General features: G+C 45.3%; 2 protein-coding genes across 2 annotated transcripts in view; one reads left to right on the forward strand and one right to left on the reverse strand.

The window, feature by feature from the left end:
- Positions 1-3,014: 3,014 nt before the first annotated feature.
- LOC147901702 (GroES-like zinc-binding alcohol dehydrogenase family protein) lies at positions 3,015-72,516 on the forward strand. The gene is made up of 8 exons (XM_087374769.1): positions 3,015-3,289; positions 31,779-31,914; positions 36,780-36,849; positions 36,950-37,043; positions 52,926-53,139; positions 53,355-53,496; positions 53,594-53,764; positions 72,077-72,516. The coding sequence occupies exons 1-8, from the start codon at positions 3,055-3,057 to the stop codon at positions 72,263-72,265; spliced, it is 1,251 nt and encodes a 416-aa protein (XP_087230895.1). The 5' UTR covers positions 3,015-3,054; the 3' UTR covers positions 72,266-72,516.
- A 67,711-nt stretch (positions 72,517-140,227) lies between these two features.
- ABCB15 (ABC transporter family protein) overlaps positions 140,228-144,179 on the reverse strand; it is a 5,420-nt gene continuing 1,468 nt past the window's right edge. Inside the window, exons 4-7 of the mRNA XM_087374342.1 lie at positions 144,034-144,179; positions 142,622-143,470; positions 141,078-142,075; positions 140,228-140,898 (exon numbers count right to left, since the gene is read on the reverse strand). The exon at positions 144,034-144,179 is cut by the window's right edge and continues 395 nt beyond it. Coding sequence (XP_087230468.1) covers positions 140,529-140,898; positions 141,078-142,075; positions 142,622-143,470; positions 144,034-144,179 — 2,363 coding nt within the window. The 3' untranslated portion in view covers positions 140,228-140,528. The remainder of the gene's footprint in view (positions 140,899-141,077; positions 142,076-142,621; positions 143,471-144,033) is intronic.

Here is a 144,179-nt window from a genome sequence, read left to right on the forward strand (position 1 = left end):
ATTGCATGAAACAAATCTACCTTATCCATTGCATAACCCGCCTTCAGCTCATGCAAACTCTTACCATGATCACTACGTCCATGTGTGTGTTTTAAGTATGCATGTATATACATGTGTATGTGCGGTAGCCCAAGAGCTTGTCATAGTCCTTGAGTTTGTCAAAGGCATGGCATAATTGAAGAGCGTGTGGTAGTCTAAGAGCCCAAGGGTGGTAGTCCAAGAGCTTGTGGTAGTTCAAGGGTGTTAGTCCTCCAAGAGCCCATGGTAGTCTAAGAGTTTGTGCAAATGGGGCAATTTGTATGTGGCTGGAATGCACATTAGCTGCACACTGGTTGCCCACCCCTTTATGGTGATAATTTGGTATGTGGTTTTAGGGTCTTTTCTCCCACATTAATGCACCCTCTCAATTAATGCAAGAATAGTTGTGCAAGAATAGCTATGTAGGTGCGAAGCTTAAGTGCACAAGACCTTGTGGTAGTTCATGAGTCTGTAAGTCTAATGGTGGCACGTGATAGCATTGCCTAATCTCTTCTCCTCCAAGCTGCCATGTGTCAAAGACCATCCTTTTTTTTCAAAAGGTAATCTATATACTATATATAATTTACATTGTTCTCACTCTAGAACTAAAGCTCTATCTCTCTCTCTCTACACTGTCATCTTCACAAAGCTCCCAAAAATGAGGTTTAAAAATAAGAGGAAGCAGTAGGCGTAGGGGCTTGCCATGAAGGCACTGGGGACGGATGGATTTATAGAAGAATTCTATTGGGCTTTTTGGGACTTGATGAAGGAAGACTATGTGGCTATGGTGAATGAATCTCTGAGCCGTGGGTTCCTTTCCCGTATGTGAGCGTAGAGCTAGTGAAGCTCTTTCTCAAGAAGACAAGTAGAATAATAGTGGGGGATTGGCATCCTATTTCCATGCTAAATACATCCTATAAGGTTGTAAAAAAGGCACTCGCTATCATGATCAGGGACCTGTATAACAAAGTGATGTATAGGGAGCAGAAGGGATTCATTAGGGATGGGATATTTTTGAGAATATCTTAAATGTTGCTACAACTTTGGACTATGCAGAGGCTACGTGCAAGAAGATGAGTATTGTGTTGTATTTGAGTTAGTGTGCAGTTGGCCCAAGACTTTTGCCATGATAACTGATGCAGGGCCAAGGCCGGGGAATGGCTAAATGAATTCCCGAGAATGGGGTGGGAAGAGGTGAATCGTTAGGTAAATATTTGGGTGATTCAGTGGGAGTAGGTGTGAACTTAGACAACGTTTTAATTGGCTTAAGGAAAAAGTTAGGATGAAATTGAGACATTAGGGTGGTGCAATGCTAGGGTTTTAGTGTTGAAGCATATTTTATCGACTTCTCTCTATTTGAAGGTTTTAGAGATCTCATCGGATGGAGATAGAGAAACTTTAGGGCCTTTCTGTGGTTGGAGGATGGAGAAAGTAGAAGGTGGCACTATATCCCATGGGAGGTGTTCAAGGCTCCTAAGGCGGGGGTGGACTTGGTATCCCATATATGCTGATTAGAAAAATGTGGCATTACTGTCTAAATGGTTACCATAGGTGTTTGAGTGTGAAGCCCCATGGGTCAATTGTGTCAAGTGGTTTGTTGACAAGGGGTTGGGTAGAAATGTGGGGACGTGGAAGAATTTGTTGTGGGTTGGTGGATGCATGGAAGGTTTTGTGGGGAGCTGTGGACTTGGAAGGGGAGGGATGAGCTTCAAGGTGATGCCAACCTATTTGAGAGCTTGTGGTGGAGTAGAGCGGTGTCTTTTAATGGAGAGCCATTAGCAATGATGGATTTACTGTGGGCTAGGAGTATGAATAACAAGGGCTTGAGTACTTGAATGCAGTTATGGGATAGGAGCAGAGCTGATTGTTTCCCAGTGGGAAGGCTTGTTGAGCCATTCAGGCTGAATGAGAGGGAGGAGAGTCTGATTACTTGGGTGCTAGCTAGTATTCCTGAAGGTTGGCCCTCTCCTGCATGGAGGGTGAATCAATGGTAGGTTGTGAAGGTAACTTTGAGGAAATCTTTGCAAGGAGTGTATATATGAGGCTGATAGGCGAGTTTTATGCCATGGAAGGCAATGTGTATGTTGTTGCCTATCAGAATAGGAATGGCCAGACGGCAAGCTTTTGAAGAAACTTCTCAAAGGATGTGGAGCAGAGTAGTAGGAGTTGTAAGGGCAGTCAGAGTTATGGGTAGGTTTAATATTTGTGCAAAGTGGAGGATGGTCCTTATGGGGGAAACCAAGGGATTGCCTTCTACGGGCCGTAGTATTTCATGGCATCTAGGTGGTTCGTAACAAACTAGTGTTTGGCCGTTAGGCTATTGTTCTTAGATTTTGGGGTATCACTGAGCTAGTTGGATTAACTATGGCTTGGGAGCATAGGCGGTGGGAACCTGGCAGCTCTAGTCCGAGTACCCGCCGGTTTATGGAGTTTTAGTGTGGTGAGCTTGAGGCCTGGGGGTCGGAGGTTAGTCCCGCATGCCTGAGTTCATTAGGGCCCTGGTATCTTTTTCGCTCTCTGGTGTGTTGTTTTGCAGAGGGTCCACACTTGAGGTGGCACCGAATAAATAAGGTGGGGGGAAAGAGATCTCCATGAGATGTCTAGTGGGTGTAAGCCTCACACAACAAAGCCGGCTCTCAAAACAAAAATATGATTGTACCTCATTGCTTCCAGTAGTAGCAGGAGGAGCAACAACCCACATGCCCATACCAGCATTCGAAGTCTCGCTCCCCTTGCTTTCAACGTGGTCCCCTCTACGTACTTGCATTCCAACCCTTTTCTGCTACATGATGCTCACTTACTCACTCGGGGAGAATCATATTGTGCTGGAGCAACGCGCGGTATAAGGAGAAGAGATAGATACTCTTGATGATGATGATGCTGATTGGGAGAGGTTGATGAAGACCATGTGGAATGCACGTGTTGGAAGATGACTTGGCAGCTCAATCGAAAAGCCAAAAGCTTTTTCAACGCCTTGATGTCTTGAACATCACGTACTCCTTTTATAGTTCTCAAGTACATCTCGAAAGGGACACAATGGCTGCCTCTCGCCTCCTCCATGGCCGATCCACACTCCTTCGATCCCTCTTCTCGCGATCCATCTCCACCACCACATCTCCTTCCATCGCCACCGATGCCAAAGACTACTTGTTGGGTAATGGCCCTTCCACCATGCGCGCTGCTGTGTTTTGGGAGCCCGGACGACCCATGACCATTGAAGATTTGCAAATGCCTCGTCCTAAGAGCGGAGAGATACTCATCAAGACTAAAGGTGATTCTTATAAAATCAATGACGCTGATTTTCGTCTCCAGCTCTAACGAGCTCAATTTTGGCACATGCGAAAATTTCAGGAATTTAGGGAGGCTTTGATAGCGACACAAAAGTTAACTTACTGCTTGGATTGACGTGAATTTTGTAATTATTTGCGATTGGAATTTGTAGGTCCGCCTATATGTAGGAAGAAATTTGCGGCACTTTGTAATGCAGCCAGGAGGTGCTCGTTCTAAACGTTAGATCATAGCCTTTTGTGTCTTTTCGAAAGCCTGGATGAATATTGCGTGCGTGTTATGTAATATGCCTTTGTCCTCCCGTAGTCTCTGGACATACAGTACTTTTAGTTGCCGTGTTCAAGGTACGAGTTTTCAATGTGTGGGCTTCCTTGAAATAACGCTTCCATTTTAGGAGTCACAAAATAGCATCTTCTGAACGTTAATATTACAGCGTGATGCAATAAGGTTAGGAGTTTGATTAACTTGCAAAAAGTCCACCTAGAAACTTTCAAGTGAATTAGCTGGTAGAAGTTTTAAGAATAGATGCCTTACGAAGAGGGAAAGCTGATAAGGCAAACATAGAAGTTTCTCTGGGAGGGTAGTTTGAAGAAGATGGATTCTCTCAGGGTCGTCAAGAGCCGAGCTAGGAAGGGTGCTTCTTCCTTTGGTAACTTATATGCTCCTTTGATTGAGGATATGGAACATGAAGAGTGTGATGATGATGAGTGAACTTACTCAGAAGAGGCCGCGGCTGGCCTTTCTCTCCTGGAACATAAGGGGAGCCTGTGCTTCTTGGAAACAGCAAGCTGTTAGAAAGTTAATTTGGAAACATTTTCCCAAATCTTTTGCGCTACAAGAGCTGAAAACTGGCTCACGAAATATTGAAGGTTTGCAGATGCCAGGATACGTTTGCATTTGCAATTGCCAGATTCTGTGGAACAACGCTTTTGGTGAGTGATAAATTGTCCATGTTGAGATGCTGAGGGTGAGTTCATTCTGGTTGAAGTAAGTTTTCAAGGGATCGGTTTCGTTGTTGTACTTTTTTTTGCCGAAAAAACAGTGCTAATTATATTACTTCGAGAACAAGATACAAAAGGTCAGCTTGTAGCTGACGGGCTGCGTTCACAAATCGGACACAGCCCTAAAAGGTAACAAAATAAATCATACTCTCACGGAGGGATAAGACGAGTGTGAATGAACAGCCATCGGGGTGGTGAGTAGTGCCACCGAAGGCCCTGCGAAGTCTGCTCGAAGAAGAGGCCCTGTGTGTCCCAAGCCCGGAGGAAGCGTCTCCGCTTCTCCTGACCGGCCCGGGAATCTCCCTGAATCTGGTCCCACTGGCCTCTGAGGGTATGAATAATCTCGCTCCAAATCTCTGTCATGATCTGGGCAGTCGATAAGGAGGTGCCACCGAGGATCTGCGCGCAGCGCGAGGTCCAGATGTGCCACCCTGCAATGCTGCTAATAATCTCCCAGACTGGCTGCCTCTCCCGAACTCCTGTATCAGCCTCTGCTAGGTGCTGCGGGATACCCTCGAGCGGCCCCCACGTCCCCTGTGTGATAAGGAAAGTGGGGTCCTGCTGGCATGCCTCGAATAAGTGATGAAGACCAGGTGCGGTGCTGCACCAACAGAACGCGCCCCAAGTGATCAATCCTAGCTTTGGTGCTGCGCGAGTAAGAATCCCGAAAGTCCACCTCCACACTTCCTGGGCGCGAGTGCAGCTCCACAGGCAGTGTTTTGGTGACTCCTCATCCTCATGTCAAATCTGACAGCATCCGTGCTGGCCTATCTGCCGCAACCAGCTCCCCACTGGAAGACCTTTGTGGGCAAGAAGCCACAGGAAGTATGAGATCTTCCGCGGCCGCCAGCTCTCCCACAAGGCCTTCCAGAATGCCTGCAAAAAGAACCTGGAAATACCCTGTGCATACCAGCTGGGCCGCTGGGTGGGGGGGCGGCTCTGCATCCTCCCAAGAACTCGCCTGCCCAGAGTCGTGCTGTAGGCGAAGGAGGTCGGCCCTTGTCCTGTCACAATCTCTGGCCACCACCACTCTCCTGGGTCCCAATCAAGCTCTGACAAGGCCCACCCCTCCCAGAGCCAGAGACGCCAAAGCTGCATCTGGTCCTGCTCGATGCTAGGATCGGTACGCCAGACCTTCCCCAAAAGGCCTACGACCCGAACCCTCTGCCATGGGAGTAGGGGGTCGATGAGCGCATCCTCTCTCCTGAGTCGTCTATTCCCAAAAACCGCGAAGGAGATAGAGGAGTCATCCATACGTCCTGCGATCACCAGTGGGATGCCACGGGGGGTGAACTGTCCCAGCCAGCGGGCGTCACCAGGCATGAGGACCTGAGGCTCAGGTGGAACCAACCAATCAGCTGGGATTGCGCCGTCGATCTCCGTGCGTCTCGCCTGGGCTCCACGTGCACCTCGAGCTGCGTCTGCAAGATCAGCCGTCTCCAGATGTCTGTACGTATCCCTCCAAACTCGAAGGGACCGGGCTGGCCCCCTCATCCAGCCATCCCACCTGATATGTGATCTCTCCCCCAACTGAAGGCCCTCGGCATCTCTGACCTGACCGTTCCAGATAAGCGGCTGGCGATCGATCTCCTCCTGACAGCTAGGAGGGGACTGAATGAGACTGAGGCGGAGCCGCCTCCAAACCATGAGGAGGCTACGAACGAGTGGGGAACGGGGCTGAGTGAGCGGGGCGGAAGTGAAGATCCACCTGAGGGACAGTAGCCACTCTCCACCTCGGCGCGGGACACAAGAACCGACTCCCTGCTGAAGTAACATCTTCCACGTCTGCCCCCCCGGGGTCAAACCGCGGATGACAAGCTTGCCTAACAAGGCCTGACTCTGAAGCTCTGGATCGATGACCCCCAGGCCACCCTCAGCCTGCGGAAGAATGACTGTGTGCCAAGCAACCCTGGCTCTGGTATCTCTGAGACCATCCTCCCCGGACCAAAGGAAGTTCCGAACCAGCCTCCTGAGCTGTGCCACGCTGGATCTCGAGAAACACCAGCAGGAAGCCACATACCAAGCCGTGGCTAGGAGGACCTGGTTAACTACCAGGGCACGACCTGCAAGGGAAAGAGCAGTGCTCCAGAAAGCCAGCTTCCGTCGGATGGAGTCTAGCACCGGGAGAAACTGCTGAGCTGGCGTGATGTCTAGGCCAACCTGAAAACCAAGGTATGTAGCTGTCTGTCCCCGTGGGATCCATCTGAAACCCAAAAACCTCCCCCACTGAGAACACGCCCCGGGGTCTGTGAGAAAACCAACTGATTTGTTCCAGTTGATTTTCGCACCAGCGGCTGAGCAGAAGACCTCCAGGGCCATCCGCACCCTCTCTAGCATCCTCTCATCGTCCTGGACATACAGGGCTGTATCATCTGCGTACTCCGAGTCCAAAAGCTCCGTGTCCTCCCGGAGTGGAAGGCGAACACCCCTGATCCCTGTAGACCTCGCCCGAAGGTAGTAAGTCATAGCCTCGGCGAAGAAGAGAAACAGGTAAGGAGCAAGGGGGCAGCCCTGACGCACTGATCTCTCCAAGCTAAAGCGCTCACCCATCCTGCCTCCAATGATGACCCTGCTAGAAGCTGTCCTGTACAAAGCTGAGATACCCTGAATCCAACCTGCTGGGAAACCTAGCCGCTCCAGAGTCCCCTCCAAAAAGGACCAGTCCACTCGATTGTAGGCCTTCTCAAAGTCGAGAAGTAGAATGGCAAGGTGTGATCCGCTGTGCTGAGCCCACTCCGCCGCCTCTGAAAAGGTGAAGACATTATCCAGGATACTGCGATCCTGGACAAAGCCTGTCTGAGTGTCATGGATGAGGTCTGGGAGTAGATGCCGAACTCTGGCGCTGATCATCTTGGCGAGGATTTTGTAGGCAGTGGTAAGGAGAGTGATCGGGCGCCACTGACGGATCTCCTGTCTATCTCCTCCCTTCGGGATGAGGCAAATCAGTCCCGAGGAAAGGCTCTCTGGCATCTGACCGCTGCTGAAAATCCTCTGCAGAGCTGCAAGGAGGGGCTGATGGATCTGGTCCCAGAAGGAGGTGAAGAATGCCCGGGATAGCCCATCCTCACTTGGGCATTTCTGTCCGTCGATGGCCATCAAGGCCTCCAACATCTCATCCATGGTGAACGGTGCCAACAACGTCGCCTGCATGCTAGGCTGGACCAGGGATGGAGTGTGCCTCCACACCTCCTCACGGGCACGTCGAGTACGAGGGGCAAGCGGCTCCTGTTGGAAGAGGGTCCTGTAGAAGTCAGTGGCCAACCCCAAGACCTCCCCCGGGTCCGTAACGATGTGACCATCCGCTGTCCTGAGACTCCGAAGCTGATCACCTGCAGCTCTCTGGCCATACGTCTTGAAGAACTCCCTGCACATCCGGTCACCCTTCCGGGCCCAGAAGGAGAGAGAGGCGTGATAGGAAAACTCTGAGCGACGCTGGAGTGTCTCCTCCAGAAGGGCTCTGGCTCGAAGGGCCTGGATCCGAAGCTCCTCCGAGCCCGGGGAAGCCTGCTGGAGTCGCTGAATGGAGGCGAGGTCCCTCCGAAGAGCTCTCTCTCTGCCCCACCATTCCTGTCGAACCTGTAGGGCTGCGAGCTGGCAGATCTGGCTGACTCCTGCAAAGCCTGCGCCACCGAGCCAACCAGATCCACGCACTCGCCCCAGTCTTTGTCCCAAAGCCTGCAAATACTGCTGCGCACATCCTCCCTCGAGAAAATGGAGTCAGGAATCCGGCATGAGCGGGGGGGAAGGGACTGAGCTGCCGAATCTAATGATAAGAACACAGGCGCATGGTCGGACAGTGTCGTCCCTGGAACTATACCCGCCTGACCGCCTCTGCCGATGGCCCAATCACTAACATAAAATCTATCGAGCCTCTCCAGGAGTCTGCCTCCTTCCCTGCGAAAGCCCCACGAAAAGTCCAAGCTCCCGTGCCAGCGTCGGAAGGACGGGTCTCGCCAACTGTCCCTTCCGCCTGTCGCAAAGATAAAAGAGTCCCAAGCTGACTGCTCTGCCTGAGACATACCTGTAAACTCCGGTCCTCTGCCCTGCTGGTCCTCCAAGGTCTCCAGATTGTTGAAGTCACCTCCAACAATCCAGGAATCCATGTCTGGGAGAATCCCTGTAAGTGTCCTCCAGAAGGTGGCTCTACAACGGAGATCTGTGGGAGCATAAATGTTGAGGACTCCAACTCTGGATCCCTTCAGTTCCAGGCCTACCCAAAGGGCACGGCCTGGTATCAGCGTGCCATGACCGAAAACTCCCTGGTCTAGCTGCTTGCCCACGGAGGTACAAACACCACCACTCCTCCCCAGTGCGCCGATCGAGGGCTCCCAATAAGTGTGAGAACGTCCAGGGAGAATCTTCCCGTATCTGCGGGAGTGAGCCGCAGAAAGCTTGTGCTCCTGGAGCAGAAGTACATCCAAACGACCTATCACTGCTGGCTGAAGTTCCTGTCTCAAAATGAGCTTCCTAGGACCACGGGTTCCAGAAGAGTGAAACTCGTTCACATTCCAGGAAACGAGGTGTAGGCTCATGGTGAGGGCTGGGAGGCTGTGAACAGCTGTCTGCTCGCGGTCGAAGTCGAAGAAGAAGCTGACATCTCGGAGTGGAGGCGCTGACGCTTATGGGAAGGTTTGGAGGGGGAGGCGGGGTCATCCTGCCCGTCCTTCAACACCTTCAGCAAAGGCGAGAGGCCTTTGGTACCATGAACGAAAGCTTTCTCGAGCCAGCTCGAGATCTCTGAGGTGGTCATGCCGTAGAAAGCGCGGAGTTTCTGAGGGGTCCAGGCTCTGACATCTTGGGGGAGGGGCCAAGACAGGGGGGGCCTGAGGATCACAATCAGTCTGAAGCGTTTGGCGGCGCAACGCCACCGCAGGCGCATGTCACCCTCGGACCACTGAGTCTCGAGAAGCTGCCCACCGGACGGGCCTATCCAGGAGCAAATTTGAGCATGTGTCTGCTCCCTGAGAGCCTCCCAGACCGAGTCGTCTGTCCAGGCCTCGGTGCCGTCGCTAAGGAGCGTGAAAGCAAAGCTAGGGCCATCCCTGGGGGCCAAGGCGGCTATCTTCCCATCCGCCCCTTTGCGGAGCAGGAAGATACTGATGTCGAGGCAAGCAGGGAAAGTCCCGAGGTCGGCCACATCCAAGTAGTCCCAGGGGCCAGATCTGTAAAAGTCGCGGGGGAGCTCTCTCTCCTGAAGCTGAGGCCAGTCGGAGTTTGCTACTGAGGGGCTAGCGGACAGAGAAGCCTGCTCCGGTGAAGGTGTAGACTCAGGGTGTCCTGCCAGCGGAGGGGGAGGGGGAGGAGGTTGGGGAATAGGCAACATAGACTCCTCAGGGGCGACTTGTGGAGGAGGAGGAGGAGGGGGAGCGGGGGCTGCCCTCGGCTGAGGAACCGTAGGTGCAACTAGCTCTGCGGGAGAGCTGAAAGAGGCGGGGGGGGGGAGGGATGGGGATGCATCTGGAACTGGGGCTGAGAAGGAGGGGGAGAAGACTGAGGAGGACGAGGAGGGGGCTGAAGCTACGGGTCGGGAGAAATGGGGATGCATCTGGAACTGGGGCTGAGAAGGAGGGGGAGAAGACTGAGGAGGACGAGGAGGGGGCTGAAGCTGCGGGTCGGGAGAAATGGGGTGCAGATGGGGGATGGCCTGGGGCTGAATGGGAAGAGGCTGGGGAGAGGAGGAGAGGGGGACCTGAGTCTGTGGAGGGCGGGCTACCGTCGAAGAAGATGCTCTCCCAGGTCCCTGGGGCGGCTGCCTGTCAGGTCTCTGAGGTGCAGCTGCAGGTTGGGTAACCTCAGCCTCTTTGCCTTTATCAGAAATCTTCTTGTTCTTTCCTCTTTTCCTTCTAAACTCAGTCCAGCCGCCAGCTAACTCTGGTCCGGGCTCCGACTGCCTCTGCTCCTCCTGGCGTGGCTGCCCGGAGGGGGGGGGAGGGGGCGGAGAGGGGGGGGCGGGGGGGGTCGAGAAGAGCTGGCGAAGCGTGGACAAACAGCCGCCAGGTGCCCGAAGCCGTGACACCTCAAACACTGCCCTGGCTGTCCGGTGACTACCATGCTCTGGGTGATGCTGCCGGCATCTGTCACGATCTCGATCACTGTCGGGAGAGTCGCAGGATCCGCCACAGCCACACGGACTCGGGGGGCTCCTGCCGTAGTCACCGCATCGGCGAAAGTATCGTGCATAACCCAGCCAAAGTGGGAGCCCAGGTCCCTGACAATCGGCCGTAGCTCAGCAGCAAGACCTGGAAAAACTAGCGTCACTGGATGACGAGGTATACGGAACCGAGCATCAAAATCCGCTGCGCTAAATCCGCGGTACCACGGGACTATCATGACAATCTTTCCATCCACAGTCGTGGGGGTGCCAGCAATCAGGTTGCTCGCCGCTTTCGCATTGGAGAGTTTGAGCCAGAAGATGCCCCTTCCCATAAGGGCCACCTCCTCAATATGGCCGTCCTCTAGCATGAGGGTGGACTGGAGCCAGTCCCTGATGGCTGATCTGGAGGGGGAATGTCCAATGACTCTGCCATAAACAGAGGTAAGGGCAAAGTCATTGGCAACCTCCTGAACCCGAGATGATTGTTGCTCTGTCAGGATGACGCGGTAGGCATCTGGAGAGGGAGGGTCCGTCTGGGCCTCCGGTTCCGGGCAAGGGGCCGCCATACCGCCAAGACAAACTGCGAGGCTTCCGATGAGGAAAAGGCTGCCACCCAAAAAAGGGGGGGGGGTAGATGCGGGAGGGTGGAGCCTGGGTGTGGCGGGAAGGATGGAGGGCGGGGGGCGGAGGAAGCGGGATGGGGGGGCAGGAAGCGGAGATGGCGCGGGGTGGAGGAGTGGGGGCGGGGATCGGGGGCGGTGGAGAGGAGGCGGGAACGGAAGCGGGGGCGGGGGAGAGACGGAGTGGGGCGAGAGGCGGATGGGGGGCGGGGGGAAGGGTGAAAAAAAAAAAAAGGGTGGAGCGAGGGGGCGGGGGGCGGAGAGCGGGAAGGGGAGACGGGGGTGAAATGGAGGGGGGGCGGTGAGGCGAAAGGGGGCGAGGGCGGGGGGCGAGGGGTGGGTGGGCGGAGCGGGAGGCGGGGGGGGTGTGAGTGGAGCAGAAGCGTGGAGGGGTGGAACGGAGGGGCAAGGGGGAGAGACGGAGCGGGGGGGGTGAGCGTGGCGAGGGGGGGCGGAGTGAGGCGGAGTGAGGGGGTGAGGGGGGGTGAGGCGGGGTTGCGAGGAGGGTGAGCGGAGGTGCGAGGGGGGGTGAGGCGGAGGTGAGCGGGGATGGCGAGGGAGGGCGCAGCGGCGGCGAGGGAGGGCGCAGCGGCAGCGAGTGAGGGGGAGGTGAAGCCGAGGCGAGGAGGGGGAGGGGGAAGCTCGCAGGAGCTTACGGGTCCATGAAGCACCTTGTGCATCATTGTGCTTTCAACTCGTTGTGGCTAAGGTTTCGTTGTTGTACTGGTGTATACATAGAATAGTTCAGTGCAGAGAGGATGCCTGTGGGATTGCTTGAGACTAGTAGTAATTGGCAAGCAGGCGATTTTGCTTGGGGATTGGAATAATGCTTTTAAAATTCAGGATCGTTCTTATGAGAGCTCGGAAGTGTCACTGATTGAGAGGGAGGCATGGAATCGGTTTGAAATGTAATGCGAATTGGTGGATTGGGTGTGAAGGGTCAATGAGACTGAAAGGAGCACGTACAAGGTACAAAGTAGAAAGGTCGATGAGAAACGCCGTCACGTCAAAATTAGGATAATGAAAAGATACAAGTACAAGGTACTTGTACCTAGACCTAAGACTAAGTGTCCTAGGTGTCACATAGGACTAATTGTCCTATGTGGCCTAAAAGGCACTAACACTACAAGTGCCTACACTTATGCCTACAAGGCACATACCATGGCCTATAGGGCATCACTAGAACCACCAGAAGATGGCCTACAAACCCCCCTCCATGGGATGGGCTGAAGTACTCTGGAAACGTCTCAGAATACGTGGTAGTTTCTGGTCATGGTGGCACATGTTCATCCAAAAGGATATAGCCACCTATGAATGTACAAGGGATGTCAGATCATGTAACAAAGGGAACCAAGTGTAAAGCCTGTCGGAAGACTTCGAACTTGGGACAAGGAAGTGCCTTTGTAAACATATCTGCTATGTTGTCCTCTGTGGGAAGATAGGACAACTCTATGTCTCTTGGTGACAACCGCTCCCGAACATAATGAAAGTGAACTTCAATATGCTTGGTACGCACATGAAACATTGGGTTACGCGCAATGGCCAAAGCACTCTGGCTATCAGTGTAGACAATAGTGGAGGATGTCTGGCAAATACCAAGATCTGCAAGTAACTGTCGAAGCCAAACACACTCTACTGTAGCGGTGAAAGCTGCCCTGTACTCAGCCTCACAGCTAGACGTGGCAACTGTTGGTTGCTTCTTGCTGAGCCAAGAGATACATGAATTGCCAAGCAAAAAACAATTGCCAGTATGTGACACTCTGGTGTCGGAACATCCTGCCCAGTCACTATCCGTGTAAGCATGCATGGTAAGTGAACCCTGATCACCATAGAAGAGGGCTAAATCCTGAGTGCCTTTGAGATATTTGAAGACTCTCTTCACTGCCTGCCAATGCTGTGAATTGGGCATGTGCATGAATCTGCTGAGCTGAGATATTGCATACTGTAAGTCAGGTCTGGTGTGACATAAATAAATAAGGCATCCAACAGCCTGCTTGTCATGTGCACGGATTGGTATTTGACGTGTACTGGGTACACGAGACTAGCTTAGGTAGCCTGGGGAGGCTTAGAGCTAGGCAGGCTTGATTCTCGAGTTGAGTGGCAAGGGTACGAATCAGTTAGAGGTCTTCGCTATTTTTGGCGCTCGGGGCCCGAGTCTATATAAGGGGCCCAGGGGTTCAGTTCTCAGTGAGCCGATGGGAGCAAGTTTCGTTCCCAGGTGCTAGGTTTGATCCTGGATTGAGTCGCGGACGCGCGCCTGCATCATAGCGTAGCCCAAGGCCCAGTAGCAGATCCCAGGCTTCACAACGCCACTTGGTGGTATGGGACACCAGGCTGGTTAGGATGTTGGTTAGGATCTGGTTGGGAGTTCGTGCCAGTAGCTCAACTCGTGGCTCGGAGGGGACATCTCCTGATTTGGGATCACATCCCGTAGATGTCATGGTTGGGTGGTGAGCAGCCTGCTCAATTTTCTCACGTTGTGTGTGTTCTTGTGTTTGCTTACAGATCAGAGGTTTCAGGAGTGCTGGGACGTGTCAGTTGGTATCAGAGCCAGGTCCTGAGGTAGGAACTTTTGTTCCAAGAATTTTGGACGATTTGTTCTTCCAGGTATGCCCTAATTTCGAAATTTGTGCTGCAAGTTCTTGTTTGATTCATCGGTTATGGGAAGTGGTCAGAATTTAGGGAAAAGGTAGGAAGAAGAGAGTGAGTGATGAATTCGAGATTGCTGAAGGGTTTAGGTGAGAGAGGGTGTGAGGTGTAGGTAGGAGAGAGTGGAGAGGATTGGAGGAGAGGCGTGAGAGGGGCTGTTGGGTAGGCAAAGGGTTGAGGGGAACCCTAGGGGATTCTGAGTTTTGGTCAGGGCTGCGCAGTGGGTTAGGTGACGCAGGCAGGTGCGCCATAGGCTGCCAGGCAGGGGGGTGCGCCATAGGCTGGAGTAGGGTGCGGCCAGGCTGCTCGGGGAGGCTGATGCGAGAAAAAGCACCACCCTCCAAGTTGGGAGGGTGGGGCGAGAAAAGCATCGACCCTCCAAGTTTGGAAGGGTGTGCATGCTAAAAAAAGCATCAACCCTCCAAGTTTGGGAGGGTGGGCTTTTCTAGAAAGCATAGCTTCCTAGAATAGCTGCACCATCTCCTTTATAGCCTGGCGAAATCCCAAGCTCAGCCACAGCTTATGCTAGTGTGCGCAAGAAGATCCCTCTACACCTCTAGCGGATTTTCGTCACCTAGGTACGGTTCGCAGCAGATTACCGTACGGTACAGCCAGCAGCGGAACCAGCAGGGGGAGTCTCCGGGTTCACCTACTCGAGCTGATCATCAGCTTTGTACCCTTCTTTTCAGCCAGCTTTTCTTCTTCCGTCACCTACTCTTGGGACAGTTTTTCTCTCTGCTCCACTCTCCTTCAAGCTTCGATTCCACCAGTCACTTCTCTCAGTTCACTACTCTTTTCAGATCAGATTTCAGACATGGCTGATTCTGTAAATCCTGAGTTTGTGATGGGTGACCAGGATTTGGACTACCCTGCGGAGGAAGACCAGGGTCTCTACGACGATCTGATTACGAAGAAAGCCTTCAGTGAATTCACCACTGCTCTTGATGGAAAGTTTGAGCAAGTTAATGTGAATCAAACGGGGTGACACAGCAACTCCAAGGGATCCAAACTACACTCACACTTCTGACTAGCACTGTTCAGGCGCTCACGCATGTGGATGCCATGGCTTCAGTGTTAGGTCCGAACATCACTCCAGATCCTTTTCCCGGAGATCAGAAGAAGGAGGTTGTTGACACTTGGTTGCACAAGTGGCAAGTACACTTCCAGTTTCACCCGTACCCAGATGACAAGAAAATACAGCTTGCAGCCGAGTTCATGTCAGGAAAGGCTTTATTATGGTGGAAGGAACTCCAACCCAAGCCTGCAACATGGATAGATTTCGAAGGGGTCTTCAAGAAAGAGTTTCTGAAGACGGAGGAAGATTATGATATCGTAGGCAAGCTCAAAGCCCTCGATATGTCCAAGCTCAACTTGACTTTTGAGGTTTATCTTCAGAGGTTTCGGGATTTGCAGACCAAAGCTACAAAGATGGATCCAGTGACCTTGTTAGGTTTCTTTGTGGATGGTTTGCCTGACTCGTACAAGTTGCAGATCAAGAACAACAAGTGTACCACGTTGCAAGAGGCCATGAATTACGCGCGTATTTATGATGATATCATTGCCAGTGCAAAGGGAACCACAGTTTCCGACACGAGTGGGAAGAACAAACGGAAGTTCTTCCAGTCTACCACTGGTACCGGGGAGACGAAGTCTATAGACAACGCCTCCAAGAAACACTTGACTCAGGCGAAGAATGGTTGTGCCCGTTTCCTTCGTACCTTGAAGCTAAAGAAGGAAGGACGTTGCTTCTTCTGGGAAGAGCGGGGCCACACTAAGAATGATTGTCCTAAGTGCAAGAACCAAAAGCAAGCGCTGGGACCGAAGCTCCAGGCGGGTCCGGGTACCAAAGCTAAGGGAGCAAACCAAGTTTCGATGACAGGTATTTCTGTAAATGTCATTACCTGCCCACTTTCTTGTAATTGCACTTTAATACTTCGTTATTTGGTTCCCATGATCTTTTCTGAGTTTATGGAGAAGTTAGGGACCAAAGAGTTCACATTCTCTTTGACCCGGGCAGCTCTCACAACTTTGTTAATTACAAACTTGTGCAGAAGATGGGGTTGTCCACGATACCTAGCGATCACACCTATGAGGTGCAGCTTCCAGCTGGGAAGTAGTTTTGGGATCGCAAGATTGAAGCGCTTTCTATCCGGATTCAAGAATACACAGGGGCTCTTACGTGCTATGTTATGCACTTGGAGCATGTGGACTTGTTAATCGGAATAGAGTGGTTTAAAACCCACAATATTCGGATTGGATGAAAGGAACATACCCTTTCTTTTGTGGATAAGGGCACCCAATTTTGTATTCAGTGTGATAATATTCCCTCTTCTCAGGGACCTATTGTATCTGCGATGCAGCTTCGGAATATATTAAACACTTCTCATTATGATGTCTATCAGTGTGTTTTGATTCCGCTTTCTTCATTTGTTGTCTCTGTAAATAACAAGAATGATTTAAGTGTGTTTGAACACCGTGAATTGAGAATGTTGTTAGACGGTTTCAAGGATGTATTCCCTGCTCAACTGCCGGAAGGTTTACCTCCAGAACGGGCAGTAGATCATCGCATAGACTTAGTACCTGGGGCTCAACCTATTAGTGTACCACCTTATAGGATGAGCCAGCTTGAGGAGGATGAGCTAGCTTCACAGCTACAGGATTACCTGAATATGGGCTATATTCGCCCAAGTAAATCACCTTGGGGAGCACCTGTCCTCTTAAGGAAGAAGAAAGATTCTACATGGAGAATGTGTATAGATTATAAACGATTGAATAAAGTGACAATTAAGAATCGATACCCTCTACCTTGTTCCGATGATCTGATAGACCGTTTGGCTGGAGCAAAGTATTTCACTAAGATTGATTTGCGTGTACTGGTTATCACCAAATCCGTATCTATGCTAAACACATAGATAGAACCACATTCCGAACTAGGTATGGCCACTACGAGTTTCTTGTATTACCTTTTGGTTTGACCAATGCTCCTGCCACCTTCCAGCAAATGATGAACGATTTGTTCCGAGATTTTCTGGGCAAATGTTCTTAGATGACATCTTGGTATATAGCCGAACGCTTGAGGATCACATAGGACACCTCCGGATTATCTTAGTTATTCTAAGACAGCATAAGCTCTATGCCAAGATGAGTAAATGTGACTTCTTTATGAAGCAGATCATTTACTTAGGACACAAGATTTCTTCTGAAGGTATTAGCATTGATCTGGATCGTATCCAGAAGGTTTTAGAATGGCCTATCCCTCAGACTGTGAAACAACTTTGTTCTTTCCTAGGATTTACGGTATTTCTACGGAAGTCTGTGCGTGATTATTCACATATCACGGCACCCCTGACAAACATATTGAAAGGTCGTGGTCGCAGGTCTAACCAGCCGATTTCTTGAAATGATGCATTGAACAAGGCTTTTGAAACCTTGAAGTTTTCTATCAAGGAAGCACCCGTTCTTGCATTATCCGCTCCTACCCGGCCTTATGTTTTAGAGGCCGATGCGAGTGATTTTGCAATTGGGGCAGCTCTATTCCAAGAGGGCAGACCTATAGCTTTTGAGAGTAAGAAGCTAGACGACACCCAATATCGTTGGCCCACGCTAGAAAAGGAACTCTATGCTGTAGCGTATGCCCTTAAGGTTTGGAGACACTACTTGTATGGTTCGAAGTTTCTCGTATTGACTGATCATCAGTCAATTAAGTATGTGTGTGATGGCTCTGAATTGAGGGGACAGAAAGCTAGATGGGCAGAATTAATGCAAGATTTTGATTTTGAAATACGTTATCGAAAGGGTTCGTTGAATAGTGTGGCGGATGCCTTAAGTCGAGTCAAGTTTGTAAATGCTATGTCATTTACGGAAATATCCTCAGACCTATTTCAATCCTTGAGAGGGCTTTACACAACTGATAGTCATTTTAGTTCTTATTGGCAGAGAGTCCAATATGGGAGCTCCATGGTTGACCAGGACTCAGGGATTGTGCCACCTACGGTACAGGCGGCGGGAGGTCAGTGGATGATTAGGAACGGCTTGCTGTTCCGGAATGGAAAGATTTGTGTGCCAGATGTTCTGGAACTTAGATCCAAGATTCTCTGGGAGTGTCATGATGCTCCTAGTGTTGGATATCCGGGTATACATCGGACTCTGTTTCTTGTGAAGCATACCTTTTATTGGCCTAAGATGCGTGGATTTATTGAAAACTATGTAGTAGGTTGCCGGGTTTGTCAGGTTACTAAGGCAGAACGCCTTAGAAGTGCGGGTTTATTACAGCCACTGCAGATTCCAGGTAATAAATGGGAAAGTATTTCCATGGATTTTATTACTGGTTTGCCTCGAACGCGCAAGGGTCATGACTCCATTTGGGTCATAGTCGAGCGTCTGACAAAAATGGCTAGATTCTTACCTACTAGAACAACTATTTCAGCTGTTCAGCTGGCTCACGAGTTTGTGGACCACTTGTTTAAGCTGTATGGTTTACCCTCTGACATAGTTAGTGATAGGGACTCAAAGTTTATAAGTAACTTTTAGACACTTGTTTTTGAGAAGTTAGAAACTACTCTAAGTACGAGTTCCTCAGATCATGCATAATCCGATGGCAGTATAGAGAAGGTTAACCAATTGGTTGAAGATATGCTTCGGGCATATGTATCTAAGAGACAGTTTTCATGGGAAGATTATCTACCTATGATAGAATTTGCTTATAACAGTGCAAAGCATTCGAGTACTGGTTACAGTCCTTTTATGCTTATGTACGGGTTTCAACCTAAGTCACCAGTTATGGTTGGATTAAAAGGGATTCAAAATGATGCTGCAAAAAACTTCTTGCAAGACATGCAGGAAATGTTGCAGTTTGCCAAGGAGTCTATTAGAAGTGCCCAAGATTGGGAGAGATTTTATGCTAATAGACATTATTCACCTAGAGAGTTCTCTGAAGGAACGATGGTATATTTGCGAATTCCCAAGGAATCCAAGAGCCTAAGTACTGGTTTGGTTCCGAAATTATGCCCCAGATACTGTGGTCCGTTCAAGGTCATTAAAAGAATTGGACCAGTTGCATATCGACTAGAATTGCCTTCTGATGTTAAAGTACATCCAGTCTTTCATGTCAGTAGACTGAAAGAAGTCTTGGGTGCGGATGATCAACTTGTTTCTCCTCAAGTGATAATAGAAGTTACAGATTTGACTTTTATTCCACATGAACCTGAGTGTATTCTTGAATTTCGTGAAAGACAGATTCGAAATAGAACTATCACGGAATACAAGATCAAGTGGAAGGATCGTGTTGAGGAGGATGCAACATGGGAGACATTACAAAACCTCCAAAGAACATTTCCGGGTTTTTTAGCGAACTCAGGAGTGAGTTCTTAGAGGAGGGAAAGTATGTCATGTGCACGGATTGGTATCTGACGTATACTGGATACACAAGACTAGCTCAGGTAGCCTGGGGAGGCTTAGAGCTAGGCAGGCTTGATTCTCGAGTTGAGTGGCAAGGGTACGAACCAGTCAGAGGTCTTCGCTCGGATTGGTATCTGACGTGTACTGGATACACAAGACTAGCTCAGGTAGCCTGGGGAGGCTTAGAGCTAGGCAGGCTTGATTCTCGAGTTGAGTGGCAAGGGTACGAACCAGTTAGAGGTCTTCGCTATTTTTGGCGCTTGGGGCCCGAGTCAATATAAGGGGCCCAGGGGTTCAGTTCTCAGTGAGCTGATGGGAGCAAGTTTCATTCCCAGGTGCTAGGTTCGATCCTGGATTGAGTCGCGGACGCGCGCCTGCATCATAGCGTAGCCCAAGGCCCAGTAGCAGATCCCAGGCTTCACAGCGCCACCTGGTGGTATGGGACACCAGGCTGGTTAGGATCTGGTTGGGAGTTCGTGCCAGTAGCTCAGCTCGTGGCTCGGAGGGGACATCTCTTGATTCGGGATCACATCCCGTAGATGTCATGGTTGGGTGGTGAGCAGCCTACTCAGTTTTCGCACGTTGTGTGTGTTCTTGTGTTTGCTTACAGATCAGAGGTTTCAGGAGTGCTGGGACGTGTCACTGCTGATAAAGAGTGATACCACATGGTGGGCTCCCATGATGAGCTGAGAATTTGAAGCCAGGGTCCATTGGAGTAGAGATTGGCTTGCAATCCTCAAACTGAAAACGATCAAGGAGCTGTCCAATATACTTGGACTGAGACATCATGATGCCCCCCTCAACATGAGCAAACTGAATGCCCAAATAATAATGGAGCCGTCCCATGTCTGACATGTCAAAAATATGCTGCAAATCAGGCTTGAAAGCTGCAATTTGCTGAGTATCTGGGCCCGTGATGAGCATATCATCCACATATAAAATCAGCACTAAAAAATCAGATCCACGGACATAAAGAGTGGGTTTTGTGGGACTATTCTGAAAACCAAGGGATAGTAAGTGTGCATGAATTTTGGCATACCATGCCCTGGGTGCCTGCTTCAAACCATAAAGGGCTTTTCTAAGCCGGCATACCTTATTTTCAGAATTAACAACCTCAAAGCCAGGAGGTTGTGTGACATAGACTTCTTCCTGCAGATCCCCATGAAGAAAAGCGGTCTTGATGTCAAGTTGGTGCACTTGCCAATGATGATGGGCTGCAATGGCAATGACACATCGAATGGTAGTAATCCTGGATGTGGGAGCAAATGTCTCCTCAAAGTCAATGCCTTGTTGTTGGGCATACCCTTTTGCAACAAGACGGGCTTTGTATCGATCTATGCTGCCATCAAATTTCCTTTTTAATTTGTAGACCCATCGCGTTCCAATGGCATGCTTGCCAGGAGGGAGATCTACTAATTCCCATGTGTCATTTTTGGCAATAGATTGTAACTCAGCTTTCATTGCATCCATCCACTCTTTGCTGTCAAAAGCATCTTTATGGCACAGAGGCTCTTCATTGCAAGCTGTAGCAAGGAGTGCAAACTCAAGAAAGTGACCATGCTATCTGTTCCCTGATCTTGTCCGGGCAGCAAAAGGCTGATCTTGTTTGCTGTCCCTCAATGTATCAAGAAGCCATCTGGAAACTTGTCTTTGCTGTCTATTGACAGCTCTTTCTTCAATGATTGCATCATGAGTAGTGGGATCATTTTGTGCCGGAAGAGAAACCTGCAAATCAGCATCAGGTTGTGGCTGATTATTGCTTAGTGGAGGGCTTGCAGGAGGCTCATGTTGCTGGTCAAAATCCTCTTCAGATGATGGCAGAGGTAACCAAGATTCAAAGGCATCAAACATGTCAACATCTGGCTTTGCTTTGCAGTCCACAAGAGGAGAAGCTGAATGTTCAGCAAAGATCACATCTCTATTGACAATAATCTTCCCAGTATTTGGTTGATATAACCGATACCCTCTGCTCTCCTGGCTGTAACCAATAAATATGCATTTGATTGCCTTGTCATCAAGCTTATGTCTCAGCTGAGATGGTACATGAACATATGCAAGAGACCCAAAAACTCTCATGTGTGAAAGTGAAGGCTTCTTGCCTTTCCATGCTTCATAAGGTGTAATAGGCTTCAATGCCCGTGTAGGTGATCTATTCAGCACATAGTTGGCACACATTACTGCATCAAGCCAAAATTTATTGGGCAAAGACTTGGCCTTAAGCATGCACCATTGTGGACTGTTTTTCCTTTCAGAAACAGGATTCTGCTGAGGGGTGTTAGGAGTAGTGCATGAGTGAATAATGCCCCGTGAAGACAGAAATGCATCAAACTCCTTTGACACTCTCCCCCCCTATCTGTGTTGAGGGTGACAAGCTTGTATCCTGATTCATTCTCAACCATATTTAGCCATCTCTGAAAGCATAAGAAAACTTCAGTAGCTGTTCTGCAAGTACATGTGTATGGAATGCAGGTACAAGTTGTTGACGGCTGATCTGCAGGTGAAACCGTATGGAAGAACGTACGGAGCAGATGAACCTGTACGGAGCAGGTACGGTGCAAGTACACTTGTACGGAGTCTATATGGGAGACCTATACGTCTGTATGCACTATTGTACGGAACTGTGTACTTGTGCAGGTATACATGTACGGAACATGTACTGTGTGCAGGTACACCTGTACGGAACAGCTGTTGTGCAATCCCTATTGGACAACGTGGGTACTTTGTACGGATGCAGGTACGGAAGAAGATGCGACGGGCAAAACAGCTAGCGACGTAGCTGGGCGGTAGGACTCGGGATTTGTACGTGATCCGTACGAAAGTCAGTACAGTCGTACGGACTTTACGGATGGAGCGCAGGCTGTTGAAAGCTGTGAGCGATGCAGATCCGGAGGCAGGGGAACAGGTCCAGTAGCGCTCTGATACCATTGAAGAGTCAATGAGACTAAAAGGAGCACGTACAAGGTACAAAGTACAAAGGTCGATGAGAAACGCCGTCACGTCAAAACTAGGATAATGAAAAGATACAAGTACAAGGTACTTGTACCTAGACCTAGGACTAAGTGTCCTAGGTGTCACATAGGACTAAGTGTCCTATGTGGCCTAAAAGGCACTAACACTACAAGTGCCTACACTTATGCCTACAAGGCACATACCATGGTCTATAGGGCATCACTAGAACCACCAGAAGATGGCCTACAGGGTGAACTTTGAAAGTCTGTAGAGTCTTCGTGTGTTCACTTGGCATAACGAACAGCTGGGCAGCTTGTGGAGAGCGGCAAGGATGGACAGAGTCTACTTTTCGCAGGGGGGCCGGTGGATCAAGCCTCGGCTGCAAGGAAAAGTTCTATTGAAGTCCTTTGCTCTGATCACTTCCCCTTACTAGTATGCTTTGATTTATTAATTGCTAATCTCGTTAATAGAGGCCTTGCCCCATTTAAGTGGAACACGTCCTGGATGGGGCGGGAATGCTTTGATTCTCGAAATCTCTAAAGGCTGCTGGTACTTCGAATCATCCTGTGCATTGTTGGAAAAATTGCAAGAGAGCAGTGGTGTTGGTCGCCAAAGATTTTGGGAAGGCTAAAGCCGCGGATGGAATAGAGCTGTTGAGGAAAATGCAAACAATGCAAGAGTTTCTTTGATTATGATGCTTCAAGATAATCCGAGAGACATGTATGCTTCTACACTTTTGAAGTCAGTCATCTGTATTTAAGAGCACAGGAACACAATCGGCTGGCAGCAGCACATATTCATCTTTCTTGTTCTTCTTTTTTTCAAAAAGATCACTTCACTAAGTATGATTGAAAACTGCAAGAGCAAGCTCTAATGCGGGAGTACAACACGCCATGCATGAGAAGAAAGTAAACAGCTCAAAAAGAGCTAACAAAACTCGAAGGTGGAGGCTAAAAATGCCACCTCAACTTGAAGAAGACTTAGAGAAGAAGGGAGATCCTCTCCAAACTCTGAAGGAGATAGCCCTCCTAGCAGTAGCTGGCTCTGGAGGATCCCTGCATGCTCGACCAGGTGGCCATGAGAGTATGTATAGTATCAGTCCATATACTGGCCATAGACTGGGAGGGATGAACCTGTGAACCCTCTATCGACTCCATACATCTGGCCCTCCATATATGCCATGCTGTGATGCTAGCCAGAATCTCCTATGATATGTCTATCGAGGCATGAGCAGCTCTGAAAGGAGTGAAAGGAATATCCTAAAGGAAACAAGAGTCCACAGAGTGTTGTCGTATAATGAAGGTGGAATCTGAGTCATGTCCCTCGAAAAACACCCGAATATGTATAGTATCAGTCCATCTATTGGCCATAGACTGGGAGGGATGAACCTGTGAACCCTCTATCGACTCCGTACATCTGGCCCTCCATATATGCCATGCTGTGATGCTAGCCAGAATCTCCCATGATGTGTCTATCGAGGCATGAGCAGCTCTGAAAGGAGTGAAAGGAACATCCTGAGTCATGTCCCTCGAAAAACACCGGAGGGCCAGTGAGAGATAACCATGCCACTGATCCCAGGTCACAAAGAAGGGTGCTCTATGAAAAATACAAAGAATCCTAGCAACACCCTTCCAAAACGTCCTCGCTTGTCTGCACTCCCAAAGGCAATGCTGAACTGACTCAATTGCTGTGTGGCATCGAGGACAAGTAGGGACAGCTCTGAACCTGGATCTCCACAGGTTCACTGCAATCCCTCCATGAATAGAAAGCCAAAAGAAATGAGTGATCTTTCTATTCTTGAGGGATTTCCAGAGCCTCCTCCAAAAGCTCCTTTGCATCTCTACAAGAATCCGAAAAGAGTTTCAATGTGGAGCTCTGGAAGGCTACCAACCAATACTGCTGAGATGAAGTCTCCCGGCATTTCTGACTGTGTAACAAAAGAAGGGGATTCTCTTCTCTCAGTGCCCTTTGTCAATCCATTCCCATTCCCCAGGGTCCCACTGCAAGAACCTCATGGGGGAATCACCATACAACCAGAGTCTCCAAGACCCAAGTGCCAAGAGAAGAGGTTCGGGATCAAGATGCCACTGTGAATCCGTGCCTCACTCCATGTAACCTGTAATCCTAACAGGCTAGAAGGCAACCTTCAAAAGAAAATCACCTGAAGATCTGAGTAGTTCGGCTCCTGACTGAACATTAAAGACCAGGGTCTCCTCAAGTGCATCCCGCAAGACTATGACCTGTAAAGGAATACCTGTCCTCCTGAAAGCTCCCAACCAAGTGGACTCTATGATCGGCAAATCATCTGTATCTATCTAGTCTGCTCGTATGGCTGCCTCTATCTACTGCATCATGATTGCACTCCCTCTGAGATGGCCAACACGAGTGAGTCTCTGATTCTCTGGAAGCTGCCTAAATGCCTTCCAGACACCTACTGTAGAAGCAGGCCCCCTCTCCCATCTAGACCACTGCATATAATGTGACGCTCCTAGTGATCTGATGCTCATCCAGTATCGAGTCATTCTACATGATTGGCTGCCTGTCAATTTTTTTTCAAGAAGAGGGTGGAACTCTCCGAAGAGTGTTTTTGAAGCTGCCCCAAGATTTCAGAATGGCAGCCATGAGAGGGGAAGAGGGAGATCTAAGATGGGCTGAAGTAAAATCCCATCTGGAGCTGTCCATCCAATCTCCCCCAGGGGATGGTATGCAAGACTGAATTCTGCTTCAGAAAAAATCCTTCCAAGGCTCCTGCTGTCCAGGCATTAGTCCTGGTATGCAAACTTCTAGAGCAAGGCCATACACTGCAAGTTCAGATCAATAATATTGAGGCCTCCTTCCCCTTTGGGGAGAATGAGAGTCTCCCAAGCCACCCTGGCCACAACATCTGAGGTGCCATCTAAGGAAATTCCTGATACAACCTGTGGATCTGCACCAGCAAGAGTAGATGAACCAGGTAGTAGCCAATAGTACCTGGTTCACAACCGCCGCCTTGGATGCGAGGTCAAATCTGGCAGAACTCCAAAAAATGAGTTTCCTCCTGATACTCTCTAACACGGGAGCACATTGTTGTGCTGGAGAGATCCCCGACCCAACTTGGCATCCTAAGTACCTGATGGAAACACCCCTGTAAATCCAAGTGAACCCCATGTCGTTACCTCAGTCTGGAGTGTCCTCATTACTAATCCAGAAACCATTGGATTTATTCCTCAAAGACAAATTCGAGTGGCATATCAGAAGATAGAAGGAATGCTTGCCAAATGGACTGGGAAGGCAATTGCGCTACCAGATCAGGTTACTATTGCCAAGCATATGCTGAAACCTCAAAAAGGTTGACAAAGCTATCTCAGATTTTATCTGGGAGAATAGAGGGCATGCATTGACATGGGATCTTATGTCAGCGCCTAAGAAGGATGGGGGTTTGGGACTTTCTTCCATGAAGGAAAAAAATGAATGCCTTTGCACTAAGTGGATGCTGCAGGTAGGCTGCTCTCTGCGATGGGCCAAGCTGACAAGATTTATGATATGCTTGGATGCTCCTTGGCAAGATGTCCTGTTATCTGAATCACAGTCGGAATTCCTGACAAGACTAGTGCAAGTTTGGAAAGCCAAATCTCAAGGATGCTATTTGGGAGGATTGAGATCTCTTTACAGAGATGCTTCCTTAGGAAGGTCTTTGTGGTTGACAGACTGGGCACTAGATAGCGGTCCGGCTTTGCTACGCTCTCATCCATGTGTGGTAAGAAGGCTTTTTGGGAAACGCCTCAAGGTCTTCAGTCAAATTTGGGATCGTACAAAGTTTCGGCCTCAATTCTTCAGAAGAAAGGATTGTAGAGATGCTCCTGGTTAGACTAAAAGAAGAGTGGCCTACCGGTGAGTTTTACCTGATTGCTTTTGGATTTAGAGGATTCTTATGGAGAACTGGGAAAATGTATTCCAAAATCACCTTGAAAGACATCAGGGATGACACCTCAGCTTTAGCTCCACAGACGGCAAAGAAACACTGGAGTTTTCATGCCCCATTGGATAGCTTAATTGTCTGGGCGTCCAGGCTTAGGAGAGTTTGGAGAGACAATGCCTCCTTCAAATTGAACTTCCTGCTTTGGAGGTGTTGGTAGGAAAATTGCCGGTGAGAGCAAGAATAGCTAAGTGGAACTCAAGAGTGAGTCCACTGTGCCCGTTTTCCAATTTGTGCAGGGAAACGCACATGCATGTGCTGTGGGACTTCTTTTTTGCTGGAGAAATCTGGAAAGAAGTAACAGATAATCTGAGCAGAGTACAGGTACAGATAAAGCTGAAGTGGAGGACTGGTCTCTTGGGAGACCGGGGTATATTAAATGACTCTTTATATGAGGTGTGGCAGCTGATAAGGGGAATTGTGATTTTGAATTTTATGGAGGTATAGAAATAATCTAGTTTTTCAGAGGCCCCATCTTGGGAGGGCAACAGGTCGGTTGATTTTAGAAGAGGCCAAGAGAACTGTTAGGTTTTTTGGGGGAAAAATGAGGCGTTTAGGGCCTTAGGGAAAATCTGGGTGTAAAGGGTTTTTGTCCCTTTTTAAAGGACAGTCTTCTCCTTTTCTTCTATGCCTTTTGTAAATATTTTTTGTTAATATGATCTATCTTTTCCCACCCAAAAAAAAAAAAGATTTGAAAATTTGGAAACAGGTTTTGAATCTTTTTAAACGACAGTCTTTTCCTTTTTTTCTATGCCTTTTGTAAATATTTTTTGTTAATATGATCTATCTTTTCCCGCCCCCCAAAAAAAAGATTTAAAATGTTGGAAACAGGTTTTGAATCTTGTGCTTGAGCAAACACAACGTGGTTACACGTTGACATCAACTATAGTGATATGGCGCTTGTAAAAGATCTAGGAGCTAGAACACGAGTGCTGTTAGGGCGTCAAGTACCTCCACACGGTCCCATTCAGCTCCCGTCTTGCCATTCCAAAAGTTGGGACCTCAACAATAGATCACAAATTCACAGACTGATTTACACATTCAATTTGAAATTGATAACTGTATAAGTTATGATTTATGCATGTGTGTACGTTTGTGTCTGGGAGAGAAATAAATAAGTGCTATTATCGTAAATGCCTCATATTCCAGTGAAAAGGCCACTATATGCAGTGATATAATGTCAAGCAACAATGCCCTCTCTTCCCAACCTTATTTAGCTTATTAACAAACTAGATATTGCAATTGCCCATCAGGATGTTAATGTTCAATGCTCCACCCTCTAGATATCCCACTAGATTTAGATGCTTGACACAGAGGGGCACCATATGAGGATAAACCAATGAGTAGTAGGTTCGGTGATGAACTCAGCCTCTAGATATCCCACCTAGATTTGGATGCTCGACATCTAAGGGCGCCATATGAGGATAAGTGATGAATTCACTTATACATGGCTGAGGCAAGGACATGGGAAGGCCATGCAATGCATGGATTTACAGGCGCCATTGAAGCATGCAATCCAATGTTCTAAGCTTGGATGAAGCACATGAAGATTCGGTACCACTTTATACAAGAGAAAATCATCAGTAAAGACATCTTTCTTGTCTATTGTCAACCAAGGAGAATCTCTTCACTAAGGCGCTCAATTAAAAGAGACATGAGTACCTTGTGAAGCTCATCAAGATTGGACCATTGCCATGATCCAGAGAGATTGAACATTGAGGGGGTTGGAGTCAATGCTCCACCCTTCCTAGATCTGATGCTCAACATGTTAGGCCCCCAAATGAGGAGAAGCCAACGTGTAGTAGTTTGCGCATGTTCCTGGATTCATCTAGATATATGCTTTTGCCATATTAGTGGACATGCAAATTCCACCTTGTGAAGTTTTCGTCCATGTTGTGGCTTGCTGAGATTGTGATAAATTCGTTCTATGCCCTATCAGCTAGATTGTCTAAGCATTTTTTGCTTAGATGCTTGTTTGGGAGAGATTAAAAGTCTTCAGAAGCAATTGTAGCTTGAATGAAGAGAATGTGGACTACTTTTGATTAGCCTTCTCCTTTAGTGCTAGCCTTTGTCATGGCTAAGTCTGCCCTTCACCTCCAGAGTATCGACATAATCGACCTTTGTATAAATGGATGCTCAAGTATGCGTGGGTGTGTGGATTTGTATGTGAGAGCAAATGTTTATACTGTGGTCTACATCATTGTTGGGCACTGATGACGTTAGGGGGGATGTCATAGGAGCTAGTCATTGCTATTCATGATGGGGTTTATGGTTTTTGACCTTATGAGTGACTGTCATGATATTGAAACTGCACTAGTGTTGTTTTTTTAGAGGATGAGTTTGGGCATGTTCTTGAATTCATCTAGATATATGCTTTTGCCAATTAGCGGACATGCAAATTTCACCTTGTGAAGTTTTTGTCCGTGTTGTGGCTTGTTGATATTGGGATAAATTCTTTCTAGCTAAATTGTCTAATCATTTTTTTGCTGAGATGCTTGTTTGGGAGAGACTAAAATGAAATCATATAGTCTTCACAAGTAGTTGTAGCTTGAATGAAGAGAATGTGGACTACTTTTTGATTGGCCTTGTCTTTTAGTGCTAGCCTTACAGCTGAGTCTGCCCTTCACCTCCGAAGTGTTGACAGAAGTTTGGTATGAAGACCTTCGTATAAATGAATGCTCAAGTATGTGTGGCAGTGTGGATTTGTATGTGTGAGAGCATATGCTTATATATGTTCTACACTTAATGTTGGGCGGTGATGATGTCAGTGGGGATGTCTTGGTAACTAGTCCCTGCTATGCGTGATGGAGTTTATGGTTTTCAACCTTATGGACTATCATGAGATCGAAACTGCACTATGTGTTGTGTTTTTAGAGGATGGGTTTGGGCATGTTCCTAGATTCATCTAGATATATAAATGGGTAGTGGGTTACGTCATGAGTTCAGCGATCTAGCTGAGGCAAGGACATGCATGAAGGCCATGCAATGCACGAAGTTCCTAGGCATTGGATGCTCCATCAAAGACCTTGGATATAATTTATGGTGATGGTTGCAGCCACATGACAGCCACCTATCAGCTGATGACATGGCAAACATGTGTCACTGGTCAATCGATGATCTGGCATTGTGGGTTGTGTGCTGGATGTGGTATACAGTCAGCTATTTGTTGATGTGGCATAGTCAGCTGTCACATAACGATAGCTTAGTGGACCTATAGTTGGTTGATTCCACATGGCATGTAGGTCATGTTACGTCCCTACTAAGTACTAATTAGGGCTTAACCATGTTTGAAAGATCTAGAGTTAAAGGCAGATAAATGAGGATCTGGATTGGATCTAGGGTTTACAGTATAGTCTCACCAATGTTGGTAGGTCATGTTACATCCCTACTAGTACTAACTAGGGCATAACCATGTTTGAAAGATCTAGAGTTAAAGGCAGATAAATGAGGATCTGGATTGGATCTAGGGTTTACGGTATAGTCTCACCAATGTTGGTAGTGGCTAGGGTTAAGACTAGGCTTATCTAGCATTGGTCTTAGTCAAAGGTTAGGACGTATCTAATGGATTATAACCAAAGCTTGGGATTGGAGCTTGCATGGATGACTTTTAGATGCCATGGACAGAGTCAACCCATGAAAAACAAGGCCAATCCAGAAAAAGTGAGGATTTATGCAAAATCAGGCTATTTGGCTTTAGTTAGAGTTAGGTGCTAGGAGCTACGCTTATAAATACATGTCGGGACTTAGTTCATGAGGGCCTTGGGAGGAGGAGCTCCGAGAGAACATAGAACCTATGACCTGGTCTTCACTCAGACTATTCTCCTTGGTGGTGTAGACCTCACAGGTCAAGCCTTAGGGGTTCAGCTACCTCTCTCTCTCTCTCTCTCTCTCTCTCTCTCTCTCACCTCGTCTCTCTCCCTCTTGTGGCACCTCCAAAACACTTAGCCTGCATTGCTCTCCTAGAGCTTCTGTGGGCCTCATAATGGTACCCTGCAATCACTCGTTCCTGCTGACAGCCTATCTTAAGGCAGTGCTTGCACCTGGATTCTCGACCTCCTTGCTAATGGTGAGGCACAAGTCTCCCTCCTGTCTTCCCTTGCTGCTGTGTAGGCAGCCCCTTGATAAAGACTCTTGATCTAGATCTAGACCACCTGCTGCAGTGGTGGCAGCTCCAATTGAGGCACCAAAATCCTTGGCATTGGGGCCCTTTCATCGGCTGGAACTCCAGCCAACCAGTCAGCCAACCAACTGACTCCGCTACAGACTGGACAGACCCAGTCTGTAGGTTTTTCCAGCAGACTTTCCTGCCCGCCAACCTGGCCATGTTGCAGCCTGCCACTGGCCCACCTTCAGCTGCACATGTTCCTGGCTATCTCTGGGTCTTTGCCTGGCTCAAAATAGTCCCAAATCTTCTGCGTGGCAGATATCCTGCTGCTCCTTTGGATCTGACCTGCTTTGACCTGCTGTTGCAACTCTTGCAGCCTCTTCCAGGTGCTCTTGACTGCTGCATACCTGCCAGCTCAAATCGCCTTTGTCAGATGCTGCTCCGACCTGTTCCAGATTTCTGTTGCAGCCCCGAACATACGTCTCAGTCCCACGACCTGATCTGATCCACGCGCCTTTTCTGTACCCGGAATGTACCAGGGATCGATGCATAGAAGTTGTACCTGCTGCTCCTGCTGCCATACAAACTCAGGCACACCCTAATGAGGATCCCTGTCTGCTGTCCATGTGGCAGCCATCTTGCTGCCCACATGGCAGCAGCAGTCCACTACCTACAGTATATCTTCTGCCCATATCCATGATGAGGTGTCAACCCCCTGTGCTCTCCTCATTTGGGGGCTTAAAGGTGGGTTATTGACCCTACTACTCAAAAAGCCCGCTCCCTCCGACAGCAGGCCCCAGGTTCATAGGAATGCAATAGGCATGTAGATTTCTCAGGTCATACAGACGAGGAAGCAACTCCTTAAGCATCTTCACAAACACACATAAGCCACCAGCAGTAACCAATAGGACTTCATTTGGCATTTTGTGGACATTATTACCGCCACCATCATCATCGCCATCGTCGTCGTCGTCATCATCATCATCATCTCCTCATTCCTTCCCCCTTATCAAGCTCTTGGAATTTTTTCATCCTTATTACCCCAATTTTCTTCATTTTATACTGGCTGCCTGCTGGCTCTTTGAGGCCATGCTTGTTATCAGCAATTTTGGCAGGAGACCTGCCACACCTAGAACTGATGCAAACTATTGTTAAGAACTTCTGTGCCATGGATCAAGTTCCAACTCAGTTAGAGGAGAGTATGAGTGACTAGGGTATTCACTATGCTGGATACACAGTGTCTTTTGGTTGAATCTTCAGTAATTAGCCAGGTGAAGATATAAAAAGGCGGATATAATTATACTTAGAGAGGGCAGAAAAAAGGAGGATAGCAAAAGTGCATAAAGATGGTGTAGAGAGGAGAGTGGTTTCATTATGTAGAACCATGGATTGGGTGGGCAAGGAAAATCATCATTGTGTTTCGGGAAGATTCCTGAGATAGAAAACATTTACCAAATTTTTGTAAAGATTCCATCAAAAAGGAAAATTTAGTAATAAATTTGCCTTAAGGCTTACATGGCTATTGTGCTTATGGGAATTGCCAATACCAGATCACTTTGGGTGGAGAAAGAAATGTGTTAGAATAGGACATGTATGCAAAAGGTTGTGATGGACTTGAATCTCTGTATTCAACTGAAGAATTTGTAGTTTGTAATAAAAAATGCATCTAATTCTTACCCGTTTCCACAAATTTGGGTCGCAGCCTGTGGAGTTTGCCATTCGGATTTGCATATAATTAAAAAAGACCAGCCATTTCCTCTCCCAGCTGTGCTGGGCCATGAGGTGACAGGAGAGGTGGTAGAACATGGGCCTCTTACAGATACCGCTACCATTAAGAGGTCAGCAAATTTTTTGGGGTTCACATATGGTTTGAGATGATGTTACTGCTATATGATGTCTTCTGACCTGGTTTTCGTTTATTCTGTCTTTATGGCTTATTCATCTACATGTTACCTTTGTAAGCCTTTTTTCTTGTTGTTTTAAACAAGTAGTCTGGATTAACTATCGTGATTGGAAAAAGAGAGGTATATACAGCATGATTAGGAGATAGAATCTAAAGAAATCTACCTGAGTGGGGCCAGTAATTGTTTCAGCTTAGACTTTTGAATTTGTGCCCACATGTACAATAGTATGGTTTACGCCCACTCGTGACACTCAGAAAGGATGTAGTATTACATCAATGATATTGAAAATCAATGCTTGCATGCCCAAAAAAGAAATCTATAGAATTCCACAGGCATGGAGGTCAATGAATACTTTCAACGCTTTATTTCCTTTTGAAAGTCTACGGCTACCAGAAGTTATTGATGTTGAATTATGAAGATGCCCCAGGCATGCAAACCATTTGCATGTCTGAGTGTACCAACTTCCCTACCTCTAGTGCCATCGACGAGGTCAAGACAAGCCATGGTAGCCTGTGCCATCCGGATGAAGGCTTGCTATGGATCATTGTTGCAAGAAGAAGAACATGTAGTTTCTTGACATGGGATTAGTCTATCTCAGATAGATCTGCCCAAAAGGGAAAGCCATACATTCAACTTGGATGAACAAGAGAGTCAAATAGGAGAGACTTGGTCCTGGGGTTTTGAAATTGCGACTGAAAGCACTAATGCTTGAGTTGGTGAGTGCAGCATATCCTTTGCGATCTAGCTAAAGGCGACCCAATTGTGATCATGATCTCCTTGTAGAGTGTTCGGACTGCCAAGATGATGTCCATCTGTACCCTAAACCATAATGTCTCTTGAATAATTGTGCCCATGGTACTGTGTTAATAACTTTGCTGGAATCCACAAAATAACAGTAGATGCTCTGCTTTTGTGCCTTGGCCTCCTCACTGAACCTGCTCGGCATGAAAATGTGGTCTATTGCAGCATGTTTGCTCAAAATCTTGCCTGCGATAGGGTGCTAAGTCCATGTGCAATGGATTTAGTGTATAGCCCCTCATGAGTGTACCTTGAGGCTTACGTGTTTGACATCACCAATGGTGAAGAGTAAACAAGAGGTAGGGTGAGGTAATTGTGGAAGGTCGGGCCTCTACCTGCGAGCTGCACACCCCCACCCCTTGGCTCCCGGCTCTTCCTTCCCCGTTTGCTGTGCTGGCTGGCCACACGCAGCGCCATACTCCAAACACCGAGCCCGCAACCCCTCTGCGTAATAGCGGCCACAGCCCATCATACGGACTGTGGCCGCCGTACAGTCTGCTGCCAGGGCGTGCTCCAGCCCACGCTCCAGCCCGGAAGCACTACCAACAGTCCAACGCGGCTCTTGCACAAGAAGTCGCAAGAAAGTCACCTCCAAGTCGTCATCAACGGTCAACGAGGACTATCTATTGCAAGCGATTTCCAGCAAGGTTCCCTTGAGCATACTTCTTGCAGCAAATTGCAACTAGGTGGTGTATCAGGGGCTGGCAACGAGTGACCAGCCAACAAGGATTCTCTTTAGTAGGTCCAGCCAGTCGCCTTAGCTTCTCCATTGGTGGAAGGCAACCCAAAGCTTGTAGTGCGCTTCAAGGATGATTTCCCTTCAACTCGACTCTCCCCTCTGAATCCTGTCTAAGCCCGTACTTATCCTACGATTCATAGGGTGACAAAGGACAGCCTTGTCTCACTAAATGGGAGGGGGAAAGGCCTCTCCTGTGTGTCCCCAATAATCACCTGGCTGGAGCTACGCTTATAAAGAGCTGAAACCCCTTTGATCCACCTCTCAAAGAAGCCAAGTCTCTGCATGGTACCCTCCAAAAAAGACCACTCCACTTTGCCGTATGCCTGCTTGAAGAAGAATGGTGAGAGGCTGTGACTCCTCGCTGGACCAGTCCACTGTCTCCCAGAAAGTGAAGATGTTATCCAGGATGCTACACTCCTAGACAAAGCCGGTCTACGTCTCATGAATGATGTCAAGTAGTGGGGTCGCAGATGCAGGATCAAGACCTTAGCCAAGATCTTGTAAGCGATGTCAAGAAGGGTGATCGGCCTGACCTATCACCTCCCCTTCAGAATCAGGCATATCCATCCTCTGCTCAAGGAATGTGGGAGGGAACCGGAGTCGAAAATCTCCTGGTAGGCTAACCTGAATGGGGTGGAGATAAATCAACCTGTTTTTTCTTTTGTACTTTCATTGACAGCTCCTTTTGGAAGCTGTTTGTATGGTGTTTTCAAGCATTAATAGAATTTAACTTTTTCTAGAAAAAAAAGCTGTGGAAGGTCTGTTATTGGCTGGAGGGGATCGTCATAGAGGGTGCATGCATATGTGTGCTAGATGGTCGGGTCCGGGAGGCGGGATGCGGACCTTTGCACGAGAAACTTTCTACAAAAGTCCTTGGAGTTATTGCTAAATAGAATGTTTAGTAATTCCTCCTCTTGTGGCCACATGAAGTCCCTCTTTTTCTGTCAGAGTACACGATGATATTATTGTTTGGTGTCCGGCTGAACCAAAAGATGAGGCTTGGTCTTGACACAAGAATTAATAGAATTTAACTTTTTCTAGAAAAAAAAGCTGTGGAAGGTCTGTTATTGGCTGGAGGGGATTGTCATAGAGGGTGCATGCATATGTGTGCTAGATGGTCGGGTCTGGGAGGCGGGATGCGGACCTTTGCACGAGAAACTTTCTACAAAAGTCCTTGGAGTTATTGCTAAATAGAATGTTTAGTAATTCCTCCTCTTGTGGCCACATGAAGTCCCTCTTTTTCTGTCAGAGTACACGATGATATTATTGTTTGGTGTCCGGCTGAACCAAAAGATGAGGCTTGGTCTTGACAGCGCAAGGCCTTACACTCATCATCATACTAGCTTTTGTAGGGGACTGATCCAATGGGGATTTGATGGATACTTTGGTTGTGTGGGAAAAAGGTCGGAGAGTGGCATGCTGAGAGGAGTGGGTGATTAGGGCGGCTCTATTCTCTAGTTGGAGGGTATTGTCAATATCAACAAGCAAAGCAGAGAGGAAAGCAGCGTATGTGGGAGCTAATTTGTAATCTAAGTGGGTCTCTTGATAGGTGGTGTATGTGGCTGGGATGTGCTTGGCGAGGAAATTGGGATGGATAGGCTAATTTAAGGGAATGTAGCAAATTGCAGACATGTGCTTTTGATCCCGACCCATAGGAATTTGGTGTGTGGGTTACATCACCCCATAGAGACCATCCTGATAAGTATATACTGTGACGCTGCCCAATTCTAGACCATGCATTGGAACCTCCATGCTCAAAAAAAGTGAGCCCGCCGGAAGGCCATCTCTCCAGACCATTGTCCTCTTGAAAACTTTAAAGTTTGTTTGTTTGTTTCTTTCTCGGAGCTCCCTGGCAAGATGTGAGATAGATTGTTGGGGAGAATGTAGCAAACTGCAAACATGTGCTCTGATCTAGAGATATTGGAATTTGGCATGTTATGTTGGTCCATAGAGACCATCCCGATTTCTATAGACTGTCGCAGCCTGAATCCCTATACCCCAGGCGTCTCTCTAGTTTCCTCACGATAGGCTGATTGCCATGCATATCCACAGACTGGTGGTACTTGTAACATACGGGACTAGCTGTGCAGAAATTAGATGAACATGCAAGGAAGAACTCAAGCCTAAAAGATACCAGAGATCTACCTAACTCTAGTACACTGCTTTATTTATACATGATTGCCAAATCGGCATAAAAACTGCGCTGAGACCACTGTGACATGCGGAAATGTAGCTTATGCTGTGGAATAGGACACCCAACCTCGCCCATAGGATGGCTGAAAGGGGCTGCTGGAGGCTGGGAGCTGGATGATGAAATGAGGGGAAAACTCCCCTTTATATAGGGGCTGGAAGGGCCTCTTGTGGCTGCCCCAACCAGCCCTAATTGGCCGACCAGCTAGTCGGCTGGTTGGCTGGGCTGGTCAGACTGTTTGACCAGATCTAGGGGCCGACCTGGAGGGGGTTGAGGCTGCCTATAAAAAGCACCTCCCCCAGCTCACTTACTACACCTGGTGCTGCCCTTTGGGAGCCCCAAAACCTGCAAAATATGCTGCGATTTGCTGACCAGGCAGCCAGTTGTCACTGCCCCGTGGGCTTGACCTTGGTGCATGTGACAGTAGTGGACCCTCTAGGCTTTGATGAGTCTCTAGGCAATGTCTCGTATGTCGAGAAGTTCCTTGATTGTGACCGATAAGGTTCCATTAGAGTTCGAAATGGTGCAGGTCAAGGTAGGTGATGATATGAAACAAGGTGTCTATGTGCATTCATCTCATTGTGAATTCTGCAATCATGATGTCATATGGAGCATACCTCTTCGCCCAAATCATGCATGAAAGAAATCATGATCTGTAGCCTTCGAGTCCAACCCACTTATCCTTTGAGATCTATATAGAAAAGGCACCTAATAGAGCTGCTGGCTTGACTAAAGAGTTCAAAAGGAGAGATTTTGTATTTACCTGCTGTGGAAAGGTTGCTCGTGAAGCATGCAGGGATCCTCCAGAGCAGCTACAGCCAAGAGAGAGATTTTTTTCAAAGTTTGGAGAGGATCTCCGTTCTTCTCTGAGTCTTCTTCAGGGTTGAGGTGGCATTTTCAGCCTCCACCTTGGATTAAATTATGGAGAACTTGTAAGAAGCTCCAATGTGAAATGTGATTGCACTTTAGGCATGCAGTGTCTTAGCCCATTTATATGTTACACATGATTCCTTTCTTATTCGTTTATTGTGATTGAGACGGACTTTGTTGATTGGTGGAATGTGTATATAGGTTTCCTATTGGAGCTCATGTTGTTGGAGCTTTTATTATGCCTTGTGGGGGCTGTTTTTACTGTGTAAAGGTATACCTTGATCATACATCGTCCCTCAGTCACTTTCAGGCAACCTGTATTTTAGTTTTGGGCTCATTCAACTTGTTTCTTTGTGATATTTAATCCCTAGGGGCAAGAAGATCTTTGCGAGACGTTTTTTCATTACAGCCGAGGAAAAGGCACGCTCTATGATGGAGAGACACGCCTTTTTCATGGAAAAACAGGTAGTTCTCTACTATAGCTAACCACCTACTGACTTTAGGGCAGGAGGACAGAAATGGAACTGGTAAGACAATCTATATCTTATTGTTTCTAGGTTTGTTTTAGTACTTTTTGTTATAAAGCTTAAGTGTATGCTGTTTTGTATACCATAGTAATTTGCAATGAACTTGAGTGTCCTCGGGTACTCCACTGGAATCTGCCTTCTCTCTCGCAACTCATTGCAATTCCATTCTTTTTTTTTTCCGAAAATGAGGGTGTGTTTATATTATATCAGAAAAGTATTGTATCGATTACATCGGGGAAGCAATTCCATTCATTTGTTTTAGGCTAGATGATATCTCTACGAAATCTCATGCAAAATCAACGATCTTCAAGCAGCATATGTCCCTAGCATGGTTCTCAATCAAGTAGACATGATGTTTATGTTTGTGTACAGACCACTGACACCTGGAGTGTTTTACTATATCTTTTAGTATTGTTTTGTCTAGGTGGTTTTCTTATAATCTATGTTGGAAAAGTGAGTGATGGACTATGGATTTAGTTCACTGGTTCAACCTTTTTGCCTTGAGTTAGAAGCTGTCGATCTTTCAAACCATAGTGAAGAGTTTATGATTACAAAAGCACCTAAGGGTTGAGCTCGCGATCTCATCAATTTGTAGGTCATTGAGGAAGCTAGTTCCATTTGATAGTGAGAACATATTTCCTATGCACATGTCCCTTCCATCTAGCCAATAGGTCTACACTCCTAGGGATTACCTCAATCGAGATGGCCTCAACCTAGATCGATCAGCCTCTTGTTTCATATTTGAGTGGCTTGATCCACCAATCAAGCCACGATTGTCAGGGTCAGCTGCACCTAGTTCAGTTCTCTTTTTGAACTTTATTCTCATTTACTAGGAGGCAAGCAGGCTGATTGATGAATTCTCGACAGTCTGAATTTTTTGCTAGACTTCCTTGACTTTGTCGAAGACCATGAACACATGGAAAGTGTCCTCCTGCACCCCTGGACGTTGCTTGCACAAACCATCAGATTTGTTGATTTCTAGGCCTCTAGAATTCTTTTGAAAAGAAAAGACTGACATTAGAGATCTTCATCCCAAATGGAAGACAACCTTCTGCCCAAGTGTAGATCTGAAGGGTCTTGTCCTGACACCTATTGGCGGATAGGCAGGAGAGTTCAATCTTCTCATGGCCAGGACCTAGTCTCTATAACTGAGGTTGAACTCTCTCCTTATTTCTGGCCAGCTTTTCCATCTTAGCTCAGCTCTCCACCACACCTGATCCCAAACTTATAGGCCCTATTACACGGCAGTTAGGGTGTGGATCCTTGTCCAACAGTGTATCTTTAGCAGAGACCATGGAGTCAACAGGCATAAATGCCCCAAGCCATGCAGAAACCCACTCAAGCATGCAATCGGAACATAGTCAACAAGGATCTTATCATCTGTAACAATAGTCATGACTTTACCTAAAGGAAATTGCTTAGTAGAGCCATACTCTTCAGAGTTAGCTACTGCCCCTCCTTGTTTCCCGCTGTCTTTTTTTTTTGGTGGGTGGGGGGGGGACAAAGTGGGAGCCCACAGGTTGTCCACCAGTTCCGCCTTGGTGATATTTTCTTTCTTTTTGGTTGCAAAAAGATGAGTTCATTAAGTTTGAATGAAAGCTGCAAGAGCAAGCTCAAATGTGGGAGTACATCATGACATGCATGAAAGAAAAAACAGCTCAAAAAGAGCTAACAAAAATCCAGGGTGGAGGCTGAAAATACCACCTCAACCCTGAAATATTCTCAGAGAAGAAAGGAGATCCTCTCCAAAATCTGAAAAGGTATCTCTCCTGGCTGTAGCCGCTCTAGAGGATCCCTGCATGCTCGCCCAAATGGCCATCAGTATGTGTATAGTATCAGTCCATATACTGGCCATAGACTGGGACGGGTGGACCTGTGAACCCTCCATTGCCTCCGTACATCTAGCCCTCCAAATATGCCATGCTGCAATGCTAGGCAGAATCTCCCAAGATGTGTCTACTGAGGCATGAGCACCTCTGAAATCTTGGAGAGAGCATGACTCCACAGAGTGTCGTCGTATAATGAAGGATGAATCTGAGTCCTGTCCCTTGAAAAACACCTGAGGTCCAATAAGAGATAACCATGCCACTAATCCCCAATCATGAAGAAGGGTGATCTATGAAATATGCAAAGAATCGTGGCAACACCCTTCCAAATTGTCCTCGCCTGTCTGCACTCCTAAAGGCAATGCTGAATTGACTTGACTGCTGCGTGGCATCGAGGACAAGTAGGGTCAGCTTTGAACCTGGATCTCCATAGGTTCACTACAATCCCTCCATGAATAGAAAGCCAAAAGAAGAGAGTGATCTTTCTATTAGCCTCCTCCAAAAGTTTTTTTGCACCTCTGCAAAAATATGAAAACTATCCCAATGAGGAGCTTTGGAGGGCCTCCAACCTCTACTGCTAAGCTGGCATTTCTAATTGTGTAACGAAAGAAGCGGATGCTTTTCTCTCGGTGCCCTTCATCAATCCATTCCCACTTCCCTGGGTCCCACTGCAAGAACCTGATGGGATAACCACCATATAACCAGAGTCTCCAAGACCCAAGTGCCAGGAGAATAGGATCAAGATCAAGATAGGGGCGGGGGTAGAGGGCGGAGGAGAGGGGGCTGAGCACCGGGTAGGGGGAGGGGGAGGGGGAGAGGGGCTGAGGGAGGAGGGAGAGGAGAGGCGGGGAGGTGGCTGAGAGGAGGGAGGAGAGAGGGGCGGGGAGGGAGGTAGGAGGAGGCCGAGAGGGGGCAGCAAGGTAGTCGGGGAGCAGCAGCAGCAGGGTACGAATGGGAGCCTGTTGGTGAGATTTTTGACAATTCTCCTATGAGAGAATTGGACTAGGTGCAGCTGACCTTGAAAACTTGCGGCTTGATTGGTGGACCAGGATAAATAAGAAAGGGTGGATCGCATAAAAGCCACTCAGACATGCAACAAGAGGCTTATCTTGATCAGCCAATTTCCTAGACTTATGCAGACATGCACTTGACGTTGCTGATATGCTTTAACTTTCTGTTATCTTTGTAAGAGTTGGGAGCCTTGGGTTGCACAATGTAGGTAAATACAACATATATCGCCCCCCCCCAGCAGCCATTTTTTTAATAAAATTACTACAGTATGCCACCGGAGGCCATTCATTCCCCACAACCTCTCAGTCTCTTGGAGAAAAAGCCTTACGTGAAGAGGTGAGGAGCTGTGGAAGAGGTGAGGAGCTGTGAAAGGGTGGATTATATGTGGGAATGTGCCACTGCAAGGGTTTGGCTATAGCAAGCATACCGATTGTTTTTGGCAAAAACAACATGGAATATGAAATTAAGTTTTAACAGTGCACTTCTCATAAAAATTTAATCAATTATACGTTACGGTACCATTGTTCTGTATAGCTCAGTCTGTATACTATGAGTATCTGGACTACCTTAACCTTTGCATTCACAAATATCTTATTAAAGGTATTGTTGATTTTAGGTCTTCATCAAATCATGCATCCACCTATTCATAGTTGCCAGGAGTTTCTGAAACGGGAGGTTTCAAATGGGTTTCATACGTTTGAAACGGGTTTCAAAAAATGAATGAAACGGGTTTCATTCGGAATGTGAAAACATGTGCATTTATACCTAGGGTACGCATCATGCCATATACAAAAATGTGCAAATAAAGATTGTAAGTGACTCCATAGTGCAGACATGATACAAAAAACATACATATCAAGTATGAGCACCATACATACTGAATCCTAATCATACAAAAAGCTAGAGTCATCAATGATCATACATACTAGAGTACTCAATGATCATCATCACACATACATTCTGAATGATCATACATACTGAATCCTGATCATACTGGTCATACATACTGAATACTACTGATCATAAAAAAAACTAGAATCATCAATGATCTTCCCAAGACCTCCATGGACCATGAAGGTAAAATGGTCAAACTACGAATGGAATCCAAAGATCTTGAATCCTCCTAGTACTGTCTGTCAATAATTGGGGCTGTAAACGTTTCATACGGGTTTCATACTTGTATGAAACACGTTTCATATGCAACTATGCACCTATTCTAGCTTGGCCACCAAGGTCTATTTGCTTGAGTTTTGTAATCCGCCATCTATGTCTTCTACAGGCTGCATGTTTTCTAAACCAGCACATCAAAAATGATGTAACTTACTTTGTGTGTAATCTATGATGTAAGTCTTGTACAGATTGTGTGTTTTCTAAACACTTATCTAAAGGATATAACTTGCTTTGTATTCTTCAAACACATAATGAAAGCATAAAAATGGGGTCTTCATTATCTAGCTACTTGAAAAAGAGACGATCATGTAAACTAGTTTTTTTTTGGCAAGAAAATTACTTCATTAAGTATGAATGAAAACCGCGAGAGCAAGCTCAAATGCGGGAGTACATCATGCAATGCATGAGGAAAAAACAGCTCAAAATAAGCTAATTAAAAACCAAGGCGGAGGCTGAAAATGCCATCTCAACCCTGAGGGAGACTCAGAGAAGAAAGGCGATCCTGTCCAAACTTTGGAAAAAGTAACTCTCCTGGCAGTGGCTGCTCTGGAGGATCCCTGTATGCTCGCCCATATGGCCATCAGAGAGTGTACTGTGTCGGTCCAAATATTGGCCATAGCCTGGGAAGGGTGAACCTGTATACCCTCCATTGCCTCTGTACACCTGGCTCTCCAAATATGCCAAGCTGCAATGCTAGCCAAAATCTCCCAAGACGTGTCTATAGAGGCATGAGTAGCTCTGAAAGGAGTGAAGGGAACGTCCTGGAGGGAACAAGACTCCACTGAGTGTCGCCGTACAATGAGAGCTGGATCTAGATCATGTCCCTCGAAGAACACCTGAGGGCCAGTAAGAGATAACCAAGCCACTGAACCCCAGGTCATATAGAAAGGTGATGTATGAAAGATACTGAAAATCCTAGCAACACCTTTCCAGATCGTCCTCACCTGTCTGCACTCCCAAAGACAATGCTGTACTGACTCAACTGCAATGTGACAGCGAGGACAAGTAGAGTCAGCCCCGAACCTGGATCTCCATAGGTTCACTGCAGTCTCTCCATGAATAGAAAGCCAAAAGAAAAGAGTGATCTTTCTATTCCTGAGGGATTTCTAGAGCCTACGCCAAAAGTTTTCTGCATAATTGCGGAAATCTGAAAACTGTCCCAATGGGGCGCTTTGGAGGGCCTCCAATTTCTATTGTTGAGCTGAAACCTCGAGGCATTTCTAACTGTATAACGAAAGAAGGGGAAGCTCCTCTCTCAGTGCCCCTCATTAATCCATTCCCACTCCCTTGGGTCCCATTGCAAGAACCTGATAGGAGAACCACCATATAGCCAGAGTCTCCAAGACCCCAGCGCAAGGAGAATAGGATCGGGGTCAAGATACCACTGTGAGTCCCTGCCCCACTCCATGAAACCTGCAATCTTGATAGGCTGAAATGCAACCTCCAAAAGAATGTCATCAGAAGACTTGATAAGTCTGCCTCTCGACTGAACATCAAAGACTAGGATATCCTCATGTGCATCGTGCAGTGCAATAATCTGTAACGGAATGCCCGTCCCTGAAAATGCTCCCCACCAAGTGGACTGTGTGATCGGCATGTCATCTGTGTCGATCCACTTTGGCGGAATGGCTGCCTGTATGTGTTGTATCCCGACATCACTCCCTTTGAGGTGGCCAACTGCTATAAGTTTCTGATCCTCTGGAAGTCTTGTAAAGGCCTTCCAAGCGCCTATTGTAGAAGCAGGTCCCCTCTCTCATCTAGACCACTACATATAATGTGACACTCCAAGTGGCTTGCCATGGTAATTCAAAATCGAGTCATTCCACATGACTGTTTGCCTGTGAATTTCTTCACGAGAGGCGGGTGGAACTCTGCGAAGAGTGTTTTTGAAGCAGCCCCAAGCTTTCAGAATAGCAGCCATGAGAGGGGAAGGGGGAGATTTGAGATGGGCTGAAGTAAAGATCCATCTGCTGCTGTCCATCCAATCTCCCCCATGAGAAGGGGTACAAGAGTGAAAGCTGTGTGAGAAGAAATCTTTCCAGGGCTCCTATCCAGGCATCAATCCACGTACTTTGAATTTGCAGAGCAAGGCCATACCCGGCAAGTTCGGGTCAATAATATTGAGACCACCTCCTCTTATGGGGAGAATGAGGGTCTCCCAAGCCACCTTGGCTACAACATCTGAGGTGCCATCTAAACTACTCCATAGGAAGTTCCTGATAGGTCTCATGAACTGAGCGATACAACCTCTAGATCTGCACCAACATGTGCAAACGAACCAGGCAGTGGCCAATAATACTTGGTTCACAAACACAACTCTGGATGCAAGGTCAAGTCTGGCTGAACTCCAAAAGATGAGTTTCCTCCTGATACTCTCCAACACGAGAGCGAACTATTTGTCGGAGAGATGTCCATCCCAACCTGGTTCCAAATATCTGACGGAGACTCCCCTCTGAATCCAATTGAAACCTATGTCATTCCCCCAGTTTGGAATGTCCTCATCACTGATCCAAAAGCCATTGGATTCGTTCCAATTAATGTGTGCACCTATTGCAATGCAAAACAAATCCAGTGCCGTCCTGAATGAAGTTAGTGTCTGTGGAGTGGCATCGAAAAATACAGCTGCATCATCTGCCAACTCACTGTCTAATAGCTCATCCTCCTACCTCAGAGGAAGCCTGAGCCCTACAAAACCAGCTTGAGCTCTAATGTAATAGCTCATAGCCTCAGCCACAAAAAGGAATAGAAAGGGGGCTAAGGGGCATCCCTAACGGACTAATCTGGTAATCTCAAATGTGTCCCCCCTGACTCCACTAATAAGAACCTGGCTATGGGCTGATATGTAGAGGGCTGACACCTCTCTGATCCATGCATCTGAGAACCAAAGCGAGTAAGTATGCCTTCCAGAAAGCCCCAATCTACCTTGTCATAAGCTTTCTCAAAGTTCAAGAGTAGCATGGCCAGCCTGTGGCCATTATGCATGGCCCAATCCGAAGCCTCCCAAAATGAGATGTTATCAAAGATGCTCCTGCCATGCACAAAATCCATCGGCGTATCATGGATAAGATCTAGGAGAAAGGGCTGCAGACGAAGTCTGATAGCTTTAGCTAGGATTTTATACAAGGTACCCAGCAAGGTAATCAGTCTCCACTGAGACGTTAAATTTCTGCAACCCCCTTACGGAATCAAATGAATGAGGCCCTCCGTAAGTGAGTCTGGCATCTCACCCGAGTCCCATACACCCTGCAGGGCTATCTGCATATCATGGATAAGATCTGGGAGAAAGGGCTGGAGACGAAGGCTGATAGCTTTAGCTAGGATTTTATACAAGGTACCCAGCAAAGTAATCTGTCTCCACTGAAACGCTAAAGTCCTGCAACCCCCTTTCGGAATCAAATGAATGAGGCCCTCCGTAAGTGAGTCTGGCAGCTCACCTGAGTCCCATACACCCTGCAGGGCTTAGGTAATGTGATCCCCAATCTGATCCCAAAAAGTAATAAAAAATAAGGGAGTAAGTCCTTCTGAACCAGGACACTTGCCCTTGTGAAGGGCAGAGAGAGCAGTCCCGAACTCTACGTTGGTGAAGAGTGCATCAAGTGAGAAAGTCATAGCCCCTGTCACCAACCAGGTAAGTGTCGCCAAATAACCACTCTAGCATCATGTGTGGCTTGAGTGTCAAGATTTGTTGTAAGAAGTCATATCCCCTGTCACCAACTAGGTAAGTGTCGCCAAATAACCACTCTAGCATCATCTGTGGCCTGAGTGTCAAGATCTGTTGTAAGAGGGGAGACATAGAAATTGGTGGCAACCTGTAAGATGGCATTTGGATGTGTCTGAAGAACTCCGCTTGAGTCAACAAGCTGTGAGACGCTCTCCCTACTATGTCGGGGGCCAAGAGTAGAGAATAACTGCTTGTTGACCCTACCTCCCGTCTGAGTCCAAAATGACTCTTTGGCAGGAAAGGCATACTCTGCTCTCTGATCTAAAAGTGACTGCTGCTGAGCCCTTGCTCTCCAGAATTCAAGCATCAGGATCTCACTCCTCCTCATACGAGCAACTGAAAGATAAAAGTCGCTTATATTAGAGAGGGCTGCAGCTAAGTCTGAAGGAGAAAGCTGCCCATCCTGCATATGAGATACCTAGGTCCTCAACACTGTCTTTGTAAGGCCCTCCTCTGCATAAAAGGCATCTGGAATCCTAACACTGGTAGAGCGGCCCCTCACATGAGGATCTGAGACCATCAGAACCACTGGAAAATGATCCGAAGTGGACACCCTAGTTGCAATGCAAACAATACCATCTCTGTCAAGAGCCCAATCATCCACATAATATGTGTCAATCCATGCATGTATAGGCTCTGCAATCTCCTGTTCGACCAATAAAACAGGAGAGAATGTGGCTGAGTGTGAAAAGCATCATCGTGCCAAGCATCCCTGCCACTGTACTGAAAAAGAAAGGCATCCCACGCTGCTCTCTCTAGGGAGTGAATACCACCTTCCCTACCACCCCTTTTGTCTGAGGGCATTTCAACCATGTTGAAATTACCCCCTATAATCCAAGCATCTGCAATATGTGACCAAGAGAGCAGTTCCTTCCAAAAAAGAACACGATCCCTTCTAGAATTGGGTGCATAAAGGTTTAAAAGACCAACCTTATGCCCACCAATCAAAAGTATAATCCACTGATCTCTGGAAAGGACTATGATCCTGTGTCCAATCACCAAGGGGAGTATAGAAGAAGAAACATAGATGCAAGTACCTCCCCTGGTGCCTAAGGCGGGTGACCAAAAAGTATGGCCTAAAAGAAGCTTACCTAACTCGGAACAATCCCTGACATCCAATTTACGTTTCTGAATCATCAGAATATCTATGGGACCTCCAGTAACACCTGGATGAAGTTGTTTACGAATTAGTTGCCTACGGCGGCCGGTGAGGTACACCCCTGAGGCCTTGAATGTTCCAACTGACAATCCTCATCTGCGAGAGGAGGTGGGATGGAAGATCCTACCTGACCTAAGAGCGGAGAAAGCTCTCTCCTGCGAAAAGTTCCTCCTATCAAGAGGAGGGAAGTCAACTGGGGATAGCACACCCACACCTACTGAGGGGGAAACTCTGTCCACGGATGTCTGAAAGATGTGTTCCCCGAGCATAGAGGGTACAAACTACTCCTCTGCCTCAAACTCAGCCAAGTTTTCCAGAACTGAAAATGAATTCCTGCGAAGTACCTTTGGCACAGGAGTGCGAAGGAGCCCTGCGGAAGGAGGAGTGGAACCAATGACCCCCTTACTTGACAGTCGTGCAAGAGAAGGAGGGGGGTGCTGCAATAACTCGGCGTGGTGGTGCATGACCTCGACATGAATCTGCATGACCTCGGTCACGACTTTGGCATTGTTCTCAAGTAAGCTACGAGTCTCTAGCGAAAGGTTCTCCCTGCTCCTGCACATGAATATGTGAAGGGGCAGCACATGGAACTAGGACAGGAATGTCTCTTGCCTGAAGAGACGGGTCCGCGGCCCCATCAGTGGTAGCCTGAGGTGGAACTGGCTTCCCAACTTTGACAGGCACCCAATGGGGGACGACCGAAACAGGACGTGCCGACTGTTCTGTCCGCGCTATAGAAGTACTAGACAAGAGGGTGCTGGCTGGGCAGTCGAAGGTCTAGCAGCGCGTGAAGCGGTAGGAGCTGGTCGTGAGGAAGGTCCAGGTCAGGTGAAGCTATGAGGCGCACCGGTGGATCTTTTAGGTCTTTTCTTCGACTCTCTATTTGAAGAAGGAGCCATCTGAACGTTGAAGCATAATGTGGTCATCTAAGATGTTAGGGTCAGAGACAATGACCCTAACACGTGGTACCCCATTGGACCTGACTGCCTCTGCTGTTGAAGAAGGCAACTCAGGGAGAGGGGGGATCTCAATAACCACCTCAAGGGCGGCTCCAATGAAATGTAGAAGTTGATGGTACACCTGAAGGCTGGGAAATCTGATGAAGAGTGACATCGTCCGGTTGTCTTCCTCGACAGGATCAAACCCCAATGAAAAAGGGGTCAAAAAAATCCTCCTGGAGCTCAGTGCTAACGGGCTAGCCTGAAGCACTGTACCTGCTACCTCCGAGGAGTCAAAAACAATGTGGAAGAAACCTTGCCCAAGTAGATGAACATTTGTGAGGTGCCCTGCAAGGTCTCCAAGTAGATCGGCGAGCATCCAGTCCTTGGCCTATAACCTAGAAGTGTGGGAACCATGGATGCTAGCAAAGAGCGATGTCAAGCTCTCTTGCTCTGTATCTTTTTGGAGCTACTGTAACTCGTCTTTTGAAAAGGTGATGGATTTTGCGGCCGGTGGAAGCGGGTGAGGATTGGCTGAAGGCAAAGCCATCGTCAATCGGGGTGGAAAGGCCCACTCGAACACTAATGAGCTCCGTTCGACTGAAATAATGCTTAGGATAAAGAAGAGGATGGCGAGACAAGAGGAAGAAGGCAAGGGGTGGGGGGGTGGGGAAGGTTGAAAGGGAGAGGATTAGGGGGGGGGGGGGGGAGGAGGAATGGAGGAGAGGAGGGGAGAGGCAGAGGGGCTGAAGGGGGGGGAGAGGAGAGGAGGGGGAAGGGGGGGGAGGGGGAGGGGGGAGGAGGTAGGGGCTGTAGGGGCGGAGTTAGGAGCGGAGGTAGGGGCCGGGGGTAGGGGCTGGGATGGCAGAGAGAAGGGGCGAGGGTAGGGGCTGGGGTGGCGGGGGGGAAAGGGCAGGGGAAGATGGCGGTGGAGAGGGCTGAGGGAGCGGGGGTAGAGGGTGGGGGAGAGGGCTGAGAGAGTGGGGAGAGAGGCGGGGGAGGGGGGCTGAGCTGAGGGAGAAGGGGCGGGTGTAGAAAGAAAGAAAGAAAGTTTATTAAAGTCTTCGGGAGACCGTGAAGGTCTATGAGACTAAAGATAACTAATACAATGAGCATAACGGTGGCGGTCTCAAAATGGGCCAGCCAACCGTTTCTACAAAAAAGAGGTTATGAAGGACGGTGTGTCTAGTCCTGATACAAAAAATATGTGTCAACCTCCAGATGATACAAAAAAGAAGGGGGGGGCACCAAAAATGGGGCAGAGGGGGGAGATACAATATATATGTGTAGGTGGTGATCGTCAGAGACCAATCATAGAGGGGCCGTCAAATGGGAGGCCGGAAAAATAGATGATTGGCCTCTGACGTCACGCGGCCTAGTCGAGCTCGGTCGTCGGGGGCGGTGGGTGGCCCTGTGGATGAGGGCAACGGTAACCCCGGTGGGGCGGGCAGAGAGCAGAGACGAGATGTCATGGACCTAGATGTGTGAGTCTGTCCGTTGGCGCAGCTGTTTTGGCTCTGGCTCTCGCTCACGTCCGCGTCATCGGCTAGACTGAGGAGAGGTATCCTGTGACTGGAAGAAATCAGTGATGGGCCGCTGGGTGTCCTCACGCTGTGTGTGCTGCGCGTGTTGCCGTGCTCGGAGAGAGGTATCTCGGTGGCGAGTCATCTCATGTAAGAAAGCGGCTAGGCATCGCTGATCCGGGAACTGCAGCATGTGTGGGAGGGGGCCGAATCGGTCGCGGAAGAGGCAGTGGTACCGGCCTCAGATGGCATAATAGATAGGACATCTGAAAGCAAAGTGCTCCTCCGACTCGATCTCCTGCAAGTCGCAAAGTGGGCAAAGGTGGCCCTCTCGTGGGATACCCTCTGCGCGTCCGCTCTCGATCCGTAATCGGTGTGACGAAACCCTAATTGACCGAGGGAGATCTGGAGCGCATGTGGTAGATGAAGCTGTGTGTAACTCGGAGGTGTGATGAAGCCCTCCTGTGAGATCTGGAGGCAGTGTCGGCGGTAGAAGTCGAGCTTCACAGGAAGCTCGAAGTGAAGAAACCATGTCCGCCAGGTGTGGAGCTGGAGCAGATCCGCTCGAATGAGCTGGTTGACCTCCTGGTCAGTGGGGGAGAGGGGAGATGGTGGAGCATCGAGGCTGTACTGAAAAGGAGGCAACCGGTCTAAGTCGAGGCCCAGTCGGGTGAACCAACTGGAAAGACGACTATACTAGCATCGCTGGTCCCCATCAACGGATAAGGCCATAGAGGAGGATAGGGCTAGCCAAGGTAGGCGGAGGCGACCGTCGGCGGAGGAGCTGAAATCCCTGACTCTGTGGAGATAAGTGATAGCCTGGAAAGCCGCATCAAGCTGTAGGGGTGAGGCGCCGAACTGGTACCGATGGTTTGCTGCGGATAATCCGAGCAAACATCAGTATCTGTAGGCGCTCAACTCGAGCCCACTCTGTGTCTGAAAGGTCGGCTCCCCACCATAGGCTACTGTACATGCGTGTTGGGCGGACCAAAGAATCAAAAAGGAGAGACTTGGTCCGCGGGTCCTGGAAGTGGGAGTGGTAGCACTGTCGCTCCAGCCTGGCAAGAGCGGTGTAGCCCCGGTTGATCCTGGCCTGCATGGCCGGGTGCATCGTGAAGATCGGGCCTGAGAAGACAAGGCCCAAGTATGTGTAAGAGTCAACTATCTCAATAGGGTCGCCGGCGAAGAGGAACTGCTCTCGGTGCATAGCGGGTCTGGAAGTGTTGAAGATCATCACCTTGGTTTTCCCAAGGTTGACCTTCAAGTCATGTGTATCACAGAAGACCTGAAGTCCATGAAGACCAGTAGCAGAAGAGGATAGTAGTACTACATCGTCTGCGTATAGGAGAATCTGGATGACAGCCTCTGCAAGAGAGCAGCCTGCACCTCCGAGTGTCCTGATGGTGGTCTCGAGCTCGTCGATGTAGAGGCCAAATAGAGTCGGTGACAAGGGACATCCTTGTTTGACTCCGATAGTGCTCGTGATCTCTGGGGTCCAGCTGGTGCCAATCTTGACCTAGCCCATCACCCGCTCATAGAGAGCTACTACTGCCCAGATAACCTCCGAGTCGTAGTCTAACTCCTGCAGGCGTCTGACGAGTCGGGCGCGGGGAACATTGTCGAATGCCTTGCGGAAATCCACAAAGCAACAATATACTCTCTGTCTCCTGTGTCTGGCCTCCTCAATGATCCCTCTAAGTGTAAAAATGTGATCGTAAGTCGAGTGATCCGCCCTGAAGCCGGCCTGCCCGGATGCCCTGAGCCCCTGTACCTCTGCGCGAGCATTGACCTCGCCATCTAACACTGATGCATAGATCTTGGACATAACATTTCCAATCATGATGGTCCTGTAATTCCCTGGATCCATGGAATCTCCTGCTTTGTGAATGGGTGTGATAGTGTTCAGGGTCCAGGCTCTGGGGAACCCGTGGCAGACAGCTTCATTGAACAGCGTTGCTAGGATGGGGGCTAGAGTTTTGATGCCATAGGCAACAAACTTTGTGCATAGGCCCTCATGATCCTTCGGCCGTTGTGAAGCTTAAGCGCTGCGTGGGTGACTCCCTGGGTTGTGAAGAGGGTGCAAGAAGTGGGGCGGGGGGTGGCTGAGAGGTCGGGATGAGGCTGTTCAGGGATATCATAGAATGTACGTGCGTAGGAGTGCCAGAGGGAAGTGTCTGTGAGGGGGGAGGGGGATCGGCGTTCTAGGAATTTCCTATAGAAATCCTTGGAGTTGCTACTAAACAGAATGTTCAGTAGCATATCCTCATTCTGGCGCAGGAAGGCTAGCTTCTTGTGACAGACTAGTCGACGATAATCCCTGGTGAGATGTGGGTTGGCCCTAGCGTTTTGCTGGGTCGTGAGTCAGAGTGTGCGGCGTAATGCTTTACACTCGTCATCATACCAGCTATTGCAAGGGGTGGAGCCAGCGGGTGGAGGGCGGGTGGACCGAGTAGTGGAAGGAAAAATCTGGCGGGCTGCATTGTGAAGGGAGTGGGTGATAAGGGTGGCTCGGTGATCTAGAGAGGGTATGGTGTCTATGTGTCTGAGGAGGGAGGCTAGGTGGGCTGAGTAATCAAGTGAGAGGTTATGATCAAAGTGTATATCATGAATGATGTAGTGCGGGGTGTGGCTGGGAGGGGCTCGGGGCGCAAGGATATGAAAGAACAGGTAAGTGTGGTCGGCTCCTAGGGGTAAGGGTGCAGTGCGGAAGTCAGTGATCTGTGGGGCTAAAGCAGGAGATCCGAGAATGTAGTCGACGACACTGGCTCCTCCGCCATGTGGGAAACATGTGAAATCAGACTACCGGTCTAGTCCATTGTAGATGACCAAATCATGTATACGTCCAAGGTCCAAAAGAGCCTGCCCATACGCAGTAACGGGAGCGCGACTGTTAGCCGAGGAGCGGGGGAAGCCCGAGTCCTCTGTGTCCATCGCAGGTAATAGGACTGGATCTGAGTGGAAGTCCAGGAGTGATGTCTGATGTGCACCTGTCCTTGCATTGAAATCCCCAACTAGGAGGACCTCTCCGCGTCTGGAGAACTCCACAATGTCTGAGTAGAGGGCGAGGGAGAGGGCTGAGGGAGTGGGGGAAGGGGGGTGAGGGAGGGAGGCAAGGAGAGGCTGAGGGAGGAGGGAGAGGTGAGGCAGGGAGGGGAGGAGAGGGGGCAGCTAGGGAGTCGGGGAGGAGCAGCAGCTCGGAGCAAAACTAGTTCAATAATCTCTTTAATTTAAAAAGTGTAATATTTGGAAGTAATTAGGGAGTTTGTGCACTCACGTGTGCTGATTGTTTTTGTTCTTGGAAAAAACTTTGTGGGTTTGATAGGTTCTAGTTTTATAACATGTGACAAAGTGGAAATCTTAGGGCCCACATTCTTTTGATTGAAGCTTTGTCTTGGATAAATACATTACAATTCTTTCAATAAGATGGATGCCCTGCATCATGTCAAGAAATGTTCTTCCAGGTGGTATGGCCTTAGAAAGCGAAGGAGAGCTTCCACCTCAGCAGGATGTGAAGCTTACCCCAAGTCTCTACATTGCTGACTGCACTTACCATTTCCTCTAGCCGATAGCCCCTTCCTGTTTAGAAAAGTTTTTCAGCGAATGGCTCATGAGATGAGAATTGATACTTCTGATAGTGATTTCTCATGTTGTTAATGTAGCATTTTTGGGTGACCAGACAACAACAAATTGTGCACTAAATGAAGAAAATAACTTTCCCTCTAGGGTCCCACTATTGTTCAGAAATTTCCTAAAGCTTTACTGGAAAGGAACTAGAGCAAGTGAGAAACTTCTTTCGCTGGCTAAGAGAAATCAGACCAAGAGAAAAGTAGCAAAAACTTCTCCGTTCACTTGTCCTCAACTGTGCTGTTCAAGCACAAATCTGCTTTCTGCAGATCCATTTTTTTGTTTGGCACACCAAGTCAACAGGGTGTGATGCAGATGGGCCTTGTTGTGCATTGATTATTGAGTCTTAAATTCTCTCCTGCTTGAGACGATTACTTCATCTATGGATGAGGATGCAACAGGAAGAAGGTGCGGCTAGTTTTGATCAAGCAACACTATGCAAAGAGACTGCAATAGCAGCAGCAGAGTGGGGTCAACCAACTTAGGGGCAAAAGCTACACAAATGCATCGCACTCCTGCCATGCAATCCTGACATGCTCCAGGATTTGGGGAGGATGCAGAGGTCACAGCGGCTTCAGGCTGTCCGCCACACGAGGCCTGGCCATAAGCCCAGCCTTGGATCAAGGAACCAGGCAAAACCCAGCCTGGTCAGGTTCTTTTCCATCAATTAAGTATAAATATGACCTGATCCTATCTTTGACTGCACTCCCACATGCTTATGTAGGATATTCATAGCACTTACAGTCTGTGGTTGTCAATCTGCAAAATTTGAAATTCATCATTTCGTTCAGCATGCCAATGGCTAATCCCCAGTTGGGGTATAAACTCTCTTTTTCACCCTTTTGCAGGAAAGCCAATCCACATGTACAGTATGGGAGGCCTTGCAGAATATTGTGTTGTTCCTGCAACTGCGCTTGCAATACTCCCTGAGTCAGTTCCATTCAGTGAATCAGCTATCCTTGGATGTGCTGTCTTCACAGCCTATGGTGCAATGAAAAATGCAGCTGACATGCGTGCTGGAGAAACTATAGCCATTATAGGAACTGGAGGCGTGGGATCCAGGTGAGGTTCAGGGTGCTCATATTATGTTTCCTAAGCTTATTATCATCGTGATGAATTGGATTATTGTGTATTGGAAGAAAATTTGAAATTCAATTGTCATTACAGGTAAGGTTTAAAGACTGATTGAACAACTGAGCATGTGCCTCGTTCTCTCCTTTGGTATGCAAGACTGTATATAGTAATAGCACATATTTGATCTTATGGCTTGGTTTCAGCTGTTTGCAGATAGCTCGAGCCTTTGGAGCGCGGCAGATCATTGCTGTTGATATTAGTACTGAAAAGTTAGAAAAAGCTAAGGCTCTGGGAGCCACTCATACAGTAAATGGAATGAAAGAAGACGTTGTTGAAAGGATAAAGGTAGGTAGGTTTCACTATTGCTCTGTTGCGTAGTAACATTGTGATGCTTAAGCATTTGCACTAAAAAATACTGTATTTGCCCGCATCTCTTCTCTAGGAAATAACTGATGGCAGAGGCGTAGACATTGCAATGGAAGCTTTGGGGAACCCAAAAACTTTTATTCAATCTACTTTGGCAGTTCGAGATGGGGGTAAAGCTGTAATAATCGGATTAGCACCATTTGGGACCACAGCAGGAGTTGATATGACTCGACTCGTCAGGAGACAGGTCCTCTCTGTCTATTTCTTTTAAAATGGACACAGCTTTTATGATTTTTGTCGAATCTCCATTGTATATAAGAAGCTTCTTTGGCAGTGTATCTTCTAGGCTTTTTGCATTTGCATGCAAGTAAAATTACATTGCAGGTTGTGATAGTTGAGGGACCGAATTACATGCAGACTAGCGAATCATAGTAGTCAACACGAATGAAATGTTTCTTTTGCTAAGTACATCCATGTATGTAGAATCTTTTAGTTGTTTTTTTAAGGTCATGTGATTTTTCTTAGCTTGAAAAATTAAAAAGATTGGTGTTAACTAAAGTCCTTGAGAGGAGAAAGAAAGAGGCTTGAACCTTATTTAGTATCAATATTTGTTCGAACTTCTCCATTATTTAACAACCAATGAATATTCAAGAACCATCGAAGGACTTAAACATAGAGGATCCTATTGTTATATTTGAACTTAAAAGTGAAATTCATAAGCTTTTGTTAGCATGGTCAACAGCACTATTGCCAACAACTTCAAAATTAACCACAACCCCTTTACAAGTAAAGCCTTAGAGCAAAAGTCGTGAGGCAGCTAACTAAAAAGTTACATATCAAGCTGGAGGAGGATCAAACACAGCATCCTCCAGCTTCAAATTATTGCTATGTAAAAAGTGATGCAGTGATGAAACCACACTATCAATAAAAAAAAGCTGTCTTTTGCCTTTGTGATTCTTCTTGATATAGGCTGGCACCCGAAGTTTTTGAATCACAGGGTCAAAAACCTGTTGTAACATGGGATGAAAAGATTCCAGTAAAAAAGGCACTTTTGCATCTTGAATAGAAGAATACTCTGGCACACACACTTTTTTTTTTTTGGTGGGATCTTTGAGTCATTATATTACAAAAAAAAAAAAAGCTATCCCAGAAAGGGAGAGCTATAATACATCAAGAGAAAATCTCACTGTAGGACAAATATACATCATGATCAAAGACACGAGATTGCAAGCAATCAAAAAGCAATTGCTGCAAAGAGTGTCTAAAGAAAGAGAAAGTGGAAAAAACAGGATCACCAAAGACCCTATGATTACGATCCTTCCAGAGAGTCCAGAGTGCCCAGTACCGAACCCAAACAAAAAAGAAATCAAACTCCTGTCTGGGTGGATGTACACCAAAAAGCCAGAAGAACTTGCCAAAAGCAATATGAGGAAACCGAGCTCTCAAAATCTGCCCAAGGAAGTCCAAGAAAGCATGAGAGGAAGGACAATGCCAAAAGAGATGAGGCACAGTCTCTCTCGGAGTCAGACATCTGCGACAAATAGAGGAAGTAATATGTCGTCGTGCCAAGAGCTGTCCATGAGGAAGAACACCCAACAAAGCTCTCCACAAGAGAATTGCTGACGGAGAGAAATCTTAGAATGCCAAATCTGTCTCAAATGTTTCCGCCACCATTTCATAGGACGATTAAGATGCCAAAGCTGATTTGCCTTTTGTGAGATAAATGGCGGAGGAAGTAGAACTTTATAAAGAGAAGAAACAGTAATATGTGCAAACTGCAGAGGACGGTATGACAAGCCGACATAGAAAGTGTCTAGTCTTGAAGATGATCCTGTAGATGCAATGGAGGAACCACCTGAAAAGGCTGGAGCATCAAAGTAATCTTATGCCAAAGTGGACGATAATGTATTCCAAGGCCAAATTTGGTAGCAGCCAAAGGAAAAGTAAGGGGAATTCCATCATCATCAACAACATCTTGAACCAAACGAATCCCCTTGAGACTCAGAAAATACGGATGTCGAGGCTCCTGCAAAGCCAAAGGAAGGGCGAACACTCTAGACCAATGTATAGTTTCAGCTCTGAAAGAGTTGCCCTGCAAGGAATCACTGCCATGCCAATCCAAGTGAGAAAGGATATGTTTCCAATCCATTAACAAATGGGAAACCAAAGGACAGCCGGGGATTTTGCCTGTCACAGAACCAAAAAGAAACTCCCACTTGGAAAGCTGCCAATGACCAAAAGTTGGAGATTCAACATGCAAGAGTAAATGACGAATCATGGCAGCCCATGGTTGAGAACCTTGCAAAAACTGGAGCATGAGTTTTCCCTTATGAGCAAGAATGTGCAGATGGATATTAAGAATATTAAGACCTCCATGCATCTTTGGAGAACAAGGCTGCTGTACCGGAAGCAAACGCAAGCTTTTTTTGCCATGGCGAGAACACCAGAAGATTTCCAACACCTCAGACATAAAAGAGGCAAGATCAGCCTTGCTGAACATAATAAGAGGCAAGTAGAATTGAATATACGCCATCAGAATAGATTGCACAATTTGAAGACGAACATGCAGAGGCCAAGTTGCCAATTTCCAATACTCCAGCTTTTTCTTGAGAGCTGCAAGAATCCAATCAGATTGTTGATGAGGAGAAAGTGTCCAAGTCAAAGGATAGCCAAGATGACGAACCAATTGAGTTGGTGGGATGATTTCTCTAGGCCATAAAAGAGAGTGCCATTCCTTGGAATGCAAAGGCAACAATTTTGATTTCTGAAAATTTACATGAAGCCTAGTAGCTAAACCATATAAAGAAAGAGCTTGCATCAGCTCAGAAAGATCTTGCTCTGTATTGATGGGAGTGAAAAAAGAATCATCTGCATGAGCAAGCAATGGTTTACTGTCATGAATTTCCAAACCTTGTAGATTATCCTTAGCTACGAGATGATCCATATATTGAAGCATGCGGTGCGTGGCTATAGCATACATGAGCGCACCTATAGCATACAGGAGTGCACTAAGTGGACAGCCTTGACGTACCGAGTAACGAAAAGTCCATGCTTCAGAGCTATCCCCAGAAAGAATGCAAGCAGCTTGACTGTCATTATAAAGCCAATATATGATATGTTGCAATCTCTGCCCAAATCCCAAAGCATGCATTGTCTGAGAGATGAAGTCCCATTGAACAGTTTCAAAAGCCTTGGCAATATCAACTTGCAGTAACAGAACATCCTACTCTTTGTATTTGGCATACTTAATTCCAACATAAGCATTTGTGATATTATCAGTGATATGCCTGCGAGGAACAAAACCATATTGTGGAGGATGTAAACCATCATGCAAATATGATCAACCACCATTTTGGTGATTTTATAAATGGTAGGCGTAAGAGTAATGGGTCTCCAATCAGCCAACGATTCGCAAATATGCTTTTTGGGAAGAAGCTTTACTAGCCCTTTTTTCCAAGAAATTGCCATATGTTGCTGTTCCCAGGCATGGTTGATCATATGCAGCAAAATGGGCTTGAGAAGATCCCAGTATGCAAGAAAAAATTCCACTGTAAGGCTATCCCATCCCGGAGATTTCCATTTACCACGTGATCGGACAGTAGTGGTCAATTCGTTTCAGTGAAAGGGCATTCAAGCTCAAGAGCTTGTGCATGAGAAACAATAGGGAAAACATGCTGCAGTAACTGAGTCCGGGCTGCCAGTACTGCCGGAGAAAGAGGATCAACCTGTCCAAATTGCCTGGAAAAATGATGAATACAAGCTGCAGCAAGTTGAGCTCGAGAGGAAGTCCAATGTCCATCAGAAAGCAGAGTACGACACAGATTGGTAGCTTGTCGCTTATGATGTAAGCTCTTAAAAAAACCCTTTGGCGATCCTTTATCCAAGAAAGCTCGCTGACGAGTTCTTGTTTTTTTTTGACAATTTTTCTATAATAATTTACCTTGCAAACAATGTCTAGCTTGGCATAAAGATGTGCTTTCTTCAAGAGACAAAGACCGAAAATGACCGAGTTCAGTCAAAGACTGACAGGTAGATTTTGCCCGAGCAACCATATCCCTCAATGTTTTGAGATAATTTTTGCCATAATTCCGAATAACTGATTGCATACAAACAACAAATGCATCCCAGGCATAATCAATATTAATAAAACTGTGAGGTAAAAGAGGTTGACATGCATCATACACCATGGCCTTAAAATGATCATGATCCAAATAGCTATTGTTAACCATGAGGAGCCTTTTGTGTGGAAGCCGATCATCCGGCATGTCATGCAGAGAAATCCTCAAACATAGAGGGGCATGATCATAATGCACAAATGCATAATCAACTGACAAGGTAGTAGTAAAAGTATCAGAGTGCTGAGGATCAACTCTATACCACCTGTCCAGTCTAGCTTTGTATGTAGATTGAGCATTGTGCTGGAAAGTAAACCCAGGCAGCAATGGATAAGATGCTGTCCAAAGATCAGAAAAATTGAAATCAAGCTACAATTTAGACCAGCTCTGCCTCTCAGAGGCCAACATATGTGTATGACCAGATGTATTATCCCCTGGTTGAGGAGCATTGTTGAAGCCACCACAAAGAAAAGCATATTGCCTCCATGGATACCTCTGCATATCTTCCCAAATCTGTCCTCGATGACGGGAGGATTGAGGAGCATAGACAGATGCAAATTCAAAGATATCACCCTGTACAATGCATTGCATAACCATCCATTTGCCTTGTGAATCATTGAAGGCCATAGAGGGATGAAGATCATGCCTAATCAGAAAGACCACTCCCGAAAAGGAATGCTGTCCAGCATAAAAAATGTCATAAACGTGAAAATGACCATGCTGTCCAGCATACACATGCTGATTATGTTCTTGCAAAGCTACCACATCTGGCTGTAAGTGATGAGATACCCCCAAACTGTCTTCCATTTAGAAGCATCACAAAAACCCTGTACATTAAGTGTCAAACATGTTTCAACAGCATATTTATAGATTATGTACAGCAGAGGGAGAACTTAAATTCTCTCCAACAATATCTTCTTTGGGAAAGAGAGTCCGACTGTCTGTCACAGCTGCCCATGTAACACCCACTCCTGAATTTTCATCAGGAGTACGACCAGTCGAGGATGCACCATTCCAAGTGCGAGAAGGTAAAGGTCGTCTAGCTGTGACAGTTTTCCTGGGAGTTTGCCAAATCTCTTGCAAAGTTTTGTCTTTCCCTTTGGGCTGAGAGGTGGAAGGCATAGAGGGAGAGGCATTCCCATTGGACACAACAGGTGTCTTGCCTTTTTCCTGAGCTAGAGTAAGAGGCTTGACACCCTTCTGTTTGAAAACGGGTTGACCCATCATTTCTTTAGTAGGCATCTGAGAAGGCATATTTTCCAAAGGCCTTTTGTGCATAACAAGAGGGCATTGAGAAGCCATGTGGCCAAACTTCTTACATTCAAAACATGCACTTGCAAACAGGCCCCACTTGAGCTTGTAAAAAGCGCTGCCCATATCCACCTGATTCACCGTAACAGAATAGGAGTCAGGAGTGGGATGATCAGTATCCCACAAAATGCAAAATCGGTTGGAGTTCCCATTTGGCCGTGGAGGGCACGCTACCTTACCCAATGATGCTGCGATTTTGGGTAAGAGAGAAGCCAAGCACTGAGGGAAGTCCACCACTTCCACCCATACCGGACAGCGATGGCGAATTTAAGCCTGATAATCCTTGGTGGGTGACCAGGGCAAAACATGCACCATTTGCTGCCCATAAAACAAAGGGGAGTGTTCAAGGAGCATCTGTTTGTGCAGCTCGTTTGTAATAATAACCTCATAAAACCCCCGAGCAGCATAATGCACTTTTCGAACAAAACAACCACCCAAAGTCTTGGTGAGCCAATTTCCCACATTTGCTGCAACAGGCATATGTGCCTCTCGGGAAAAAAATAATAATAGCATGCTTGGCGTATTCACGCACAGGATCAACAATGTCATCCACCTCCACCATGAGCCCAACAGTGGGAGCAAAATCCTTCCAATCCCGGCACGTGTCTTCAAAGCCCTCATGCATAACATCAAAAACCAGTTAAGCCTCAAGAGAGGCATGCATCGAGTCATCCTGACCCGAGTCCTGTTTGTGCTTCTTGTGCATGTAGGTCTTGACAGTTTCCATGGGAAAATGAAAAGAGTAAAACAGAGATGCTGTAAGGGAAAGACAAAAGGAAACAGAGAGAGAGGCTGAGAACAATAGCAAGTAAACGAAACGTACAAAAAGAAGAGAAGGGTGCAGTCGAGGCTGTACGGATTGATAGGGCGTGTACGGACAGGATGTATGGACTGACAGGGCGTGTACGGAATTCTGACCGTACGGATTTCTAAAATTGTATGGAATTTTGTATGGATTTTCTGGCATTGTACGGATTTCCTAACACTGTACGGATTTTCGTACCAAAAAAAAACGGGAGAGTGAGTATGGACGAGCAAAAGCAGCATGAGAGCATGAGGGTTGGTGCGGGAACCAAGAAAGGGTGCAGGAAGCCCTAAACAAAGGGCACGTAGAGTGCTGGCTGCAAGCAGGGCTCCTCCATTGCTCCTCTCACACTCTACACACACAGTTCACACACACACACTTTTTTTTTGGGTGAAATTTTTGATTGATTATGTTCACACACACACAACACACACACATTTTTTGGTAGGAAAAAGTATGGCACACACACACACATTTTTATTTTTTTGGGTAAAAGAACCTGTCATTAATGTAGGAACAAGAATGGAGATGGATTGTGAACACAAGACAACAAGAAGTGAACACAAGTGAACTCCAACTGAAATGCTCAACCAAATGAAGTACAAGTACTTGGTATATATAGTCCAGGTACTAACACACAAAATAGACAAAGTCCTAGTCTATCCTACACCACCATATCTTGTATATCTCTATAAATCCCCCCTTAATGATATGGCTGAAGTACTTTGGAATGATTTCAGAAGTACCTAAAGTACCATGGTTGCACAAATTCATCCACATGTGGATCTAGCAACTTATGGGAGTACAATGAAAAACAATGTCATTTTACAACCCCCCTTGACATTGTTTGAATGTCTCCGATCCCCAAGCCATGTTGAAGAGAGGCGCTGACAGGCTTTTCGTGAAGATATCCGCCACATTGTCCTCAGTGGAACAATATGTAAGATCAATGAAGCCATCCTGAATACAATCCCGCACATAATGATAGTGATTTTCAATGCGTTTCATGCGAGCATGAAAGACATGATTGTTGCAACTCCGGTTGTCACAAAAGATCAGAGATGCCTCACCATCCTGAGCATGATGCAAATCATGCAGTAGCTTATTTAACCACATAAATTTCATAGTGGCTGCGTTTGCCGCTTTATATTCAGCTTCACTGGAGGAGAGAGAGACGCGGCTTTGCTTCTTACTGATCCATGATATGCATGCGGAGCCCAATGAGAAGCAATAACCTGAAGTGGACTTGCGGTCATCAATGTCCCCGTCTAATTCTAGACCGGCATGCACAGTTCTGATGACCATCATTGTCATGTTCTATTCTTGGTTCCATTCCAGTAGTCAATATGAGTCTGAAAAACCACTCAGCAATACATCACCATTTGGAGCATAATGCAGCCCATAAGAGAGTGTACCATGTACATATCTGAGAACCCTTTTTGCTGCGTTCCAATGCGTGACTGTGGGACAATGCATGAACTGACTGAGTAACCTTGTGGCATAGGCAATGTCTGGTTTAGTGGAACATAAGTATATAAGACTACCTTGCCTGTAGAGTGTGCCATCAAACTTTTCAGCCTCATCATGCTTACTCAGCTTGATTCCCTTTTCCAATGGAGTGTCCACAGGTTTACAATTCTCCATTTTAAATTTCTGCAAGAGGACCTTTGTATACTGTCTGTGACATGCTGATCCCCCCTTGGGTCTACCAAAACTCAATGCCAAGACAATAGTGAAGTAACCCTAGATCTGTCATGTCAAATGTCTGACATACGGCGGACTTCACTGCGACAATTTTCTTCTGTATGTGTATTCACAAAGCTCTAGGACAGCAGAAACTGATGTATCTTGTGATACCATGCAAAGAGGTGCTTGCTTGAGCCCATATAATGCCCTTTTCAGCTTGCATACCTTGTGCTCTTCCACAAAACCTTGGGGCTGTTGCACATAGACCTCCTCTTTGAGATCCCAATTCAGAAAGGCAGTCTTGACATCCATTTGAAAGACTGACCAACCGTAATTTGTAGATAAGGAAATGACACAGCGAATGGTAGTCATTTGGCTACCAGAGCAAAGGTCTCCTCATAGTCGATTCCTTCTTCCTGAGCATACCCCTTGGCAACAAGACGGGCCTTGTGTTTCTTAATAGTACCATCTGCATGATACTTGACATTGTAGATCCATTTGGTGCCAACCACATTTTTGCCTATGGGAGGATCAACCAAATCCCATGTACCATTTTTCTCAATGGATCTAATTTCTGGTTTCATGGCTCCTTGCCATGTGGGATGTCAGTGTGCATCCTCAAAACGTTGAGGTTCAGTGTCAGCTTCCATTACCGTAGTCATCAAGGCAAAATTGACATGATTTTGAGCACTTTTTGTGCCGGCCCTGGTTCTCCTTAAAGTGGGCTGATCTCTGGCATCTGCAAGAGTCAACCTAGCCCATCTTGGAACTGATTTTTCACTTGTATCACTGGGAATAGCAATTGGAAGTGCACCAGGAGTTGCATCCTTTGCACGACGGTGATAGTGATTCCAAATCTCCATGAGCTGGCTGCAAATCTGAAACATTCTGGGGAGAAGTACCCTCAACATGTGGCAACTCAGCTGGAGTCTGAGAGGTAGAGGAAATATCAACTGGAGAACGCAAATCAACTGAAGGAGCCAAAGGAAATATCAACTGGAGAACGCAAATCAACTGAAGGAGCCAAATCAGCATCATCCTCAAAATGAACAATATCCAGAGGTGTATCATCATATGAAGGCAAATCCTCATTAATGGGTTGCGTGCTATCATGCTCAGCAAATAAAACATCCCTGCTTATGATTACTTTCCTTGTGGCTGGATCATAAAGCCTAAATTCTCTACTTTCAGTGCTATACCCCACAAAGATGCATTTAGTGCTCTTATCATCAAGCTTGGATCGATTCCGAGCCGGTACTAAAGCATATGCAACAGACCCAAATACCATGAATGTTTCACCTTGGGCTTGTGGCCATAAAATGCCTCAAAAGGCGTCCTATCAACCAATGCTTGTGTAGGGCGTCTATTCTGAATATATGTGGCTGTAACTATTGCATCACAACAAAATGCTTTTGACGTTTTCTTAAATTTCAGCATACACCGTGTCATCTCCATGAGAGTCTTGTTCTTCCTCTTTGCAATCGGATTGTGTCGAGACGTGTATGGCACTGTTTTGTGATGCCTTATTCCATTCTCTTTCAAGTACCCTTTGAAGGCATTTGAAGTGTACTCTCTCCCATTGTCGGAATTGAGTGTTCCAATTCTAGAATTGGTTTGATTCTCAGCCAATGCCTTGATAACACTTCAGAGAAATAGCCATGTGAACGTGGAATAATCAAAAATGAATGTAACAAAGTATCGATACCCTCTATGGGTAGTTACATTCATTGGTCCACAAACATCACTATGCACAATCTGCAAAACCCTGTGTGCTCTTATTGAACCTGGGTCCATCCTTTTTGAAAGGTAGGCGATGTAACTTTCCAAGTACACACCCTTCACACACCTCTTGAGCGGGGTGCTGTAATTTTGGCAAACCTTCAACCATATTATGATTATGCAAGTATGCCAAACCTCTGTGATGTGCATGACCAAACCTGACATGCCATAAATTGCTAGGAGTAGCATACGAGACAGCCAAAGCATGCTGATTATAGGGCTGAGCATCAAGCTTGTAAAGACCCATGTTGGCCTCATAAGAGCCTCTAGCCACAATCTCATACCCTTTCTTTGGATCCTTGATCTTGCATTGATCATCTTGAAATTCCACGAGCATGTGTTGATCATGAGTCATGGATGGAACTAAAACAAGATTTTTCCTCAAGTCAGGAACATACTAGACATCACGGATATACTTTTTCTTTCCTGAATCCCAAAGGATGGAAACATCTCCCACTCCTGTGATGTCTTGAGATGCATTATTAGCACAAGTAACATGTTTGTGTTGTAAGCTTGAGCTCCTGCGAGCCCTCCCCTCCCTCCTCATGTGCTTCAATGCACCACTATATAGATACCAAGTATCTATGGCAGCAAATGAAGAATCACCAAATGAAGCATCATATGCAACTGAATCCCCCCTGGCACCAGATTTGTCCTGAAATGCAGTAAATACAAAATCATTTCCCTCTTGTGTAAAATTTGCATGACATGGTGAAGCATTAGCATTCTTAGTTGGTGCAACATAATTATTGCTTGTGCATTGCCTCTTTTTCTCATTGGCAATCCGTTTTTGGCACTCTGCAATGTAATAACCAGGCTTCTTGCAATAATTGCCTCTGCCTTTCTTCACCTTTGCACCTCTGTCTGCATTCCTTGCATTTGTGTTTGCATGTCCCTCCTTGGGCTGATGAGCGTGGCTGGTCTTTTTCTGAAAGTGACCTCCTGTAGGCTGAAATCTACCCTTTCCATGAGTGGCAAGTGCTTGCTCACCTTGACTAGAGGAACGGGCAGCATTGGAAGTTCTCGTTTCTTCCTGTAATAGCAAGCCAACTAACTCATCAAACGAGAGAGGAGCAGCCCTGAGCATGATGGTCAAAGAGGTTACCAAATGTGCCATATGAGGGAGTCAGGCTGTTGAGAGAGATAGAGACCAATTTCTTGTCTTCTATATCCTCATCAATGACTGCGAGCTCATCTCGAATGTCAATAATCTTAGCAATGTGCTCTGAAATAGTTTGACCTTCCAGCATGGACAAGTCATTGAGCTTATTATTCAAAGAAATGCTCCTTGCTCATACTTTTGAACTTGTCCCAAGCATTTTTTGCATGCTTGCACGACTTAATGGCTGACTTAATGTGCGTCTTCATCACTGATAATGCAATCAAAGACAAAGCTTGGGCATCCCTGCGATCAAACCTCTTCTGATCCTTTGTGGGAGCCACCTGGGTAGTGGTAGTAGAAGCCTGAGTGGTAGTGGAAAATGCACTCGTGCTAGATCCAGCAGGTCTAGTCTCATCACGATTCACGATGTTCCATAAGAATTTGCCAACCAAAATATTCTTGAGTGTAAATGACCACAAAGCATAGCTGGGTCTATCCAACTCATCTGCCTCAGTCATGGTACCAAAATTCTCATTGAGAGACGAGATTGCAAGCTCAAGAATGAGGGCAAATGTACCTACGAAATAAAGTGCAATTCAAAGACAATTGACTGCTATGCAATCACTGCAATGGCATACACTTACAGTGGCTGCTCTGAAATAGCAGAGAATCTGCCCAAAAGGCAATTCCTTCTAGGATACAAAATGCAATAAAGCAATGTGTTTCTGCCCCAAAAATAGTCCTCAATCACAACCAAACACTGGCTCACAATGCAATGAACTTCTGCCCCAAACTGGACCTGAATCTCAGCCAAACACTGGCTCACACTGTGATAGCAGTTTCTTGCTCAATAGGCATCCAAAAGTGCATACACTCTCAGCCAACACTCGGCTTCAAAATGCACACTTCTTGAGCAATAACTTGAGCTGAATATGCAGTCCCAAAACTGTCCCAAATGCACACGCTCAAACTCTCCAAATGCACTTGTACTCCAAGTACTTTGAGGACACCTATGCAAGGAAACTGAAAGCACGGGCTGCAAGTACAACCTGGAAGAGGCTCGAAATGAGCGGAGGCAAGGAGCAAGGCATGAGCAAGAGCTTCAGCAGGATAAAGGTACGTCAGAGTCGAGGAAAATGTCGAGCTGATGGCGAGCTGCAAGTTCGGAAGTTGAAGGCGAAATGTGACCGTACGGACTGACGGAAACAGTCCGTACAGTTGTACGGATTGTACGGAAACTGTCCATACAGTTATGCAGGCTGTACGGACAGATGGCGGGCTGTTGTACGGCCGAAATGAGTAGGGAGCAACTGAATGAGCTCGAGAGAGCTCTCATGCACTATGGGTGAGCAGAGGAGCAGCTAGTCAGCAATGGAACTTGGTTCTCCGCTACAGAAGTGCGACGGGAGCACGCGGGAAGCAAGTAGACTGGATCGACTGGCTGTGACTACCACATGTGATTGTGAACACAAGAGAACAAGAAGTGAACACAAGTGAACTCCAACTGAAATGTTCAACCAAATGAAGTACAAGTACTTGGTATATATAGTCCAAGTACTAACACACAAAATAGACTAAGTCCTAGTCTATACTACACCACCATATCATTGTATATCTCTACAATTAAGCAAAATGTACCTTCATAGCTATCTCCAAGTGAGACAACTACTACTTATATGCTTTAAAAACTGAAAAAGAAAGCATATTGTAGCTACTCCAGTAAAGAACAGCTAGTACAAGAAAACTAAAAAAGAATACTTCTAGCTAGGCCACAGGAAGATCTCTCTCTCTCTCTCTCTCTCTCTCTCTCAGTGTCGAGCTTAATCGACTATGGAATAATCAATCCAAATGCGAAACATACTTTGGAATATCTCAAGATTGACGAGGAGACCTTGGAATCTGATCACAAAGCAATGTCACTGGGACTTAGAGGGATTAAGTATGATGCAGAGAAACAAGAAACTACATCACATACCCGATTAAGAATGGATTGCAAAAAGGCTCACATTTATGAACATAAATTAGAGACAAAGATAGCGCAATGTCAAATGCATTACACATGCCAAGACATAAATAATTGTATGACAGAAATTCTGCAGAAAGCAGCCCAGGAATGCTTCACAAAGAGCCAAGGGAAGGAGCAAAGGCATGCCATAAAATCACTGGTACGACCACGATCACAAGACAGCAAAAAAAGCATGGTACAAATGAGAAGGGGGATAAAGCTAAAGTCTACAAACAAAAGGTGAGACAGAAAAAAAGAGACTTTCTCAAGAGCAAACAACTTGAGAGTTTTGAGGATCTCAAACAAAACCCGATAAAGTTTTTCTAGAAGCTACATGGCAACAAACAACAGGAGAGGAATGCATCATGGGGAGACATGATACAATTTGTTAAAGAATTATACGAAAGAGAAGGAGAGGAAAAGGTCAGACACGATTTTTTTGTCAAAGCAACGTACAATGCCATAACGGAAGATGATGTGGAAAGTTGGCTGAAAAAACTAGCAAGTGGAAAGGCTCTAGACACCCAAGGTTTGGTGGCTGAAATGCTTAAATGGGGTGGGACAAAGACAAAGAGAATGCTTACCTTGAGGCTCTAGAAGAAGGTTTTCCCATAGAATGGCAACTAAGTTGAATTCTACCAATCCACAATGGAGGGTATAGTAAGACGGAAAAAACCTATAGGACCATCATGGTGAGCAACTTGATGGCCAAACTATATGGAACCATTCTTGAGCAAAAACTTAGCAGGTTGGCAGAGTCAGAAGGGGTAAGAGCATTGTCACAGGCGCGGTTCCGTCCCAAACACTCAATGGTAGATATCATCTAGTAGCCATAAGAGCAGCAATTGAGGGAGCAAAATATAAAAAAGGGGCCATTTACTACTGTTTTGTAGACTTCAAGAAAGCATTCGACACAGTACCACGATGGGAGAGACTAGAAAAGCTCTAAGTCCCCCTGGAACTCAAAGAAGCCATGTACAGACTCTACGAGAAGGTACTAGCTGAGCTAGCACAACCACTTGTAGATGGATCCAATTCTAAAGGAAAGGTCATCACAAGCAGCGATATAGGGGTCAAGTAGGGATTCCCCTTGTCACCAATTCTCTTTGGTCTCTTCATAGACGAGTTGGAAGATTGGATGACAAAAAACAGCAAAGGAGGAGCCTAGGTGGCTAGCTATGCATTGTAGTTGCTCATTTATGCAGAAGATGTGGTCTTCTTTGCGATAGATAAGAGTGATACGCAGGCCTTATATAATTTCTGCCAATATTGAAAATTGCAGGTCAACATAGCCAAACCAAAGTAATGGTGATCGGGTCTCAAAATAAATAGATAAATTTCACAGGGAGACTTTGGAAGTAGTTGCTTCATAAATATCTAGGGCTGGATTTTACAGATAATTACAAGTGGAATGCATGTGTGGAACGTAGGATTCTAGGAGGTTTAAAAGCATTGTACTGGTTTCAAAATAAATGCATAAAGGCACATTTGTGGAATTGGGAGATGAGGAAATTTTTATACACCATGCTTGTGCAAAGAGTGGTTCTCTATGGATGTCCAGCTTGGGTGCCCGAGCTCTCCAAGGCTTATTGGAAAAGGATAGAAACAGTGCATGAACGCTTTATTGTAGGCGAGTTGGGAGTTAATCATGCTTGCGAGTATTCTTTCTTGTCCCACCTTGGAAGAGTGTGAGGAGTTGACGTGAGGGATCGAGTGAGCTTCATGCACCTTTTGTATTCTCTGCTAGAAGGCAGGGACTGGTGGTTGTAGTCGTCTTGTGGTTATAGGAAGGAGAGGTCAGCTCTGGGATGCTTTGTTGGGAAATTCCTAAGTTTCTTAGTGTGTGAGATGTGGGTCCGCTTGAGACTCGAGTAGAACTGGGAAAGAGAAGATTGAGGAGTTTGAGCTGAGGAGAGAGCATTAAATAGGAGAGAAGCTGTGCGTAGTGCTTGCTTGAGAGAATCAAGGTGGTACTGTATGTTAGGTACGATAGGTACGGCATGAGTGCCAATACATTGTGTCGTATGAAGATTTTTTTAGGTACATGAGGTTCGCCGTCCTTGTAAATCATTCAATTTTTTCCAAAAATGAGGGAGAGAAGGGAGAGAGGGGGAGGGGGGAGAGAGAGGGGAGAGGGACAATATACTAGTGACTATTGCCCATATAAAGCGACAAAGGGATTTTAATGTATGTTTTATAGTAGGAAAGGAAAGGGCGTATTTCAACCACATCCCTTCTTAAAAACATACTTTTTAAAACATATACCTGCCAAAAAAAAAAGAAAAAAGAAAAAACAAACAAACAACTTTTGGTGCACGTACCGTACTCCATGAAACGTGCCTTACTGTACCGTACGGAAAATTCTGTATGGTACGCGTACCAGAACTACCGTGTATAGTGTAGTATCTCTTGAAATGGGAAGAGCTGCCCAATTGAGTATTTGTGGTGACAGTCCAAGAAAGGCGTCCGCAATAGCCTAGTTCACCTCCAATGGAGAGGGGGCACCACCCTAAGGGCATAGTATAGGGGGGTGTCATTTTGCTAGGGGTACCCATTGGTAAGGGGCGCGCCGCTTTTGTGAAGCAAATGAGTGTTAGACTGGAATGCCCCCATGTGTCACTTCATATAGGAAGTGTGTTTGGCACCCTTTGGTTATGAATGGATATGACTCATTGCTAAAGGGGTGTGTCCCTTCGTGAAAGGGTGCTCCAGCTAGACAGGGTTTTGATTTATCTTTTGTTTGGGTGCGCTACTGGGCACTTTGGACTCTATGGATGGACAGAAATCAAAGAGTCTTTGGTGATCCTACTTTTCCATCTTTTGTTTTTTTCAAACGATCTCTGCAGCAATCGTTTTATGATTGCTTTTAGACTCATTTGATTGACCATGATGTATATATGGCTTATACTGAAATTTTCGGTTGAGTAGTAGTTACTCCGCTTTTGGAGTACCTATGAATGTAATTATTTCACAGCAATAAACTATTCTCCTCACAAAAAAAAAAGAAAGGGTGCTCCTTGTTGTGAAAGGGTGTGATTAAGCAGATTTTTGTGTGCATGGCAGGAAAGGGTGCATCCGTTTAAAGGCTTGTCCTTTTGAAGGGTTGCGTCTTTTCATGAACGGGTGTGTGCCTTGGTATGAAGGGGTGTGTCCCTTCACATGTGGGATAAGTCCCAAAAATGAAGGTTGCGACCCATCACGTATGGGTGTGTTCAAGGTGTGACCTTTTGGTGGGGTATGCCGCTTGGTTAAAGAGGTGTGACTCTTCTTAAAGGAGCGTGCTCGTTCAGCAAAGAGGTGCATCCGGTTTGGGACAGCCCAAGCACACGAAGGTGCACGAGGCTCATTCACATGATGGTGACAATGTAATAAATGGAAGTATCCTTGTCATAAGTGTATGCCTCTTTGGAAGGCTTGTGTTTCTTTCAAAAAGGCATATCCTTTAACATTTATTCAACCATTCGTAATCGTAGGTTTTAGAAAAAGACTACATCATGGATTGTGATATTCACGATCCTCCTCTCTCTTGAAGGCTTCATTGGACCCTCCGAATGCCCCAACCCTGCATAGGATCCCTGCCTCTTCATCCCCTATGATGTATGGCTTCGCCAATTTCACTTTTTTGGATACCGCGTATAAGATCTTAGCTAAGGTTTTTGAGCTTGCTGCTTCGACCTCTCCTTCCACACACGATTCACGAGACACAGACGATTCACGAGACACAGACTGGATTTGGTCAAGAGAGGAGCATCCTAGACAACACCATCATGGGCTGGGCATGCTAGGAGTCTCATCCTCTCACATCCCTTCTCCTGGATTTCAAGGCGGCCTATGACTAGGTTGGGTTTCCTGGGGGCATATGAGGCTATCTGGCTTCTTAGAGCAGTGGATGTGCAGGATTTTACTCTTGTATACTCCAGCCAGGTTTTGGTTTCTAGTAAAATAGGGGGATATTTTTCCTCTTGTGCACTTCTTGGTGAGGGCTGCCCACTTGTCCCTTTCCTGTTTCTATTCATAGGAAAGGCGTTGGCCATTCTCTCCGATCATAGGGTGGTCAGCATAGCCAGGATGAGCTGTTCATTCGGCAAGAGGAGGAGCTCTGGGATTTTGAGTTCACAGATGATATTGCCCCTATGTGGAGGGCTCTGGAGCAGCTTAGAGAGGGTGAGACACCTGCTAGAGGTATACTGCTTGGCTTTGGGGGCCAAGATCAACAAACCATATTTGGACAAGATTTTTGCCAGTAAAAAAAGAGCTGTGGGGTGGAGATCCTAAATAGCGTTGCATGGCTTCTTCTGGCCTATGATCAAACAACAAGGATGTGCTGCAGAACAGATGCAGGAAGCAAGAAAGGAGGTGGTCTCTGCTCCTTTATTTGTCTAGGTCCTCTTCCTTGAAACAAACAAGCAACACCTGGGATGTGTTGAAGGACATGAGAGCAAACAGAGTGAAAAAGCAAGACACTAGAGTATTCACAATAAACTACCACCAAACCCTATGAAGTCAAAACCTATTGAACTAACTTGCATTTACCTACCATTGTGACACATCTCTGTCACATTATCTACAGGCTACATGCCATGTCACCTGCTGACCTGTCAGTTTGACAAGTGGTTGTCATGTGGATGCCAAATTCAACATCACACCATGATGCATATCCTGGGCCTTTGCAGGACCCACCAATGCCTGTGAAATCCAAGCATTGCATGGACATGTTCTATGTCACTATCCTATTGTCTCTCGCTTTCGTCGTTTGGGGCCTCACATATTGAATCTCTCTGACAACCAATGGAGAGATACTTTAGCCAAACTTGTTATTTTGGTAGAACTTGCAAAAATTTGAGCCAAGCAGGCACTTCGTGCATTTATTTGGAATTCATTTGCTTTTTATTAACAAGCTTTTCAGAGAGCTTTGGTTCCTTGAGCATATGAATGAAATTTGGATGGAATCAACTATTTAGTTTAGGCATTTATGCTCAAGGACATTGTTCTTCTAGTGATGCACAGCAAGCACAGCAAGCACAGCAAGCACAGCAAGTAGTTAGGCCTCTTCTATAGCCACTACACCAACTGTCAAGCAAAATTTACTATATTGAAGAAATACACAAACATTTTCCTTTATTGTATTTTGGATAAAGAGGGGAATCATGAAACATTTCAAGCCTTGCATAGCTTGGAGGGGGGTAGAAGGAATGCAAGAAGAGGAGAGAGAAATAAATGGGGTCAACAGTGAGGGTTGCAAGGGAACAGGACCTTTCTCTCTAAGGAAGAAGTGGGGTCAACAGTGAGCATTGCATGAGGAGAGGACCTTGCTCTGTAGGAAAAATATGTTTGTGTCTGACTAGGATTTCAATTGTTATCATGTTGGTAATATATTACTTGAGTAATTCTGTTTGTTGGAAACTAGATTGACCCAAACTGTGATATTAATTAAGATGTTGCATTTGATCTTTGAGAGTTTTAGTAGGCTTCCCTCCAGCTGTTTTGGTTCCTTGTCTTGTTAGTACTTCTGTTTTTCCCTTTGAGTCAATACTATAATCGGTCTCTTGGTATTTTAGTGATTTTCATTCTGGGTTTCTTTGTTGCAGTCGTTATTCCTTTTTCCTAAATGATTCAAATGCACAAGTTAATTTGCATCAGAAAAGCCTAAAAACGTATTTGCTTGAAGTGGCAGCATGAGGCCATGATTACTTCAAAGCTGTCCACTTTTGGCTTTTTTTTATAATCTTAACAGTTTTCAAACCTGATTTGGCCAGATACGGATTATTGGGTCTTATGGGGCAAGGGCAAGGCAGGATCTCCCAGCTCTTGTTGCGCTTGCTGAGATGGGAGCTATCGATTTTCAATCTTCTGTTACTGAAAAGCATACTCTGGAAGAGGCGAATCATTGCTACACAGCTCTTGACAAAGGTGAAATAATTGGACGTGCTGTGATAGAGATATGATCAATAGCTCATTAGTCCCAGATTTGAGAGAGACTTCAAGTTTATACAAATCAAGCCACCTCATAAGAATACTGAATTTCAAATGCATGGACAAGAATTTTCAAATGCCAAGTTACTTGGCCAAATACTAACCTATCCATGGCATTTAAAAGCCTTTGTATAAATTATATGTCTGCTTTTATGACCTTCAGGCATGTTGTAAACCCTTAATTTTCTTTTGCTAGATTCATTGATAGTATTCTAACAGACTAGTAGATTGTTGATGGTCAAATATATATTGTGCCCATCAAATTAATGGAGAAACCCTTGCCCGACTCTTTAGCCTGATCTTCTAGCCTAGGTCTTGTGACCATCATGAGTTTGCATCATACCAAGCTCCTTTGGGATATATATGCAGATGGGAGGATTCTGTGTTGCAACAAATTCTTTCTCAATTCACATTTCCACAAGTCTATGCTTGAATGTTTAGGGTCAAGTGTCATATGGCAAATTGCATACAAATACAATGTCATTTTATGTGCGCGCGTGTGTGTGTGGTGTGGTGTAAAATGGATCGTAAGGCGGTTCGCCTACTGAAGTACAAATATGTTTGTTTGCCCAAGATGCATGGGGGTTGAAATATTTAAAATATTCACACTCGTGTCATAGCTTGCAAGGCTAAACTTTTGTTTACTTTCTTAGAGCAGCATCAGCCATGGACACTCATGCTTTCTTGTATGTTTGCTTCTCTTTGTACTGATGCTTTTGGACCAGCTCTATCTGATGTCATCTTTGGGCACCTACATGGTACTATTCCTGGCTGTCTATTTTCTACTCGCTTGCTTCAGGATTGGCACTCTCTATTGGAGCACTTGCATTGGTCGGGCCGTCCCCTGCGGTGTTTGGACTTCCTCTTGAGCATAACTTACTGCAGCTTGTGTCACCCACTTTGCTCGACAGTTTGGGCATGCAGATCTCCCTTCGCAAGAAGTTCTCTGCCTGGCGACAGCTTTTGCAGCATGTCTTTTCTATTATTTCTCCTGCACAGGATTTCAAACTTGAAGAACCTTTCACTCGAAGAGAGTTATCTGATGCAGTAAAATCCTGTGGCAGATGGAAGTCTCTTGGATGGGCTGGTCTTACTATTGAACTTTTTCTTGCATATTGGGATATCCTCAAGTCTACTTTGCTGCGTATGATCAATTGCGCTTGGCAAAACCAACAAATGCCGGATTCCTAGAAGAAAGGGTTTGTAAAGCTTCTTCCTAAGAAGCAAATATGACAATCTCTGGCTGATTGAAGACCTATCACTCTCATGCCAGTGATCTATAATATCATTACCAAAATAGTGGTTGATCATATTAGAGGATATTTACATGATGGTCTTCATCCAGCACAATATGGGTTTGTTCCTGCAGGCCTATCACTGATAATATTGCAAATGCCTATGTTGGGATAGAATATGCCAAATACGCAGTGCAGGATGTGCTATTGTTGCGAGTTAACATTGCCAAAGCTTTTGACATGGTACAATGGGATTTCATCTTGGAGACCATGCATGCTTTTGGATTTGGCCCAAAAATGCAGCATGTTATTTACAGGTTGTACATTGACAGTAAAGCTACCTGTATATTGTGTGGGGATGTTTTTGAAACCTGGACTCTCCGTTGTTCGGTTCGCCAGGGATGTCCACGAAGGCTTTTGTATGCGATAGCCACGCATCCAATGCTTCAATACATGGATAATCTTGTGGTGACAGACATGTTGCATGGACTGGAGATTCATGGAAGTCGCACTATGGTTGCTTAGGCATATGCTGATGATCCTTTAACTCCACAGAAGATTGAGAGGGATCTTTTTTCCCTTATGCATGCTCTATCCTTATATGGCCTGGTTGCTTGTCTTAATGTGAATTTTCAGGAGTCTGAGTTTGTGCCACGACATTCTAAAGACTAGAATAGTCTCTTATGGTCGAGGGAAATTGTCCCACCTACCCAGTTAGTTCGCCATCTTGGTTATCCTTTGGGTTGGATGATTACTTGTCACCAACGAACTCACTGGGTAACTTGCAAAACTGAAGAAAAAGCTTGAACACTGGAAATTAGCAACTTGGCCATTGCATGTTTGCTTACAGACAGTCCAATCTATTTTGGTGGCATACATTTAGTTTTACTTGCCTTTGATTATGTTTAGCAAGGGAAGATATGACATACTTTATCTCCACCATTATGGAAATGTTTTGGCGTTCAAAACTTGGGCCAAAAAGTTTGAGATTGCTTTCAGTGCAACATCTTTGTTTGACAAAGATGCACAGGGGTTTAAATATTCTCAACATTCATGTGCACATCCTTGCTTATAAGGGGAAAATGATGCTACAATTTATGCAAGGAGACCAACCTTGGGCTGCCATGATGCGCTATTTACTTTTACAAATCACCACCTCTGCTTTTGGTTACTGGTAGTCCACTCAATGGGATTTTATTTTTGGTAATGTTGATGGTAGGATCAAAGGTTGTCCTTTGGTCTCCGAAATGTTAATGGATTGGAAGCATATCCTTTTCACCATTTGGATTGGAAGCATAAAATAACTTTTTCTGTGGCAAGTGATGCTGGGGTTTTCTCCGCCTGGGCAGCTCTTGGCAGGCAGACATATTGCTTCGGCTATTTGTTGTAGATGACGAGAATCTGTGCCTCGTCTTCTTTGGTATTGTCCACACACCCGTGATTTCTTGGGCTTCCTTAGGCAGCATTTGTGAAATAGATTTCCTAATGCAACCTTTGGGAAGCATTTCTGGCTTTTTTGAATTCACCCACACAGACAAGGGTTTCAGTTGTTTTTCACAAGGTTCGTTATTGGGCACTTTGGACTCTATGGAAGGATAGAAATCAAAGTCTTTAGCAGTCCTCCTTTTTTCACATTCCTTTTTTTAAAACACTTTCTGCAGCAAATCTTTCTTTGATTGTCTGCAAACTCATTACATAGACTACAATTTATACTTGTCACATAGTGAGGTTATATATTGATGTACTCTTGAGCTCCCCATTCAAGGGAAGCTACTTTGTAATATAAGGCATCAAAAATTTCACACAAAAAAAATGTGTGTGTGTGTGAGAGAGAGAGAGAGAGTGTGTGTGTGTGTGTGTGTGTAAGTCTGTACAAGTGTGTGTGTGTATGTGTGTGTGAGTGTCTACGTTTTAGGTGTGTGAGAGAGAGAGGGTGTGCTACGATGGAGAGCTCTGTTGCTCCTCCTCCCTCGTCCGTACCCTTGTCGACCTCCATACCCTGCCTGTGCATGCCTGTATGGCCCTCGTCCCCTTCCGTACCCTCCTTCTCAGCCTCTGCGTCCGTATAGATCTTGCAAGCTTGGGTCTCTTCCCCGTGCGCCTTTGTACAGCTCCCGTACAATTTCATACAGAAACCATACCCTGTTGTCTAACCCACGGTCCTTTTCATACAGCCTCTGTGTGCTTCTATACAGCTGCCTTTCCTCGTCTCAGCCTCTACCGTACCTCTGTCCATACCCTTGCCTCGGTCTTCTACTTAAGATCTGCAGTAGCCTGTATCTGATTTGCAACAGCAGCCTCCTACTGCTTCGTCTGATGGTTCCTTTGTCTTCAAAGTTTTAGCCCCTCCTTCTGTCCTATCCTCTCCTGCGCGTGTCTTCACTCGGCGGAAGCATGGTGATTTGGCTTCTTCGCGCTTGCTTAAGTGAGTGAAACCGGATATTGGGGATGGTCCCTCTTCTCCCTTTCAGTTGGAACTTCTTCGTCAGCTATGTGCTGCATCTGTTACAAAAGTTCCCTCCTCAGGTTCACCTCTTGTTCGGTCTTTGGATTCTACCCTTTTGGTCTCCGGTTTTCAACAGGATCAACAGTTTGGGGTTTGTCTCTTTTTTATGGGTAGGACTCTTTTTGCAGCACAACTCCGTCGATGGGTTGAAGCTGCAGTGGACCCAAATATTATTTCTTCCTTTGTCTTTATGGGCAAAGGGTTTTATTACGCCCAGTGTCCTATGACTGAGGTGGTGGAGAGTCTTGTTAGCTGTCCTGGGGTTCCTAAGGCAGGTTTCTTTGCCTATGTGATGCCCTGGGATTCACTTTTTGATCTGGCTGCTTCTCTTTTGATGTATTGTCCGGTTTGGATTACCCTCAAAGTGTTGCCTGTGTCTCTTCTTCAGCATCTTCCTACCCTTGCAGCTTTTTTGGGGAGGCCTCTGCATATTCCGAGACAAGAGTTCCTGCAAAGTACTCGGGATGTTCAAGTTTGTGTTCTGTGGGATATGATGCAACCCGTGCCTTCTACTCTGGATGTTGATTTGGGATTTGCTCATCCAATGCGAATCAGGCTGCATTTCGCCTCTTTTCCTATAGCATGTTATCGGTGCCACCAGGTTGGTCACTTTGCACGTGACTGCTCTTCTGCTTCTAAGACCACTTCTCCTGCTTCTTCCTCAGCTGTCAAGATTACTTTTCCTTCTCCTCGAGTTTTTTCTATGGCTTCACTGGACAAGCCTTTTCTTACTGTTTCGAAGCACTATTGGGAAAAAGGTAGATATGTCATAGGCCAACCTTTCTGTTGCTATGGAAGTTCAGGATCAAACTCCTATTGAGCATCATCAACCTCCTCCTCCTCAGGATATGGATGTGCCCCTTGAGGGCATTATACAAGATGATGTGCTTGCTATTTCTCCGGTTAATACTCAAAGTGAAGCTGATATGATCAGCCCTGATTTATCTGATGCAGCTCCTTCGTCAGAGAGTGCAGACATTGCTCCAGTTCCTTTGCCTGTGATGACTATGCCAGAGTCTCTTTCTCAGGATGTAGATGTCTCTTTTTCTCTGGAGTCTTTTCATCCTATGTTGCAACAGGTTTTTGACCCTATGATTCAAACATTTAGGCCCCCAGCTTATATAAAGAAGAATGACAAGGACAAAAAACAGGTGGCAATATATTGATGGTGCAGTTTCTTCACTGCATCAATTTTTAGAGAGCAACAATCTGAAACTGGAGGATGTTGTCTTTGATCCTCCTCCAGTTTGAATCTTGTAACTTTTTACTTGGTTGTCTCATGACTTTTGCTCTAAGGTTTTACTTATAAATTTTACTTTGTACTTATTGGTGGGTTTTTACCCCTTTTTGGGGTTTCCCACATAGAAATATAAGATTTCACCAAAAAAAAAAAAAGTTAAGTCTGTACAAGTGGTGTGGCAGCCATGGAGAGCTCGTCTCCTCCCTCCTCCCTACCTATACCTGTGTTTGTCCCTCAGTCCGCTGTTGTACCCTGTCCGTACACCCCTGCACCCTCTACAAATCTGCCTGTACCCAGCCCGCTCCAAGCTGCGACCTTCTGTATGGCTCCTGTACAGATCTTGTAGCCTCCCGTACTTGTTTTGCAGCCTGTCGTACTTGTTTTGCAGCACCCTACCTGCGTGCATGCTGGACGACCTGCACAACCATCCGTATAGTTTGTGCGGTTGTTCGTAAGTTTGTACGGTCGTCTGTACAGGCTGTACGGATGACTGTACCTCCACGCTGCTGTTTTGCCTTTCCCTGCACAAAACCCTTTGCCCGTACAGCTTTTGGATATTTATTCTGTATAGCCGGTCCTTTCTCTGCAGCAGCCAACTTCTTCCCGGTCTTTCCTTGAGGCTGCTTCAACCGATTCTCCTTTTGTCTTCTCCGTTTCAGCTCCTCCTTCTGCCTCTTCTCCTCCTGCACGTGTCTTTGTTCGACGGAAGCGAGGTCTTTTGGCTCCTTCATGCTCTTTTAAATCGGTGAAGCTTGATCTCATAGGTGGCCCTTCTTCTTCCCTTCAGCTGGATCTTCTGCGCCAGTTATGTTCAGCCTCTATTACATATGTTCCTTCATCGGGTTTCCCCTTTGTTTGTTCTTTGGATTCTGCCCTTCTGGTTTCAGATCTTCGATAGGCTCAACAGTTTGGAGTCTGTCTCTACTTTATGGGCAGAGTTCTTTCTGCAATTCATCTTCATCGGTGGGTTGAAGCAGCAATGGGTTCGGATTGTATTTCCTCCTTTGTCTTTCTGGGCAAAGGGTTTTATTATGCCCACTGTTCTTCAACTGATGTGGTGGAGCGACTTGTCAGTCGTGTTGGTGTTCCTAGGGCTAGTTTCTTTGCTTATGTCATGCCCTGGGATCCACTTTTCGATCCATTTGCTACCCTTCTGACACATTGTTTGGTTTGGATTACTCTCAAAGCGTTGCCTGTGCCTCTTCTTCAACATCTTCCTTCTCTTGCAGCACTTTGGGGAGGCCTCTTCATGTTCCGCGACAGGAGTTCTTGCAATCTTCCCGTGATGTTCGCCTTTGCGTTTTGTGGGATATGATGCAACCCATGCCATCTACTCTGGATCTTGATTTGGGATTTGCCTATCTGCTACGCATCAGGCTGCACTTTGCATCTTTTCCCACTGCATGTTATCGGTGCTGACAGGTTGGTCATTTTGCATGTGATTGTCCTACATCATCCAGGACGACTCCTGCTCCTCCTTCAGTTGTCAAGGTTACTCTCCCTTCTCCTCCGGTTTCTGCTATGGTTTCATTGGAGAAGCCTTCTTCTACTGCTCCAAAGCAGCCTTCTTCTCCTCAGGATATGGATGTGCCCCTTGCAGAGGGAATCATATAGGATGCTTCACATGCTCTCTCTCAAGTTGATATCCTGACTGAAGCTGACATGCTGATTCATGATTTATCTGATGCAGCTCTTTCGTCCAATACTCCTTTAGAGAGTACAGATATTGATCCCATTCTTATGACTGTGAAGACTGTGCCAGAGGCTCTTTCTATTCAGGATACAGATGTTTCTTTTTCTTTGGAGTCCTTTAATCCTATGTTGCAATAGGTTTTTGACCTTGTAATTCGAAAATTCAGACTTCCAGCTTATATTAAGAAGAATCACAAGGGCAAAAAACAGGTGGTTTTTATTGATGGTGCAGTCTCTTCACCGCATCAATTTTTACAAAGCAACAATCTGAAACTGGAGGATGTTGTGTTTGATCCTCCTCCAGTTTGATCTTGTAACTTTTTACTTGGCTGCCTCATGACTTTTGCTCAGAGGCTTTACTTGTAAAATTTTTCTTTGTACTTATTGGTGGGTTTTTACCTCTTTTGGGGGCTTTTCACACAAAAATAAAAGATTTCACTAAAGAGAGAGAGAGAAGAAGAAGAAGAAGAATATATTATCGTCCTCTGAAGACCAAAACCGGCCTATGGGACCTGGGCAATACAATATCACAAGTACATGAAAGCTCCTCCCGAAGATGGGAGGGTGGAAAGAGAAACCACCTTCTAGGATTCAGGTGGATTCCTATGCTTGAAGAGCGTATACACAAATGTTCCTAAAGCTGAAGGTGACCCTTTATGCAGCAAATCAGCAAATCAGAGAGAGAGAGAGAGAGAGAGAGAGAGAGGATGGAGTGGGGGCTACAGAATGCCAAAAAGGCCTATCAGACCAAGTTTGGTTGGTAGGGGAATTAGAGGTGTTTAGCACACCCCTAAAAAACTAATGCAAGCTACAAGTAAGCACACTCTGCATGTGTATGCGCGGATCTTAATAGGAAGCCTGTTATGTATCAGCATGAGTGATTTGAGCTCTGTGTGGGTCCAATAGGGGACAGTCGTGTTGTCTTAGGATCAGGTTGCAGATATATTGCTGTTATCCCCTACTCTACTCTATGGGAACTTTTTATGGGTGTCGTGAGGTAGCGTGATGTTGTGACACTACAACGAGGGTGCCCTCAATTGGGCAATGGCTCGTTGGTGTTGTATCCAACCTCTTGTTGGTCTAACATTTTTGGAGGCCACAAGTGTGCTCCTCTCTTGTGAGAAGAAATCTATGTTCACCTCCTATTGGATCCCTGCCTTCTTCAGGTCTCACCAGTGTATATCTGTCTGGTAATCTTGGACACGAACAAAACAGCTGGTCTTGGTATACATTGATTTGGCTCATGGGGGCCCATGCTTAGTGAATTTGGGTCAAACAAGTAGTGGTATTGACGTCATATCTTATATGCTTTCTTGACCTCCTTTGCGCAGCACAAAATGCATAGCATCAAGAGGTCATGTGGCTGCATCTTCTTTTCCAACCTCAATTTTGGAATCGGTAGGATGATGTATGGAGCCGGCCTATGGCTATTTGTACTAGGTATGAGAGGTGGGTGCCTGAATGAAGCCATCCTCACTTAAGTGGAGGAAATGCGCTCTATAGAATGCCATTTTGGTGGCACGTGGATGAGGTGGGGATACCCATATCTGCTGATGTATGCCTTCCTTAATTGTCTTAGGTGACTTGATGATCTCCTTCCAGGAATAAGAAAGGGGCATCTAGGACATGCCCTAAGAATGGAACCATCTGCCGGCTTGAGAATTACCGGCACTCATCCCCATTATAATTTGGTTGGATGGATGATGAGAGAGCCCTTTGGTAATCTGTATCTGCCCTCATCAACCATGCCACTATCTAGCTTGGTTGAGGTATGCAAGGGTCTGAAAGGTGGCATTTATGTGCAGGGGTCTTGCTATGAACTCCATAAATATGTATCATGTAAGTGCCATCTGTTTGCACGAGTTCTTTAACACCTGTAGCCTCTTGAGTGTAACCCACTCGTCCAATGTGAGGTCTACTACCAAAAGGCCCTTGCATATAGAGCTGCTGCAGCATCTGACTCCAGAATTAAAAAGAAGGGATTTTGTGTTCACATGTTGAATATGGGCCTGAAAACAATCGTTCAGGTTTGCCAATTATGCATCTTCTCTGGTCAATTGTGCCTTAAGCATCCGGTTTCATTGTAAAATTGGGTCCTATGAAGATGCATTTCAAGTAAACACATGATCTGGCAATCTCAACTGGATCACCTATAAGAGTGAATGACCTATCTTGTATGTTGAAAGGTCATAACCTTGATTTGTGGCCTAGTTGATCGACATGTCTCGACTATCACAAAGCACATCTAGAGGTGCCTATAGTGCCTGAAATCAGCACACATCATCAGCATAAAATAGGACAGGGATGAGTGCGTGTGCCATTGTCACATCCTATCCTCATGAGTAGGCCTCCAATGTTCATACCGATGAGTGACAGACATTTTGTCTATGTCTCTCATATAAGGTCATGACTATTCATATAACATCAGATGCAATGCTAAGAGCTTGGAGTAGTGAAATGAGGTATAAAATCTACACAGCAGCTATATACTCTTTGTTTCCAATATCTGAGCTCCTCTATGAGAGCTCTAAGGGTAAAAGATGTAATGTAGTGTGGAATGATCCCAGGCTAGCCACGTGCTTGCTTGGCCCTTGTATGTGCATATCTCATCTTGGCGTTGAAGTCTCTGAACCTATGGAAGTGTTGGCATAATCCGATGTATATGGAGGGAAGTAGAATGTTGCGATGTATACATCCATAGTCAAGGGTCTCAAAAAGTAGATCCACAACGATTGGGCATATGCTCATCTATGTTGATGAGACAGAAGCGTATTATTGTAGGTGTGAGCGGTATAGACATCCATGTGTACCCATGCACCATAGGTGCTTGCTCCTTTGTGGGCCTTGGTGTCTTTGTGTAGATTATAATATCTTTTTTTTTTTTAAATCATTTTTTCAAAAGGCATCGCAAAGTTTCTTATTTCAAACCATATAGTCCCCAAAAGGCAATATTCAAAACACTGATGGTCTACAATACCTTTTGGCTTATGGTCATGGATGGTTATTTGTATCTATATACTACCTATTTTCCCTTGGCCCTAGCTTCCATGAACTTTTGAAGCCTCCACTTTCATATTAAAGTGTGAGATTTTCATTGATGAAGAGAGGGCTCTCTTTCAAGGCAGTCCTCTTTGTCATGACACTTGTCTTGCCTTTGCTTCCTTTAACATGACTATTAGGGGGTTTCTCCTTAGAGTCATATTTCTTCCTCCAAGCAATTCCAATTTGTAGATTTCATAGCAAGACTAATGCATACAAGTGCATTGTTTCAAAGGACATCTACCTCAAGGGACCCAAACAATATAGCTCAACCAATGAGGGCATCATTGAGCTAGGAAAACAAAACAAGAAAGTGAGCAGTTCATTGACAGGTTATGGAAAGTAATCCCAAGCACATTGAATGCATAATTGACATATACCCTAAAAATTGAAAAGAGATGATGTCTAGTCTTGGTGTCTTCCTATAAGCATTAGAAAGGGAGGAGTTTTCAATATGGATGGAAATGCTTTAAGCACTCTAATGTTGGATTTTGTCTTTATTGTATGCTTTTTCATCTCGTGAATCACTTTGGTCTTCAACATAGTTGACAAAGCTCTTTGTCTTTCTTTCTCTGTCACTTTTGCATCTTGTCAAGATCCTTCTCACCCGCAATCTTGGGTGCCCCCAACCCACTATGGTTACGTTTCCTCCTCCTTAGTGCATCTATTAGCGGATCTTCTATTGATGCACCTCATTGGGGGGCTTTTTGTACGTGCCTATTGTGGAACAACTTCTTTTAGCAACCTTTCTAGCCTTGGAAGGGTGTCCTTATCCAGGGGCACCCGCATCAACCGATATCATGTGGAGTGCAACCTTCCATTAAATCATCCATGAGAGCATCATGGTGGGAAGCATACACTTTTCAATCTAGAAAATAAAATTTAACCCTTTCATGGAGCTAAAGGTTGAAGAAGGGCACAACAATTTGAATATCAAATAATTTGATCCAGGCTCAACTTAAGCTTAGACCTCGGTTGATAGGTGTTGATTAACATTGTTGCACACATGCATGCCAAGTGTGTGATATTAGTGTGCCCTAGAGCAATGATGATACACATCGATCAACAGATGGTTTTGTTCACATGGCATGCCCTAGTTGATCCTCCCTGCCCCATATAAGTATTATGTATACCCTCCTTTTGTATGTATTACATATTAGAAGATCCCTTGTCCCCCCCCCTTCCCCCTCCTATACAAGTACTCCGTAGAGCTTTCCTTTTGTATGCATGACACATTAGAAGATCCATCATCCCATCATAGAGTATCCATGGAAGGTTCACATTTCAAAGACGGTGATGTCCCCACATATTTACACATCATCAAAATGGCCTTTGAACATGTTGATATCCCCACATATTTACATACCATCAAAATGGCCTTCTATAGAGGGTATTTTCTCCAACTGAGCAAAGATGGATTCATTTAGACATGGAGAGACCTATAGATCCACCTTTCCACATGATATAGATTCCCATAGGACACCTTTGGACTTCATTGCACAACCAGATCGAGTTCTCAACCTAAAGAGATCATATACCTCTTCACAAGAAAGGAGCCCGCACTTTTGCGAGGCCATTTTGAAGATGTAGTAGCTTTCTTTTCTTGATGTGCACCTTTGTCTCATAGCCCCGTGAGGGCTTCTAAAGACGCTGATAAACTCTCTCTCTCTCTCACACACACACACACACACACACACACACACACACACACACACACCCTTTTTCCATTTTGACCATACTAATTACTTTTCTTCCTTTTATAATCCTTTGAAAACCCTTTTAAACTACCTTCTTCCCCCCCCTTCTCTCTCTCTCTCTCTCTCTCTCTCCAAAATTGCTCCCTCACTCTCTCTCTACCCTTCTCTCCGCTCTCTTTCTCCTAAATTCCTCTTAAACCTCTCAATTTATCCCACTTTAGCACCTTTTCAATTTTCATAGTTTTCTCCTAGACCCCTTGTTTCTCGTCCTCTCCTAGTTTTATCCCGTCTTTTCCTAGTTTCCCTTAAACTCTCTCCCTTTCCCAACTTAGCCCCTTTGCTATCCTAAATTTTCCTAAATTTTTCACTAATTTTTTTCTTACTTATCGCTAATTTTTCCTTATTTTTCCTCTCCCTCAATTCCCCTCTCTTTCTATCTAGTCCTCTCCTTCTCTCTACCTACCCCCTCCCCCTCGGCTCTCTCTCTCTCTCTCTCCCCTCGCTATTCCTCTCTCTAGTCCCTCTCTATCTCTTTCTATGCTATCTCCCTCTTTACCTCTCCCTTCCAGCCACTAATTATAGCAATTTGCTCTCTACATTCAAAATCCACTACCCTAACTACACTCCCTTAAAACTTTGAGTACTGTCCTTTCCCCATACTAGAGCCCCCAACTAACCAAACTCTCCCTTACCCCCCTCTTTACTTGCTCTCTCAAAAACTATGTTCTATTCTCTTCCTCCCTTCTTTCTCTCTCTCTCTCTCTCTCTCTTTACAACACCCTAACTACTATCTAACTACTTCCCCTAGACTAATCTCTAACTTCAACCCCAAACTAACCCTAACTACTTACAAACTAACCTTTTCCCAAACTCGACTAATTGCCTGCTTCTCGACTGACTCACCTTATCTATATCTATTTATTCCCATGCTTACCCCTTGCAAAAACTACCTACTCTACTCGCTGCTCTATTCCATCAATCGCCTTTATGTATTGCCCTGTGCTACTGAAGCTTCTTTACTGCCTTTTCTTTGTTAATTCCTTCATGGCCTCGACTGTCACTCCCTACTGTCCTGAAGTGCAGCATTACTGTTTGTTGATAGTTGTGCTCATCGCCATCATACTTATCTCCCATCCTAGATTCTCCTGCTGTTCACGGTGATTCCATGCCCGCGCCATCTAAATGTTGGGATATCTCAAGGTGTATGCCTCAGGCACACCTTATGTTTCTATGTGTGAGTGCTAGAGGCACAGTTAGGTGCCCACAAGCACAGTTAGGTGGTGGAAAAGCCACATAGGATGATTGAGTGAATCTAGGAGCAGATTGAGGAGATGATTGTGGAGCTTTGAGGTCATCAGTGATGTCAGTGACCTTGTATGAGGTGCCTACTTAAGGACCTCTTTCTTCTTCATTCTATAAGCAAGTATTCTGATTTTGTGTCAACTCTACTCTTTCCTTTCAGTGTTCCAACATGGTATCAGAGCCATTTGATCCCCCTTGAGCCCATTTTTGCCACATCATCATCTTCTTCCTCTTCTTCTTCTTCACCATCTCTCCCTCTTCTTCCAAAAATTTGTTTGAGCTTGTTCTCCTTCGATTCTCACCCATTTCCCACGCCCTTTCTGCTGGAGATCCCTCTTGTTGGGGCGAATTTCGGGCTGCAAGCAATTGAAGAATAACACGCGCTGCTGGTCGCCATTGCACGAAAATCGTCGATTCTTCTTCCTGCGCCTGCTCCGTCTTTGTCTAATTCCTTTCAGGGCAAGCTTCTCCATACCTAGAGCTACCTTGTGCTGAAATCTGAGCAGCAATGGCTGCATATTGAAGGAGAAAACAGAGAAAAACCAGTCGACTTTGTTCAAGAAGGTGAAGGCGACCTGACGCATATTTTCGCCTCTTCTTCCCAGAGGATCTACTGTGGTATACCAGCTTTCTTTTGCCTCAGAAAGCCCCCTTTCTTTTGCTTTGAAGAGTGTGATATGAGCCCTCCAAGTTCAGCTCTCTAGTTTTGACAGTTTTGACATGCTTTTGAAAATGATGCTACATAAAATGCTACTCTAGCATTTCTGGTCTTTTGAAGTTTTCAATAACTTCACTACAAGTGTTGCTTCAGTTTTGTTTTGACTTGCTAGACCTGGTTGTGATTGGAAAGTGTTTATTTCATCCACTTCTATGAAGCATGCAAAAAGTAGAATCATTGTTTGAAAACTAGTCACTACTATTTGCTACATCAAGTGCTCATACTTTGGAAGTATTTCAGTTATATTTGCCTTGTAAGAGAGATAGACACTGCCCAATATTTGGGTTAGACCCTCTCATGGCTACCATATATAATCTTGAGAAGTTCAATGGAAAGGGCTTCCATACATGGCAAATGAAGGTAAAATTTGCATTGATGCGGGAGAACTTATGGGGACTTGTCAAAGCTACTCCTACCGCTTCTTCTACGGCCTCAAATGCTGGACAATCTTCAACTCCGACATGACCGGCAAGGGATCCAGCAAGAGAAGAACAAGCATATGGTATAATTGCTTTAGCTTTGGGTAATGATTACATACATCATATCTCTGACTTGGAGTCTCCTTTGGAAGCATGGCAGAAGCTAGACTTGATCTTTGGTGCAAGCTCTCACATATCTAAACTATCACTTAAAATCTCTTTCTTTGAATTAAAGATGGCAAGTGATACTACTTTAGCTGCTCATGTCAACTATATGCGGAGTCTTATGACTCAGTTAGCTTCTATCAACTCTCCTATCACCCCTGATGATGCTATGGCAGTGTTGCTTAAGAGTATGGCTGAAAGTTTTGATCACATTGTTAGCACTTTGAAGAATCTTCCCAATCCTAACCTTGAAGGCATTATCTCAGCTCTCCAAGAAGAAGAAAGACATATGGAGCTAAGGAAAGGCAATGACACTGCTTATGTTATGAAATTCCAGAAGGGCAAGTATTCTCCTTGCAATCACTGTGGAAAGACAAATCACCTTTCAAAGGACTGCTTCAAAGTTAATCCATGCAAGCACTGTGGCAAAAACAACCATAGTGAGAAGTTTTGCAAAGCCAAAGCAAAGACAAAAAATGCAAATCTACTTACAGTGAATGAGCCTCCACAAGATGAGGCATCCTTTGAAGATTATGCATTTTAAAATCATCTCTATGTATGCTCCAGATCTCTCTTTTTATGTTGAGTCAAGGTACTCAGCCTGGATAGTCCTCCAAAATGAATGAAAATAAATTATTGTGTGTTGTGTGTTTTGTAAACACCTCTGGTCACCTTATGATGTAGGCCATGTGTATGTTTTTGTTCCATGGTACCTCCTGCAGACATTGTGTGCATGTACATGCAGGGGAGATAACCATTGGAGGGTCTGTTTGTATCCCTTTCTGTTTACCTTACACCCAAGGGAACCCTTGCTAGCATGAGAACCTAGCCATAGATTTATCCTTGACCACCATGAGATGGCATGAGAAACTATGAGACTAGATGTATCCTTGACATAACCTGAGGCATTTCCTTGAGGGGGGGTTTGTTGGGATATCTCAAGGTGTATGCCTCAGGCACACCTTATGTTTCTATGTGTGAGTGCTAGAGGCACAGTTAGGTGCCCACAAGCACAGTTAGGTGGTGGAAAAGCCACATAGGATGATTGAGTGAATCTAGGAGCAGATTGAGGAGATGATTGTGGAGCTTTGAGGTCATTAGTGATGTCAGTGACCTTGTATGAGGTGCCTACTTAAGGACCTCTTTCTTCTTCATTCTATAAGCAAGTATTCTGATTTTGTGTCAACTCTACTCTTTCCTTTCAGTGTTCCAACACTAAATCCCCCCCATATGTACCGCCACCCACAATTCTTTGACCTCTACGCTACTTTGCTTAGACTCACAGGTATTTTACATTTACTACATGTGCCCCATCCCTTTAATTTTTTTTTCAAAGGTTTCCCTCCTAACCTTTCTTGTTTATCCTTATGTTACCACCCCTTCTAATCTTTCTTTACACGTGTCTCCTCTTACGTTTATTTCTCCCCCCCCACACACACACATGCATGCATGCACGTGCACACACGTACGTGCACGTACATGCACATGCACATGCATGCCCTACCATGCCCCGTAAGCATGCACACATCCATGCATGCATGCGCACACACACACACATGCATGCACGCTCACATAGACACACATGCTCACATACACACACATGCTCTCTCTCTCTCTCTCTCTCTCTCTCTCTCTCTCTCTCTCTCTCTGCCTTGCTACTCCTCTCCGCCTAGCCTAGCCTCCCCTTTGCCTAGCCTTGATGCTCTGCCTCCACTTACTGGTCCACCTAGCCCTGCTCTGCTTTCTGCCTGCATTGCTCCCTGCTCCTTGCTCGACGCCCGTGCTGCTCCCTGCTCGTTGCACTACTCGCTGCTGCTACCCCTCTACGTGCACCTCAGTCGCCCCCCCCTCTGGTCACCGCTCCACCTCTAACCTCCTTGGAAGCTCCTCCACCCGCTGCGCACCCTCTTGCATCCCCGCCCCTTTGCCTTGCTGCACCTTCCACCTGTAGCCCTCCTACCTGCCTCTGACTCCCTCCTCTCCCTCCTTCTCACTCCAGCCTATGGCCTTAGCCCATAGACCCCCGCTACTCCTCGCCCTACCCCTTCGCCATTCTGCTCTAGCCCACACCCCCCCCTCCCCCATGCTGAGCTCTACTCTAACCTATTCCCTCCGCCTTGATGTTTAGCCTTGTCTGTCGAGCTCCCCCGCTCTCTCATAGCCTCTCACTTCCCCTTCTTTTTCAGCCCCAAACTAGGTGTTCCTTTCACCATGGGAGGGGGGCTTATGCTCGCGCTCCTGCTCCTACACTAACACCTGCACCGAACATGAGATTAGCAAAAAAGAATGGGGTAAAGCCGCCAAGAAAGACGACATCAAAACCAAGAAACAAACACAATTGAAACTCGAGGATGTGAACACACGCTACAATGGACTCGGAGTTGACATCAAAGCAAAGGCGGGGTCCACCTTAGCCTGAGCCTCAGATTTAGCTTCAGCTTTGGTTTTAGCTTCCATCTCAACTACATCCTCATCCTCAGCCTCAGCCTCAGCTTTAGCGCCAGCCTCAGTTTCAGCTTTAGTGTCAGCCTCCGTTTCAGTTTCAGCACTAGTTCCATCCACAACCTCTACAACCGTAGCTACGCCTACTATTGGCAATGATATACCCATACCCATGACATCATTTGCTCTATCCTACCCTAGGATAGAGGGGTTGTCATTGACATCGTCTCTTCCATCGCTCCCTTCATCTCCCGCTATAGTTTTCTCACTGATCATGACACCTACTTTGGATGGGTCATACACTGTTTTGCACTATGCCTCGACCTTTCTCTCCCCTCTACCTCTCAGTCCGCCCACATTTCCACACCCTGCTGGGATCTCCTCATCCATGCCACTGCCATCTCCATACCACAATCATCTCACTCAGTCATCACCCAGCCTCCGGTCTCATCCTCACACTTTCATGCCATAGTCTTTTCAGTTCTCGCTAGGGCACAGACGAGCTGACCCATCAGAGGCTTGGGAGAACCTGATGATGGAGGTACATAGTATTAGGGAGCATGAGATGGAGTTGTCACGCTTCACACAAGAGGAGACATGCTTCACCCAGGGGCAGGCGCACCTCATATAGGAGCAGCCTCAAGCTATACAAGACCAGGCTGATCTTATTTAAGGACTCAAGTAAGAGATCTCATAGCTCCGATAGGATGTCACTGCTATACGCATAGTCCCAGGGAGCACCCTAGTTGTGGAGGCACAAATTGCGAGCATGCAATCTGCCATGGAGGAGACGTCTGGAGCGGTCGATGTAGCCAAATAGGAACCTATAAGGATAACTGTTTCGACTACCGCAGTAGTGGAGAGCCAGTAATGCTCTCAACATCAGAATATGTGGGATCCCATGCACTGAGGCTACACCGATGGCAGATGCGACGGCCTTCATAGCCACTACTCTGGGGGTGACTGAGCACATGATTGAGAGAGCGAGGGACCCCAACTGAGAGCAGCTCTTGATCATACAGTTCCACGATGCCCAAGCATGACTTTCGGCTTTATGTCATGGGTCAGCCTTACGAGACCAGCCAACGATCTCCATGGATGAGGACTTCACTCCACTATAGGTTGAGGAGAGGAGCTTTCTATAGCAGTAGGATCAGGCTCACAAGGAGGGGAAGTAGGTAGTAGGACGAGATGGACAACTCCTTACAGGCCCCCGTTGGACACCCACCTCCCCTCCCACATAGATGGTCTATGAGGATCAGATATTCGAGGCCCTATTATGCACCATCTAGAACTATAATGGTACCTTATGGTCAGAACTAGGGAGCTTCTCAGAATCCTATACAAGTCACAACATGGTCTCTTATATAGAGACACATCAGAGTCTAGAGCGTCCACTACTAGTCGTCAGCACGGGTATACATGGGAGTTAGCCTACAGAGATGAGACGAGGGATACAGGATGGGTTCGAGGGATACGATGAGTCACAGTCCTTTATAGATCCACACTTTTGGGGGCCATCTCGGTAGAGCAGAGACATGCACATTCGAGGTTTCTTTGGATCCGGGTTCAGCACATGGACAGTGTTTGCTCTTTCCCACGGCTTCGCAAGAAGAGCAGGGTATTCTTAGTATGCAGGGTTCCGAGGCTTTTTGTCACCTACAGATATATCGGGGTTGTCGTTTGTAGTAGACGTGTAGCTTAGGACCTCGAGTCGTATTCCAATGAGAGACGTAGGCTTAAGTGTGGTAAGCAAACATAGTGCATGCATGTGTGAAAGGAATGTGCATCATCATGGTTGTGGTAATGAAGGCTTTTGCCTTCATTGGGGGTTGTAGGGTTTAGGAGGAGTTTGAGGGTTAGAGGGAGATTCAGGGTTTAGAAGGAGGTTTCAAGGTCTAGAAGGAGGTTTCAAGGTTTAGAAAGAGGTTCCAAAGTTTAGAAGAGGTTCCAGAGTTTAGAAGAGGTTCCAGGGTTAGGAGGAGGATCCAAGGTTTAGGGTAGAGTACATGGTGGAGAACTCGTCTCCCTTGTAGATCATGGAGGTTAAGGGTTGAGAAACTTAGGGTTTAGGGGGAGCATAGGAGTGGGAGAGGAAGAAGATGTAAGAGCATGGGGGAAAGAAGAGAGAGGAGGTAGGAGGAGGAGGAGGGAGGAGGAGAAGGAGAAGGAGGGAGGAGGAGGAGGAGGAGGAGGGAGGAGGAGAAGGAGAAGGAGGGAGGAGGATGAGGAGAAGGGAGGAGGAGGAGGAGAGGGAGAGGATGGGTTGCAAGGTTGGAGGAGAGGGGAGGAGGAGTTGCAAGGTTAGGACATGCTTTTGGATGTGGAGTGCAAGGAAGCATGGGCACTTGAGACAATTGCTTGGAATACCAAAGTAGAACTCAACACAATGCCCCAAAGAGTGTGGGCTTGATTCCATTATGGGGTATTTATACAAGTTGGAGAGCTTCTCTCTCTACATGTAGTAATTGTAAGACATTCTCTCTCTACATGTAGAACTTGCATATAGAAGTTGCATGTAGGAGTTGCAAGTTGCACGTAGAACTCACATGTTGCAAGTTGCATGTAGAACTCGCATCAAAACCCAAAGATTATATAAATTAAGAAAATGTTATTTTTAAAGAATTAATAGGAATTAGGGTTTTCTCACAGAAGAAAAGGACTATGACCAGGGAGTTATTGGAGCATCATCATTGATGTGTTAGCATCATCATCAACGTGTGTCAGTGAGAGGGGGTGTTGGAAAGGTCACATCCCCACCCATAAGCTCCCATATGAGAAGAGCATGGGGGGGTGAACTTGGGTCTTGAGAGACTAATACATGGGCAAGGTAATGTCTACCATGTGGGCAGGAATTAAAGAATGAAGAAAAGAGAGGTACCTGGACGAGCCATGGGGGGGTTGCAACAAATGGAGCTCATGGATGGAAAGTCGGCTATGGATGTTCAGCTTAGATCAAGCTTGGCAGATGCATATTTGGAACAGCACCATATGGCAGGGTATTGCTAGGAGATAGGCACTTGTGTGTAATCCCCATACTCCCTGACTCGGTACAGATACGTGATGACCTAAAATGCAACATCTAGTTGTAATGGGGGTGACCCAAACTTCGCCTGAATGATCTGGTGAGGAACGGATGGCTTACCACGAATCATCCATGATAACATGAGAACTTGTAGCCACTCCACCTTGGCCCACTCTATATCTGATAAGTCTGGCCCCCAACATGGACTACCATACATCCCCATTGGGTAGACCAAGGAGTCAAAAAGCAAGCCTTGGTCCGTGGATCCTGAAAGTGAGAGCGAAAACACGGCCTCTCTAGTCTAGCCAATGAAGCATATTCTCTGGTGAGGCATGCTTGCATCACGAGTCTCATAGTGAGGATAAAAGACAACCCCAAGAGAAGTGTATAATGAAACTACCTCAACAGGTGATCCATCAAATGCAAACTACTCTTGGCGCATGATGGCTCGAGATGTATTGAAGATTATAACCTTGGTTTTATCCAAGACCTTCAAATCATGAGACTCACAAAAGGACTATAGTGCATCAAGGTGTCTCTGGAGCCCCTCTACTGAGGAAGACAAGAGAGCCACATCATCTACATAAAGCAATATATGGATCAGTGTGCCCGCAAGAGAGCAACCTACCCCCCTCTATGTCTGTATCACTATCTCAAGCTCATCGATGTAGAGGCCAAACAAGGTAGGTGATAATGGACATCCTTGTTTGACCCCGATAGTGCTCATGATCTCGTCTGTCCACCCAGATCCTCTACATGAAACTCTCTCATAAAGTGCCATAACAGCCTAGATGATCTCCTGGTCATAACCTAAATCTTGTAGGCACCATATGAGGCAAGCTCTTGGGACCATGTCAAATGCCTTACAGAAATTCACAAAGCAACTATAAACCCTCTGCTTTCATGCCCTCACCTCCTTGATGATACGTCTGAGCATAAGAATATGATCCATGGTTCCATGATCACACCGGAATCCGGCCTGTCCTACTGCTCGAAGTCCTCGACACTCTGCAAACCTATTGACCTTGGAATCACGTACTAATGCATAAATCTTGGACATGACATGTCCAATTATAATGGTCCTATAGTTCTCTGAGCTCATGGGATCCCCTGCCTTGTGAATGGGTGAGATAGTGTTAATGGTCCAGGTGCTTGAGAACCCCAAACAAACAGCTTCATTAAATAGCTTTTCTAAGATCGGGGCTAGGAGGTTAATCCCATATGCAATGAACTCAGTGCATAGTCCCTCATGATCCTTTGCTCCGCCATTATGAAGTTTCATTATGGCATCCTTTACCTCCCTCCCTAGTGAAGAGGGTGTAGGGTGTAGGATGTGGGGCATGGCATATGTGAGAGGCTAGGGACTAGCTGATTTGGGATATCATAGAGTGTGCATGCAGAATTGAACCACACTTGAGTGTCAGTGAGTGCTGAGAGGGACCGTCCCTCTAAAAATCTCCACCAAAATTCCTTAGAGTTGTTACTGAACAAGATGTTCAGTAGCTCCTCTTCTTTCTGATGAACAAAGTCTAGTTTCTTTCTATGTACCAGTCGACGGTACTTGTGTAGCGTCTCTGGTTCTCTTGAAAAACTGTTCTTGGTTTTGAATCTGAGCTTATGGCATAGAGCCTTACACTCATCATCGTACCAGCTATTATAAGGTACGGTCCCAAGGGTGGTGGGTGGGTAGAGCGGGTGGTGTGAGGGAAAGCATGAAGAGTAGCCTCGAGTAATGAGTGGGCGACTAGGGCAGCACGGTCCTCTAATAGGGTTATGAAGTCAATGTAGGAGAACAGTATGTATAGACAGCTAGAGTAAGTAGGTGCATGATGGCGATCAAAGCATATATCATGGTAGGTGGAGTAAGAACTCAGTGGGGTGGGAATTGTTGTGTGACAGGGAGTGGAAATGCTAAAGAAAATATAGGTATGATCAGCCCTCGGAGGGAGAGGTGCTACGGTAATGTCAGTAATGCGAGATGTGAAGGTAGGGGATCCCATGATTCCCCTCATCATTGGAGGATGCCGTGGATGTATGGTACAATAAATTTCCCCCATACCACTTCTAGACGTGGACAGACCTAAGGGAGGAGTTCTTATGCACTTTCAAGTTGGAAAAATTTGAACACATGATTGTCTAAGAGTTATCCATTGACACCATGAAGCCTGGAGAAAGCATCTCTGAGATGTACACAAGGATAAGGGTCTTGGCAGCAAGATGTCTGTGCCACCTAATGATGTTGTCATGAAGGGATGGTTTTTGAAAGCATTACCCCCTACCATTTCTCTAAGGTTGGTTGATAAACTCCTTGAACATGCCTCACTTCAAGACTTCCTAAAAGAAGCTGTCAAGATGGAACAGTCACAGCTAAGTTTTGCCTCATCAACGACTACGACAAACCAACTCCCAAGAGAGGAGGGATCATCCGCATGGCAGCAACTCAAGGAGTTGGAAGAAATCAAAGAAGGCCTAAAAGATAGAATAAAGGTGGATGGCCAATCGTCCTTTGAGGCCCAGATTCGAAGTGGTCTTTGGTGCATAGAATGCAAGGGTTCTAACCATGGTTACTGGGAGTGCCCCTCCAAGCGTAAGGTACCTACTTCTACCTCATTTTGTACATTTTGTGAGATCCATGGACATGATGACTCTGAGTGTAGGTACCTCAAAGGATTAAGGAAGCTTCTTCTAGAGTATACCTGGGGGGAACCTCTAGCTGCTGCTGTCAATAGAATGGTACCCATAACTTCTAGTTCAGCAGGAGTACCTCTTGCTCCCCCTCTTGCATGAGCATCTGAGTCACTTCCTCCTCCTATCATGCCGCCTCCATTGCTTCAACTCCCCCTTTGCTCCAAGCTCCTGTGCCCAATTCAATTGGTTCCCCTTATTTCTATCCTCAACCTTACTATGCACTGTACCAACCACCTATGTCAGGAGGTGGCTATGGACCCCCTTATCAATGTGGTTGAAGGGGTGGTTTTCGAGGTGGACATGGAGGTGGAGGTGCAGGAAGAGGTACAAACTTTAGAAGACCCATCATGTGTTACAGATGTGGCGAGCATGGCCACTACCAAGATGATTGTACACAGCCATTTGGGGACCCTCTTGTGCACAGTGCAATACAAATGACCACTACACCAGAGATTGTGTCCTAATGGAAGAGTGGAACCCGCATCCAAGTGAATATGGTTGATTTAGTAGTGGGGCGGGGGAGGGCAATAGCCCCCATTTGATTGGCGCAGTGTTGGGTGCTATGACACGGTCATTAACAAAAGGTGACAAATGTAAGGATGAATCAGAGTCAGCACCAGAGACCTCAGCACCAATCAGTTTGACAAGTGTTCCCCCACCAAGGTCATTCTCCCCCTCAAAGGTACACAATACACCCAGGAATATACCACCCATGCTTGCTTCTGATAATGATTCAGATACAAACTCGAAGGACACACAGCCATTAAGGTCAACCACTAACTCTGGAAGTGCCTCATCCTTCGGTGATCACTCTATGCCTTTGAGGTATCAGGAGGTGGTAAAGAGTGTCACAAGAGATCTTCAAACAAATTTTGAAGATGAAGGTAGCACACCTCCGTTTCCATCTCGCAAGTCCAAAATTGTGAGGTTTGCAATAGAAATGACAACCCTCAGATAGCACCAGGATAATGAGGCACAAGTAGGTCCTTCCACTTTGTCCCCAACATCACTCAATAGAGAAGGGGCTATGGGGACAAGACCTAGTCCTGCCCAAGCAAAAGGGAAAGGAGTGATGGAAGAGAAACCACGGGAGACAATGACTCACAGTTCAGACGTACATCCACATGCTCGTGTAAGCTTTGACCCTTGGCTAGAGGCTAGGAGGATGAGGTTGCAGAAGGCTAATGCTAGTGTCCACCTCTACTCCTTGTTTGAAGAACTTATGAGTTTCAAACCCAACCTCACTCTATGACAACTTTGTTTATTGTCTCCCCAAATCAAGCATTAGACCATTACATTTCTTAACCGCCTCCTAGGAGGTAAACAGAAGGGATCTACTCTGAGTGAGCCAACACCAGAGAATTTATCGGCTTAGCATGGGTCTACACCGAAACACTTCTCTGCCTATGCTGCCCTCACTTGTAAACAAAGTCCCAAGCTCACCATGGAGATTCATGGAGTGGAGCTGAAGGACATCTTTCTTGATGGTGGGGTGGCTATGAACATTATGTCGAAAGGTACACTCCAAAAACTAGGGTTGAACATGTTTGCTTTCAAGTATGCATGGCTGATCAACGCAGAGTAAAACCAATGGGTGCAGTCAAAGGTGTTCACATGAAGATTGGTGGAGTAACTTTTCTCTCCAATTTTGTTGTCCTTGATATGACCGAAAATGAACAGACTTACCCTCTACTTCTTGGTAGGCTGTGGTCGCAGTCCACAAAGGCCATTCAGGGTTGGTCAACTGATGAAGTTCGATTGCCCATGGGATCCACATCCCTTGAAATAGATAAGGTCACAGGACAGGCAAGGCACATACCAATAGAACTGGGAGAGGAGGATTTTAAAGAACAAGTGATAGTGATTTAGAAGAAAGTGACATAGATGTTGCTGAACTTGAGGAGAATCACCACCGACAGCTTGAGGTCTTGGGGGGACCCAAGGTGCATACCGGATACGGAGATGAGGACATGGCTGATCTCACTTTGCTTGACCTTTTCTTACTAGAAGCTGACCACCCCTCAATTCAAGACCTTCCAGAAACCACTTATGAGGTGGAAGTCTTACCTTACTAGGGCATGCTAAAACAGTCACCGAGGCTTCGAAGGCATACAACATCTGCAACATCTATTGATTCTACATCTCAGTTAGTGCATGAGAACCCACCAGTTACTTACCCCCCATCTTGGTTGAGAGAAGTGGAGGGGGACTTTCCCCTTGAAGATACTCCAGCACATACAGGACTGAGAATGGGTGAACCAAGTACCTCAACATCCCAAGGCATTGCCCCTGTTGATGAGGCACGGAACTGGTGGTATCTCAACATTGGGACTGAGGCAACCTTGGCATTTGAAGTTAGCCACTTGGGTCTGGGAACATGACTATCTTCTAGCTACAGTCACCAACCTTTTTAAAGAATTTGTGGATGTCTTTGCTTGGTCCTACAAGGATCTAAAGGGGGTGCCCGCTGATTTCATGGAGCATCGCATTGACTTATATCCGGATGCAGACCCTATGATTAAAGGTCCATACCGCATGAATCCCAACTATGGCAAGGCAATCCAAACATATATACACAAAATGGAGCAAGCAGGATTAATCTACCCAGTGGATTACTCTGATTGGGTCAGCAGAATTGTCAATGTACCCAAAAGAGAGACTAACAAACTTAGGATATGTGTTGACTATTGGAGTTTGAATGCTGCAACATGACATGATAGGTTCCCCCTTCCCTTCATAGATAGAGTGTTGGAGACAATGGCAAGACATGCTTTATACTCATTCATGGATGGATATAGCGGGTACAACCAAGTACGAGTGAAAGAACAGGATCAGCCCAAGACTACTTTTATCACTCAATGGGGAACATATGCCTACTGAATGATGCCCTTTGGATTATGTAATGCCCTGGCAACATTTCAACAACTTGTAATCAAACTCTTTTAGGAGAATATTGGCAAGTTTCTTGAGGTATTTCTAGATGAATTCTCTGTTTTTAATGGTAAATCAGCCTCCCATCTTGATCCGGCCATGAAAATGATCATCTACATAAGTTGAGATGGGTCTTTAATAAGTGCAGAGAAGTGTGCTTGTGTTTGAACCTTGACAAATGTTTCTTTCTCGCACTCCGAGGTGTTCTCCTTGGTCATATTTTTTCTACTGAGGGCATGACTACGGACCCCGCAAAGGTAGAGGTGATCATCTCATTGACTATCCCTCGTACACCCAATTGCTATTGCACTGACAGAACTCCTATGTCAAGACCGATCTTTTGTTTGGGCCACCCCACAACAACTAGCCCTTGATGATCTGAAGCATTGCCTCGTGAAGGCCCCCATCCTCAAGCAGCCTGATTGGGATGTAATTTTTCATGTCCATGTGGATGCTAGTGGGTGGGCAGTAGGTAGCTCAACCTATTAAGCAGGATCCAAGATTGATTTGCCCATCTACTTTGCCAGTCGACAAATCAATGGAGCAGAATGCAATTACAATACCATAGAAAGGGAGGGCCTCGGCATGGTTTATGCCATGACCAAGTATCGTCACTACCTCTTGGGCAACAAGTTTGTGATCATCAAGCTCTTAAGTATTTATTGAATAAGCCAACTCTTGGTGGCCGGTTAAGCAAATGGATTCTTCTTTTTCAAGAATTTGAATTCAACATTGTGGTGAGGGCTGGGAGATTGCATCAACCTGTAGACCACTTGTCTAGGTTACATTCTGGAGAATCGGCTAGTGGTATCATGGATGAATTACCCACTGATGCGGGCTTGTTCAGAGTGATGGCACTACTTGATGAATTCCTGTTTGTGGTGGACTTCTTCCCACCATGGTATGCCAACATGGTATGCCAACATAGTACACCTCTTGTCTATAGGTGGCTTTACTCCCGATCTAACTCCAATAGAGAAATGCAAGCGGATCCTTCAAGCTACTCCTTTTAAGTTGATTGCAGGTCAATTGTACAATCTTGGGAAGGACCAGATCTTGAGACGGTGTGTGCTTCCCCACGAGACACAATCCATTCTTGAACAGGCAGACGTTGGCATAGGTGGAGGGAATATGGCCTCAGATGCTACTGCTCGGAAGATCATGCATGCGGGGTTCTGGTGACCCAAGCTCTTCCTCGACTGCCATGCTCATGTGACCAGATGTGATTCATGTCAATGAGCAGGCCCCAAGCCTACAAGGCATGAGTACCTCCCTCTCAAACCGTTCACTGCGATGCCCCCCTTCTATCACTGGGGATTGGGTTTCATTGGACCCATCTTTCCTGCCACACACTGAGGGAACAAGTATGCTCTGCTTGTTGCCACCAACTATGGAGCCAAATGGGTCGAAGCCAAGGTAGTCAAGAACTGTGCAGCTCAGGTAGTAGCCACATTTCTATATGACTAGATCATCTCTTGATTCGGCTATCCTCTTCAGTTGATGAGTGATAGAGGGTCTCACTTCGTAAATGACACCATTGCTGCACTGGTTCACCTGCTACAAATAGTTCACAAATTTTCATCTCCTTATTACCCACGTGCCAATGGTCTAGCTGAGAGCTCAAATCGCACAATGTGCGGGATAATGCATGGTCTTTGCCTAAGTTCTTTAGCCGATTGGGATGACATACTTCCAGCTGCTTTATTTGCCTATCGAAGTCCTTACAAGGTGAGTACTAGGTATTCACCCTTTGAGCTGGTTTATGGACTAGAGGCCTATCATGCCTTTTGAATTTCATCTTGACACCCACAGGGTTTTTCCAAACAAAAATTACAACTTTAAGGCCTGCACGATGGAACACTTGTGGGATTTGGAGGCACTAGCAGAGCATCGATGTGAAGCAGTTTTCGCTCAAGAAGTGGCAGAAATGACAGAAACCTCAGAAAAAGAAATTTCAAAGTTGGTGATTTAGTACTCTTGTATTCGAGTAAGTTTCTCAAACACAAACCTTTGTAAGTGGTTGGACAGGCCCATTTTTCATTGCCAAGCTTATCCCGAGTGGAGGAGTCTACTTGGCCACTTTGGAAGGCAGACTCCTACCTGTACTAGTGAATGGGTCACACATCAAGAGGTACCATGATCAATGAGAAACACCTTCCTAGTCCTTCTATATACACTCTTACCTTCTCCTTCCCTGGTGACATCTTCTCCCTGTGAGTGCCACTTTCTATCTCTACATGGGTCCTTCTCTTTCCACCCGAGTGTCAATTTCTCTCTCTAAGTGAGGCCTCCTTTTTTCACCCCATGCCACTTTCTCTCTCTAAGTGAGGCCTCCCTTTTTCACCCTGTGCCACTTTCTCTCTCTAAGTGAGGCCTCCCTTTTTCACCCGGTGCCACTTTCTCTCTCTAAGTGAGGCCTCCCTTTTTTACCTTGTGCCACTTTCTCTCTCTAAGTGCGACCTCCCCTTTTCATCTTGTGCCACTTTCTCTCTCTAAGTGAGGCCACCCCCTAAATGCAACCTCCCTTTTTCACTCCGTGTCACTTTCTCTCTCTAAGTACGACCTCCTCTATTCATCCCATGTGACTTTTTCTCTCTAAATACGGCCTCCCCTTTTCATCTTGTGTCACAAACCATTCTCTTTCCACCCTCTGTCCAACCCCCTACCTCTCTCTTATGAAACCCTTCTCTTTCCAGCCTATGTCCAACCCCCACCTCTCTCTTATAAACACCTTCTCTTTCTACCCTTTGTCCAACCCCCTACCTCTCTCTTACAAAACCCTTCTCTTTTCACCCTTTGTCCAACCTCCCACCTCTCTCTTACAAAACCCTTCTCTTCCACCCTATGTCCAACCCCCACCTCTCTCTTACAAACCCCTTCTCTTTCCACCCTATGTCCACCTCCCACCTCTCTCTTCCAAACCCCTTCTCTTTCAACCCTCTGTCCACCTCCTACCTCTCTCTTACAAAACCCTTCTCTTTCCACCCTCTATCCAACCTCCCACCTCTCTCTTACAAAACCCTTCTCTTTCCACCCTATGTCCACCTCCCACCTCTCTCTTACAAAATCCTTCCCTTTCCACCCTATGTCCATCCCCTACCTCTCTCTTACAAAATCCTTCTCTTTTCACCCTTTGTCTAATGCCCCACCTCTCTCTTACAAACCCCTTCTCTTTCCACCCTATGTCCAACCCCCACCTCTCTCTTACAAACACCTCTTTCCACCCTCTGTCCACCTCCCACCTCTCTCTTGCAAAACCCTTCTCTTTCCACCCTCTATCTAACCCCCTACCTCTCTCTTACAAACCTCTTCTCTTTCCACCCTATGTCCACCCCCTACCTCTCTCTTACAAAATCCTTCCCTTTCCACCCTATGTCCATCCCCTACTTCTCTCTTACAAAATCCTTCTCTTTCCACCCTCTGTCCAACCCCCTACCTCTCTCTTACAAACCCCTTGTCTTTCCACCCTATGTCCAACCCCCACCTCTCTCTTACAAACACCTTCTCTTTCCATCCTCAGTCCACCTCCCACCTCTCTCTTACAAAACGCTTCTCGTTCCACCCTCTGTCCAACCCCCTACCTCTCTCTTACAAACCCCTCCTCTTTCCACCCTATGTCCACCCCCTACCTCTCTCTTACAAAATCCTTCCCTTTCTACCCTATGTCCACCCCCTACCTCTCTCTTACAAAATCCTTCCCTTTCCACCCTATGTCCATCCCCTACCTCTCTCTTACAAAATCCTTCTCTTTCCACCCTCTGTCCAAGCCCCTACCTCTCTCTTACAAACCCCTTCTCTTTCCACCCTACGTCCACCTCCCACCTCTCTCTTACAAAACCCTTCTCTTTCCACCCTATGTCCTATCCCCACCTCTCTCTTACAAACATCTTCTCTTTCCACCCTCTATCCAACCCCCTACCTCTCTCTTACAAACTCTTATCTTTCCACCCTCTGTCCAACCCCCTACCTCTCTCTTACAAAACCCTTCTCTTTCCACCCTATGTCCAACCCCTACCTCTCTCTTACAAACACCTTCTCTTTCCACCCTCTGTCCAATCCCCTACCTCTCTCTTGCAAACCCCTTCTCTTTCCACCCTATGTCCACCTCCCACCTCTCTCTTACAAAACCCTTCTCTTTCCACCCTATATACATCTCCCACCTCTCTCTTACAAACCCCTTCTCTTTTAAATTTGGTGAATATGCTAAATTTGGGAGATATGCTATTTTTGGTGGATTAGGTTAAGTCTGGTGCATTTGCTTTTTGGCTCTCTCTTCCCTCCATCGGTTCTCTCACCCCCTTACACATCACACTCAAAAGCACTATTTTAAGCCTTTCTTGTATTTGGTTCACTCCCCTCCCGATTCCTCTCCCCTTTCCTCCATCAGTTGAATACCTACACACCTTCTTCTGATTGCAGCCCACTTCTTCCAAGACTTCTCCACTATTCTTGTCACCCACCTTCCCCTCTCCCTGGGATGCCTTGGCGGCCAACTATCCTCCTCCCTGTCAGCTCTCTCCCTCCCTCATCAGCTCCCCTCATTGGCAGCCAGCTCTCTCCCTCTCCCAGTGCAACCCCTCCCTCTCCTTAGCGCGAACCCCCCTCCTCCCTCTCCTCAACGCAACCCCCCCTCCCTCTCCCTCTACCCGCCACCCTCCCTACCCTCTATGCTCCCTTCCCTCTCCCTCTACCTACCACCCTCCCTACCCTCTATGCCCCCCTCTCCCTCTATCCGCCTCCCTCCCTACCTCTATGCTCCCCTCCCTCTCCCCCTACCTGCCACCCCTCCCTCTCCTCAATGCAAACCCCTGCCTCCCTCTCCCTCTACTTGCCACCCTCCCTACCACCCTTTATGCCCCCCTCCCTCTCCCTCTACTCGCCTCCCTCCCTACCTCTATGCTCCCCTCCCTCTCCCCCTACCCACCACCCCCCCTCTCCTCAGCGCAACCCCCCCCTCTTCCCTCTACCCACCTACCTCCCTACCTTTATGCTCCCCTTCCTCTCCCCCTAACCGCCACCCCTTCCTCTCCTTAGCACAACCCCCCCTTCTCCTCCCTAACCTCTATGTCACCCCCTCTCCTCTCTCCTTGTACCTGCCCCCTACCTACACTTCCCTCTGACTACCTATGCCCCCCTCTCCCTACACCCCCTCCCTACACTTCCCTCCAAGCTACCTATGCCCCCCTTCTCCCTACACCCTCTGCGTCACCCCCTTTCCCCTCTCCTTATACCTGCCCCCTTCCCCCCTCATCACCCCTCCCTCCCTATACCTCTACATCTGCCCTCTCCCTCTACCTCTCCACCCACCCCCCTCTTGGCTACTAGCTCCACCCTCCGACTCCACCCTCCCTCTCCCTCTATGCGGCTCGGCTCTACGGGAGTCCTGTCAATCTCCTCTCTCGGGTCTCAGCATGTCCTTCTGGCAATTGGGCTTGCATTTGTGGCTCTACTAAGGAATTCTCTCGTAGCAGATTCCAGGCTCCTATCTTGTTAACCTCAACATCAACACCTCTTCCTCCCTCTTTGCCTCTCCAGACCTCGACATCGACACCCCCTCCTCACTCGTTGCGTCTCCAGACCTTGACATCGACACCCCCTCCTCAATCTTTTCCTCTCCATATGATGCCATCGTTCATGCCTACTTGTGCCCCTCGCCACAAGTACAAACCCATATTACCTCGAGATACTCTATTTGTTGACTTTCATAGGGCTCGGCTAGCCCACAGAATAGGATCAGGACCACCCTCCATGGCATCACCTAGCAAACACACCACAGATGGCCTGGGTGCTGGGTCCACACCACAAAGCACTTCCAAACGACCTCAAGCAGCTATAGATTCACCTCCCTCCAATAGGATCACTATGATATCAGATGAGGAGCTATCCCCTTTTTCGAGTTTCTCTGATTCAAATCATGAAGGCTTTGATTATCTGCCCCCCACAGGTACCATCAAAACACCATCCAAGGCATGTAGTGGGCACATTACCAGTGGCGATGATTTGGCCCCACAAAGTACAGCTTGAGATCTTCCACTCCCTGCTTCATCTTCCTCGATCATTCGGGTGGTTTTCAAACATTTCCTTGATTCCACACTCAAGTTGTCTAGCATCTTGTCACCTGATCAGATAACCCGCATGTCTCTCATGGAGTTTGATGCTGTCACACTTCCCCGGGTGGATGTCCAAATGTGTACTACGTTTATTCAGTCATATAACTTTGCAACAGACACATTTGGAATCTTGAATTCTCGGCATATGTTCACTCCTAGTCTCGTATCCACATATCTCCATTTTCCCACACTTCCCTTTTTGCCACCTCACACTAACTCACTCACATTCCTATCCTTCTTGTCTATGTGTAAACCTCATCACCGGGGACATGAGTGCAAGAAGGTTCTCGAGGGAAATAGCAGAGAGGCACTTTTAGTAGTGAGGTATTTGTTCACGCACTTCTACTCTACCTCGGGCCACTTCTTCATCACCAAGGCGATCCATTCTACCATAGAGTCCATTCTCTCTGTCACTCCCTACGATTTTACCTCACTCTTCTACTCTACCTTCTGTAACATACTCTGCAAGTGTCGGGGAGCATATACCTATACTTGTGGGCCCCACCTCACCTTCTTACTTCACCAATGGAAGGCCAACCCTTCTTCCATTGTCATAGGTCACCTCCCTTCATCATCCCTCTCCCCTATTGTCACCCCCTCTTCCATCTCTTTCACTGTCACTTCCACAGTCACTTCCCCAAGAACTGCCTCCTCTCCTCTTTCGACTAGGAGGGCACCTCGACGAGTGCAACTTGATGCAGTCTGCTACCTCGGAGCTTCTTCAGTATATTCTATTACAGGTTCCCCATCAATGACATGTCTCATCTCTCCATCAGTCACTTTGCCAGTGCCCATGCCCAGACTTGCATTTCCATCAGTCACACTTGTCCAGGCTTCTCTAGGGATCTCCAGAGTTTCAGTGGGTCGGATTGCACCAGGTACACCCCTTGTTGTACTAGTGACGACGACTGTTGTACCAGTGACGACTGTTGTACCAGTGACGACTGTTGTACCAGTGATGACTGTTGTACCAGTGACTTCCTCAAAAAGTGTATTTTTGCAAAGGAATACAGCTGTTTCATCTTCCCTCACCACCACTTTCACCGATGCAGTCATCACTATAGTTTAGGCGATCTCTGACCATGTGTTGGACTTGGATCTTACCTTGGGCCCTGACACCCATGGGCTTTCTCAGGGGCTACTATCATCTCATGGAGTACTTCACATTTCAGCCTCCCCACCATGACCACCACAGGGCAGAGATAGGAGTAGAGACCGGAGTGGGAGCCCCTCCCTAGGAGATCCTCCATCAGCCACTTCAACAGTAGAGGAGGTATTTGAGGGAGGGAGTTTGCCCCAGTCTGTGGATTGCCCACCCCTTCATCAGAATGATATGTTCACATCTTACATAGCTGCTTCATCAGGCCCATTGCTTTCAAAATTTTCCCTTGTGGAAAAATAGAATGAAGATTACAGCCAACTACTATCTGTTCTTCATAGGAAATGCTCACCAGTATGTGGGGAAGAGGAGGATCTAAATCAAATCTTCACCATTCCTTTGCAGGAATGCCTCACATAGAACATAAAGACCTCGAGGGCCCCGACATGTTTTGTGTACTTAGATAAATTGGCACCTATAGGAAACCTATCAAAAACAAAGGAAGAGGGAGCTCTCCCTGACATGTTTGAGGAATTGGGGGATGTGATTAATTTGGCAAACAGGATGAATTACAGCGATAAGTACGCCTAGATGAAGAGGTCCTTGCATCTTGCTCAACGTATCATGGATGACACTTTCACGCAGCTAGGGACAACGGTCTTCAATTTTTATAGTTACACAATGGTTCAGTGATTCAGTGGTGTAGTGATCTAGCTCACCTGCACATGGAGGATTTACACCATCCTGACTAGAAGAGGTTGGTGAGTCAGCAAGTCACGAAATCACCGTAGCCATCAAGAGAGCCAGTGGCACAACAGCTATCCTCAACAGCTAAGGAGATAAGAGGATGACCAATGGGAAGAAAGGGGGAGATTCTTAGCAACGAAGAAGGGACCTTCCAAGGCGAGGGATAAGGATGAAGGTGAAGGTGGAAAGGGGAGGGGGACATTGAGCATCGAGCATTCAGCACTCGGCAGTAGAGCAAGAGAAAGGAGAGTGTGAGGAGAGATAGAGGCTGGAGCTATGAGATCGCCAAGAAGAGAGTGTGGAGAGACTTGTGTGTACCCTCTATCTACTATGGGGATAGACTTGTGTGTTCTTGTGTCTTGCGACTTGTGACCTAGAGACACTGGTCGTGTGATATGTACTTTGGCCATCTTGGTTACTTTCTCATTTTTCTTGTCTCTTCTAGATATGGGGATTTTTCACTAGTGTATGATGAGATTTTCTTATTCTGCTTATGTTGTGGAGTTCTAAGGTGATTATCATTTAGCATAGTGCACTCGTACGTCGTTGTTCACTGCAGTATAGCATACACTCGCACACCATTGCACGATGCACTCTACGCAATCCATTGCATTAGAGCAGTGCAACACTCATGCTTCTCACGCCAGTGGCCTTTGGCCTCTAGTAACACCTCTAGAAGGGTAGGAACCCCTCCCCTCAGACATGGACCAAAGGTATTAATGTTGATAACATATGAACCTCAACACAAATACATGAATATTATACAAGACTTCAAGGTTAATATCACAAGCAATGCATCTTGTGGAAAATAGTAAAGGCACCTATCTTTAGTAGCAATAAGTCATACACGTGTCTAAAGAGTTAATAAGATTAAGGTGCATGTCACAAAAGATGTCTAAAGCATTGTAATTATGTTGATAGACATCCTCTTCCAATAATACCTTCTTCTCTAGCTACCCTCCTTCCCCTTCCCCATCTTTCTTAGGAAATCTCTTAATACTATCATACTGACATTATATGTTCATGCAGTCATTCTAGAGTAGTCAATTCCAAATAGATTGAAAGTGCAAGTACATGTCAAATTAGTTGAATAAAAGGCTCAACCCATGTATTTGTATTATACCCCCATTAGTGTAGCGTTATTGTTATCACAATGTGATAGAGCATTAGCCCTATTGCAAATGTGGCAAAGCATTAGTGTTAATGCAACGTCCTGGCTCCAATTAGATAGATTGGCCATTTTGGGGGGCTGATTTGCGCCTTTCCCATTTGGTGATTCTGTGCACTTAATTGGTGAGTGCCTAGTTTAGAAATTGGCATAAGATAGAATATTATACCCCCATATAAGATAGAATAGTGATAGCTTCCCACACTTGATATGCCCTATGCATTACCTATGTGAGAAAGTCCTTATAAAGCATAGCCACAAACCACACAACACTAAAGTTAGAAGGTGAGAGAGACACATAGAGAGAGAGAGAGAGAGAGAGAGAGAGAGAGAGAGAGAGAGAGAGAACAAAAGAAAGAAAGTTTATTAAAGTCTTCGGAAGACCGATGGGTCTATGAGACTGTGAAAAACCTGATACAATGAGCTGTGGTAGTGGAGCTACTAAACGAGCATCCACACCAATGCAAAATGCAAGAAATGCAAAATGGCAGTACTAAGTCCTAAGTACAACATAGTCATGTCGATAGTCGACTATATATCAATCTCAACATCATCATCAACATCATCATCATCAGCAGCAGCAAGACGTCAAGATGGATGAGAGTGTGGAGGCATGAGGTTGGCAATAGAGTGATGTCGCCCCCTCAAAGGTGCAATCCTAGAAGTGGGCACATCTCTTGGTCGTAGCTCTATGTTTAACCAGGGCCACTATGACCCCCATCGGTCGGGCTCTAACACTTAACAAGGAGGGGATGTCCCCAATTATGATCTATGTGTCAATCCTCTATCTGAGCTCATTAGGGGAGAATTGGGGTCTCAAAAGGGCCTCATAAGGAATGGATTAAGAAATGGATTAGTCCTAAAAATGAAAGGGAAGATAGGTCCCAAAAAGTCCTAACCCCCCTTCACCTAGGTGGGTTAAGCCCAAAAGTGATCTCACCTCTTACATAACTCTTACTCCTAGGTGGGAACCAAAAAATTCAAAATTCAAAATTCAAATTTTGAATTTTCTCCCTCCTTCTCTCTCATCCCTACCTCCCTCCCTCCCCCTCCTCCCTCCCCCTCCCTCACTCCCCCTCTTCACTCCCTCCTCCCCCTCCCCCTCCTCACTCCCTCCTCCCCCTTCCTCCTCCTCCCCCTCCCTCCCTCCCTCCTCCACGCCTACTCCTCCTGCCCTCCTCCTCCCTCCCTCCTCCATGCCTGCTCCTCCTCCCCTCCCCCTCCCTCCTCCTCCACTGTTGCTCCTCCTCCCCCCTCCCTCTTGCTCCTCCCTCCCTCCTCCTCCATGCCTACTTCTCCTCACCCTCCACACCTGCTAGTCTTCCCCCCTTTCCTCCTCTTTAACTATTGGTCCTCCCTCTGCCATCCCTCCTCCTCCTCGTCCTCCCTCTTCCTGCGTGCTTCTCCTTCAAGCCTGCATCTCCACACCTTCTCCTTCTCTACACTCCTTTAGTCATGGCACCATTCGAGGACGTCTCCAACAAGAACCACGTTCACTTAGAGTTAGAGGCTGAATATACAAGCACACATAGTCTGGGATTGAGGGGAGCTTCCAAAATCCATAGTCTTTGTTTGCAAGGAAAGAAGCATCTCGACCTTTGGGTAGAAGGATTCTTGTATCCTTTATATCCTGCCAACCAAAAAAGCCCTCCTTTCCATACAATGCATGAGCTAGTTTGGTTTGTTGGAAATGGACATGCGGGGTTGCTTGGTTATTGCAATCAGTTAAACAATGCTCAGTCAATGGCTATGCAAGCAAGCGAGATGCACAGAGCCCAAGCAGAGATGCTAGCACATTTAGGAAATAACACCCTTGTTGTAATGCATAACTCTATGCAGGATCTTCAAAGGAAGAACCAGGATCTTCATGATAAAGCCAAAGCATTGGACTTGGAGCGACATAAATTAGAAGAGTCACTCTGTAAGCTAGTTGAGTCCACAAAAGGCTTGGAAAGATCTATATACAATCAAGTTCGATGAGCTATAGAGAAAGAATGAGAGAAGGCAGAAGAACGAGTGCAAAAGATGAAAGAAACACCTTTGGGATTGAAGGAGAGGAAAAGAAGGTACTTACATAACATGGATGCATTGGCACACACTGGTGGTGCTAGAAAGAGGAGAGTCCAGGCTATAAGGTTGGTTATCAAATGTTCCAATGAAATTACACTCTTTTGTGCTACACTATTTGTGACTAAGTTTTTCTTGTGTTCTTCTTTAGGAACTTCATGGAAGATGTGATGGGAAGAACGGACGGGGACGATATTGACTGTTCATATGCTCTAGCTAGTTTATTGAAGTCAAGCGATGTGATTGGGATACTAAGGGACCCAAGGCACAAGCGCCTACATGTGCAAGTTGCTGAAGAGGTGATGAAGGAATTCAAGGATATTGTGGATGCAAAGGAGATGCTTGCAGCTTGTGATACTGCCAGTGTAAGTCGTGAAGCTTACACATCTGATTTCAAAATTTTTGAGTCTGCTATTTTGGAAAAGTATAAGAAGTCTACAGTGCCCCTACCCACACCATGGTCTGTGAGACGTGCACAGCGAGAAACAAACCAATGTGCAAGAGAAATGCTTGGAGGGTACCATTGCGTAAGGGGTATAATGACTTGGAAGAGTAAAAAGAAATTAGGCTTGCAAACCTTTGAGATGAATGCTTTCAATAATGTCTACTTAGATGTTGAGAAATTGCAACAAGCAATGGTCAAATTCTATGGTATGAGAGAAGATGGTAAGAGGAAATCCATTATAGTATTGCACTTTACTTAGTTCATTTCCTATATCATGTTTATTCTAATGATTTCTCTCTTTTGTTGTATAGATTGCAATGGAAAGTTCATATTTTTCATCAAAATGGACGAAGCTCAATTGGTGAAAGAACACAAGTTAGAGAGAGTGAGCATCTGCATTATAAATAAAGCCTTAGCCTTTGTTCAAGGGAATGAAGAAGTAGAGCAAGATTTTTTAGTGCAATCAGAGAAAGATATATGGTGGCTTGTAGCATTTGAGACATTGAAGTGGGTTCTAGATAGAACAGGAATCCCATTGATGATTCGAAGACAAGAGGAAGGTCAAACATTGATAGTTGATGGCCATGGAACATTTCGAGTTGAATGGCATCTTGGTGGTGATTTGAAAACCCTCAAGTGCTTGCATGGTTGTGATAGAAGGGCAAATGCAATGAACACATGCCTTTATTGCATGTGTTCTCGCAATGTAAGCAAAAGGCTAGCTTACAATGGGAGAATGGCATTCTATCTTGCAACCAAATACAAGCTCCCAATCACAATGACAAGAAGGATCCAAAGTGGGATCCCATCTTGGCCATCCCACTTGAGAGAGTACATATATGTACTTTACATGCAGAACTGCGCATACTTGATAAGTTGTTGTATTTGCATCTTGTTTATGCTTGGAATTTAATTCTGCAAGAAGTATCTGCACGGTGCATTGCAAAAGCTGAGAAGTTGCTGTTAGAGATGGGATTCCATGGAGGACATGCCAAACTTAAGGAGGATAAGAAAATGGTTAGGGCAACATAGAATCGTCCTACAAAAGTGTCCATGGGTGGAGAGAAGGCAAGGAGATTCCTGTCGAACCACAATCTCGACAAAGACATACATTGTCTCAAAGCAGTTTGGGTTGGGAACACTGGAAAGCATTGTGTGAATGCACGACCAATAAGGCTTCTCATCCTCAAGTAGCAACTTTGAGAGCTAAAGTATGGACAAAGGTAGATGCATTGATAAAATTGCTTCACCAGGTCCAAATCGATGAGGTATTATGAAAGGTTTAGGATGGTTATGAAAGAGTTTATGCACTTAATGGTGAAAGCATCAGGGGAGTTGCACATTACGCATTACATGGTAATCTTGGCACCATCATAATATTTAACGCTTTATAAACAATTTTTGTTATTGAAATGATTCTCATCATGTTTGTAGCATATTCTCTATGCACACAAACCATGGTTTATACAAAATTGGGTCCCTTTGTCCATTTGGAATACATAAGGCATGGAGAAGTTGCACTATAGAGCCAAGGCAGTGTACTTCAAGAACTCAAGGCATCGTGGTGGTGTCACTCTCAGCAATGCATTGCATGAGATGTTCGACTGGTTTTTTAGATGTTTACTAAGGAAGGACTTCGAAGTCTGAAAAGGAAAAGGCATTAGAACTTGCAAAAGCAATTCAAATTGTATCAAAGAATAGAAGGCATAGTGCTTGGAAAGCATCCATAGGGAGTCGAGGAGTCGCATGTTGGTTGCAAGCTAGAGTGAGAGAAGGGAGCAGATGGGTCCAACCACCAATAGAAGCTATGGTGTAATTATATACAAATATGAAATAAATATATTGCTTATTTTGACCACAATTTGTGTACTCACTCTTTAATAACTTGCTTATTTGACCACAATTTTTATACTCACACAACATTGGGGAAAGTGGGGACATGATGAAGGAGGGGGGAGAGAAGGGAGGGGCATGGGGTGGGGCAAGGGGAGGGGTGGAGTGGTAGCAAGGGAGGGGGAGGGGGGGTATGGGGGAGGGTGATGGGTGTGGGCGAGGCAAGTAGGGGGAGGGCAATGGGAGGGGAGGGCAATGAGGGTGGGGGGGGGTGGAGGGGTTAGGGCAGGGGTAGGGGGCACAATGAAACCCTAAACATAATTAAAAGGGGTGTCAAAACATGATGGGTCTATATAAAACGTTAAAAAAAACCCTAACTCTCATTATTCAATGGCAAGAGTGAAGAACACTACTAGACCCATAGGATGCCACTTCCACCTTTCCTCCTCTAGCTCCACCACCTCAATGGCATCTACACATATGAACCTATCCGGGTCTGATGGTGCCTCCCTCGACTCTCGTGAGTCCTCCCCCAACTCTCGTGAGCCCTCCCCCAACTCTCGTGAGGTCTCCCAAGACTCTTGTGAGCCCTCTCCAAATTCTCGTGAGCCCTCCCCCAAGTCCCGTGAGCCCACTCCCCAGTCTCATGAGCCTTCTCCTCCTCGCAAGTCCCATGAGCCCACTCCCCAGTCTCGTGGGCCCACTCCCAAGCTCCAAGAGCATGAGTCTTCCCCTATGCCTTCCCCTCATCCTTCCCCTCAGCCTCAGCCTCAACCTGACCTTAGCCTTCCCCTCAGCCTTCCCCTCAACCTTCCCCTCGGCCTTCCCCTCCCCATGAGAGCACTCCCTCGATTGAACAAAATGTATTCGATAACCTCACAGACATAGAGAGGCTTCCTGAGGGCCAACAGACTGCTAGGAAGAGCGCAATCTTCCCTTTCCCGATGATACAGCCCATCGTAGAAATGATACCTGTGCCCATGAAGAGATGCCGAGGAAGCCCCATCCTAAAGAAGGACAAAGCTTAAGACATTCGCAAGAGGAGGATTCAGAGGAGGATCAACACAGACAAGAGCAACAAAAGAAATTCAAGGCAGACAGGACACCATGGGATCGTGTTCGAGTACCTATAAAGCCTCCACCAAGAGTCAAGAAGCCGAATAGAGCAAAGCCAAGAGCACGGGCCATAAGGGAGATCAGGCAAATGCAGAAGACCACGGACAACCTGATCCTTCATGCTCCCTTCCAACGTGTGGTACGGGAGATAGCACAAGGATACAAGGACGATGTGTGATTTAGCACAGGAGCTATGGGAGCACTCCAAGAGGCTATGGAGCAAGTGACCACCACTCTGTTCAAGGATGTCAACTTGTGTGCCATCCACGCAAAGCGCATCATGGTCATGGACAAGGGCATGGCTCTGGCGAGATGGCTACGAAGTGATCCAAGCTTGAAGCCCTAGATTCTCTTGCAACCCACTCTTAGGACTTAGACCGCCCCCTGACCTTGAAGGCACTATCTTGTATCTAAGGCCTAAGGGCCGATCTTTTTTAATAAAATATATCCACATTCTCTACACTATCACATTATTGTGTTTTCTCCATTTCTATGACTGAAGTAACTGATCATTTTAATGTAACTTTTGAATTCTGTCAAATCCTGAAGGAATTTCACCTTCATGTAGAAGGGAAAAGTGTCCGAGATGTCACTAGGACCCTAGAAAGCCCAAAACCCGCCACGGCACAAATTTGGGCCTTCTGGACTTGTGTTAATTTAATACATTTCTAGCCAATTTAGTATCTTTTCACCAATGGGTTGACAGAACTGAACTTTTGATACCTAGAATTGGTGAAAATGATACTAAATTGGCTAGAAATGTATTAAATTAACACAATTAAAATGATGTCCTAAAGGAATTTCACCATCACGCAGAAGGGAAAAGTGTCCGGGACGCTGTGGCAGGTTTTGAGCTTTCTAAGGTCCTGGCAACATCTCGGACACTTTTCCCTTCTATGCAACTATGAAATTCCTTTAGGATTTGATAGAAATGAACTTTTGATACCCAGAATTGGTGAAAATGATACTAAATTGGCTAGAAATGTATTAAATTAACACAATTAAAATGACTAGAAAATATATCATCGACTTAAACAAAATATAATGGAATTCATGACGAGCAACGATAACTTAAAAGAAATAATAAAGACATGTAGTCATGTATTCATTGAAATATACATCTAAATATATGTTTATATATACAAAAGGCCTCACAGGCTATCTTTCTTCTTGGCTAGTTTGAGTACATCGAGAATAGGGGCCTTTGAATCCCCTAGTGGATTCCTATAAATCTAGCTGCAATAGTACTAACATTCTCCTCTCCTACTACCAAAGACATAGCCATTGCCGTCAATGCCCTACCATGAATGTTCAATCCAAAGGCATTGATGGTAGCCAGGCGGTGTACCAAAATGAGTTTGTCGGCATTCGGAGTAATATTGGAGTATCCGATAGTGCGTGACAATGCCTTGCACTTCAGTAGCTCCAAAGGACCTCGAGGAGAAAATTTGCTATGAAAGACCACGATATGCTCTGTAGCTTTGCCAAGGTAATGGGCCAAAGAATGATCTCACCCAAATGCATTGCGAACATTACCCCGTCGAGATGAGAATTCATCAAGCTCAAATGCATCCTGCAACAATTCAACAAACATTAGAAGACCGACAAAACAAATTATACTGAAAGAACATCAAAATAAAAAATATTGTTCGAACTTACCACTACAATGTCATCAGCTTCTATCCCTTCTTCATTTGCAATGTTAATGGAAGCAGGTGTTGTGTGATGTTCCATTTGGGAGGTGGACGTTTTCTCTTGACCTGTGTTGGAAGTGGAAGCTTCTGTATGGGAGGGTTGTGCATCGTATATGAACATGTCTGCATCCCTTATTGAAACCAACATCATTTAGAGAAAGTTTTCCATTGACTGGTATTCGAAACCTAAAACCCCGAGATCTTTGACACTTGTGTCAACATCAAACCCCGATAGGACTCCGAGTGCCTCATCCTCTCGTAGTCCAAAAAGAACCTCTATGTCATGGAGGAATACATATTCTTCTCCATTGATGATAAGGGGGGACAATGACCATAATTTTGATTTTGGGTCAGCGGTCTTCGATGCAAATTCTTGCTCTACTGCGGGCGCTTGAAGTAGGTTCAATGCTTGAGCTGCTTTCATCTCCTCTATTGCATTGTCAAGACTCTCTTCCATGTACATGTCCGAGTTTAGTCTAGGGACAACTTGATCAGCAGTTCTACTAGAGGGGGTGCTAGACGATGAGGCTTCTTCCTCTAAATTTCCTTCCTGAAGAAGGAGGATGAATGTCATCTCCCATGAAAGGAATTTGGTGCCTGTATTTCCTGTGATCCCCGTGTCTAGGATGTCTTGAACTTCGACTGTCCTAAACCCTTCGTTTGTAAGGTTGTCACAAAAGCGGGCCAAGCACTTTACAAACTTGGGTTCCTCTACAAATAGATACTTTATGTAATCTATGGGAACCCATCTCTTTGAAGAGTGGTCAAGTGTATAAGCAAAATTTGAGAAATTATCTTGCATGTAAAGGATGAGATCTGAAATTCATCCTTGGCTCGCATATATGTGCCTAGGACATCTAAAGTCCTATCAAACATTAAAAATAGATCTTCCTCACGATCTGCAAATGTAGTTCGTGAGATGAAGTCATGGAACACAGTTCTAGCTGAATCCATGGCAAATAGCAGCTAATGGAGGGAGTAACTTTTGAGGACGAGAGTTTCTATGGCTCTCTAAACATGAAAGTGAGAATGTGGTGTAAAAAGGGCCCTTATCGCTTAATATATATCAAAACCCTAAAAATTAAAATTAAACATAAAATCCCTAAATTTTTTGAAAAACATTTACCATGAACTAAAAGGAGAAAACATTAAAAGAAATAACATTTTAATTTAATTGTCCATCATCTTTTGAAGTAATAACTAGGATTTGATAGACAAAAAATTAAATGTTGCACTAGTCAAACACACTGTTAGTAATCTTCAAAGTTGTAGGAGGAATGAATTTGGCACTATGCATGCACCTCTCCACACGGTGGCTGACCTTACCACCATTTAAGATAAAGTAGAAGGACTCTAACATGCCATCCTCCATGACCAATAGGTGTTTTCGTACATCCCTTAGAGTCCATTGCGATGTGACATTCACATTCTTGACATCTCCCTCTTCAACATCAATAAACAAACTTACCTCTGTATTGTCTTCATCATTAGAGTCTAGGGGAAGCCACCGGCCATTTGTTTTCTTCAAACCCCTGTACTAAAAAGCTAAATACAACATCTGGCATGACAAATGGTATCTAATAACCACATTGTCTTGACATGCGTGACATTGAAACACATCACCCTTTTGGTCGCCTGACCTGGTTCCCCAATTCATCCCAATTAAATCTTTAAGAGCCTTTTCACCTACACGCTTGCAAGACCACACAGTTTTTGTTCTATGCATATGTATATTATGAAATGAAGAAGCAAAAATGTGCAAAGGCATAAACCAAGATAACCTTGCCCATTTGGATCCAAATGTAAACTTCATGGCTATGCCCACATCCTTTGCAATCTTGTCCTTGTATGATTGCAATGTCCTTGAGTCCACATTGCTGCAATCCATGTCTTGAAGTTGTGGTGGTGCAATGGTTTGCAAATGGCCATAGCTTGATGATGTCATTGGAGTGATGTATGTTGCATTATACCAATGCACATTCTTCATTCGCAAGGAGGCCAGCTTCTCCTCGGCATGCATTTGCTTACCTGAATCCTCATGAATCGTAGTGAACTTACCTATGAATGATTTAACTGGTTCCCACTTCTCGAATTCCAAAGGGAAAACATCTGCCACCATGAATAAGAGCTCTTAGAAACCAAACACAAAAATTCCAAATGGACTCATTACACTTACAGGTGAGAAAGGTACATAGATAGAAAGGCTCACAGTGTGATGGTATCCTAGATTGATTGAATGATGGAGGAAGCCGCATATCTTTTCCCATGTAAACATGTTGCACTTTTGCAAGCCATCCTTTCTTCCCAAACTTGAACTTCAACATGCGCCCCTTCCACTCATGCAAGATGTCACCTATCTTGCTCTTGGGAAGCTTATGTGGACATTTGGCCGATCCTTTCATCACTATCCAGTCATTTAAGCTGTAGGTGCAAGGGATCCACTCATCCAATGCATTTCTAGTGTTGTGGAAGACACAAGAGGTCATAGCATTGCATGGTCTTGTAGCCTTGCTCCTCACCATGCTTGCAGAGGTTGCAACAACAAGAATGGGACTCCTACATAGGGCAATGCAGCTCTAATAGAGGCACAAAAGAGGGAGAAGGAGAGGGACAGCAGAGCAGCAGCAATAAAGGGATAGGAAAGAGAGAAGGAGAGGGACATACCAGCTCCAACAGAGGCAAAAAAGAGGGAGAAGGAGAGGGATAGAGCAGCAACAATAGAGGCACAGGAGAGGGAGAAGGAGAGGGACATAGTAGCTCCAACAGAGGCACAGGAGAGGGAGAGGGGAGAGAGAGAGAGAGAGAGAGAGAGAGAAAGAGAAAGAGAGGAGCCATAGCAAGTAGGCCAGAGCAAGAGGGAGCAGAGAAAGAGGGGGAAGAGGAAAAATGTGTGGGATTTGGTTCAAATGGAGTGATTTGGCAGGCTGGACCAGAACAGTGGGGACAGAGGCCCTAGAAAGAGGGAGGGGAGAAGGAAAATTCACCAAAAGGGCCCTACCATCCCATTGAAGGCAATTTTGGGCACATGTGGGGGAGGTGCACTTGGTAGGAGGGTCAAAAATGGGTTAAGAGGGGGGAGGGATGGTTTGGGTGGTCCCTAGTGTAAGGGGAGTAGCAATAGGGGCTCTCTGCAAGCCTGTCTACCCTCCACCTCAACATACCATTGCACCATACCTTATAGCACTCTCATTGGTACACCTCAAATCACTCTCTAATCCCTTGAAATTAGGAAATACTAATTGGAGGCCCTTTTGAGACCCCAATTCTCCCCTAATGGTTGGGTCACTGGCTCCGAGTCATGGTCATGTCGAGGCCTCGTCTCGTAGAGGTCTATGTGGTCTGGCTAAAAAAACTCCATGATAGAGCTCTGAGAGGGATCAATCGAGGAAGAAGTCTAGTTGTGGCTCTGTGCTTGGAGTATCCTCTCGTGGTGTCTAAGTGTCTCATGAATGAAACCTGCCAAACATCGCTAGTCTGGGTAGGAGAGGAAATGGGCCAAAATCCCATAGCTATCTCTAAAGAGGTAGTAGAAATGCCCTCAGATCTCACAGTAAACAGGACACCTAGAGATGAAATACTCCTCTGTCTCAACCTCCTACACGTCATACAGTGTGCATATGTGCCTCTCCCTAGATACTTGCTCTGCTCTGCCACTCTCGATACGAAGTCTATGTGAAGAGACCTGAAACTACCCAAGAGAGATCCTCAGCGAGTGGGGTAGGTGAATCTGTGTGTATCTTGGTGGTGGGTCAATGAAACCCTCCACTGTGATATGTAAGAAGTGATCTCTATAGAAGCCCAGCTTCACTAGAAGATCACTCAGGCCCAACCAGGTCCAAAATGTATATAGCCCCATAATAGATCCTCACGAATAACCTGGTTGACCTCGTGTGATAGGAGGGGAGAAAACGGAGCATCCATGCTGTACTAGAATGGAGGAAGTCTATCCATGTGGAGCCCTAGCCCCTCAAACCATCTCTCTGTATGTGCATACCAGCACCTTTGGTCCCCCCCTACTGCAAGTGCTATAGAAGAGGATAGTGCAACATGCATGTAGGAATCGCATGTAGGACTTGCATGTAGGAGTTGCATGTAGGACTTGCATGTAGGAGTTGCAAGTAGAAGTTGCAAGTAGAACATGCATGAAGGACTTGCATATAGGAATTGCAAGTAGAACTTGCATGTTGAGGAATCCTAAGAGAGATTATTCCTAGCCTTATGCAAGTACAAGTGGAGCTTTGCCGCTACTCTACACACACATTCTGTACTACCTAAGTCCATGTTGGGACAGAGACAATAGACAGTCAGGATCTGTTTATTGCAGTGTGCTACTTCCCCCTAAGACTTCCCATTTTGCCAGAGATATCCGAGGCGAGGATGAGACATCTCCATTTGCTGCTCTATATTAGTCCATTGTTGACTTGTTTAGCCATGGAGAAGTCCTCTTAGTTGGGGACTTCAACACGAGGACAGGTGCTCATCAAGCACCACTCCTCGACTTCAGGGATGATTCCACTCTACTGCTAGACATTGACCTTGAGGAGGCAAGTCTGCTATGGGTTTTGGCTGATAGATGAGGACCGTTCACATCTTATGGGTAGGCCCTGTTAGACCTCGCCAGGATGCATGATCTCATTATTTATAATGGTCTTGACAGATGGCCAACCTTAGCTGGTTTCACGTAGGATGGGAGAGAATTTAGGAAAGAGAGGGACAGGGTTGAAGTCATGGATGAGTGGGCAATAAGGAAGGAAGGAGGTGGTGGAAAAGGCAGCACGGGTGTGGATGGAAAGGGAGATGAAACCATCATGGCAAGTAAAGGCATGGCCAGAGCAAAAGTACCCCCTAGTGGGATAGATGTAGAAGAAGGATTAGCTAAGAGCCCGGAGCTATGCATAACAGATGAGGTAGCAACTTGTCCAGAAGCAGCTTGTCTAGCAGAGGTTGAGGCGGGAGCAGATGGAGTCACCACTCCAGCAGAAGAGGTGGTTGATGAAGACATCATTGCAAGAGGAGAGGAGCTGCCTTGGCCTTGATGAGTCCTTGAGGAGCCCTCATCCTTAGTACCCTCTTCTTTCACCTGTTCTCTGCTTTGCACTTCTTCTTCTTTGGAGTTCGCATCTGACCACTAGGGTTCCTGTTGATCCAAGTCAATGAGAGTGTCGATGAAGTTACTTGCTCTCTAGCTACTACTCCAATGGGCTCACTTTATGCTCGAGTTGAGGACTTCGCAAACTTGTCGCACGTAATGCTTCTTGTATCGAGTTTGGTCTGCCAGAAGTCTTTTCTCCACTCTCCTCAAGTACCTCCTAGTTCTCTCACTAGCTCCTTCAAATGTTTCAAAACTACTCAGCATAAGACCTCTCTCTAGGACCCTAGATCACCACTTCACTTGTGTTACTCAACACCAGTAGTGTCCCATCGTGATCGCCATAAACTATCTGAGGGGAGGGGTTGCTATCCTTCTAGAGGTGTTACCAGAGGCCAAAGGCTACTGGCGTGAGAAGCACGAGTGTTGCAATGCTCCAATGCAATGGATCGCATAGAGTGCACCATGCAGTGGTGTGTGAGTGTATGCTATACTGCAGTGACCAATGACATACGAGTGCACTATGCTAAATGACAATCACCTCAGAACTCCACAACATAAGTAGAATAAGAAAATCTCGTCATACAGTAGTGAACAATCCCCATATCTAGAAGAGACAAGAAAAATGAGAAAGTGACCAAGATGGCCAAAGTACATATCACTGGACCACTGTCTCCAAGTCACAAGTTGCAAGTCGCAAGAACACACAAGTCTATCCCCATAGTAGACAGAGGGTACACACAAGTCTCTCCACACTCTCTCCTTGGCGAGCTCATAGCTCCAACCTCTATCTCTCTTCACACTCTCCTTTCTCCTGCTCCAGTGCCGAATGCTGAATGCCCAATGCTCAATGTCCCCCTCCCCTCTCACCTTCACCTTCATCCTCATCCCTCGCCTTGAAGGGTCCCTTCTTCACTGAGGTTTTCTTATTGGGTCCTCCTCCCCCATGAGTCTTTTTGGCTTATAGCCACTATGACTCACATCAAATTTCATGGGCTATGTTGGTACCTTGCATTTGAACTCACTTATCTGGGTGATAGGGAACATGAACACCTACATTTTGAATGCCAACAGTGCCCTAAGTACTAAAAAGAACATTCAGGTAAGCATGTTCAATGGACCTAGACCTAGGATTCAAAAAGAGGGAAAAGATAGCTAATTGAACATTGAAAGCTTCCCTTGATTATATTGGATACTGTTGAAGGAAAATGACAATATTCTTTATTTCATCTAATAAAATAAATAGTAAAACTCGATCTAAAAAGGCTACATATAAGTGAGGTAATATCCATGGGAAGAATAAAGGAACCATTCAATCAAGAATCCAACATGCATTAAAACTTGCTTTAAAAAGGCTACATCTGAGGGAGGTAGTCTCCATGGGAGGAAATTAAGGAACACTTTTGAAAAACGTGATGACCCTATATGAGAAAGCCTGCACAATTAATGGCACTTGTGAAAACATTAATCATTGCATGATGGTCAATGGTATATGAGCCTTGTGGTTGTCTTAAAGTTTCTATTATACTCCTAGTAATGACCCATATCATCTTCATCCCCCATACACGCTCTTGAAGTCACATTGTTAAGGAAGGAATTCCTCTCTACAAAGAATGTGGTAAGGAACTCTCTCTCTCTCTCTCTCTCTCTCTATGTATATATGTATATGCATGCATACATGTATGCATGCATGTATGTATGTATGTCTATCTATCTGTCCGTCTATCTATCTATATGTATATGTATATGTATATGTATATGTATATGTATATGTGTATGTATGTATGTATGTATGTATGTATATGTGTATGTATGTATGTATGTATGCATGTATGTATGTATCAAAATCATGTGGTAAGCAATATTTAAGATAGCGCATGCATGCAATAGAAGAGGTTTATTTTCTTATGTATGTATAATTTTATAACTCCATAAGAAAATAAACCCCTTTTGCTGAATCTCTGCTGAATGCATGTGATGTGGGGCAGTTTCACAAAGGGAGCACCCTGAGGTTTTTTTAATTAAATATCATATTTAAAACCATCATGTAAGTATAATTATGTAAATTATCCCATTAAAAAACCCCTCAAGATTGCACATGCTAGGTTACATATTTCTTACTCAACCCTTAGTGCCTCATTGCTCTAAGATTTTTATGCATTAATATGTTGTCCAACATCACATGGATATGTTGCAATGCTCATCGTCCAACCATTTGCATGGTTTTTTATTGTCATTTGTAAAATTGGTTACAATATCTTGTTTCTTAGCTTATAGTTGTTTCCTATTGTTTAAATGTGAATATTTAGTAAAATTATAAGCCTCCTTTATGCATTTGGATACCTTTGAATTAATTTGATGCCATTATTATGACATGAAGATTTTGCTTATCTTTAGTGCCATGTAAATTCTCTGTGTGAGCATAATATGAATTTCTCATGTTCTATGTGCCACATCTATCCCACATGCATCTTAGAGCATGTTTATATTTTTTAGATGTATGGAGAAGAAGATTGGTTCTTGTCTACGTTAGACTTACATAACACTCCATTGTAGATCCAAATAGTGTATAAAATCTTCATTTGTTCCATTAGATAAATCCAACTCAAAATGGCAAAAATAAAGAAACTTTAAGGGTAGTTAAAGAAATTGGACGTTGAAGGGCTCTCTCTCATTCATCAATGCATGGGGTTTTTGCTTTTAAGAGTAGTTTTCTTTACCTTTTTTGTTCTTTTGGGCAAAAAAAGATTATTCCAAAGGTTGAGCATGAGTTCAGTGGAAGGTGCTAGAGGAAACCTTACTCGAGGTGAGGTGGTCTATTCGACAAGGCGGTTCGATGGAGTGTCTATGTCTTGGTGAAGTGCCCACTTCGAGGGTTTTACTTGTCACAAGTCACAAGGTCTAAAGAGTCCTCTTCATGACCTTGTAATTCTATCACCTTATCATCATGAGCTGGTGTCGTGTCAAGGTGACATGCCAAGTGGATGCCATGGGGTGGCTGTATCTTTTTGAAGGGTTTTAAGAAATCTATATGTTTACTTTGAATTTTTAAAATGGCTTAAGTGCTGAGTTCATAGGTGACGATTTTTGAATGCGCTCACCTCCTCCGTCACAAAACAGCTCGTCATGCACAGAATTGAGCATTGTGATTAAAGAACTCGAGAACAGTTCTTGCTTGGGAGCAACAATCGGACTATAAAATAATGCTCATGTGAGAGCATTTCGGCTAGTTATTCCATTTCGATTCTCAGACCGATAGTTTCCGCATTCTTTAATAGAGAAGATCCATGCATGCGCGCAGCTCTTTGCACAAAATTCTGCTTCAATTCCACATGGCACGCAATACTAAACGCATCTAGATCTGTATCAGCGCACCGAGTTTCGACGTCTTATCAAGTGAGCTGGTCGCATCTTTGGATAGCGAGCCCTGGCATTTGGGTCTTGACCTATTGTGCTTCCAGAAGCTCAGACTGAACAAAAATATTCAAGCAGCTCGTCCCGCATACAATCGCAATCGCATCTTTCCCTGGAAGGCTGGAAGTTCGAGGCTCAAGATGCCCGCTTTTAGAGCATATAAAGCGACAGATGAGCTACCGGGATCCGGGTTTTCCAAATCTCGTTCAAGCCTACGACGGATTATCGTTACGTTCAAAGCAATTCAGAACGGTACATGCTCGACCGTACGTTCCTCTGCACATGGTCACCTACAAAGGAATATAATTTGTGATAGAAATTAAAAGATTTCAGCTAAGATGAGGTGTTTTTTTTTTTTTGGAGCGGGAATAAAGAAGAACTTTATTAAATAAAAGAAGAATAAAGAAAAAGAGCTCAAATGGCCGTTAAGCTCATGGGATGCTTATAAAATTAAATCTCGCTCTTCCCTCTTTCTCCTCTCCTTCCCTCAATTCTTGCTTTCCCTTTTGGTTCATGCTCCCCTTCCCCCCACCCCATAGTGACCTTTGTTTCCCTCAAATCGTCAAATATTGAACATGCATCCTACAAATGCCTTGAGACCTAGGAATCATTCTTAACTTGATTCAAAACTTTGAATGTTCAAAATATTTTCACAAGCTGTTTTATTTGGCTGGATATTTATCAGCACTGATTTGCTTTGAAGGTACGAGACAATTCCAAACATCAAGAAACATGATTGATTCAATGGATCACGATCAAGACTTTGAGATTCAAAATACATTAAAATTTACCCTAGGTATACAAAACAAAACCAGTACAATCATTGATCTCTAATTAAAGTTGCACTATAAGTTTTCTAATTTTCAAGTTTAAGAATACTTTTCTAGGTCTAAAATAGTTTTATAGACTTGAATTCTTTCAAAACTTGAACATAGTTGTCCCACTATCCTAACATTTTTAATTACAAGCTATTTTTTCAAGTGTAGCTTCGAAGAGGTTTTTGGCCTTCCCCTAATGGGTAGGGCTTAGTAATCATTTGCCTTTCAAAGAGAAAAATAACTTATTTACTTATTTTTATGCCCACTTTTTTTTGGCATGCATTGATTGGAGCAGCATGTGAGTATTCTATTTCTATCCCATGAAATTCTCCATCTCCCCCCCTTTTTTCTCCCTCTCTCTTCTTCTACTTCTTCATCCCCTTTTACTCTCTCTCTCTCTCTTCTTCTTCTTCTTCTTCTTCTCTCTCTCTCTCAACTTGCAATTTGCCCCCTTTTTGTGCACCATCTTGGGCACGCCACATGAATGAAATTCATCTTGTTTTTAATTCCTTTTTCTTTTTTGAGCTCGTGCAACACATTTTTTCTAGCTTAAAAGTATTTTAAAAGTTTAGAATAGTCTTTTGAAGTTTTGAGCTATATTTCTTGACTTCCCACTTATTTTTCTAACTTTGATAATGTGCATTTTTATATCTAATATACTCTTTTTACCTTTAGCATAGCTTGAAAAGCTTTCTTTACTCTAATATATTTCTTTTCTTTTGAAGTTTAATGCTCAAGAGTTCTCTCGTGGAGGATGGAGACAGTGATAGAGAACATGAGGGGGACGTTGGTTCCTTTCGCCCGTAGGCCTCCACCTCCATCAATCCCCTAAACATTGCTTTTGACCTGCCTCTTCAACCCTTTGAGAGTGACTCCTTATCGGATTTTGCAAACATAGACGTGCGCTTATATATTAATATGTCATGATCATAAGATACAAAATAAGAAAGTATCAAAAATATTAAGAGAATAATTACTTTTATGCACATGTAGCTCAGGAGCGGCTTCTTCAGCCTCCCCCCGGCACAACAAGACTAAGCACCTACAGACGTGCACACAGATGCATTTTCATAACTTGAAAAAAAACTTATGGTGCATCTATTTACGTGTCTACAAATCTGCACCTAAAGGCACATCTATATAACAGATAGACGTGCCTGTAGATGCGCCTATAGACGTGCAAATAGATGCTCTGCTAGAAATTTAAAAAAAATAGAGAGATGCATATATAGATGCATCTATAGATGTGTAAATAGACGCCCTCTTAAATAGAGAGATGCATACATAGACACGTTTATAGATGCTCTACAGAATATTTTTTGTTAATAAAAGCAGAAATTTGTGTGCTTGAATAGAATGCTGTGTATGTTGTGTAAGATATGTGGTTACAAGAATCCCATTTCCACATTGTGCAATTCAATTCTTACAACCAACCGCATTTTAATTAGCACTCTTGCAAGCACATCAATAGCCGATGATTACAATTCTCGAATAAACATTACAACTCCAAAACATTTAGTTCACAAGGCATTAATTGATAGAATGTTGCATAAGAAAATTGAAAGCCAAAAAAATAAAAAGAGTGTATATTAATTCATAGCTCAAAAAGTGTACATATAGCACGAAGCCAAGCCACATCCTGTGGCTTCAAGTATAAAAAATAAGAGGAGTGTATATATAAGAGAGGCACGAAGCCAAGCTAGTGGCTTTAAGTACAAGAAAGAGTAGCTAGCACTACTTCTATGACTAATCTATGTTCTTTGCATCCTCGCTCCCTTCTTCGCCCCCTTCTGTGCCTCCTTCTTCCTCATCTTCTTTTGCAGGGCCCTATAAATGAGAGACAACATGTATCAATGTATGAAAAATCAAATCTTTACTTATAATACTGACATTATTTAATTACTTTCAAATACCTGGGGGGATGCTTCAGTAGCCCGGATATACTGCTCCTCAGTAATTAACCCGTTATCATAAAAGTGCCTCCATGTATCTCCTCTATGATGGTGGTAGTGGTAGGCTGTCTCGATACCATGATTCAACACCCCCTGCTCCAAAATGCACGCTTCCATATTGCTCCATTTGGATCCTTCATGCCTCCACGTGCTACAGACTGGGGTCCGCCCTCACTGCCTTCATTGCTTTCATCCACTCACGCTTGTGAGTGGTGTGGGGTGGGCCCCTTTGTGGTTGACTTCCCTTGAGCTTGGCAATCTCCGCTAGTGCTTGCCTCTTAAGCGAAGATCTTTTATTGCTAAGTATCGTAATAATCTTTGACTTGGCCTATTTATCTATGAACTGAACATTAGGGGGATTGGGATACCTAGAGCAAACAACAGCGAGGTCTCATTAGCCAATCTTTTTGGATGGTCTTTCTAGTGAATAAAGCAATCTCTGTAGTTGTTAGCAATTACAGAGTGCATGAAGGCCATGATGTCCTTCCCCCATGCATCCATCAAGATGCCTCCTATCTGAGTGATGTCATAGTAGATCGTACCATCACCCTCTGGCACGTCTACATCATCTGAATCATCCCCGTCTCCACCACTACCCCTCCCAAAGCACTATGCCATGCATCCCCCACTACTCTCCCTGTTACTACACCTGCTACCGTGTCGTGTCGAGCTAGTACGCTAGCCACTCATAGTTGGAGAAGCGACTCTCAACTGCACGGGACTATGCTGACCACTTGTAGCTAGAGAATCAAGTCTCGATTGCATGAGAGTACGCCGATGGCTCTGCGAGGCAGAAGGGCCTCCTGACAGCATGGGGGAAGGCCTCAGCTCTGTAGCTGGCTCGGCTATCTCGACTCCACTAGTGTAATCTTAGCTGGTGTGGGGTTGGGGTGGTTTGGAGTCTATAGTGCTGACTCTTGGGGGGTGTTTAGACTACCCATCATGTGGCCGTATAACTCCCCAGGATTGGGAGGGTGCCCCAAAAGGTTATATAACTCCTCTATAACTCTCGAAAGATGGTCTCCCAAAGATCAGGTGAGGCTGAAGTGCTTCCTGGCCACATGATGAACTGAAGAAAAGAAAAAAAGAAGATTACTGATGAACTGAAAAAAAGAAGAAAAAAGAGAGAAAAAGTGGGGATAAAAGAGAGAAAAGCAGAGAAGGAAAGAGAGGAGAATAGAGAAAAAGAACGAGAAAAAAAGAGAGAAAAAGAGAGGAGATAAGAGAGGAAAATTACCACGAAAAGAGAAGGAAATAGAAGATAAAAGAGAGAAGGAAAAAGAAAGAAAAGGTGAGGATAAAAGAGAGAAAAAGAGAGAAGGAAAGAGAACAGAAAGGAGATGAAAAGAGAGGGAAAAAAGAGAGAAAAAGAGAGGAAAAGAGAGGAGAAAGAAAGAGAAAAAGTGGGGAGAAAAGAGAGGAAAATAGAGGAAGAGAGGAGAAAAGAGAGGAAAATAGAGGATAAAAGAGAGAAAAGGTGAGGATAAAAGAGAGAAAAAGAGAGAAGGAAAGAGAGGAGAAAGGAGAAGAAAAGAGAGGAAAAAAAGAGAGAAAAAGAGAGGAAAAGAGAGGAGAAAAAAAGAGAGAAAAAGTGGGGATAAAAGAGAGGAAAAAGGAGAGGAAAAAAAGAGAAAAAGTGGGGATAAAAGAGAGAAAAAGAGAGAAGGAAAGAGAGGAGAAAAGAGAGGAAAATAGAGGAGAAAAAAAGAGAGGAGATAAGAGAGGAAAATTACCACAAAAAGAGAAGGAAAGAGAGAAGGAAAAAGAGAAAAGGAAAAAGGGAGAAAAGGTGAGGATAAAAGAGAGAAAAAGAGAGAAAGAAAGAGAGGAGAAAGGAGAGGAAAAGAGAGGAAAAGAGAGGAAAAAGAGAGAGAAAAAGAGAGGAGATAAGAGAGGAAAATTACCACGAAAAGAAAAGGAAAGACAGGATAAAAGAGAGAAGGAAAAAGAGAGAAAAAGAGAGAAGGAAAGAGAGGAGAAAAGAGAGGAGGAAAAGAGAGAAAAAGAGAGAAGGAAAGAGATGAGAAAAAAGACAAAAAGAGAAGGAAAGAGAGGAGATAAGAGAGAAAAAGAGAGACAAAAAGAGAAGGGGAAGGGGAAGGGAAGGAAGGGGAATCACTTTTCTTGCATACGACAAAGGACGAATCCAAAGAGAGCAACTTCCAAAGAAGATCAACCATCAAGAGACTTACCTTAGATAGAGGTATGGAAGCTTCTTGTCCTTCTTCAAAGCTACTTCTCTTTTTTCTCTTCTTTGTTCACCCTCTACTTCTCTTTCTTCTCTTCCTTGTTCACCCTCTTCTCTTGTGTGCTTGGGGATGATTGTGTAAGCTTGGAGATGAGTGTGCGCGCTTGGAGATAAGTGTGGATGCTCGAAGCTGTGTTTGTGAATAGCAAAGCAAGCCATGCGACATTAAAAGTATGTGAAGAAAAGCAAGCGCGCTAAAAGTAGGTTCAAAAATCAACTCACAGTCTAGGCGTCTAAATGCACATCTAAATATGCATTTATCAGCGCGTCTACAATACATTTTAGATGCGCCTATAGATGCGCACCACAATATAGACGCGCCATAGAGTTTTTAACATTTACAACTCATGCAAGAGCAAATTTTTTGGATTGTTTATTTGTAGGATGTCTTCATCTTCAACAAGTAGCTCCAGTGAGGATGAATCCCTCCGTATCCACCATCACGAAATATGGTTGGAGCAAAAAATCAAATGTATGTGTGATCGATGTCGAGGAAACATGTATCATGCATGCAAAATTACACTCAATCATGTCTCAAAGTATGGAGAATAGGATGCGACCATAAATATGGTAAGTGTTAAAGAGTTAAGGTTGATTGAGATACTTATGGGTGTTCATATGTTTGAGTTATGATCCCGTTTTAATTTGATACAAGATGCAGTGCCACACCCGCATCTGTTGCCCTATGCTCATTGTGAGGAAGTGTCAGCGATATGAGGTGGAATCTTCAAGAGGGACCATTACGGATGCATGGAGTGATGGTGAGAGTAGCCCTCACCATTACCTCATGAGGCTGTGGAGGAGGAGGTGTTTGATGATATGGTGCGGGATTCATATGTCCATCAATACGAAGGGAGGGATGATAGCATGGATTAGGACGATCTTTTTACCATAGCATCGACTCCACTGTTTGAGGGGTGCACATTCTCTGTTCTACGGGCCTCCCTTGAGTTACTAAACTTGTAGACCAATGCAAGTTTGAATGCATTACTCAAGTAAGCTTTAAAGTCTATTTTGCAAACACGGTGAACTATGCTAGTGGGTCAATTACTCGAATGCTTTTCCTCATTTATGGTCTTCACGTGCAGGCTATTGTGTAAAATGCTTCCAAGGGAGAATAAATTACCGACCTCAAGAGATATGGCAAGGCAACATGTGGCCTCTCTTGGAGGATTCGATTACAAGCACATCCATGCATGCGTCAATGATTGCATTCTGTTTCGTGGACCACATAAGGATGCAAGAGAGTGTCCTACTTGTGGAGAGGCAAGATATAGAGTAGATCTCAAAACTTTGGATGTGCCTTGTAAGGTTCTGCAACATTTTCCCATAATCCCTTGCATCCAACATATGTTCAAGTGCAAATCCATTGCAGAGCTCATGTCATGGCATTCCTGCAATCGATCAACTGATGGCAAGTGGAGAACTCCTACAGACACTCCTGCATGGAAGCATATTGAAGACACATGGCCAAGCTTCAAGGAAGAACCTAGGAGCTTGAGACTTGGATTGGGTATGCATGGTGTGAACCCATTTGGTCTCAAAAGCACCTCTTACAGTGTATGGCCAGTGATATTGGTGAATTATAATCTTCCACCCTCTATGGCTATTAAGAAAGGACATGTTATGTTATCCCTTCTAATTCCACGGAAACATAAAGCCAAAAATCCTGATGTTTATTTGGAGCCTTTGATTGATGAGCTAGAGATACTTTGGAGAGGTATCGAGGTACATGATGTGAGCAGGCCTCCCTCATCATGAGACTTCAACTGCAAAGCAGTCTTGATGTGGATGATGCATGACTTCCCAGGCTATGGCGAGTGTTCAGGTAAGCATTGCACTTTTAATTATGAGTAGGCAACCGATGTGGCACCCTAAACCCACCTTCAACGCTTAATTACATCTATTGTTCAGGTCTCACTACATCGGGTTACCATGCATGTCCTGTTTGTGGTCCTTCGCTAGTTGCCTCATGGGTAGACGCATTGAATAAGTTCATCATGAGAATCACCATCGATTTCTCCCACCTGATCATCCTAGATATGCCACTCCTTGGAATGAAGTCCCCCCACAATCACTCACTGCGCGAGATTGGATAAGAATTTGGGACGATTCCACGACTCCACCACTTCGCATGAGCCGGTAAGGGTTTGTAACTATTGTGCGCTATATTGGCTCGAAATAAAGATTGCTCGCTAACACTTCCTTTTGTTTAAATACTCCATCTTTTATCATTTACCATATTGGTCCCACCTCAAGATCAATCACTTGCTTGATCCCATGCATATCTTCAAGAATGTGGCATCTACCATTTGGGAACATTTGAATGGGACACGAGATTCTGTAGGCAAAAGGGAGGATCTATGCACCATAGGGAGGATGCGTGAAGCTTGGCCACAAGAGAGACCAAATGGGCGTGTTTTTTTACCTCATGCACCGTGGAGGTTATCAAAGCTAGAGATGGTGGCGGTGAAGCACGCTATCACTACCATTTGTACTCCCACTAGATGCATGAGGTGTTTGAAGGGGGCCTTCACAAACAGTAAGAAAAGAGGTGTAGAGCAATTATATGGCTTGAAATCTCATGATTGGCACAAGATGCTCCAAGTAAGTATTTTATGTGCATAATATATTTCTCCTTCCAAATTTGTGAGTGAATTAGAAGCAACTAATCAACCATTCCTCGTGTGTTCAGTTGATACTACCTACTAGCATTTCTCACACTGCATCGAAGGATGTGAAGGATTGTATTTACAAGATGGGTGAGCTTGTGAGGTACTTTATAGGATACAAAATGTGAATATTGTATTTACAAGATGGGCGAGCTTATAAGGTACTTTACAGGATGCAAGGTGTTCATATTGCTAATATTGCGTACTTTTTCCTTTCTAGGTATGTGAGCTCAAAGGAAATAGATCCCACCACACTTGAGAATGCTCGAGTTATGTCAATGGAGGTGGTTTTTTTAGTGGAAGAGACATTTCCACATTCTATTCTCACAAGCCAACTACATCTCATAGTGCATTTGGTGGATGAGATTGCTATATGTGGTATTGTACATGCACGATGGTTGTTCTTCCTCGAGCTCTAGTTCATGAAGACCTTGAAGGGTTTTGTGAGACAAAATGCAAGACCCGAAGGTAGCATGGTTGAGGGTTGGTTGGTACAAGAATCACTTGTATATATTTCTGAGTTTCTTGTTGATGTGGATAGCTCTCTCCCACGACTATGGAGAGATGATGAAGACCTAAGGATGACCTCTATTGTGCCTCAAGGGAATGGACGCAGCAAAGTAATAGACACGGAGTTGCTTAATAATATCAACCTCTATTGCATTCTTAATAGTGATGTGATGAAAAGATGGGTGACAAGATACGAGGATGCAAAATCAAGAAGACAAGAAGAAAGGGCCCTCTTTCGTACACACCATGGATCTCGTGTGCCATACCCTCAGTATCTAAGAGCACTTCCAAATAATATTCATGTAAATTGGCTACTTGATTAAATGGAGAGAGCAGAGAGAGATGAGGGGATGCATATCACAATGGAAGAATATTGGGAGTATGCTAGGGGATGCATGAGCAAGGTCGGTATATAGAATGTTATGCATAAGTTAGGAGCTTTTAATAATTTAGATTGCTTATTTAATTGATTTTGTCTTGGTGTAGTGTACTATGTCCAATGCTATATGGTGTGAGGGCAAGCATTTTTGAACACAACGGAGCCAATGGAGCCATGGATGATTATTATGGCATAATCCAAGATATTATTAAGCTTGATTTTCGACGCTTCTTTGTGTATGTTTTGGATGTAAAGTGCTTTAAGGACGTGGTGGAAAGAGGCCCTAATGCAACAATCAAACGCCATGCAAGTGGCTTTGTAACTATTGACTCCACAAAGTTTTGGCAAAGTAAGGACACACTAGTACTACCGCAACAATGTGAACATGTATTGTACACACATAGAAAAATCCTCACTTTTAAATATTTAATACCTTCGATGCAGGGAAAATAACATGATTGTATTTGTGTTTGAATTAGGTCGTCTATCAACCAATCATGGATAATAATAGATGGTGGCATGTCATACCTATTACACCACATTCCAAAGTGATGTATAGTACATTTACTAATATGGAGCGTATGGAGGATGATCATGGCCATGGAGGTGATGATGACCATGATATGAGAGAGGAGGATGATCATGAGATAAAAGATACAGATATTGAGGCCATTACCCATGAATACGAGCCTACCATTGGTGATGCTAATTTTGATGAGCACATGAGTAGCACAAGTAGTAGTGGGTTGAATGTATTTGTAGATCTCAACATTGGTTTGGATTTTGAAGTAGATAGTTTGGCAAGGGTTGATCTCATTGAGGATGAGATTGAACTGTAGCCCATCATTGATATTGGCAAAACTATTTTACATATTGTCTCATTCTCCTCACCTCACTTAATTTTTGTATATGTGGCATGGGTTTGCAAAAAAGCATTGATATTTTTGTTAAAATTACGTGCTTTGGTAATCATGGGCAATATTTGGAAAGGAGTGATGTACATTTATCAGGCTGCCCCAAAATCTCACTTTTTGTACTCTGTTTTGCATCTAAATTCGCGTCCAATTCACAATGTAGACGTGCTAATAAATGTGCTAATAGACATGCTATTAGATGTGCTATTATATGTGCTAATAGACGTGCTAATAGATGCAACAATAGATGTGCTATTAGATGCACTTGTAATTTCTCTATTTGAATAGTGCCTATAGATGCGCCCGCTATTTTGTGTGTCCATGAAGCACGTCTATAGTTGCTTTGTGTTGTTATGTGGGATCCCATTCTCTTGCTGGCCCTTCCAAATCAAATAGGCCCGTGGTTGCCGAAGAGTTACACAAAGAATATCTAATGCAGTCCTTCTAGCAAAGAGAGGCTGAAATAAAGGTGAAGGAGGAGCTATAGGCACCGGCTCCAGCTATCCCTCTAAGCATGCACATGAAAATCGAACCATCTGAGATGATAAAACAAGAGATGGCAAACCCTTGCCAAGGACACCAGACCATGCTTCTTCCCTCAGTGGTGGTCCCTCAGGCTCCTCAGGCCAGGACATAAGAAGAGATAGAGAAGATTTTGGGCAAACTGCGAGAGGCAAGAGGATACCCTCAACCTGCAAGAAAGAAGTTGAAGACCACTCATCATCGGGCATCCCAGAACCTCGAAATGCTTCACGATCAAATGAGGATGGAACACAACATCTTGATGGAGAGGATATAACAAATGGAGAAGGTGAGGTAGTCAAAGCTTTTCTTGATGACGACCTGCTACAAGACTCCCTAATCTAGGTTAGAAACCATGCATTAGTAGGCTTTCTACCTGGTGTAAGACCACCTCTCACTTTTATTGAATCTTGGATCTCATGATGAATTGGATTAGAAAAGGGATAAATGTTCTAAATGTAAGATTCCTAAAAAAGGTTTTTTTTTCTTTCTTTTTGAGAAACCAGAAATGGCTTCCAGAGCCATGCAAAACAACCTTTGGACTATTAGAAACCAACCATTGTATCTTGAGTGGTGGTCCAAAGACTTTTCTCCTGACTCTCCTAGATCTACTAAGATTCTTGTATGGGTAGAGCTTCCAAACTTACCTTTGTACTTATGCAACTAGCTCCCCTCACTTTGTAGTAGGCTGGTGAATTTCTTGGAGTAGAACATGAAAATTTTATTAACCCCAAGGGAAATCCTCAAATTTGCATCAAAATGGACACAGCAGAAGATATGCCAGCTACACTTACCATTCTTAACAAGAATGGTAGTATATTCAGGGAACAACCCCTTGCTTATAAAAACCTCCCTCACTCTTGCTTTATGTGTGGTCTATCCACCCATGTGGTTAAGCAATGTCCTTTAAAGAGACCCAAAGCCAAGGAGCTAGAATCTAATGCTTTAAAATAGCATTCCCCTACTGAAAAGTGGGTCCCTAAAACATAGAACCCTCCTCCTACGAGTCAACCTACTGACAAGTTTCTAATAAGAGGAATGAAAAGGAGAACAAGCAGACACACATAGCCAGCAAGAACTTCTTTAATCCACTTAAGGAGCAACAAAAATCTATGGGTAAGGAAATCACTAACAATCAAGAGGACAATATGGTCATAGGGGCTGGCTAGTCAAAGGAATTTGGAGAGGATATTAACAGAGAAGATGCCATGGCAGAGGCAGAAGCTAGTGAAGAAGACTCAGAGGATGATCCAGGGAAGTCCACACAGGATACTTTACCTTCTCAAGATATCAGTAGTTAAGACAAATCCTTCACAGTAGTTCAACACAAGAGAAGACAGTCTAAGGTGACTTCAGTGCCAGTGAACAGCCCCAACCCCAAGGCTAAAAAGGGGCAGAAAAAGAATGTCAGATAAATCATTAACCTTCTTGACTCTCAATGTCAAAGGCTTAATGAATCTAGGCAGGAGTGAAGAATTAGCTTTTTGGTTAAAAGCTAATTCACTCTCACCTCTTTTTTTAGCATTGCAAGAGGTCAAGGCAAGTAGTTCTACTCTTAAAAACAAGCTTCAAGTCATAGACAAAAGAAGGACTTGGTTTTCCACTACTCATGAGGATGGTAAAGGAGGTACAACTATAGGTATTTTGTCTCATTACAAGGATTGTATTTCTTAAGTCATAACAGATGTACACAATAGATGGGTAATGCTGCAGTGTTGTGTCAAAGAAATTGATTTTTTTGTCATTTCTATTCATGCTCCCAACTCAGCTCTAGAGAGGAGGGAGTTATGGGAATCTCTACAATACCCAAATGGCAATGGCATAATAATGGGAGATTTCAATATGGTAGAGAGCAAAGCAGACAGATGGAAGGGTATGGGCACATGCATCAGAGGAGCTGAATTACTTGCTTGGGAAGAGTGTCAAGAGCATTGGAAGATGGTGGATGTCAGTAATAACAGAGAGTTTACTTAGTGCAATAGTCAGATAGGGGATTGTAGAAGGGAGGCTAGACTTGACAGATTTTATGCCCCAGAATCTCTTGAATAGAAAGCTTTCTCTAAGAGTTTTAACATATTCCTCTCTCAGCTTGTCTGACCACAAACCTGTCTCACTGATTTGTAATTTTGGAAATGGAGAGAGGAGCTCATCTTGGTTCAAAGCTGACCCTAAACTCTTTCAGCTTACGAGTGTATAGAAATTAATTAAGGTTGTCTGGCATAGGGCTTTCTCTTAGAACACATTAGCATCTCAAGCTTAATAATTGGCAGTCAAGGAATCTCATAATATTTTAAGATCAACCAGGAAAAAAAGGGCACAAATAAGGGCTCAAAGAATGGATTACATTCAAAATAACATTAGTATCTTAGAGTAGAAAGCCAGAGAGGGTAAAGATGAAGCTCATGAAGAATTTATTAAGGCCAAAAGAGAACTCAGAAAACATGAACAAATTAGACTTAATGAGTCCAAAAGGTACAACAGAGACTAGTGGGCAGGAAAGATTGACAGACCTACTAAGGAAACTTTCAGAATCATTAGAAGGAAAAGGTGTCAAGAGGAGATTCCTCTGCTTAAAGGACCAAATGGATCTCATCTAATCAACCCTGAGGAAAATATGAGTACATCTAGAATCACTGTAAGGATTTACTTTCTAATACCTCCCCTCCTAATGAGGATACCCAGAGAGCAAGACAACTCTGCCAAATATTAAGGGACAAAGCTGTCAAATCCTTTGACCTCCCTTATTTAGAAAGACCCTTCAGTCTTGAAGAGCTAAAATAAGCTGTAAATGTCATGGCCGATGGGAAGACTCCAGGGGTAGATGGTCTTCCCATTGAATTTTACAAATCCTTTTGGGATTTAATTGGGACTTACCTTCTCCTCGTATGGCAAGAAAGTGTTAGGGAAGGTTGTCTTCCTCTCCACATAAATGGAGGTATTATAAAGCTAATTCCTAAGGAAGGCCCTAAGGATGAATTGGAAAATTGGAGACCCTTCACAATGCTAAACTGCAGTTACAAGATTTTTGCCAAAGTTTTAGGTTTAAGGATTCAAAACAAAATGAAAGATTGAATACTACCAGAGCAAAAAAGGTTCATCAAGGGACATCACCTTTTGGAAGCTATCATAAACATTTGGGAAGGGTTTGATTATGCTAAAGAGACCAAGCAAGATATATGCTTCCTTAAGGTGGATTTTGATAAAGCTTATGACAGATTGGAATGGGAGTTTATTATACAATCTCTACAAGATATGGGTATGGGCCCCTCATTTGTTTCTAATGTTAAGCTATTACTCACCAATGCTACTACGTCTAGGGTTAGTGTTAATGGCATTATGAGTGACCCCTTTTTTCTCAAAAGATCAATTAGACAGGGTTGTCCTCTAGCTCCTCTTTTATTTGCAATTGCTACAGACTCTTTAGGATGGCTCCTGAGAAGTCAGACACAGGAGGGAGCTCTTAAAGGGATTGAACTCAGTAATGGTAAACAATTGCTAGGTCAGCAATTTGTTGATGATACTACCTTGACTCCCAAAAACATTGATCAAGATATCATTTGTGTAATGGACAGATGTTCTGTCAAGCCTCAGGTTCATCTATTAATCACTCTAAGACAGGGTATGCTACACTCAGTGGGGAAGACCAAGGGATTTTACAACAGCTGGGATACAAGAAGCCACAAAAAGGTACAATATTCAGACTCTTGGGGATACCAATGGGATTTGATGTCACAATGAGGTAGAGGTGGGATTGGGTGCTAGACAAATTTCAAAAGAAACTAGATAAATGGAGAAGCTTCCAAGCAAATCTAGCAGGAAGAAAAATGGTTCTTAATCAGTGTCTTTATCCTATTATCATTTTCTATCTATCATGCTGGTCTCCTTCCAAGACTGCCTTGGACAGATTTATCAAATTATGCAAATCTTTCTTATGGGGGGGGTCCAATAAGATTTTTAAGGTTAGATGGGACTATTGTATTAAACCCAAAGAAGAGGGGGAGCTGGGGATGATTGGCATCTCCTCTGCTGCAAAAAAATTGTCTTCTACGTGGATCATCAAGGGTGCTCTGCATCCTGAGGAAGATTGGGCACAGCTTCTCTTGAGAAACATGAATTGTATCAGACCTTATAGAGCACCCAATTGGAAAAAGTATCCCTTTGTGTCTACCCTCTTTAACCCTGAACCCTATAAACCCAAGGGGAGTCCCCTATGGAAATCCATTTGGGGAGCTTTTGAAGAGATAAAAGCTTACATTCTCTTCATTGGCAAAGGCAACTTCATGTTGCTTGACTCTATCTGGGTGTCTACCATCTTCAAATATGCTACTTTGACAAATGAATAATTCACAGTTGCAGCTAAACTGTTCAAAAAAGGACTCTAAACTTGGGGCTAGCTATGGAGTAGAGAATATTTCAGATGGAAAACCTGGCTTGATATCAGAAGAGAATTTTCCCTATCTAACCAACAGCAAGGATTGATTATGACAACATTGGAGCTTTGGCAAGGTGAGGTGTCTTGGAAGGGAGGTTCAATACTTTGCATTCACAAGGAGTTTAGCTGGGTGGGTTGCTCTTCTTTATTACCCATCTCAACTCCTACTGTTGAGATGGAGGATCTATTCAGAACTCTCAACACCAAATCGAAGCTAAATGATGATAGAACCAAATGGTACTACAAATTCCACAGAATTTGGGCTAAGAATGTACCTAAAAAAATGTCTTGTCTGGCATGGCTAATACTTCATATATCTATTTGGTCTAACTCAAGGGGTCTTAGTATTGGCAAATGTATGAGATACATTAACCTTGTTGAAGATATCTTTCACTTGTTTGTTGCTTGTCCTCATGCCATAAGAGTTTGGAAATATATCCAGATGGAATGTGGTGAACCAGTTAATTGGAAAGCCATTCTACTAGGAGATGCTTGCAAGATGAGGCATGAGCCTTGGTTTATCATCAGGGCAAATGCACTCTGGTTCATATGGATATCTAGAAATAATTTCCAATTTAAACATAAAGATTTTGCTGCTGATGCTATGTTTGTTGCATGGTGGAATAAGAAAAAAGGAGAATTGACTTCATCATTAGTGCTTACAATCTTGAGCACCAAAGATTAAGTGCAGATATTGCCAAGCACAAACTTTCTTATTTTATTTCAAATGAGCATGCAAAGATTCCTCCCTTTCTTCAAAGAAGATCTGCTTCAACTTGTGAACTCCTTCCTTCCTCCCCAGGCTCAACACCTCAAGCTTCTACAAGAAAAGTCCCTTCTACTTTTGATGTTGTTGGTTCTACCTTTGCTGTTGGTGGTTCTACTCAGGTTACTTCTAACTTTGGAAGCCTCTCCCCATCAATTCCCCTTCTAAATAGACCCAAGCTGCCTCTCCAGGTGACAAAAAGCAAATCCATGGCTCTTGCTCTTCTACACAGGACACTCCTATGTGTGTTACGCTGCCCAGCTGTCATCTATGTTTATTGAACCTATACAGGGTCTTGCTTCTATTCATGGACATTCCTTTGACACTACTGCTGCTCAGGGTCACTCTTTAGACACCTTTGCTGCTGCTACATCAGATGCTCAGGATGATACATCCAGCTTTTCATTTCATCTTTAAGATGTTTGCTATAGCATGTTGCACTTTTGAGTATTCTCAGGATGTAAGGTTACAATAGACATTTCTGGCTCTATCCTTTGTTAAATGGATGTATGTCATGATATAAATGAATAAATATACTACTTTTGTCTGCCCAAAAAATATATATATTTCTTTGGGGTTTGCATCCAAAAATATGTTACCTTGGGGCATAAGCCTTAAAGAAGGTGTTTCACATCTAAATATTTCAAAGAACTCTACATACATGTGGGACTTTTGGATTTATAAGTTAGAAATGTTTAAAGTATTGTGGATCAAAAGGAATCTAGGATCCATGGGCTACTATAGAAAAATAGAGAGAGAGAGAGGGAGAGAGAGAGAGAGAGAGAGAGAGAGGGAGACCAATTAGTCTGATTACAATATGCTTTGAAATTCATATTTAATATTGGTTTTGACACTCACTAAGGACAGAGAGTGGAAATTGTAGAATCAATCTAGCTAGTTTACATGATATATCCATTAATCACTCTAGTTACACTCATTACACTCTAATTAGAACCCTTTCTATTCCTTAAGTGCAACAAAAAGGTGATGTTGGTAATACTCATTAGTAAGAGGGGACAAAATTATTGGCTTCATAGACTAGCTAGTTTTTTTTCCAAAGATTAGTCTACTAGTTAAAGGGGGGTTAGCTAATATGATGATATCTCGAGGAGATGATCATAATTGTTGGTGTTATACCCTTATCAGATGTGTTCGTTATAGATTGATGTAGTAGGTATCCTTAGTGAAGGAAAAAACTTATGGATTGATGTCTTATTCATGTTTAATTTTACAGAGAACATCTAAAGTTTCATCGTGCATTGCATCTTTTTCCACATAACATGCAATTGTCATGAAGTATTGACTCCTAATCACATTGTGAAATCTCTTTAGCAAACTAGGAAGGATATAATGCAACTTTATATAGAAGACGTCTAGAAATAGGAACATTGAAATGAGTTTTTGGACAAGCAAACATTGCATTTGAATGCTATAAATTGTTAACAATACATTTTGCAAAAATGTAATGAGTAAAAAATAGTTAATCTTTTCTTATATGCAATGATAGAGTTGAGGCTTAGGGGTAAGCTTATAGGTTTGTGATGTCTTTTGAGCGTTTTCAACATGTGCTGGTTTGACTTTACCAATCAGCTTGTTCTTTTAAGAGCAAATCTATTCATTGAGCCTTGCTTCTCAAGTTATGAGAACTATTCTCTACCCCCTTAATTTCAATTATGGGATATCAGTGCTACAAGTAGGGGGGGTCTTGGTAGTTTGTCATTTTTTCAATGAATGATAGAGAATAACAGAGGTAAGAACACAGATTCTTAGACTTGAAAGGACTTCTAGTGTGGGTTGTGGAGGAGCTCACAAAAACTCAGGTAAAGAGCAAAGCCTCGGAGCTAGCAAAGGTGAAGGTGACTAGAAAGGAAGGCAAATGGGCTGTCTACCGAGATGGAAAGGCATTGATCAAAGACCTTAGAGACCCTCAGTCTATAATTGATGTATGATCTTCATTGGCTTTCTCTTTTCTTGTTTTGGTGTCTTCGATGTACTGATGGATCAGAACTTCATGTGATTATCTGCCTTTTTAGACATAATACAAAAACCTTTTTTTGCCAAAAAAAAAGAAGCTCGAAACCATTGGCATGTGTTACTTTTAATGCAATTTTCAAGTTAGACAAAAAGTCTTGTTATCCTCAACTCCGCCTACTCATAAAATCTCTACCTAGCTTTGCAAGTTGATCCTGGCATAGTTTTAGAGTTCTCATAGGGAGGTGTCGTAGGGCTACAGAGCTGGTTCCTAGAAATCTTTCTTCTCCAATTAAAACAAGGTTGCAACTACAAGCGTCAAGATGTAAGAAGAGAGCATATATACGACGAAAACAAACATTATCTAAATAAAAAAATCTGTTGTAAGATTTAAGATGCTTTGAGGGAAATGGCCAGGAGAGGCCTTAGTTGGGAAGTGGCCAAGTGATTGACAAGTGGTTGGGAGTTAGTTTCTAATCACTTCCCGATCGACAATTGTTGGCTCAGGCATTTCTCAAGGTTGTCAGAGTTCTTTTGTGATTTGTTCAAGGGCGGAGTTTTTTTGTGATTTGTTCAAGGGGAGTAGTAGTGAGAGGTTAACATGGTTAGGAGAATTGTTATTGGTTCGTCACGTTAATCAATTCTTATGTGTCATTTGGAAGATTGTTTCGAGGACTTTAATAATGGCTTATGTGTACCCTGTCAAGTGGTTGTCAAGTTTATTTCTTGACTTTGATAGAACAGTCAATCGATGGATCTTTACTCATAGATATATATCAAATTTTCAAGCTATTCTTGCTATTGCAACCGGACGATTAGAACGACGACCTTCATCGAATTACAACGAATCACAAATTACACCGCCATTGTGTAAATAAGTGGCTTAGTCAAGCTGCAAGGGGTGACTTCATTCGTCTCCTGTACATTTGTAACCATCGATTCTGAATGGTAATGACTCATGAGGAGAACGGGAAAGATGAATGGAGGTTGTCTTATGTACAGACGGGAAGTATCCTCCATGTTTTCCAACGGATTTCAATCCATCACTGTGACTTGTACTGTTGGAGTCACTGGCTCATGAAGAAATCGAAGCATCCATGTTTCTCTTGTAGTCAATGGCTCATCAAGAAATCGAAGTATCGTCCATGTTTCAACGGAATTCTCACTCCATCACTGTGACTTGTGCTGTTGGAGCTTCACTAGATTGAAATACGCTCCGCCTTCGCCTTTGGCTAGCAGATCGCCATGCTTTCCCGACTCCGTTATCGCCCCGTCCTGTACCACCGCTATCGAATCGCAGTTTTGGATTGTTGACAGACGATGCGCCACGACAATCGTCGTCCTCCCTACCATGATCCTGTCTAGGGCGTCCTGCACTGCCTTCTCCGATTGCGCATCCAGAGCACTTGTGGCCTCGTCCAGCAGCAGGATTGCCGGGTTCTTCAGTATCGCCCTCGCTATCGCTATTCGTTGCTTCTGCCCGCCGGACAGCTGTAATCCTCTCTCTCCAGTGTTGGTTTCGTAGCCGTGCGCTAGCCCGCTGCCACGAACAAGAATTCGCATGATCAGTGGCATTAGACATTAATCTCGTCCACAATTTGGAAAAGCTGGATGCCAAGATTCGAAATCACGAAAGATGGATCATATACACCAAACAAAACCTCCCCGTGAGCTCGAGGATTCACTTTCACGTGAGCTTCGAGACATAAGTGGTCTTACCTGACAAATTCATGGGCATTCGCAGCTTTGGCGGCCTCGATCATCTCAGTTTCCGTCGCCTCTTCTCTGCCGTAAAGGATATTTTCACGGATAGTCCCAGCAAACAGAGTGGGCTCCTGCCCGACCAACGCAATGTGCTTTCGCAGCGTGCGCAGATGTAGTTTCCGGATGTCCTTGCCGTCGATTCTGATCTTTCCCTTCAACGGATCGTAGAATCTTTCGATCAACCCAATCACTGTGGACTTTCCGGAGCCGCTTTGCCCGACCAGCGCCAGGCTCTGCCCGGCACGCACCTTTAAGTTGAAGTTGCGAAAGACCAAAATGTCTGGGCGGGCAGGGTAGGCGAAGTCAACCTCGCGGATGTCCAGGTTGCCTTGCACGCGATCAAGCTTCTCGGCTTCGGTGTCGTCTGGGTTGATCCTGCTGATACGGTCCAGGATGGAGAAGACGGAGGCGACGGCTGCAGAGCCCTTGGCGAGGTCGGAGGTCATGCTGCCTGCGTCGGCGATTACACGGCCAGTGCTGACGAGGATGAAGAAGGTTTTGAACATGGCACTGGAGGAGATTTGGCCGCGGCTGACGAGGAGGCCACCATACCAGAAGTCGAGAGCCCAGGAGCAGAAGGTGACGAGCTGAGCGCAGCCAAGGCCGATACCTGCGAGGAGGGCCTGGCGGGCAGCTTCATGGCGGGATTCAGATTGGAGGTCATCGAAGAGGTAGAGGATGGTCGCTTGGGAGGAGAACGCAGCGATGGTGCGATGGTGAGAGACGGCCTCTGCGGCGAGGTGGCTGGAGTGCTGCTGTGTTCGGAGAGCTTGGTTGGACATGTTCTTCATGAGAACCTTCCTGGTGTAGAAGCAGACGATCACCAAGGGCTGCACCGCCATTATCACTACGGCCAAACGCCATGAGATGATGAGGCCGAGAGTGCACGCCGCTACCACCGCCGTGAACGTCGCCACTAGCAATGACCACCGGTCTCCTACTAGTGAACGTACCTGCGGTCCAACATAGTCAACTAACGGCGATTAAAAAAAACAATCAGGAATCATCAATCACGAAAAAAACGCTTTAGATCGCGAAAATCACAGATCTACCGTCAATTGCATCGTTTCCACCTGTCTGCTGTCCAGCATTGCAAAGCAATGTCAAATGAAAATAGATTAAGCTTCTATCCAACAATGCCTTCAGAGTCAAAGGAATCTCCGATGATAACGACATCTTGCTTTTAGCTTCCAAATATGGACCTTCGTGGGACAGAAGATCCATGGGAAAGCACAAAGATCCATGAGAACGCACAGTAACGAGTTTAACGGGAAATCCATTGTGTAGTTCTCACTGCTCAGATATGCAAGAGAAGGATTGAACCGACAAACGCCATCCGATAAAACAAGTTGACTAAAAAAATCAGCTTCTGTGTGAATGGAGAACATCCACGCACACACTGAAAGCGATGAATGAGCGTGAAACGGAAAACCTAATAACCTAGCTTTGGAGACGTAAAGAGGGAAGGTGGGGGAGGAAGAAGAAGAAGAAGTACTTACGACGTTGGCTTCCGAGGAGAGGCGGCCGCAGACGGCGCCGCTGCTGTTCTCGTCCTGATCGAACCACCCGACCTCGAACGTGAGGAGGTTGGCGAGCATGCGCTCACGAACTCGCTTGGTAAGCTTCTCGCCCATGGCGGCGAAGTTGTAGTGTTGGACGGCGTTGGTCAAGAACGCCGCCACGGCGAGGGCGGCGAACCCGAACGAATAGTCGCGGATGAGCCGTCGCTGCTCGTCGCGGTTCGGTATGTAAAACGCCGTTATCATGCTACCCAGCGTGAAGGCGTAGAAGGGCTGGATGACGCCGAAAACCGCGGCCCCGCCGCTGCCCGCCACGGCGTTGCGCCACTCGGGTTTATTTAACCAGGCCAGCCGACGGAGCGTGGTGGCCCGTTCCGGCGGCGGCGCCCCCGTTTCCAAGGGACCCGACGCCGAGCCGCGGCTTACCCAGCTGGAAGTGCTGGCCCGAATTCCGGCGGATGGCCGCCCGTCCGCCGCCACCCCGGCGCCGGATTCCTCCACCTCCCCGCCACCGACCCTCACCAACGCCGCATACCTCCCCCCCCTCGCCACCAGCTCCTCGTGTTGCCCTACCTCCTCCACCTTCCCCTCCGCCACCACCGCTATCACATCTGCGTTCCGAATCGTGGACAGCCTGTGCGCCACCACCACCGTCGTCCTCCCGATCGCCGCCTGGTCCAGCGCCTCCTGCACCACCCTCTCCGACTCTGCGTCCAGCGCGCTCGTGGCTTCGTCCAGCAGCAGGATCGGTGGGTCTTTCAGCATTGCTCTCGCTATGGCGATCCTCTGCTTCTGCCCACCCGACATCTGAACCCCGCGCTCCCCCACCTGCATCATCATCATCATCATCCTCATCACCATCACAACACAATTCAAGCTGATCTAGCTAGTGCTTGTTAGATTCAGCTATATATGTCCAGTCAACGTTGATTCATCATCATAACACAATTCAGCTCTAGCTATGCTTGTAATTAGAATGGGCTATGTCTGCGTTGATTCATCGCACACAACACTACACTACGCTTGGGCTATGCTTGTTAGATTCTTCGAATGCTATACGTTACTACAATCCATGGAAACAAAACGAATCAGGCTCTATCCCTGATCGTTCACTCACAACTCAGCTGCTTGTTACATTGAACTATATTGTCGAGTTGATTACTACTTTGCAAATCCTTAGCTTCTAACCATCGAAACAAAACGAATTCCTGATTGATCCTCCGTCGACAGTGCATTGTTAGACTGCAATTCAATCTATATTGCAATCGTTAATGGTTCCTGACTCCTGAACAATTCATCGAGAGCAAGCTTTGAGATGACTGAAAGAATGGACAATCAGGTGCACGAATTGGGTGCCTGTGGATGAAATCGCACTGATGATCCTTGCTCACCTGAGTCTCGTAAGCATCCGGTAGCTGCGAGATAAAGTTGTGTGCATTCGATTTCTTTGCCGCTGCCACTATCTCCTCCATGGTCGCCTCGTCCTTGCCAAACTGAATGTTGTCTCTGATCGTCGTCGCGAACAGAGCGGGCTCCT

This window comes from Dipteris shenzhenensis, chromosome 5 (genome assembly GCF_047967505.1).
Source record: "Dipteris shenzhenensis isolate YYH24624 ecotype China chromosome 5, Dip_SZ_1.0, whole genome shotgun sequence".
NCBI classification, from domain to species: Eukaryota; Viridiplantae; Streptophyta; class Polypodiopsida; order Gleicheniales; family Dipteridaceae; genus Dipteris; species Dipteris shenzhenensis.

Excerpts from the sequence above, each read along its gene's own strand:
- LOC147901702 (XM_087374769.1), top strand. The coding sequence starts at position 3,055 with ATGGCTGCCTCTCGCCTCCTCCATGGCCGATCCACACTCCTTCGATCC. Across the intron at positions 31,915-36,779 it reads GATACCGCTACCATTAAGAG|GTTTCCTATTGGAGCTCATG; the intron begins GTCAGCAAATTT and ends ATGTGTATATAG. Across the intron at positions 53,140-53,354 it reads ACTGGAGGCGTGGGATCCAG|CTGTTTGCAGATAGCTCGAG; the intron begins GTGAGGTTCAGG and ends GCTTGGTTTCAG.